Source organism: Juglans regia, chromosome 2 (genome assembly GCF_001411555.2).
Source record: "Juglans regia cultivar Chandler chromosome 2, Walnut 2.0, whole genome shotgun sequence".
Lineage (NCBI taxonomy): Eukaryota > Viridiplantae > Streptophyta > Magnoliopsida > Fagales > Juglandaceae > Juglans > Juglans regia.
The window spans coordinates 7,186,322-7,313,367 of record NC_049902.1 but is presented as its reverse complement, the minus strand read 5'-3'; the positions used below and the strand labels follow the sequence as shown (position 1 = coordinate 7,313,367).

Here is a 127,046-nt window from a genome sequence, read left to right as displayed (position 1 = left end):
AATTATGTATTGAGATGTCATAATCTCATGGTGGTGTTTTACCCTACGGTTCCGTTTTATGGTTCCGTAGAATCTGACGCAGAGCCTGAGTATGAACCCGAGGAATCAGCTCCGCCAGAGGGTTGACTTGCTGAGTTACTATTCAGTGTTATGGGATTTGTTTCCCCTATGTTATTTTCTGTATTTACTTTATCTGTCGGATGACTGTTTAATCCTTGTAAAGTTATGTTATATGTTTTAAAAACAAATTCTGGTACTGAATAAAGAAAGACTTTTTATTTCTCCGCTGCGTATATTATTTTGTACATTTATTGCATGTTGTACACACTCTGAGCACTGGTCGATGGGGTGCGTGATCCGTGTGATCATCATCCCGGTGTCACGAACTCAACTAAAATAACAGGTTGTGGCGCCTTCGACCCCCACGTGTTATTTTAGTGGAGTTCGTGACACCGGGATGATGATCACACGGATCACGCACCCCATCGACCAGTGCTCAGAGTGTGTACAACATGCAATAAATGTACAAAATAATATACGCAGCGGAGAAATAAAAAGTCTTTCTTTATTCAGTACCAGAATTTGTTTTTAAAACATATAACATAACTTTACAAGGATTAAACAGTCATCCGACAGATAAAGTAAATACAGAAAATAACATAGGGGAAACAAATCCCATAACACTGAACAGTAACTCAGCAAGTCAACCCTCTGGCGGAGCTGATTCCTCGGGTTCATACTCAGGCTCTGCGTCAGATTCTACGGAACCATAAAACGGAACCGTAGGGTAAAACACCACCATGAGATTATGACATCTCAGTACATAATTAACGAAAATTACATTTAGGAGATATAAGAAGTAACACGCGTTCCCAAACGCACATAATTCACAATAATACCAAATATATATATTTATTCCCAAAATACACTTTTTAGTCACTTACACCAAAAATCTCATTTTGGTCCAATCAAAATTATTAGTCATTAAGCATGCGCCACGGTCTCCCCTAGGGACCATCCGCACGACCTGGCTCTCTTCGTCACATCACGGGTAACGTCCGTGCATGAGACTTCGTAACGAGTGATGCTCAGTTCCGCGCTTAGCGCGTACGTAGCTGATCATCCTCTAACCTCGCCAGCCAAAGGTCATGGAATCGGTACGGGAGCGTTACCGTCTCGTCCGTTCCCGTTATCGCCCTGCGACAACTCAGGGGACGTCACATCAGTCTGTTACGCTCCCGAGTGACCAGAGAAGCTCCACCGAGATAATGCCCTATCTCGACTTGGGGTCGTGAAACACACGCAGCAGTATCAATATCCAACAGACTTCGTGACATATCACCGCACAATTTAATAAAACGATAAATATGCTTTTCAACAGTTCATTGAAATATGTATTTAATTAATTAAATTACAAATTCTCAATAATTCCAATGGCCCAAGGCCCATTTTTCCATAATATCGTTTAAAGCCCAATATTTCAACAAACACAATATATTTCCAACAAACCAACAAATTTTACAATTAAACAACAATTTATAAAGCCAATAAATACAGTTTATTTATAAACTTGAGAAATTACACATAATATTACTAGAGAAAATTACATACATGACGAAATGGACAATTGTACAAGCGGCAGCGCAACAATGGTACACGGCAACACAGTGCCCGACAGCCCACACACTCACGGATTTGATTCACGGAAACAACCAACAAAATCCCTCAATAGAACAAACACCAAGCACGGCCAAAAGCAGCCTCAAGCTTTCGGATTCCCAACAAAATCACAGATTTAAACCACTAAAATTACCAAGAAATGAAAGCTAAATAGAACTCAAATCGCCCTTTAAAACTTTAAGAAAACCGAGCCTATAAATAGGCCAAAGGGGCGGTTTGCAAGGCACCCGTGTCGCACGGTGGAGGAAGGAAATAACGGCAGCATGCCGTGGAGAAATGGGAGTCTTCTCGCGGACGCGTGGCACGGCAGCACTCACGGAAGCCATGCCCATCGCCACCGAGGAGCTTGCGGATGGAGAAGCAACCGTGTGATGCCACGGGTTGACAGCAAGACTTCGGGGTGCATGCCGATCGACACGAGAGAGGGAGATGAAGGTGGAGGTGGCTCACGGCTGGGTCCCGTTCGGCAGCAGCTGCGTGCTACGCGCAGGAAGAAGAAGAAGAAGAAATGAAGAAGGAGAAGAAGAAATAGAAGGGGGCGGCGCAGAAGAGAAGAGATGAAGCCCTAGCTTCATCTTCACCCAAACGGCGCCGTTTGGTTTAGTGAGGGCTGGGTTCACGCGGGCTGGGCCGGTTTGTTCGGCTGGGCTTCAACTAACAACACACACACACACGGCCCAACGAATTAAAACACAAATAATAAGCCCAAAAATAAACACAAGCCCAAAAATAAAAACAATACAAATAATCTAAATAACATACTCTAAAATAAATTAACAAAACAATAAAATAAAATCCAAAACAAATAACCAACAATATATTTTAATTAACACAATAATTAAATTAACAATATAACACCTCAAAAATAAGGATTAAAAATATAAGTAAAACTAGAGATCTCACAACCTCCCCTCCTTAAAAGAAATTTCGTCCTCGAAATTGCCAAGTTCTTCATTTGATTCAAAAACCAAGATACAAAACAAAGTTTATCAAAAGCTTGAGAAAGAAAGCAACACTCAAACTACCCAAACAAGTAAGGGCAGAACTTTCTCATATCTACCTCTCTTTCCCAAGAGAAATCCTGAGCCAAAGGATCTCCCCATGATACCATAACTAATGGTATTGACTTAGATCTCAACTGTTGTTCCTTTCTATCCAAGATCTGAGTTGGAACAACTTCATACGTGAGATCAGGCCGAAGTTGAATGCTTCCGGGGTCAACGAAACGCGGTTCTTGCTGCCCAAAGCTCTTCTTTAATGACGACACGTGGAAAACATCATGAATCTCTCCAAAATATTCAGGCAAGGCAATACGATAAGCAACGGGTCCAACCTTCTCCAGAATTTGAAAAGGACCAACATATCTCGGGCTAAGTTTCCCTTTTTTACCAAAACGCTTAACACCTTTCATTGGAGAAACCTTGAGATAAACCCAATCACCACCCTCAAATAATAAATCTCTTCTCCTCGTGTCCGAATAACTCTTTTGACGACTCTGAGCAGCTGTCATCTTGTTTTTTATAACTTGAACCTGATTTCTCATCTCCTGAATAATTTCTGGTCCAAGTAGATTACATTCGCCGACTTCATCCCAAAACAAGGGAGACCTACATTTTCTCCCATAAAGAGCTTCATAAAGGGCCATTTGAATAGTTGCTTGAAAACTGTTATTATAAGCAAACTCTATAAGCGATAGATGATTTTCCCAACTTCCTTTAAAATCCAAAACACAGGCTCGCAACATATCCTCAAGGGTCTGAATAGTGCGTTCTGATTGGCCGTCAGTTTGAGGATGATAAGCACTGCTGAATTTTAACTTGGTGCCCAAAGCTGTTTGCAAACTTTTCCAGAAGTGAGATGTGAAACGTGGGTCCCTATCTGACACTATACTCTTGGGAATTCCATGAAGACGTACAATTTCCTTGACATATAACCGAGTCAAACTTCCCAAAGTATCAGTGTTAGATATAGGTAAGAAATGGGCACACTTGGTCAGACGATCAATAATTACCCAAATTGAATTTTTCCCACTAGGCGTTCTTGGTAGTCCTACAACAAAGTCCATTGCGATGTCGTCCCATTTCCACTCGGGAATCGGGAGTGGTTGAAGATAGCCAGCAGGCCTTTGATGCTCAGCTTTAACCTGTCGACAAGTAGTACATTTTTCAATAAATAAAGCAATGTCTCTCTTCATACCTTCCCACCAGAAACTTTTCTTCAAATCTCGATACATCTTCGTACTTCCAGGATGAACAGAATAAGGAGCTGCATGGGCTTCAGTCAAGATTCTTTCTTTAAATTCTGAATCTGTAGGAATCACCCTACGATTTCGAAATAAAAGAATATCTTCTCTACTTAGACTGAAATGCGCGGGTCCTTGCGACTTCTTGACTCTTTCTCTAATGTCACACAACTTAGAGTCATTTTCCTGCAAAGTTTTTAACTCCTTAAAATCAAGAACTCGGATATCATGAATTGAAGTCAACACTTCTTCCTGCTGAGAACTCTTAGCAAGAAGTCTCCTCATACTAAAAAGAAGAGAGTCCAACCCTGGTGACTGAGCCTCATTAATCGAATAAGACTTCCGACTAAGTGCATCTGCAACCAGATTTGCTTTTCCAGGATGATATTTAATCTCACATTGATAATCACTGATTAACTCTAACCATCTCCTCTGTCTCATATTAAGATTTTTCTGCGAGAAGAGATGTTTAAGACTTTTATGATCAGTGAAAATTTCACAGGCCTCACCATATAAATAGTATCGCCAAATCTTGAGAGCGAAAACCACAGCTGCTAGTTCCAAATCATGAGTGGGATAATTCTTTTCATGATCTTTCAATTGACGAGATGCATATGCCACGACTTTTCCTTCCTGCATAAGAACACATCCCAAACCAAATTTGGAAGCATCACTAAAAACTACAAACGGTTTATGAGGTTCTGGAAGTGCCAACACAGGTGTTGTAGTTAACCTCTTCTTCAATTCTTGAAAACTTTTCTCGCACTTGTCAGACCAGACAAACTCCACATTTTTCCTTGTAAGTGAAGTGAGAGGTCGAGACAATCGAGCAAAGCCCTCCACAAACCTTCGATAGTAACCAGCAAGTCCCAAGAAGCTTCGAATTTCGTGTACCGTTGAAGGACACGGCCATGCTAAGACAGCTTCGATCTTACTTGGATCAACTGCTATGCCATCCCGGGACATAACATGACCAAGAAACTTAATCTCCTCCAACCAAAATTCACACTTATTCAGATTTGCATAAAGCTGATGTTCTCTCAACTTACTCAAAACCAAACGAAGATGACCGGCGTGCTGCTCCGGATCTCGAGAATAAACTAATATATCATCAATAAAAACAATCACAAAGGAATCTAGATAAAGTCGAAATACCCTATTCGTCCTACTCCTACTCCTCCTACTCATACTTCTTCTCCTAATCCAACTCCTACTCACATCTAGCACTTCTCCTTTTGAGGTGGGCAGGTGTGGGTGTAGGTGTGGGTGCATGTGTAGGGGTGTGTGTCCTTGTGCGGTAGCTAGGTCGTTGGGTGGGTGAGCTTGCGTGCATGTGTGTGGTATTCGGTGGGTGGGTGAGCTCAGCTTGGACATATACAAGTTCAATTCAACAAGCATGCAAATGCATTGTTTCTTACTTTTAGCAATGATTTCTAACTTTCTTTCTCTATTTGTCTTTATGTGTGTTATTTATTGGGTTGAAGCTTTATCTTGAAGGAACTCTGATTAGCTTTATTGGGGCTCTAGAGATGCTTTTTTCAATACAGGCACGCCATGCTTGGCAAATATTATTTTTGTTAGCTTGTTTGCATATATTTTGGCCTTAGTTCCATCATATAAGAAGGTGCATTAATTTTACTGTAGTTAATTGCTTCTAACATTCTGATGGTTTCAATAAGGTATAATTTTTTTTATCAATGATTATTTTTGTTATAATATTCTACTTTAGTATAACGTATGCTTCAGTAATTATTCATGTTACTAGGAAATATTTATGTTCTTAAAACTAAAAAATCCTAACTTTTTTCTTCATTTTTCTCATCTTCTCTCATTCTCCACAATTGTCGTTGTCTTCATCTTCGTCGTCATCATCATCTTCTACTTCTTCTGCTTCTCCTCGTCCTACTCCTACTCGTACTTCTACTCCTAATCTAACCCCTACTATCTAGCACTTCTCCTTTTATAGTGGGTGGGTGTGTCGGTGTGCGTGTGTGTGGTATTCAATTGAAACTATATGTACAAGTTCAACAATCATGCAAAGGTAATCATTTCTTACTTTTTAGCAACGATTTCTAACTTTCTTTCTCTATTTGTCTTTATTTGGTAGAAGTTGTATCTTGGAGGAACTCTTATTAGATTTATTAGGGCTCTGGAGATGCCTTTTTAATACAGGCACAACTTTGCCTGGCAAATATTATTTTTGTTTGTTTTGTGCATTTCAGACAATATCTATGAGAAGGAACATATTTTTTGGCCATAGTATATATTTTGGCCTTTGTTCCATCATATAAGAAGGTGCATAAATTTTAAAATCCAACATTCCTATGGTTTCAATAAGGTATATTTTTTTTTATCAATGCTTAGTTTTGTGATAATGATCATTTTTACAATAATATACTCTTCGATTAAGTAATTATTCTATTTACTAGGGAATATTTATATTTATGCTCTTAACCTAAAAATTTGAATTTTTTTGCTCATTTTTCTCATCTTCACACATTCTCCGCCATCGTTGTCGTCTTCATCTTCATCTCCTCCTTCCTCTCATTATGCTTCTTCTCGTCCTCTTCCTCTTTTTCCTCTTCCTCGTCCTACTCCGCCTCCTCCTACTCCTAGTCCAACTCCTACTCCCTTCACCCTCTGCTCCTTTTTCGGGGGGTGTGGGTGTGGTGTGTGGTGTGTGGGTGGGCGGGCATTAGTACCTTTGGTTATGGGTGCATGCGGTTGTGGGAGTGTGCGTGCAAGTACAGGGGTGTGTATTCGTGTGTGTTTGGGTGGGTGGATGAGTGTGCAAGCGTGTTTGCATGTGCGTGTGTGGTATTCCATTGAAATCCATGCAGTGGGCGGAACTCTGCTTGGACATTTACAAGTTCAACAAGATACAAAGATATTGTTTCTTACGTTTTAGCAGTGCATTCACATTTTCTCTCTCTATTAGTCTTTATGTGTCTTATTTATTGGGTTAAAGTTGTTTTTTGGAGGAACTCCAATTAGTTGTATTGGGGCTCTAGAGATGTTGTTTTCAATACAAGCACAACTTTGCCTAGCAATTATTATTTTTGTTTGTTTTGTGCATTTCAAACAGTATCTATGAGAAGGAACATAGTTTTTGGCCTTTGTTCCATCACATAAGAAGGTGCGTGAATTTGGAGCGGTCGAGTCCAACATTCCGATGGCTTCAATAAGATATATTGTTTTTATCAATACTTATTTTTCTTATAATGGTCCTTTTCGATATACTGGGGAATGTTTATATTTATACTCTCAACCTAAAACTTCAAGTTTTTTCCTTCATTTTTCACATCTTCACACATTCTCCACCATCGTTGTCGTCTTCATCTTCATCTTCTTCTCCTCTTTCTCCTTCTGCTTCTTCACATCATTGTCCTCCTCGTCCTCTTCCTCATCCTACTCGTACTCCTACTTCTTGTCCTACTCCTACTCCTACCCCAGTTCCTACTACTCCTACTGCCCTTCTTCCATTGCTCCTTCTGCCAGGGGAGGGGGGTGGTGTGTGGACGAGCAGGCGTGTCTACATTTTGTTGTGGTTGCCAGTGTGGGTGTAGGTGTAGGTGTGCATGCATGTGCAAGGGTTTGTGCTCTTGTGCATGTGGGTGAGAGTGTGCGTGTGGTTTTGTGCGTGTGTGTGGTATTCGACTAAGATTGTATGTAAGAGAAACTCAACTTGGACATGTACAAGTTCAACAAGCATGCAAAGGTATTGTTTCTTACTTTTTAGAAGTGTTTTCTTACTTTCTTTCTCTATGTGTCTTTATGTGTTATTTATTGGGTTGAAGTTTATATCTTGGAGGGACTCCGATTACATTTATTGGGGTTCTAGAGATGCTTTTTTCAATACATGCACAACTTTGAATTATTATTTTTGTTTATTTTGTGCATTTAAGAAGTTGCATGAATTTTGCCATTTGTTCCATCATATAAGAAGTTGCATGAATTTTGCAAGAGCAGTCTCATCCAACATTCCGATGGTTTCAATAAGATATATATTTTTTGTCAATGCTTAACCTAAAACTTCAAATTCTTTCCATTATTTTTCTCATCTTCACACATTCTCTACCATCATCATCGTCCTTCTTCTTCTTCTTCTTCTCCTCCTTCCTCTCTTTATGATTCTTCTCGTCCTCGTCCTCCTTTTCCTTTTCTTCTTCCTACTCCTCCTACTACTCCTTCTCCTCATCGTCCTCCTCTTCCTCCTCCTCCTACTACTACTCCACCTCCTACTCCCTTCTCCCTTTGCTCCTTCTGCGGGGGACGAGTGTATACATTTGGTTGTGGGTGCATGCAGTTATGGGTGTGGGTGTGGGTGTGGGTGTGTTCACGTTCGTGTGCATTTGAGTGGGTGAGTGAGTGTGCATGCATGTTTGCTTGTGCACGTGGTTGTTGTGTGTGTATGTTATTTGATTGAAATTGTATGTAGGAGGAAATCAGCTTGGACATGTACAAGTTCAAGAAGCATGCAAAGGTAATTGTTTCTTACTTTTTAGCAGTGCATTCACATTCAGTACATGTACTGCTTTGTCGCAATTGTTTTTTTGTTGTTTTTAAAACAATATCTACGATAGAGAACATATTTTTTTGCCCTAGAAACCTTGTTATTTTGGCATTTGTTCCATTATATAAAAAGGTGTATGAATTTTGCTGGAGCAATCTCATCTAACATTTTGATGGCGTTGATAAGGTATATTTTTTTATTAATGTTTATTTTTGTTATAATGTTCTTTTTTAGTATAACATACTTTATGCTTCATAAATTATTCATGTTACTAGGGAATATTTATATTTATGTTCTTAAAACTAAAACGTTTAATTTTTTTCCATCATTTTTCTCATATTCTCCCATTCTCTACCATTGTCGTCATCACCATCATCATCATCATCTTCTTCTTCTTCTTCTCGTCCTCATCATCATCCTCCTCCTACTCCTCCACCTCGTCCTCCTCTAGTCCTACTCGTACTCGTACTCCTAGTCCAACTCCTACTTCCTTCTACCTCTTCTCCTTTTGTAGCGAAGGTGTGTGCGTGTGCGTGTGTGTGTGTGTGTGTGTGTTTGGTTGTGGGTGCGTGTCGATGTGGGTGTTCATGCATGTATAGGGGTGTGTGTTCTTGTACATGTGGGTGGGTGGGTGAGTGAGCATGTGTGTACACGTGGTTTTGTGCGTGTTTGTGGTATTCGATTGCAACTACATGTAGAAACTTTGCTTGGACATGTACAAGTTCAACAAGCATACAAATGTATTGTTTATTACTTCCTAGCATTGCATTCACATTTCTCTCTATTTGTCTTTGTGTGTTATTTATTTGGTTGAAACTGTATTTAAGAGGAACTCCAATTTATGGTATTCAGGCTCCATAAGTGCTTTTTTCACTACATATATTATTTTAACATCCAACTGTTTTTTTGTTTGTTTTGTACATTACAAACAATATCTATGACAGGGAACATATTTTTTTGGCCCTAGAAACCTTGTTATTTTGGCCTTTGTTTCATTATATAAGAAGTGTATGAATTTTGCTGGAGTAGTCTCATCCAACATTCTAATGTTTCTTTATCAATGTTTATTTTTGTTATAAACTTCTCTTTTTTCATCAATGTTTCTCATTTTGTTTCTCAATTTATTTTTATATGTGTTATTTATTGGGTTGAAATTACGTCTTGGAGAAATTTCGATTAATTGTATTGAGGCTCTAGAGATGCTTTTTTCCAATACATGCACTACTTGCCAGACAATTACTATTTTTTATTTGTTTTGTGTATTTCAGACAATATCTATTACAAGGAACATTATGGCCATGGAAACCTTGTTTGTATATATCTTTTGGCCTTAGTTCCATCATATAAAACGGTGCATTAATTTTACTGGAGTTAATTGCTTATAACATTCTGATGGCTTTAATAAGATATAATTTTTTTTTTATCAATGCTTATTTTTGTTATATAATGTTCTTCTTTAGTGTAACGTACTTTTTACTTCAGTAGTTATTCATATTACTAGGGAATATTTATGTTCTTAAAACTAAAAATTCTAATTTTTCCTTCATTTTTCTCATCTTCTCTCATTCTCCACAATCATCCTTGTCGTCTTCATCATCATCATCATCTTCCACTTCTCTTTCTGCTTCTTCTCATCCTCGTCCTCGTCATCGTCTTACTCCTACTCCCATCTAGAACTTCTCCTTTTGTGATGGGTAGGTGAGTGTGTGTGTGTGTGTGTGTGTGTGTGTGTGTGTTTAGGTCAGTGGGTGTGCATGCAAGTGTAGGGGTGTGTGTTCTTGTGCAGTGGCTCGGTGAGTGCGTGTAACGTGGTTGTGTGCATGTGTAGTTTCAATTGAAACTATATGTAGGAGGAACTCAACTTAGACATGTACAAGTTCAACAAGCATGCAAAGGTATCGTTTCTTATTTTTAGCAGTGATTTCTAACTTTCTTTCTCTATTTGTCTTTATGTATGTTATTTATTGTGTTGAAGTTGTATCTTGGATGAACTCTTATTAGGTTTATTGGGGCTCTAAAGATGCTTTTTCAATACAAGCACAACTTTGCCTCGAAATTATTATTTTTGTTTGTTTTGTGCATTTAAGACAATAGCAGTTACAAAGAATGTTTTGGCTATGGAAACCTTGTTTGTATATATTTTGGCCTTAGTTCTGTCATATAATATAAGGTGCATTAATTTTACTGTAGTCAATCGCTTCTCACATTCTGATGGCTTCGATAAGGTATAATTTTTTTTTATCAATGCTTATTTTTGTTATAATATTTTGTTTTAGTATATCGTATTTCTGCTTCAGTAATTATTCAAGTTATTAGGGAATATTTATGTTCTTAAAACTAAAAAATCCTAACTTTTTCCTTTATTTTTTATTTTCTTCTCTCATTCTCCACAATCGTCATCATCGTCTCTTCTTCTTCATCATCATCATCTTCTACTTCTACTTCTGCTTTTTCTCATCCTCGTCATTGTCCTCGTCCTCGTCCCCCGTCCTACTCCTCCTCCTCCTCCTACTCCTAATCCAACTCCTACTATCTAGCACTTCTCCTTTTGTAGTGAGTATTTGGTTGTGGGTGTGAGTCAGTGTGGATGTGCGTGCATGTGTACGGGTGTGGGTTCTTGTGTGGCTACGTGAGTATGCCAGTGGTTGTGTGCGTGTGTGTGGTATTCGATTGAAACTATATGTGGGAGGAACTTAGCTTGGATATGTACAATTTCAACAAGCATGCAAAGGTATTGTTTCTTACATTTTAGCAATGATTTCTAACTTTCTTTCTTTATTTTGTCTTTATGTGTGTTATTTATTTTGTTGAAGTTGTATCTTGGAGGAACTCTAATTAGGTTTATTGGGGCTCTAGAGATGCCTTTTTAATACATGCACAACTTAGCCTGACAAATATTATTGTTGTTTGTTTTTGCATTTTAGACAATATCTATGAGAATGAACATATTTTTTTGGTCATAGTATGTATTTTGGCCTTTGTTCCATCATATAAGAAGGTGCATAAATTTTAAAATAGCAACAGCGTCCAACATTCTGATGGTTTCAATATGGTATATTTTTTTTTCAATGCTTTGTGATAATGGTCATTTTTACTATAACATACTCTTCGGTTAACTAATTATTCTATTTACTAGGGAATATTTATATTTATACTCTTATCCTAAAAATTTGATTTTTTTTGCTCATTTTTCTCATCTTCACACATTCTTTGCCATTGTTGTCGTCTTCATCTTCATTTTCTTCTCCTCCTTCCTTTCATTCTACTTCTTCTCATCCTAGTCCTCTTTGTCCTCTTCCTCATCCTACTCCTACTCATTCACCTCCTCCTCCTACTCCTAGTCCAACTTTTACTCCCCTCACCCTCTCTGCTCCTTTTGCAAGGGTTGAGTGTGGTGTGTGGGTAGGCACCCATTGGTACATTTGGTTGTGGGTGCATGTGGTTGTAGGCGTGGGTATGCGTGCAAGTGCAGCGATGTGTATTCGTGTGCTTTTGGGTGGGTGGGTGAGTGTGCAAGCGTGTTTGCATATGCGCGTGGTTGTGTGTGTGTGTGTGTGTGTGATATTCGATTGAAATCCATGCAGTAGGCGAAACTCTGCTTGGACATGTACAAGTTCAACAAGATACAAAGATATTGTTTCTTACATTTTAGCAGTGTATTCACATTTTCTCTCTCTATTAGTCTTTGTGTGTCTTATTTATTGGGTTGAAGTTGTTTCTTGGAGGAACTCTAATTAGATTGGGGCTTTGGAGATGTTTTTTTCAATAAAAGCACAACTTTGCCTGGCAATTATAATTTTTGTTTGTTTTGTGCATTTCAGACCGAATCTATGAGAAGCAACATATCATCAAATTAGAACATGCAATTTCAAGTCGGAACGAAGCTTCATCAAGAATTGATCTCTCTTGCTTGTTTCATGCACTGCTTGAACAACAGAGAGAGTAGCACCGGGAACATTAGCATAAATAATGTCTGAATAGTCAGCCCAAAGATTTTGAAAACTAGAAAAAATATTCATCAATGGAGACACTTTCCCTGTGTGAAATTAGCCATCTCATACTCCAATTTAAAGCGCAGAGCCGTGTTGTCTTAATTGTAAACCTTATATTAAAGTAATTCTACATATCAGTGGCAGTTTTATAAGGCCTCAAATTGAGAACAAGGTGAGGCTCAACCGAGCTAAGAGTCCAGGTCATAACACGAGCATCCTTGATTTCCCACTTAGACAAAGCTTCTACATCTCTAGGTGCTGGATCAATCTTGTCAATATTACCCCACTACTCTTTCGCTTTGACAAATAATTGAAACTGAAACTCCCAAGCAAAATAATTTTTGCCAGTAAAATGAATATGGAATGAGTCAAATTTATTTGATGACATGATGAAAGCAAGAATAAAACAGCCCCCCAGAAGATGGTTGGAACAAGCACAAGAGAGAGAAAATTCAGAAGTGTCGAACAAAAAGAACCCAGACCAGAAAAAAAACAGATGTCGAAAAGGGATTACTGAAAGAACCCAGACCAGCAAACGAAGGAAGCTGTACACATAACTGACCAGAGAAGACAAACTGCGCCTAAAGATGAATCCCAACCAAAACAAAGAGTGCCAAAAGAGGAAGTCAAACCAAAAACTAAGAGAAATTGCGCCAAAATCTAGAAGAGACCCAAGGAACTTGCACAGACGGGGCTGAAATCCAGACCAAAGGCAAGAAAATTGCACAAACACGACTAAAATGCAGAACCCAACCAAGAACTGCAACAGAGATCGCCAACAGCTTCTTGGGAGCCAGAAACACATAACATAGAGCACCAAAATCCACAAACTCACCAGAAACCAACAATAGTGTAATGGACCCACGCTTGACTTGTTCGAGAAGTCACTCTCCAGAATGTACGAAGAGAAGAGAAGAAGAATGAAGATGAAGAAGAAGGAAGAAGTCGGCAATTGTATGAAATTGTTCTCCTCTGTTTTCCCCCGTTTCTTCTATTTATAGTATTTGTTTGAACAAAACGACAGTGTTTAGACAACACTTATTACAATTCTTGTAAATGAAACGACTGTGTTTACAACTAATAAGAAGAAAGACATTAAACGACAACGTTCTATTTAAGACTAAAACGAATTATACATCATACGACGCCGTGTGCAATTGTTCAGGATCAACTAACTGCTCTTAACGACCTTCTATTTCAGTTCTTATGCAGCTCAGGTCAGCCTTCCTTCGTCTGCACCTTGCCACAATGCCCATAACCAAACTATCATTCTTCCACTCCAGCACGTCCTCCGTCCATAACACACCCTCCCCCTTTAAAGCACCTTGCCCACAAGGTGGGGAAACTGCTGACGAAGCTGCCAGTAAGGTTCCCATGTATAATCTTCCACTCCAGCACCTTCCCATTGAATTAAGACCTCCACCACTGCTCTATTATCTTTCTTGACACTTCTCCTCTCTAAAATCTTCTCAGGCTGAGGCCGTAACTTTCCTTGTAAGTCCACAGGAGGTAAGGTAGAGATAGGTGTAAAATGGTCCCCAATCTTTTTCTTCAAAACAGAAACATGAAAAACGGGATGTATGAGTGAGTCTGAAGGTAAACATAAACGATATGCCACTTTGCCAATTCGATGAGTGATCTGAAATGGGCCAAAATATCGAGGTGAAAGTTTAAGGTTTCTTCTAAGAGCCACCGATTGCTGTCTATGGGGTTGGAGTTTAAGATAAACCCAATCCCCCACAGAAAATTCCCTGTCAGTTCTGTGTTTGTCATAATAAAACTTCATTCTATCTTGAGCCAAGGACAAATTGGATTTGAGGGTAAAGAGAAGCTGTTCTCGAGTTTGTAAGAGCTGGTCCACTGCCTGATTAGAAGTCAAACCAGGAATATAAGCCTGTAGTTTTGTTGGAGGGACCCCATACACAGCTTCAAATGGAGTCAGCTTTGTGGAAGTATGAAAGCTGGAGTTGTACCACCATTCAGCTAAGGAGAGCCAATCCACCCATAGCTTGGGTTTGTCACCAGAGAAAGACCTCAAAAAATGTTCAAGACACTTGTTGACAGCCTCGGTCTGGCCATCAGTTTGAGGGTGATAAGCTGATGAATAAGACAGATTAACTCCTTGCAACTTGAAAAGTTCACTCCAAAAAGAACTAGTAAATGTTGAGCCACGATCAGAAACAATGGTTTTAGGCAAACCATGTAACTTAAAAACATTATTGAAGAACAGTGAGGCAACTTGAGTAGCTGTAAAGGGATGCTTTAAAGGCATGAAATGAGCATATTTTGATAATCTGTCCACTACCACCATAATGACAGAATAGCCTTTCGAGATGGGCAAACCTTCAACAAAATCCATTGATAGGTCAGTCCATATTTGGTCAGGAATAGGTAAGGGTTGTAAAAACCCTGCTGGAAGAACATTCTGGATCTTGTTCCTTTGACATGTGTCACAGTCCCGAATGAACTGCTTAACATCATGTTTGAGACCAGGCCAATAAAATTCTAATCTTGCTCGATGCAAACATTTGTGGAAGCCAGAATGGCCAGCAGCAGGACTAGAGTGTAAGTAGTTCAAAATCTGTTGTTTCAAAGGAAAGGAATCTGGCACATATATTCTGTCTTTTTTAAACAAAAGACCATGCCTCAGTTTGAATGTAGGATGGGAAGTAGGGTCAAGTTGCAGAGTAGTGACTAACTGCTGTGTGTTCTGATCTGTGGTATAAGCTGCTTTCAACTCTGAGATCCATGTTGGTGTGGGAAATGACAATGCTGCCAATTCTCCAAACTCAGCCACCTGATCCTTTCGAGACAAGGCATCAGCTACCTTGTTCTCCACCCCTTGCTTATACTCAATGGAAAATTCATAACCAAGAAGCTTAGAAAGCCATTTTTGCTGAGCAACAGTGCCAATCTTCTGCTCAAGCAAATATTTAAGGCTATGGTGATCAGTTTTAATCACAAAAGCACTTCCTAAGAGATATGGCCTCCACTTCTTAACAGCTAGCACTAAGGCTAGAAGTTCTTTCTCATAAGTGGAAAGGGTTAAGTTTTTCCCTTTCAAGGCTTGACTGAAAAAAGCTAAGGGCCTTTGGTCTTGCATCAGAACTGCTCCTATGCCAGTTGCACAAGCATCACACTCAATAACAAATGCCTTGGTGAAGTCAGGCAAGGCCAAGAACAGGAGGGCTAGTGACAGCAACCTTCAATGCATTAAAAGAGTTTGTAGCAGAGTCTGTCCACACAAATGCATCTTTCTTCAGCAAAGAAGTCAAAGGGGCAGCAATCTGACCATAACCCTTAATGAATTTTCTGTAGTAGCCTGTCAAGCCTAAGAAACCCCTCAATGCCTTTAGATTTTTTGGTATTGGCCAAGTGACCATAGACTCCAATTTTTTTGGATCTGCCCTCACTCCTTCCTTGGAAATCAGATGGCCCAAATATTCAATCTCCTGACATGCAAACTTACATTTCGACTGCTTAGCATAAAGTTGATGGTGCTGTAAGGTTTGCAAAACAGTAGAGAGATGATCCAGGTGAGAAGACATGTCACTACTGTAAACCAGTATGTCATCAAAGAAAACAATGACAAACTGTCGAAGGAATGGCTTGAAAACTTCATTCATAAGGCCCTGAAATGTTGAGGGGGCATTGGTGAGACCAAAGGGCATGACAAGAAATTCATAATGCCCTTCATGAGTTCTGAAGGCAGTTTTAGAAATATCCTCATCCCTCATACGTATCTGATGATAACCAGCTCTAAGATCTAATTTAGAAAAAATTGTTGAACCAGAAAGTTCATCCAAGAGCTCATCCACAACAGGAATGGGATACTTGTCCTTAATGGTGGCTTCATTTAAGGCCCTATAGTCAATACACATTCTCCATGTGCCATCAGACTTCCTGACTAGCAACACAGGAGATGAGAAGGGTGACTGACTTGGTCTAATAACCCCAGAGTTCAAGAGTTCCTTAACAATTTTTTCAATTTCTGCCTTTTGGTAAAAAGGATATCGATATGGCCTAACACTGATAGCAGAAATGTCTTGTTTCAAATTGATCTTGTGGTCATGAGACCTATTGGGTGGCAATCCAGTAGGTTCATTAAAGACTTCCTTATATTTCTGCAGAAGTTGCTGCAGGTGTAGATTCTGCAATGATGGAAGTTCAATGGAACTGCAAGGCACTATCTGCAGGAAGATGCCTTTCCTTCCACAACCAAAAGTCTCAAAGGATTCCTCATCATCGATAAGATTTGACTGAGGCACTGTCAAACCTTTTAAGGAAATTTCCTGGCCATTAAATTGAAACTGCATGCTCATATTGACAAAGTCCCAGAGAATAGGACTCAAGGTAGATAACCACTGAATTCCAAGAACTGCATCACATCCTCCCAAGGGCAGTGTGAAGAAATCAACTGTGAAAGGTATGCTCTGAACTGTCAAAGGCACAGCCACACATTTACCCGTGCTCTCAATGAGCTGACCATTAGCCACTTTAACACTAATAGCCTGGCCAAGTTGTACATGTAATTTACATCGAGCAGCAGCCACAGTGTCCACAAAATTATGTGTGCTACCAGTGTCAATTAGAACTATCAACTTCTTCTTGCCAATACAAGCCACAAGTCTCATGGTTTTAGGTCCTCCTCCACCTACCATAGACTGTAATGAGATGGAAGCCATCTCAGCCTCCACTTCCACAGGTTCAACAACCAACTCATCATTAGCCTCAACTCTTTCTTCACCACTTGAGTCACCAAATTCCATACCTTCTAGTAGAAATAACTTTGGTCTTGCACATTTATGACCTGGTTGCCACTTATCATCACAGAAATAGCAAAGGCCTTTTTTACGCCTTTCCAACATTTGAGACTCAGATACCTTATGGTAAGGAAGCCTAGGTAAAGGAGAAACTCGTGGAGCTCCTAACAGTGAAGGAGTCTGTCCAGATTTTAACAAATTCGACTCTGGACTAAACTTACTCGAATCAGTAAGTGAATTTCTCCAAGGTTTCCTTATACTCACCACATACTGTTCTTGAATTTTAGCTAAACCAAAGGCATCATTCAAGGATAAAGGATTCAACATCCTAACAGGTAATCTGATCTCATCTCGCAGGCCACTCAAAAAACAGCTCAACTTGTTTTTCTCAGACAAGCCTCTAATACGATTGGAAAGAATCTCAAACTCAGATTTGTAATCATTAACTGTACTAACCTGTTTGAGTCGAGTAAGTGACTCCATAGGATCATCATATGGAGTAGATCCAAAACGGATCTGAACAGCCTTGATGAAGTCCTCCCAAGACAGAAACGTTCCAGCCTCACTAGCATCCTGGAACCAGATCAAGGCTTCATCATCCATGTGGAAAGAAGCAATGAAAATACGTTGACCAGGAGGAACCTGGTGATACAGGAAGTACTGGTTCGCACGATAGATCCATGGTGATGGATTACCACCACGAAATCTAGGAAAATCCAATTTAATACCCCTGGCAAAGCCTCTGTTTACAATCTCTCTTTGGTTCACGTCCCCTGTGTCATTCTCCATATCTTCATGTCTGTGCCTGAATTGTTGATCGTGATTATCTTGACGTATATTACCAGGATCTTCAGAATTGTGACAAGAAATCTTAGAGACCTGTTGTAAAACCTCTTGAATTTTCTTGTCCTGTGTTTCTCTTTCCAATCTTGCCGCTTCTTGCTGCTGCAACAATAAACAAATCGCATCTTCGATCTGCTTTTGCTGACGTTCTTGTTGTTGACGTAAATGATTCATTGAATCTACTATTTGAGCATATGAACGCGTCCCTTCTGCCATGGCTGATACCAACTGTAATGGACCCACGCTTGACTTGTTCGAGAAGTCACTCTCCAGAATGTACGAAGAGAAGAGAAGAAGAATGAAGATGAAGAAGAAGGAAGAAGTCGGCAATTGTATGAAATTGTTCTTCTCTGTTTTCCCCCGTTTCTTCTATTTATAGTATTTGTTTGAACAAAACGACAGTGTTTAGACAATACTTATTACAATTCTTGTAAATGAAACGACTGTGTTTACAACTAATAAGAAGAAAGACATTAAACGACAACGTTCTATTTAAGACTAAAACGAATTATACATCATACGACGCCGTGTGCAATTGTTCAGGATCAACTAACTGCTCTTAACGACCTTCTATTTCAGTTCTTATGCAGCTCAGGTCAGCCTTCCTTCGTCTGCACCTTGCCACAATGCCCATAACCAAACTATCATTCTTCCACTCCAGCACGTCCTCCGTCCATAACAAAGGAACTTGCACAGACGGGGCTGAAATCCAGACCAAAGGCAAGAAAATTGCACAAACACGACTAAAATGCAGAACCCAACCAAGAACTGCAACAGAGATCGCCAACAGCTTCTTGGGAGCCAGAAACACATAACATAGAGCACCGAAATCCACAAACTCACCAGAAACCAACAATAGATGGTGCCAAAATCCCCAAAGGCGCAAGAAAACAAATTTTGAAATAGGCAAGAGTCACAAACCTTGCTCTTGATACCGTGTCAGAACACTAGGGAAACCATAAATACGAAGAGAGCTTTTGGAAAAACTAACCATCATGATTCAGCTACTTCTCATTATCAACGTAATCACCAATCTTTACCAGAAAAGTAGATATTATGCTATACACGGGAAAGTCTAAAGTATTCCTAATATTTAGCATCTATACATAGTAAATATATTTTGTAATGCTAATATTAACAGAGAGATAAATATACATGTAATAGCCAAACATTCCTAAATTGTATGTGTTAACATATATTTTGGCCTCTGTTCCATCATATAAGAATGTGTGAATTTTGTTGAAGCAGTCGCATACAACATTCTGATGGCTTCAATAAGGTATATTATTTTTATCAATATGTATTTTTCTAATAATGGTCCTTTTCAGTATAACAGTATAACGTACTCTTTGGTTCAATAATTATTCCATTTACTAGGGAATGTTTATATTTATGCTCTCAACCTAAAATTTTAAATTTTTTCCTTCATTTTTCTCATCTTCACACATTCTCTACTATCGTCGTCGTCTCCATCATCATCTTGATCTTCATCTCCTCCTTCTCCTTCTGCTTCTTCTCGTCCTCGTCCTCCTCATCCTCTTCCTCATCCTACTCATACTCATACTTCTTGTCCTACTCCTACTCCAACTCCTCATCCGCCTCCTCATACTTTCTTCTCCTTTTGCTCCTTCTGCAGGGCGGTGGGTGTAACACCCAGACCCAACACTAAGCTCAGGCCAAGCCCATGTATTATAAAATTTTATATATTATTTTATTTTATTTTTTTAATTTTGGATTAATATATTAGAAGCCCAAATTAGATTAGTCGGTCGATTTTGGAAATACATCTGGGCCCATAAATTATTGTGGTAGAATATACGAGTATTATTGAGCGTAACTATTATTTTTTATAAATCAAGAATTTGTTTAAAGCCCAAGAGTATTTTATTGGTTTTAGAAATTAAAATCGAACATTAAGATTTGTTGAGTGATTAAGGCTGTAAAACAAGCCCAATAAAAACCCAAGAGAAAACCTCAAGGCCGGTTTGTGTATAAATTCCAAGCCATGGCACATTAATTTCTTCCTCCTCTTCTCTAGGGTATATATATGTATATATACATATATATATATATACATATATATATATTTAACAGTCTCATCAAGATATTGCTTGATGTAATCAAGATTACAATTAGAATGAATATTATTGATTTGAGGCACTTCTTGTTCCAAGGTCCATTCACTGGGAAGAGTTATTATATATTTCCAATAAATTCTCTTTGGAACTTGAATATTCGCATCTGGGGTTGAACTCTGGATCAAGAAAGTGCTTCCCGCAAAAGGTTTTGCAATAGCTTTTGGATCTAAATTCGTTTTTAAAAGATGATAATAGATCCGAAAAATCAAGGCAAGGGGTCTGCTACCCTCAATCATATCATAACCAGAGGTTAAAATATTCAAAGTTAAAACTTTGATAATATGTTTATCATCAAGAGAAAGAGTTAAATCAGGAAAACAATTAAAATGAACTAGTCCTTCTGAAAGTGTGGACTGGATATACCAAGGATACTAGTTTCAAAATGATTGAACCTAGCATCCCTTAAACAAAAAAGCATAGATGCATTGATGCATTTTCTGGTTAAAGGCTTAGCTGCAATCTGAACAGATCCAACATGTAAATATTTATATCCCTTTTTCAAATACTCTTCAATGTTTGCCTTTTGGAAAAGGTAACATTTTTCTTGAGATTTTGAAAGGGCATAAGTTTGTTCGACTGTTCGAACTTTAAGAGTAGTAAGAAAAGTATTATGAACCCAAGAGATTCGATAAATGGGATTGACTGGAAGTTTTGGGATCTTCCAAGATTCCAGCACAGAGGGAATTGGGATTGCTTCTTGAAAAGAGCAGTCTTCTTCATTAACTATGTTTGGAGGCATAATCGACCTGGAACTAATAGTTGAATTAGATCTATACATCCTAATTAATTTGTTGTTAGACAACACTAACCTTTGCACCTTAGGGGTCTGCGAACATCATACCTCATTTGACCCGACAACACAAACTGCCATCAACGCTCTCTGGCAAACGAGACTTACCTAGGGTACTAGACAGATAATAAGAGGATGAACCAACCAAAGTAAGAACTCAGGGTGGGGGTTGTGAACCAACAAAATAATTGAAATGTAAGAAATAATAACAATAATTAGATACCAGATGATTGTCAAAGCTTTAACTTTGAATATTTTAACCTCTGGTTACGACATGATTGAGGGTAGCAGACCCCTTGTCTTGATTTTTCGGATCTATTATCGTTTTTTAAAAACGAATTTAGATCCAAAAGCTATTGCAAAACCTTCTGCGGGAAGCACTCTCTTGATCCAGAGTTCAACCCCAGATGTGAATATTCAAGTTCCAAAAAGAATTTATTGGAAAAATATAACTCTTCCTAGTGAATGGACCTTGTAACAAGAAGTGCCTCCAATCAAGAATATTCCTATTGATTGTAATCTTGATTACATCAAGCAATATCTTGATGGGACTGTTAAAATTAGTTTTGATCAAACTAGCTTAAGAAGAAATTCTTTTGCTGGATCTAGATCTTCCTTTGCTGGCTCTGTTTTTGAAAATCCAGTAAGAAGAGACCAACATCTCAAACAATTTCTGGAAGATTCAGTCCAAACAGCCCAGCCTGTTAATCCTGTTTTAAAACTGAAAGGACTTTCTACATCCATTCAGGTCATTTCAGCTTATTACTCCACCAAAAAGGGAGAATCCTCTAGTGGAAAACCCATACAGGAAGAAGCTAATAAAGAAGAAGACAATTCATCTTTATCCCCTATAGCTTCTGATATGGTTGCTCTAGTTGCTCCTGTGCATCACAGTTTAACTGTTTTAGATAAACCATTTCAATTTAATTTAATTGCTCTTGTCAAAGAGTATGAGTCAAGTGAAAACCATGATAGGAGAAAAACCTATCATGCAAAATTTACAAAAATTGAAAAATTGCTTGTCAAACGCAAATGTAAAGAAGAAATGAATAAACTCCAAAAACATATTATTTTCTCTGACTATGTTGAAAATTATTATGTTCCTAAAAATACTTTAAATGTTGTTAAAACTGATTTTGTCAGGGAAGAAGGCAAAATGGTAGTTCAATCTAGTCATCCGCCTTTAGAGGCACTATTTATCCCTTATAAAGGATCTGAAATAAATGCTTCTCCTTTCAAAATTTTTGAAACTGTTTCTAAAGATCCTGAAAAGCACAAGATTTTAAAAGAAACAAAAAAGATTATTTCTCAAAATAACTTTGTTAATCTTCTCCTTCATACGATCAGACAACAGTTAGATCGGATTGAAGAAAAGGTTGAGAAGCCTGTATTTACTTCAAACCTTGTTTTCAAAATCGAAAATCCTTTGGTTCCTCCTAAAGATCAGCCAAAGAAAAATTTAAAAATCATTGAAAAATCTTTGATTATTTTACCAGACAGTTGGTCAAAAATTGACTTTAAAAACTCACAGGCCAAGACACTGGAAAAAATAGATCAAATGCTTACTGATCTTAAAAAAGAACAACCATCTATCAGTGCTTTAACTAGCAATGAAAATGAGGATGTTCTTGTAGAAACCACAGAAGAATCATCTGACGATAATTCATCTGTTGATAAGGATCTTGATCTTCTTGAAAAATATTTTCCAAACTATTGATTTAAAACCTGAAATTGTCAGATTTTCTTCAAAGGGACCCAAACCAATGAGTCTTACGAAGAATTGGTATTCCAGGCCTACTCCGCCCGATTTACAGTTTGAAGAAAAAGTTTTCCAAAACCAATTTTCTTACTCTGCTGACAAATTTATGAATGGAATATTGATGGATTACCTGAACAAGAAATCCTCAATACCATGAGTAAAATGTCTTTAGTTGCAAATGTTTATATTAACAACAATATTAGGCAACCTGATATTGTTATGATTTTAACTCAAGGTTTTTATGGAGTTTTGCGCCATTAGTGGGATAAACATCTCACAAATGAAGCCAAAGAAGCCATTCAAAATGTTGTAAAGCGTAATGACGAAGGGTTACCGATTTTTTATGAAACTATTGGGATGGTACATCCTGATGGAGTTAACACTTTGATTTATACTATTTTGAAACATTTTATTGGAACACCATCTAATATCACTAATCGCGTTAGCAATCAGTTGAACAATCTTCGATGTCATCAAATGTCAGATTACAGATGGTACCAAGATTTTTTTTATTTCTAGAGTAATGCTTAGGGATGACAGCCAAAAGCCTTACTGGAAAGAAAAATTTATTGATGGATTACCTCGTTTATTTGCTTACAAAGTGAAGGAAGAACTTACAGATATCTCGAGATTTCTTAATTACAAAAATTACACCTATGGTGATATTTTCAGTGTAATAAAGAAACTTGGTATTAGTATGTGCAATGATCAAAGAATGCTTCGTGAACAGATGAGAAATAGCAAGAAAGCCAAATATGAAATGGAAACTTTTTGTGAACAATTTAGCCTTCCTTCTATTGCCACATCCAAAAGAAAGCACAAGTTTTCTAAACCTCACGGTGGTATAAGGAGAAAACCCCGTGATGAATTTTATAAGAAAACTTACAAAAAACATTTTTCTAAACCATTTTCTAAGAAAAGAATTCTAAAGAATCTTCACAAGGAAAATGTTTTAATTGTAGCAAACCTGGGCATTTTGCTGATAAATGGCCCAAAAAAGCCAAAAAGCTAAAAAAGAAGCTTAACCAGCCGAATATTGATAGCAATGATAAAGAAGAACCATTTCAACTCCTAGAAATAGCTTCATCTTCATCATCTGATATCCTCGAGTTTAGTTCTAGTGATTCAGAATATTACTCAGAAATTGAATCTCCTGATTCTATTGGTGTAAAAATCGGTTGCAATTGTAATAGTACTTGTTGTAAGCCTACTAGTAAGACAATCAATGTTTTAACCAAGGCTAAGGAACAAGAAAACCTTTTGCTAACCTTAATTTCTCAAATTACAAATCCTGAGCTCAAAGAAGAATACCTTCTTAAACTCAAGAAGATGATGGTTTGTCAAGAACCAGAAACTTCTAAGCAAAGAATTAATTTTCAAGATACATTGGAAAGATTTCAAAAGAAAAAACCCAAGGATATTTCTAACTCTGATTTACAACATGAAATAAATTCTGTTAAAAAAGAAATCATTGAACTCAGATATGAGATTAACAATCTTAGATCTGAAAATGAGATTTTGAAACAATAATTTTTAATGATTAAAATTGATAAACAACTTGATCAGGATATTCATTTAGATAATGAGCAAACAAATGATTTTGGTTCAAGCTAACATGAACCGGCTACTGAAAACCAGATATATTTGATCCGTCAAACTATTCCTCCTAAATGGTTTTCAAGAGTTACTATTATCGTTTCTCGATATTTTTAATTTTCTGTAGTTGCTATGATTGATTCTGGATCAGACTAGAATTGTATTCAAGAAGGATTAATCCCTAGCAAATATTTTGAAAAATCTACCAAAAGGTTATTTTTGGCAAACGGATCTCAGATGCAGATCAATTATGAGCTCAACAAAGCTCATATTTGCCAAGATAATGTTTGTTTTAAAATCCCTTCTGTTCTTGTCAAAAATATGTCTAACAAAGTCATTTTAGGGATTCCTTTTATTTCATCCTTGTACCCCTTTTTGATTGAAAGAGACGGTATCACTACCGACCCTTTTGGCCAAAAAGTTAAATTTAAATTTGTCTTTCGTTCTTAGATCAATCAGGATAAAGGTTTAAAATTTTGTATTCTTGCAAAAGAAAGACATTTGAATTTCCTCCAACTGGAAATCAAATATAAAAAAATTTCTGACCAATTATCCTCTCCCTTACTACTTTCAAAAATTGATGATTTTACTAAACATCTGATTTTTTATGTCTGTTCTGAACTACCCAATGCTTTTTGGTACAGGAAGAAACACATCGTTTCCCTCTCTTATATCAAAAATTTTGATGAAAAGAATATCACAACTAAAGCCAGTGCTATTCAAATGAATAGCAAGACTCTAGAGTTTTGCCAACTTGAAATTGCTGATCTTCTTCAAAAAGGAATAATTAGACATAGCAAGTCCCCTTGGTCTTATCCTGCTTTTTACGTCCAAAAAAATGATGAGCTAGAAAGAGGGATTCCTCGGCTAGTTGTTAATTACAAACCTTTGAACAAAATCTTAGAGTGGATTAGGTACCATATCCCCAACATAAATGACTTAATTCATAGGTTGAGTGATGTTGTGCTCTTCTCCAAATTCGACTTAAAATCTAGATTTTGCAAATCTAGATAACAGAGTCTGATAGGTATAAGACTGTTTTTGTTGCCCCTTTTGGTCACTATGAGTGAACGTAATGCCCTTCGATCTAAAAAATGTTCCTAGTGAATTTCAAAATATCATGAACGACATTTTCAATTCGTTCACCCAATTCACCATTGTCTACATAGATGATATTCTTGTTTTTTCAAAATCTATTGATGAACACTAGAAACATTTGAATTCATTTCTTGACATCATTAGATTAAATGGTCTTGTTGTTTCAGCGAAAAAGATCAAACTATTCCAAACCAAGATTAGATTCCTTGGTTATGATATTTCCGAAGGCAAAATCAGGCCCATCCAACGAGCCATTGAATTTGCTGGCAAATTCCCTAATGTCATCACTGACAAAAAAAAATTACAGAGGTTCTTAAGATCTCTCAATTATGTTGCTAATTTCTACAAGGACATGACGAAATAATGTCGTCCTCTGTTTAAACGACATCTTTCAAATCCTCCCCCTTGGACATAAACACACTAATCTGGTAAGGAAAATTAAGATGCATGTCAGAACTCTCCCGTGTCTTGGTATCCCTACCTCTGATTCCTTTAAAATCGTTGAAACAGATGCAGCTAACGTTGGTTTTGATGGCATTCTGAAACAATCTGTTTCACCAAGCTCTTCTAAACAAATTGTTTGCTTCCATTCAGGAGTCTGGAACCCAACACAAGAAAAATATAGTACTATTAAAGAGATTTTATCTATAGTACTATGTATCTCTAAATTTCAAAGTGATTTATTAAATAAAAAATTCCTATTAAGGATTGATTGCATGAGTGCTAAATATGTATTAGAAAAGGATGTTGAAAACATTGCATCAAAACATATTTTTGCACGTTGGTAAGCAATTTTAAGTGTTTTTTAATTTGATATTGAGTTCATCAAAGGCACAAACAATTTTATTCCTGATTATCTTACTCGTGAATTTCTGCAGACACCCATCAATGAGCAAGAAAAAAGGCAAAGAAAAACATACCAATATACCTCCAATCCCCAGCCAAAAACTGATAAAAAATGAGCCGGCACAATCCCCTGTGTCGACAGCCTTAGACATTGCTAATAGGTTCACACCTCTTGGAAAAATTGTGCAACCAGCGACGTTTGCATCAATGGTTTCTATGCCCTTTGATCCATATGCAAATGCAATTGCATCAAAGGTTAATACCCCTGCTTCTTCCCAATATTTCCTCTCAAAAGGAAAATCTATTTACTTGAAGAAACCTTTTGTTACCCATCTGTTCTACATAGAACCTAACAGGTCTGTGTACACAAATACTTTCAAAATAGCTTCTTCATATTTTCCACCCAATTTTCACTGGATTCCAGAAGATTCTTCCAAGAATCTACAATTTTATTCCAGTATTTTACTCCTAACCAATTCTATTGTCATAAAACCCATTTACGATAAAAATTATCCAAATAAACTGATTTATCATAGTGCTTATATCCTTCGAGTCATTACCGAGGAAGAATGGGGTACCAACCCCTCTACTCCTAAACGACTCTCTGATACAGACACTTCGTTCAATTACCATGACTACATCACTGCTTGGAACCACTTTATGCTCTTCCAAGTACCTGATTTGAGCCACTCTTGGTTCATTAACTTTGATGCCAAATTCAGAGGAAGCTTTCCTTTTTGGTTTCTCCAATGGTGGAACCAATTTGGATTAATTCCAAAGAATTTCCCTGATATGCTCTTCAGAACTTTTAAACATTATACCCAAATTGTTGGTCCCAGATTAGACCAACATTTAGCAAAATTTCCTCCATCTCTCCATTTTTGCAAATCCTACAAATTGCCCTGGATTTTTAAATGGAGCTATGAAAAAAATGCTGATATCTTGGACTGTTCTTACTATACTAAGTGGTGGGATAAGTTTGCTTATGTACAAAAAACTATTGACCAAATGATCAAGGATTTTCCTCAAGCTGCACCTGACCTACAAGACAAAGAAGAATTTCCACCGATCACTTCCGGATCAACTGCTCCTGGATATCCATTAATTCAGGCCCCTGCTTCACCAACCAATTCTAGACGAGGAAAAACTACCAGCTCGTCCTCAAAGAAATCCTCAAAGTCTAAAAAGAACACTGATATTCTTGATAGAATTAATAAAAATGATTTAATTAAGATATTGGAAAAACAACTGTCAAAGTCTCTAAGTAATGATTCTGAACAAGACAACAATTCAGAAGCATCATCAGAGGCTTCATACAGTAATGTCTTTGGTCACGATTCAGAAGATACCCCAAGATTATCTGATGACTGACTACTACTTGAGTTCAAAGAAGACTGACAAGCTCTCCTTTGATGATTTGTCATTTTGTGCAGATAGCAGATTCCTCAACGGACCCGCCAGAAACACAATAATGACTCCTAATTTGTCACTATATGCCAAAAGCAGCCGCCCTCAAAGACAACTGAAGACCTAAAGTTGACAACCCATCTATGCCCGTGCCTAAACAGTATCCACTTTTCACTCACGGATTTGCTTTTACTGTTTACTTTAATAATTGTAAATAAGAACTCCTTGTGATATAAAAGGAGAACTTTTGTTCGGAATTAGGCAGAGCCCATCAGAGCCATTCTACCTTCTATCTCTCTCACCATATTCTGCTCTCAACCTATTCCTGTATATTTCTGTAAGTGCAAATCTGTACTACCTGCTTTGAAAGCTTTGTAATTTTACTAAGTTTTATGTTTATAATTTCATGTTAATGTTATTGACTTCAATTATCTAATTGTCTATTGCATACATGCATATAGTCGGTTTAACTGCCTGCATATAATTGTGCATCCTATAATTTCCTTCTCTTCTTCTTCAGTCCCTCTTCCATTTCCACTGTCTTTTGTATACATATATATATATATGTATATATTTACATATGGACAGCAGCAGACCTCATACATGGACGGCTGCACCACCCCCAACAGCTTCAGGATCCTCCCAAGTTTCCCAGGCCTGAAACCTCTTAGCCTCCACGTTCCTTCTCCCACATCCCTACATCCAGGAAGTGACACATGCAATCAATAACTAGCACCTCCTCCTGCAGTCACGTTGGAGTAATACCTAACGAGCACTATGAACCAGCTGCATCCCACATTCACATGCAAAGGCCACATCCCACGTCGGCCAACCCCACACCCACCCAACAGTTGCTCCTCCCCGTCACTTTCTCTCACACGTTTTAATTTTTCTTCTCACATAATGCGTACACCTCTCTAAGTTCTGTGAGTTTTGCCACCCAAGACATACCCCAGCCCAACGCCTCTCTTCCACCTTCATCTCCACCTTGGCTTATGCTCCTCTTGCCAACCAAGTCCGCCTTCCAACTTCTCCTTACACAGACATGCAGTGTTGCTTGATGGATACCCCATGAAGGAAATAAACTTGTGACCCTGCAACCAGTAGTCAAGTAAGAAATGACAACCGTAAGCCCCTTCTCATTACCAACCACCATGCCCAGCCACTGCTCCTGCATAACGAAAGCTGCCCTAGCACCGCCCAACACCAAAACTCCAGCCTCCACCCACGGCCAACCAGTCTCCACATTGCCAGCCACCGAATGCATCGAGAAGTCCCATTGTGCGCCACCACCCCCATCTCACGAAAAATCACAGTGGAAGCACTCCATGAGATGTTGGGCACAAAGATCACACGGCAAAAAAGCCAACCAATGAGAGCCACTCCACACACACCCAACAAACAACCACCATGGGACAACCCCTATGCTCAGCCACCATGCAACGCCAAAACTCCTCCACGACGCTATCCCTGCACCACCAACATTGCGACACCATAAGCCAACAAAAGCTATGTTTTTACTCACCAAAATAGAGCAGCAAGCATGCACCACATGAGCCACAAAGCCGAGGCCAACCTCCTTCGTTCGACCACCTCGCATCCACCATGACACTCAACTTGCACCACGTTGTCCAACTATTGCTGCTACTCTATCAAGACCCTAAGGATAGTGGCCCATGGCCAAGCTGCCAACCATGCCATGGGCTAGCCAAGGCCAACCACAGGCCAACTCATGCCACAAGCCCATCATGGGGCCCGCCCAAGACATATTTGAAAGGGAGCCTTTTAGAATTTTCCCTCCTATGTTATTGCTTTAAATAAGTCTTTTTGACATTTCATTTGTATCTTTTGGCTAATTTCCTTTGTGGACCATTTGAGTTGTTCTTAACATTTTTCGATAATTTTGCACTTGGGCTTCTTGGGTGGAATTCATGAATCCCAAGGAGAGGGATATCATCTTACAATTCGTGAATAGGTGGTGATTCCATTATTATCTTATGAGTATTTTTCCATTTTCCATCCAATTATCTATCCTTATTTATATATTTTCTTGCATGTTCATATATTTTCTTGCACTTTCTTGTATATCAAACATATCCTAACCTCACCCTTCATATTCTTGATTCTTCACATTATCACCTTTCCTAAAAATAACCCTTCATCCATCACCAATTGTCATAGCCGAAAACCCTAGCCTCCATACAATTGACATAGCCGAAAATCCTAGCCTCCATAAGCAAGTCCTATAATTTAAGACCCAAACCCTAGCCTCCATAAGCAAGTCCTATAATTTAGGACCCCAAACCCTGTCTTCCATAAGCAACTCCTATAATCTAGGATCCAAATCTTATCTTCCATTTTTTAATCCCTAAATTCAAGGAACCAACCTTAGCCTCATCCAAACCACCAAATCCCTTCCACATTTGACCTAGTCGAAAATCCTACCCAACCTAATCACCTTTTACATTTTAGGATATCATCTTCCATCTTCCAAACCCTAGCCTCACTTCACATCCAAACCCTAATCACCACCCAAGAGGCGCCACCTTCAAGAAACAACATCAAGCCGTGCCACATTACATTATACTCACAAGTTCATCTCTTAGATCACCCTAATACATCAGCATTACAGTCATCTTTTCCACCACTAAACACCAAACCTCCATTAACCTAGGGACGCTTTATGACATAATCATTCCAAGACCAAGCAAGAAGATAAGGTGCAATTGGTAATCACAAGGAGAGGCGAGCTAGAGGACCTTAGTATTTGGGGACTTGACCGAGGTCCCTAACATTAATTGGTGCTTTCATTGAGAGTCTCAATCTTGCTTGGTGATTCTAGGAGAGTTATCACTTCTCCTCGAGGTAAAGGAAACGTTAACTTGAACATTGTGATTGGATTGGGGAACCCCTCTTGGGTTCCATATTGTGCGTTTGTGAAACTTGTAGTTTGGGGGTTGAGGAGGAGGTCGGAGTAGTTGGTTGTAGGGATCGACTACCCAAGAAGGTGGAGGACCCGAGGTTGGACTTTTGCAGTTGTAGGGGTCGGCCACCCAAAAAGGTGGAGGACTCGAGGTTGGACTTTTGAAACTTGTTTCAAGTGTTCAAGAGGTCCAAAGTTGCTGTCCAAGTTTGCAAGTTTCAGTTGGCAAGTATTTTTTAAGTCAAGATTTTGAAGCAACAATGCACAAGGGCACTCATGAAGCCACGAGACAACAAGGTTCCAACCGGGAGCGCATTGAGACACTTCAGGGGCATACCACAAAGCTCACTAATGTCCTTGATGAGGTCACTACCACTATGGCTGAATTGAGAATGGCCTTGAATGACACATGCCGAGATAGTGAAAAGAACCAAAGAGCCATTGAAGCCATGAGAAGAGAGACCAATGCAACTATTGAGAGGCTTGAAAGAAGAGTTGTTGAAAGGAATGGCCATGGGCCACTTCCGAATCCAAATGGGCAAAGTCAAGATATTTTTGTAGATGGTGTTGAGACAAGTGTGACGGGTTCTATGCAAGAGCCACCAAGAACCAAGTTTCGAAGAGGGGGAAGAGTTGAGAATGAGCATGTTGCCATAGAAAGGTGCATCCGAAATGAAGACCGACATACCAAGAGCCCTAGTGTGAGAAGAGAACCTCCAGATGTGAGGTTTGAACATCAACAAGAGGAAGACTATGGGTCCGAGTATGAGCATGAGGTGGGAAGACCTTATGGCCAAGGTGATTACTTTGATAGAAGAAGGCCCCAACAAGAGAGGGGTAGAGTCCACCATGGAAGACGGTATGATGATAGGTACCATAAGGAGAGGAGAGGAAACATGGCTTCTGACCAGGGACCTATGAGACCTAAGGTGGACTTCCCTAAGTATATTGGGGAAGATCCATATGAGTGGTTTGACAAGGTGGACCACTATTTCCGTTCCTATGAGATTCCTAGAGAGGAAAGGGTGTCAACGACATGCTTCTACTTGAAAGGAAAGGCTAGCAAGTGGTGGAGGTGGATCCGTGATCAATATGAAAAGGAAAGAAAAAGGTTGGGATGGACGGCCTTTGAGAGGGAGTTTCTTATGCAATTTGGCCCATCACCGATTGTCAATCACCATGGCCAAATTGCTAAATTGAGGCAAGAGGGGAAAAGTGCACACTTCCATTGAAGGCTTTAGGCAACTTCAAACTATGGTGAGAGGTTGGTCCAAAGAGGCACTTGTGGGCACTTTTGTGGATGGTTTGAAGCCTTGGCTAGCCAAGGAGATTAAGTTGAAGCAACCTAAAAGGCTTTAAAGAGGCACTTGTGGGCACTACTATGAAGAGGCGCCAATCTAAAGACATGGGGTGCAAGTTTTCTAAACCCTTGCAAACCAAAGTTCTTTGGAAAGGCAAGGAGGACATGGGGGTGCTTCTAAGTCCAAACCGTTTGAATTGAAGAAACTTTCAAGGGAAGAGGTCCAAGAGAGAATCAAGAAGGACCTTTGTTTCAAATGTGGTGAGAAGTGAAGTAGAGAGCACAATTGTAAATCGGATCAAGCCTTTGTGTTGATTGATGAGGAAGATAGTGAGGATGGTGGGGTTGTCATGATGAATCATCAAGCCAAGAGATCGATCATGAAGAGGCCGAATCTAATGAGAAACAAGAGAAGGCCGAATTGTCCCTTAATGTCATGTCGGGGGTCCAAAAGCCTACTTGTGATGGTATGGATTGGAAAATTTGAAGTTATTTTGTTGGTGGATAGTGGTTCTACACACAACCTCATCAATTTCCACATTGTCACCAAAGTTAGATTGAAACCGATGTTATTGAGCCATTTGAAGTCAAAGTTGCTGTTGGGAACAAGTTGAAGTGTGAAGGGCTAGTGAGAGAAGTGAAGATGAATGTCCAAGGGGCAAGAATTGTTGCTGATCTACATGTTCTTTCATTGGTGAGGCTTGATGTGGTCTTGGACAATGCATGGCTCAAAGGCTTTAGAAGCGTACTGCGTGATTACCATAATATGACTATGGAGTTCAAAATCGAGTCCAATAAGAGAGTTTGTACAGCTTTGGCGGCCAAGGAAGTAGAGTCTTGTAAGGCCATTATGTTTGAGAAATTATGCAAAGGCGGGGCACATTGCTTTGTCATTATGGTGGCTAATGAAGACGATTTTGATTTCGAGATGGGAAAGAAGGAAGAAGGGGGCAAGCAAGATGAGTTACAATTCCTGTCCAGGGAGGTTAGAGAGGTCTTGGAGGAACATAGAATGGTTCTAGAGGTGCCCACTACCTTCTCACCTTCTAGGCACTTTGACCATCGTATTGTTTTGGCGGATGAGAAGAAACCAGTGAAATTGCCTCCTTACCGGTATGCTCACTTTCAAAAATGAGAGATTGAGAGGCAAGTGGATGAAATCTTGAAGAGTGGGTTGATAAGGCCAAGCACTAGCCCGATTTCTTCTCTGGTTTTGCTAGTGAGGAAGAATGATGGATCTTGGAGGGTTTTGCATGAATTATAAGGTCTTGAATGAAGCAACGGTAAATGATAGATTTCCTATACTAACGGTTGATGAGATGTTGGATGAGTTACATGGGGCTAGGATCTTCTCCAAGCTTGAATTACGGGCCGGTTATCACCAAATCCGTATGAGAGAAGAAGATGTCCACAAGACGGCATTTAGGACTCATTCTGGTTACTTTGACTACATAGTGATGCCATTCGGATTGTGCAATGCTCCCTCCACTTTCCAAGCCGCCAAGAACACAATCTTTAAGCCACTTTTGAGGAAGTTTGTATTAGTCTTCTTTGATGACATCTTGGTTTACTCCAAGTCCATTGAAGAACACCAAGAGCACTTGAAGATTGTGATGATGATTTTGGAAGAACACCACTTTTTCATAAAGGCTTCCAAATGTGCCTTTATGAAAAAGAAATTAGAGTGTCTTGGTCACTTCATCTCAGGAGAGGGGGTGAAGGTTGATCAAATGAAGATTGAGGCCATAATAGATTGGCCATTACCTAAGGATGTTTCAACTTTGAGGGGTTTCTTGGGCTTGACCGAGTATTATAGAAGATTTGTGAAGAGTTATGGTCTCATTGCCAAGCCACCCATTTCTTTGCTCAAGAATGAAAATTTTGAGTGAACATAAGAAACAAGGGAAGCCTTTGAGAACTTGGAAAGGGCTATGATCATGACCCCCGTGCTTGCATTGCCCAACCTTGAAAAGCCATTTGAGGTGTATATGGATACGAGTAGGGAAGGAATAGGTGTTGTTTTGGTGCAAGAGAAGCGATCATTGTCCTTTATTTTCAAGGCACTTGGGCCAATGAAGAAGGCATGGAGCACCTATGCAAGAGAGATATTGGCGGTTGTGCATGCGGTGAAGATGTGGCGGCCTTATCTTTTGGGCTGCAAGTTTACAATTGTGACCGACCAACAAGCTTTGAGGCACCTCCTACAACAAAAGATTGTCACTCTCGAGCAACAAAAGATTGCATCCTTCTCAACATCACTTTTTCATCCTTAATTTGATTACCAATAGGTAAAAATTTCCTCTTCCAAGTGGCAATGCCAGATCCAGAATAAGTCACATCATCAATAGCAACAATATTTCTAACCTTGTTCTTCAATAGATGCAGGGAAGAAGATGGCACATATTTATCATTCTTTCCTAAGGCCACCAGCATCTCAGAACCAACCCCATCATTAGTAATGGGGTGAACAATAGGAGATGATGTATCAACATATGTAGATGGGATTCCATTTTGCAAGATAGGAACATACATGGCAGTTATTTGTAGTTGTAGCAATTACAGTTGAGGAAGTTATATTTTCTGATGAGCAGCCAATCACATTCCCCTTCAGTTCTTTATGTTGTTGCCACATATCAGTCACCTTCTCAACTGCCACATAGTTGTCCCTATAGTTACCAAAAGGACAGGAATGAGGTAACTATTCTGCAGCACAAAGGTTGGATGGCTATCCTAGTAGCCTAGCAATGAATTTCCCCACACCACCACGTGTAGTAGAAGAGGTGGCTCGCAACCATGTTCCATATTGCATGTTAGAATTGGATGAAGAGGTGGTGGAAGCATATTTGTTCGAGCACCCAGGATTTCCATGCATTATAACTCCACAAGAGAAACAAAACCTTGGCAACCTTTCATATTGGAAAGGCACAAAAACATGATGATCTTTTAAGGACAACATAGTTCCTCTTGCAAGTGGTGTTGAAAGATCAACTTCTACTAGAACTTGCATGTACTTTCCCCAACCATTGCCATTTTCATCTACCTGCACATGTATGACTTTCCCAATCATTCTACCAATTCGAGATCCAACTTTGTGATTCATATACCCAAAAGGCAAGTTATGTAATTGAACCCATAGGTAAGAGTGATTGAACACTAACTCACTCGAGGAGTAAGACCATAAAAAAATTCAGACAAATTAAGTTCTGATCAAACAACCATGGTTGGCCCTCCCATACTCTTTGAAGGTCTTGCTCAAAACGGAATTCAAAAATGAATAGATTCACCCCCACTTCTATAATGTGTACTGCATTCACAACTTTCCATACTTTCAGCATAGTTATTCTAAAGGCCTCTCGATTGATCTTCCTTTCAGCCATGATCTTCCCCACAAGATAGAATTGGCCTTTTGACAGAGTGTGTTCAACATCAGTTTCAACCACTACTACACTCTTCTTTTATATGTTGGTAAGACTTAGTCTGTTCCACAACATGATAATATCATCTGCCATTATGACATCCAATACAATCCAGAAAATAGAATTAAAATTTTGTGAAAATTCTTAAAACACTCTTGCCAATTGTCAAGAAACAAACAGTGCCTCCTACTCAAGAGTGAAGGCATAAAACTTCCTCCTCAAGAACCCCATGCAAACCCTGAGAGAAAACATTTACGTTGTAACCGTTTCCTTAATCGCCGGACTAACTATAATATCTAGCTTTTTAAAGGAAGTATATATAAACTTGTGGTTAGAGATATACAAAAAGTTAACAAAAGAAAATATAGAGAAGATAATGGTTATAATGAAGAATATATGGTTTAGAAGAAACAAATACATTTTTGAAAACAAATTTATTTGTCCTGGTAAGGTTGTAAAGATAGCTCTTACAAGGCTAAGCAATAATAGGACAGGGTGGAAGACAGAGCCAAGGGGATGATGTTAGAATAGGTGCGGGGTGGACAAAACCAGCAGATTGCAGATATAAGGCAAACTTTGATATTGCTCTGGATAAAAAAAATAGCAAAAAATAGGGGTGAAAGTTGTCATCAGGGACTGTAATGGTGATGTTGTGGCTTCGATGTGTACTGATAGAAAGTGTGTTGATTCCCCTTTTGTGACAGAATGTAATACTTTATGGGAAGCAATGGAAATGTGTACTGATTTGGTCTTTCTAGATGTTATGTTTGAAGGGGATGCAAAAGAGGTTGTTGCTACAGTTATGAAAGATGAAGGAGATGATTCATAGTATGGGCAGATTGTTGAGGACATTAAACAAATTTTCAGTACCAGAGAATTGTGGACAGTTGGGTTCATTCACAGAAAAGAAAATGAAGTGGCACACCAACTAGCAAAGATTATTGGATGGAAGATGGCCCTGAAACTATATATCATTTGATTGTAAAGGATAAACCATGTAATGTCATGAGGTCTCAATGATGAATACAATTCTGATTTAAAAATAAATAAATAAATAAATAAACAGTTAAGTATAATGTATTCGTGTATGCTATTTAACTTACTTATGAAATTAATTACTAGATGACTACTTTATCCTTGAACGGTTTCTAGAATTACATTCCCAAGATTTTCAATGAAAGAAGGTAACATATTATAAACACTGATGCTCTCAAGTTATATTATTTTAACTGCATTTTTTTTTTTCATGCGTCTTAATTAAGGCTTTTTCATGTGTTTGTCGCTCTCCCAGTCGAAGCCTTCAAGTTCTAAGTTCTTGTGCGCTGTTTTTCCTCTAGTAGTATAATATCCACTGAAGTATAACTGATGACCTTTATTGTTTGCTTTATTGCTTTAACTTATTTTCATGTTGTTCCTTTTGCACCTATTGGCCCTATTTGGTGTACTTCGGGCTTATGCAAGAATGAAAGATTTGAGTTGGCTGGCTAGAGCTATACTGGATTGATTGTTGTACTATCATTTGGAGTTATGAGATGATTGCTACTGGTGTGGTTATGTTGTATTCCTTTCTTGTACGTGAGATAATATCAGTGTGTAAGTTTTGTATAGTTACTTTTGAAAAAAAAAAAAAGTAGAACCCACTATGAAAAAGTGAAATTTTTCTTATGGGTTTTTTTTTTTTTTTTTTCTAAAAGGCATATGCAAGATTTGCACACACTAGACTTATACAAATCATTTTCTATTTTTTAATGTCAGAGTTGGCACGGTTCTGCTCTGTCTATCCATAATATGTTAACTTCTTGTTAAAAATGATAGGTCTGTCTATATATATATTCTGTTTATTATGCTAGAGAGGCTTCTTGGGTACTGAAAATGGTTTTCATAATGCTCCTCCAGGAGTTTTGTGATGCTATTGGATGGCTGGAATGTTTTTCTACCATTAATATGCATATTTGTTGTATTATGAAAGTTGTCTTTTAGAGTTGTGTGATGTTGTGGCAACTAATGAAATGGTGGTGTATGTAACAATCCAAGTGTCTCACATGGCTTAAGTGCAAGCTTAACCATGTATGTAACTAAGTTCTTGGGCACTAGCCGGAATTTTAGGGTGAGTTCTACCAAAAGTTTGTATCATTTGGTATTAGAGGCAACCACCATGTCGAGTATGTAATCGAATAAATTACAACTTCAAGATGTTTTTATTAGGAGATGACCTAGAGACTAGATTAAAATATCTTGTTATCATAGATAATCACAATGCCAAGTCATTGGATACTGATAAGTGAGTAAATCAATCAAAAAAGAAATTCCTAAGTTTGAATTTGTATCGATAGAATGAGTTGCTGACGATATAGATTGTAGAGAATGATGGTATGTTACAATCCCATTGTCCCCCACATGGCTTAAGGGCAAGCACAACCAGGGACACCCTCCTTATACAAGCTAGTTTTCACTTGTACGTTCAAAAGTGATCTAGACAAAGATTTGCATCAAGGTGCCATCAAGCGAGAGGATTATTGGAGAGCTGTTGGATTCATTCATTTAAGGTGTAGCTGCTTTGGTTTATCTCCTCTAGTGTTATATCTAGTGCTTTGGAATTGTTTCATGGAGTCTTTTACAAAACCCGATTGAGAGTATTACATAGTAGACTACAACAAATTTTTGTTTTTGGGACGAAATAAAAATCATCCCAAAATATGCTTTTTAGGGACAAAATTTAAATTTTGTTCCAAAAAATTGATAGATGTCGTTATCCATTTGAACGTAAAATTTTGTATTCAAACGAAATATATTGGGATGAAAAAATGTGTACCTAATAGAAATTTTGTCCGAACATGTACCTAATTGTTCAATCTTAAATTTAATAAATCTTTGAACAGTTATTTGGAACTATTGAACGTTAAATTGGCAGGTTAAGTTATCAAATTTAGCGGGAATTTGAGTATCCATTCGAACAGTGTATTTCGATGTTTGAACAAGAAGGAGTTACCATTCAAACATATAAAAGTAACGTTTGAACGACCATTGAATGGTTCGAACGAAAATTATGGCGGGTTAGATGAATAAATATTTGGCGGGAGTAGAAAATACGTTCGAATGCTTTTACAGTACATTCAAACAATGTTTTTACAAATTTTAATTGCAAAAAAATATTTTATTAATTAGTTATAGGTAAATATTTAGTGTATATAATAAATATAGCATTTAAATAATATAAATACATAAAAGAACTCAATAACTAATTTAGAAAATGAAAAGACGATTTATATTTAAATTAATTATACAAAACACAAATAGCTAGTGTCCATACAGAAAACTAAAAAAATGCAAATTAAATATATACACTACTAGCCCAAATCTTGTAGCACCGTCTCGACTCCACCAAGGCGTGTCTCCATATTTATCAAGTGAGAGATGATCTTCGACTCAGTCTCTGCAAGGCCAATCCGAACTTCCATACACACTACATCAATTAACTCTATTTTTTGTACGCGGATCTCTGCACACACAATATCTACAATCTCCTCACGAATAGTAGTGCATCATGTGCCTTGTGTAGATGCCTCACCCGATATGCCATGATCTATCAGGTGTGCATCTCTCTAAGTATCGACCGCTTCTGTAGTGGGTGTACGAATACGAAATCTCGAGTGTCCCGTGCTGTGTGACAATGTCGAGGAGTTGATCAGTTCAATTAGCTCTCAAAAACACTCATACGCATTTGGCTTGACTCTGTTGCTGAAAGAAATCGTGTGAGTAGGACCCTAAATGGTAATATATATGTCATAATATAGGTGGCCTCTGATCAAATCTTAGCGAATATATATCTTATTAGGTCGATAAGCACCCCACGAGCAACCTGTATCATAAATCGTGCCCGATCCATGCTAACCTCAGTCTTGTGTACCTGCAGATCAATGTTGTTGGCTATTATTATCTTCATGATCTTGAAAAAAACTGGATAAGTCAGCTTGTTTGATGCTCTTGCTCCCATCATAGAAATGAGCATTGGGACCCATAACCAACTCACGAACCTCATGATCAGCGAGACCATTGAACTCATCTACTACATCAGAATCCTCGTCCTTAAAAGTCTCCCCATCACCTGCAAGTGTAGACTTCCTAGGCACAACGCTTGGATATGCAGTAGGCAGTCAAGAGATACGAAGAAAATCGACGACTACATCCACTGAGAATCTAATTGATACGCCTCGAACGGAGAAGGTGTATGCGTCATCATCCTGGCCGGCACCACCAAATTCTCTATAGAACTCAAATATAATGTCGATTTGGGCAATGATCCTATCCCTCCCTTCATCCTTCTGGTCAATGATAGGTGTCCAATCATGATCGAGAAAGACATATGCCAAAGAACGACCCTCCCATAGAAGATCCTTAAAGTTCTCGATCTTCACCTAACGCTCTAATAAAACAGTCTTGTCAAGGCCAAGGCACTACTAGAGGCATAACATTGAAAAAATATCATAAAGTTGATAAGATTAAGATTAACATTCTTGACAATCATACCGAGGTGAAGGAGAACTAGTGGCCTGGCTTGCTTTTCATGTAGGTGCTCTTACATGGACTTACACACTTTTGGCTACGAGTTTATGGCATAAAGTTTCCTGAGATATTAAAGAGCTTATTAAGAAACGTTGTTTGGTAATTATTTAATTCATTTATCAAATTATTTAATGTCTATGAAAAATATAGAATATGCAATTAATTTGTCCGTGAGTCTTTTTTTCAAGAATGACATCGAACTAAATTTTGATTGGAGGGAGGAGCGCAAGACTATTGATGTGCTTATGTGTAATGCCTTCTGAAAATATAAGGTCAGATGTCATGAGCATTACAATAAGTTCGAGAACAATGACAACGCACACCAAACTTTTCAAGATATCCAACCTTTAGATTTAGATAAATTTTATAATATGTTTGAGGATCTTGCGTTAAGGTAAATAAATAACTTGTTTTACATGTCATGGATTATAATTTTTCTTGCTAATATTTATAACTTCTATGTATGCGCAAAGTTCTATAAACAAAATAAATAGATCGAACTTGAAGATTTATCACAATGCAAACTCAAGATCGTTCCATCGCTTCTCTAAGAAGTTGGTAAGTTTATTTTTTACTCAAGTTTATTGTTTGTTGTATTCTAATGACTTTATATCTATAAAATATTAGTCATGTAGCAAGACTCAGATAGTAATTACGATCTGACAAAATTATATGTACATCACATACTAATTGTAATGGAGAGTGGACTCATCTCGATGCCGTGAAAATTATGTAAGTATTATTATATGTTTTAATTAAACCTATTTATATATTTGTGGCAATATTAATTATTTCTCTTATGTGTAGGAAAAAATAGTCACCCTACATGCTGAATCTGCAACTGATCAAAATTTCACAACAAGTGATGTCGAAGTTTTTACGAATGTTCTGGGTCCACGTTCAGTCTACTTGAGGAGTTTGGGTTGTTGCGTCAAGTCTTCTAACTCTTCCTCATCATTCAGTATTGCCAACACTTCTAGAGCATTAGAGGAAGCGATGTCAGAGATCAATGAACTGAGTACAAAGCAGTATGAGTTAGTGGCCCAACGAGTTGACTTGGAAATGCGAATAAAACAACAATAAGAGCAACAATTAGAGAAGTTGCTCTAAATGTTCAAACGTAATGTGTAAATTGAAATAAAGACATTCAAACGTAATGTGTAAACTGCATTCGAACAACCATCGGGCAAATCCAACATTACATAACCGTTCAAATAATACACTAAATGTTCGAATAAATTTAAATAGTAAAATATTCAAACATCAAAATAGAAGTTCCAACTATCAACTACATATATTAATATCTTTACTTCGAACATTCAACTACATACGTTCGAACATTATATAACGTTTGAACTTAAATTGTAACGTTCAAACGTAATGTCATTCGAATTGAAGTTATTCAATCGAACAAATAATCTAACTTGTTCAAACTTCTTCATCGTTGAAACGTTTAAATTTGATCATTCGACTAACTTTCTGGGACGAAATAAAATCATCCTAAAAAAATTATGCTCAAACACTATCGAACTGTTTTCTCTAATTTCGTTCCAAAAATTCTTTCAAGACAGTGATATTGAGACAAATTTACGACCTTTTTTTCGTCCCAAAAACTGCTTTAGGACGAAACAATATCTTTTTGGGACAATAATTTTTGTCCCAAAAGAGACAAACTGTTGTAGTGATAGCACATCAAAAGAACATTTGATTTTCCTTGAGAAAACTGATAGAGTTACAACTTTTAGGCTTTGTTTAGATAGTGAAAGTATTTATCTCATTTCATCTTATTTAATCTCGTCATTACAACTTTTTCAAATTCTCACACAAAATATAATAAACAATTCAATTTTTTCAAATTTCAAAAATAATAATAATATTATTAAAAAATAATATTCTAACAATATTTTATTTAACTTTCAATTTTCATCTAAAATTATCTCATCTCACTATCCAAACCGCACCTTAGATAACACTACCTAATTATGATTAAAAAATTATTTATTCATATATTTTCTTGTTGATTGTGAGATAATGTGATTGAATTAAAGTGAAAAATAGTTTTTAATGATAATTGTGCTAAAGTTGTGTATGAATATACTTTATTATTACTCTCATAATGAAATTTGTTATTATATATCACACTAATTGGCGTGTCACATAGTAAGTGTTGGACTTTAAAATGACATAAAGTGTATCATATTAATCAACATGAACGAAGATGAGCAAATAAAAAAAAAAAAAATTATTATTTGTATTTTATTTATTTATCATGCCCAAAGTGTGAAGAAGACAGTTAATAATACCATAGATAAGGTGCAGGTAGAGAAAGTCAGGTACAGGGGTCCCTGTCTCTCATCTACAAAAGTGAATCCTCTGTCGCATACACCTCATGCATTTACTATCTAATTTAATGCATCATTTTAATTCCAATCAACACCAAAATTCAAACTTCTTGTTAGAGAGTTTATTACAAGAAATTTAAATTTTTGTGGGGGATTCGGTATTTTTTTGGAGAATAGGCAATATGATCCTTGATAATATATATATATATATATTATATTTCATATTTGAACTTATTTATTGTTTTAAAATAAGTTGATTTGACATATTTTAAATGGTTTTATAAATCAACCACTTAAATGAAAGGTCACTTAAAATGTAACAAAATAATTTGTATGACCGATAGTGATAAGAATTCAAGATGAAGAGCATAATTTCTCAAAAAAAAAAATACATGATTGATGGTTGATGAAATTGAATTGAGTTTGTCCGAGTTTGAAGGTAGGATTAAGCTACGTTTGGATAATAAAAATATTTTATCTCATCTCATTCTTATAATTTTTTCAAATTCTCATACAAAATATAATAAATAATTTAATTTTTTCAAATCTTAAAATAATAATAATATTAAAAAATAATAATATTTTTTCATGTCAACTGAACTCACTATCCAAACTATATCTATATTTTGCAGTTTGTTGTGAGACTAATAAAAGCTTGGTAGGGGACCTCATACTTTTGGGTGATTTCTTAATCCAGAAAGAAAAGTATTGCCCTCTAATTTCTTACTCATTTATGACACCGAGCAACCTTTCTTTTCCTTTTTTTTCTTAATACATTTTTTCATTAAAAAAAAAAAAAAAAAACAGATTGGAATGCATTCTGAAAAAACTCATCATGATCAACTCGTGAGTTTTTTTCTTCTTTTTTTTCAATTTCTTTATTAGTTTGGTGTGATTAGGAGTTAGGGTTTTAGATTGTATGATGTTTCAATTTTGCTATTTTCTCACTGTAATTTACTGCTGCCACATGCATATGTATAGTTCTACACATTATACTAAACCTATGAAAAGCCCTCATAATCTTAATTCAAATGACCAATGCTACTGATCTTCATCTTAAACTTATCATGTTCAGTCATATATATATATATATATATATATATATATGTATGTTGATGTTGAACATTTTAAGTGGTTGTCTATTTAATCTGTTGACATATAAAATTACTTAAAATAATATATTATATTTGAAAGCAAAAACACTTTATTTATCCTAGATTTCTTATTATCAGTTACGCTTATTAATATCACTAAAATATTACATCAAAATGATAGAGAATATCAAGATTTACGATGAATAACACAGTCAGTTTTCTTTTTAAATAAGTTATATTACTATTATTATTGTCTCCTTTACATATTTCTTCTCTCTTTCTAGTTTCTAGAACTAATTTGTCTTGGTGCAAAGTTGAATTTGTGAACCCAAATTTAAAATTAGCAATAGGGTTCTAATAATTTCTCTAAAAAACAAGTTGCACCTCCTAATAAATTAGGATCTTGATTGCATGTATAGTTGGCATCTATCATGCAAAACCGACATTGACTTGGACATTACAATGGGAACTACTTGCACATTGCAAAAGTTTGACCAATTGATTGATAATATTTCTTTGGTACCCATCTTAGTTGAAAATCAATGCTTCTTAATTCACACCCACTAGCTATTGTATGCACTATTCTGCCTCTTCTTTGGCCAATTTTTTTCTTTTTTTCAAAAAAGCCTGTATGTGCGCTTGTTGATCAATGGGGTCAGCCGCCCTATGCTCTTAAAAGCCAGCTTTTTAGGCTAGCTAATATAATAAATTAAGAATAAATATAGATAGAAGTCACTATTAGGAATATTCATTTTGTACACATGATGTATCATCATCTAGACCACACATCTCCTCAAATGAGTGTTGAGAACAATCAACTAAAAGCAGCCACGCAGTAAGTACAAAGTATGCATTGCTATAATAACTTCTCTCTAGCATTACTCATAAATTAAACAGTCATTTCTATATAAGTAATGTTATACAATCTCTTTAACTTTCACACATCATATTTTTTAAAATTTTAATTTTTTTATTTTATTTTTCGAGTTTATTCTTTTTAAAATAATTTAATTTTTCTATTCATTATTCATATATTAAATATTTAATAAAAGAAAAAAATAATAAAAATTAAAAAATATATGATATGTAAAGGTTGTGTTAATAATAAGAAGTTGTGTAGATTTTTTCTTTCTACATAAACCCACTCGAAATCTTAATGGTAGTGCACAAGAGTTTGAAAAATAAAACGATAGAATTCCTTCTTGTTGTAATATCTGTGTCAACATCATCCTCGCAAATTGATTGGCAAATTAATAGCAATAGTTTTAAGGTTTTTAAGTTATATGACATACTCATTTAAAAAAAATAGATAAATATAAAATTTATATAAAAAGAATTTATCAATAAGTCTCACTAATTTTTAAAATGATCGAAGAATGAATGGTGCTACTCAGTCGCCTTTGTGTGCCTACTCGATAAGTCGCCTAGTGTAAATTATATATATTTTTTTGTTTTTTATTTCAAATATTTTTAAACATATTTTAACATTTTTAAAAATTAAAAAAATATATTAATACACTTATAATCATTTATTTAACCATTAAAATAAATTTTAAAAAAAATAAATATATGAGGAATCAAAATAAGAAAGCATACTAACATTTCTCGTACAGAATTTACGCACTCTAAAAAAGATAGATTCGTGAAATGAATTATGGGTTGCCATTTATATATTATTTATACATATGAATTTCTTGCCCGGTAAGAAAGATTTCCTACTTGTTAATATACTTATCAAGATCATCATCTAAAGTAAGAAAGAGATTCGTAAAATGAATTATGATCATTAATATATTATTATTATTATTATATATATAGATTTTTTTACAGCATTAAATACTTAATAAATATTATATAATCCATTTCTCGTATACTTCTTGTATTGTTAGTCATATGTTTTACTTGTATAAATATATATAGAAAGGTCTGTAAACAAGTCTTAATTAATAATGCTGCATTTGACTTTACCCTATGGTGATCAGATCAGTTGTGTATTAGTTTCTAAGCAACACACCTTTCAATGTTTTGTTTATTCAGTGATGAAAAGGGATCCATTGACTAAAGGAGGAATAAAATGCATGCCCATTGCCTAATTAAGCTACTGTCAAACATGAACAACAGAGGCAGAAATTCATAACTTCTCACTAAAGGTCTTGAAAATCTTTTTTTTTTTTTTTTTAGTCACGAGTGTATAAGTATCACGTAATTATTTTAAAAAAATAAATAAATACGATATTTATATAAAAATAATAAAATTTATTGTTTTAAATAATTATATTATTTTTACACACTCCACAATTATATAAAACATTGCATTTTTTCGGATTTTCTCTCTTTATCATGGCCTCAATTTATAATTTCCTTTTGAAGATATAAGGAGTAATTATAACCCCAAGCTGGCAAGCATAAATGTCTTTAGAAGTCAGAATGATATTCCATCAATTCCATTGACCAAAGCCACATAGGTATGAGGGGACAAGGATTTGGTTAAAAATCTATCTTTTTTGGGTGGAGAGGGTGGCTAATCATTTTTATAAGCACTATAAGGGTGTTGGGTTTGGAAGAATCTCTATGCATATGTTCACACCAACCAATATTCTAACAATTCAATTTAAAGTTATTTGGATGACCATTAGTTCTTGATCAATTTCTTTGATAGAGATCGTTTCTTTTTTCTTTTCTTTTTTATTAAATTTAATATGAAATTATTCGATCTATTGAGAATTATATTCTAACAATATTATAAGACTCACGTTATGTATATATTTCTCTAGAATTTAGCTGTAATTACAAACTATAAAGATCTGAATTCCAATTTCTTTCACATTCCAATCATGTTTTTGCATCAACCAATTGTCATAAACTTACTTATGGTGTACACATGTTCATTAATGGGGTCTGGTCCATGCATGCAGAGTTTAATCCCAACTAAATATATATGCAAATGAAAGGTTTATAAATGTTTTCTTTCATCCACTAAACATATAGATGAAAAGAAATATTAATTAGTCATTACTCACTAATCTGTGATGATTGTTGCTGGTAAAAAATGATCGGACAGTGACATACCACTATACCTACCTTGGACCTGCCACTCCTCTTTTTCTTTACTCCATTGACAGCTAAATGATCTACATTATTTTGTTCTGTTGGGTTTTGGTAGCTTTTATCTATATATAAATATATATATTATAGTATTATTATTATAAAAAGATTTTAAATTGACATGATTTGATCAGATACGCTAAATCTATTTTATAAAAAAAAATATTTGTATTACATCAAATCATATTAATTTATAAATTTATTTTTGTGTAATCTTTTTACGTGTGGATGTTGAGTTGAGTTGAGTTTAAATAATAAAATATTATTAGAAAATTATTTTTAATATTATTATTATTTTAGAATTTGAAAAAATTGAATTGTTTATTATATTTTATATTGAGATTTAAAAAATTTGTAATGATGAGTTTAGGTTCTAAACAAAGTGCTTCATTTGGTTCTTAAACACATCTCAACTTATTATTACAATTTTTTCAAATTTCAATATAAAATATAATAAACAATTCAAATTTTTAAATCTTAAAATAATAATAATAATAATATTTAAAAATAATATTTTAATAATATATTATCATCTCAATTCAATATCTAAATACTCTAACTTATACACAGCAATTAGCATCCTTGGATTTTGGAAGAAGTTTTGTTGTCAACAAGAGAAAAAACCTCATTTATAGTGACTTTGACCTTCAAGCACCCAACTTCATACTCCACAAAATTCCAAATACAAGCATTATATATCAGTGGTGCTGAGATTTCATGTCCTTGTCCACATTGCAACAAAGCTAAAAGTAATAAATTATTAATGAATATTATAAGTAGTTGTATTTAAATAATAAATTAATTGGCAATTGTGCTTTCCTCCATATATGATTCTAATAATTAACAAGAACATTAATTTAATTTTTTATTTAATTTATTTATAATATATTGATGATGAATATGCTGAAAAGTTACTTTTAATGGTTACTGTTGTGGGGGTTAATGGTATGTGACAGCTTGTTAAAGAGCATTGAGAGCAGTAGTACCACTTGAGTGTTTTTGTACCCTTGTTGTTAGATAAGGGGAGGCAGCTCCAATTATGGCTTACGATTACTGTTGGCACGCTACTACCTTCACATCCAAATTCTTAACGGTGCTGGTGGAATTCTAATCATATTTTAATATATATATATATATATATATATATAATTCTTCTTATTAATTATTATTAATCATTCTAAAATCTATAAAAAAATACGTCGATATTCTATAAAAACACCTTCTTATCTTATAAAAAAAATTATAAATATAAAATATGTAAATAAATAATAATTGATAAATAATATTTATATATATTTATAATATTAAAATGTATAAATTTTGCATAAATTTTTTTTAAAAAATGATTAAGTTTAATAGGGTCCAATTGCCTCCCGCTGCTGCTAGGGTTTCTCCCTACGGGGCGAACGGGGCCAGAGTGGCAGAGGGCGGGACTCTGTTGGCCTCCCCTAAAATCCAAAACTCATATTAACAAATTATTTTTATAATAGTAGACTATATTTGTTTTTTTTTTAAAGTGTTTTAGGGTACGTTTAAATAATTGGGTGATCTTAAATTATCTGTAAATAATAAAAAATAATAATAAAATATTAAATCATAATATAAAATAATATAAAATAAATATTAAATAATAATAATAAAATATTAAATAATAATAATAAGATGATTCTATTATCCAAACATAACCTTAACATTACTCATTTTAACAACTCAAGAATGGTTTATACTTCACCAACCGATCAATATTCATAACTTTTAGGAAATGGTAATTTTTTTTATCCTAACATCTAACAGAATGATGATGAAGATGTGATGTCTGCTTATATATATATATATATATATATATATATATATATATATATATATGTAATGCATATGTACTTTTTACTTCATTTTTTTGCCGGGAGGACCACTGCTAATACTACAGCTTCCTCGATACCCAAAAATCACTTTACGGGAGGAGTAAACCCAAAAGGTAAATATTTTAAACTCATGAAAAATAAAAATGATAATTCATATTATAAAATTATTTTTATTATAAAATAAATCTAATAAATTTTATAAAATTATATCAAAATTTATTTTATGTAATCTTTATATATATATATATATATATATATAAATTCTCAACTCATAAATATGGATCTTTATCTTCTCTTCCACTATTTAATGTTTTTTTGTTTTTCAAGGTTAGAGGCAAGCTTGGAACTAGCTATTTACGTTAAAAATTTTATCCATCATTATCACACTATATATTATATATAATTTTTTATATTTATTTTTATCTCTTATTAAATATGTGATATATAAATAAAAAGTAGAATAAATTAATTAATCTTAAAAAAATAAAAATAAAAAAATAAAATAAGTATGATACGTAGGATATATATATATATATATATATATATATATATATATATATATATATATATCTATGAAAGGATGAATCAAAACTGTGTTTGAGCTTGAACTGGTTCGTGGTGTCAGTGTTTGCCGCATGCATGTCTTCAATATTCTTCCTTCACATGCAGATTACTGCTGCTAGTGCTAGGAGAAGTACTGCTCGGCCTGCATTATTTGATTTGATATTAGCTTACTGTTGTAATAACACGGACTGATGGACAGACATACACGTACGACTCGTATAATATATATGTATGTATATCTATATATATATATATGTATGTATGTATGTATGTTGGCAGGCAGGCAGGCATGCAGGAAATTGAGGATGGTTGTTGAAGGCTTGAAGCCATGGACAGCCTCTTATTAACTTTGGTTTGATGATGATCAACTTTCTGCTATATATCTTAATTAGTGTATTAATTATAGTACCATATAAATTTTTAATTTTCTGAGTATTTTGTCGGCAAGTTATTGAACTTGAATAGACCGAGACAACATCATGTCGTTTGGTTGCAAATGCCCTGCTATTAAAATTCAATTAATGCTTCTTTTTTGGTGTGTCAACAAGAGATAAAAATTAAAAAAAAAAAAAAAGGGGTAAAATGTGGCTTCAAAGTAATATTATTTGTAAAAAACACTCAACCTCAAGAAGATATAATAACTACTTTTAAAAGAGTTTTTCTTGTTAAAAATAAAAAAAAAAATAAACTATTAAGGTCTCATTTAGATACTGAAACGGTTTCATCTCATCAATACAATTTTTTTAAATTTTTATATAAAATATAATAAACAATTCAACATTTTTAAATCTCAAAAAAATAATATTTTATTCAACTTTCATCTAAAACCATCTTATCTCATTTCACTATCCGAACAAGGCCTAATTTTGAACCAGTTCCTCAATTCTAATCGGTAAAAAAATCCTCCCCTAGCTAAGTTTTCAATCAGAGAGAGACGTGTCCAAATTTAAGTATTGCATTAACCATTGAAAAAAAAAATTAAAAGATCAAATACTAACATATTAGAAAAGAATAATATAGCCGGGGCAGGGCGAGGCTCCCCCTCCCCCATTCGAGGTGATTATTTGTCATGGTGCAGTTGTTGTGATCTAACTACTCCTTTGTGAACTGACTTATAACTCATTTTTAAAAGATTCGTCGCGTTCCACCCTATGCGGTGGCTCATAAACAACTCTATGAGGTGGTTTAGGGTTGGGGATCCTCAAAGAGTAGGTGGAGGGGGTTCCTCTACCCCTTGGGAGGGCAACTTTGTAAGAATACAAATTCTACAACAAATTTAAGATTCATTTGAAAGTGTCCATAGCTGATTTCCAATTTTGCATACATATTAATAGATAGATATGTCACAAACTAAGGTGGGTGTAAATACACACATTTCTATCAAGACTCAAGACAACTCGGCCACTGCCTTCCTTTTCTTTCTTTCTTATATTTTATTGCAGTTCACATGGTACTAAGAGTACAGTTGCATTTTTTTAATTGTAATTTCATTTTCAGTGAAAAAATATTGCAAATTAAGCTTTAATTTATATACACTAATCAGTAATGCTCCACACACTCAACAAGCAGTGGTGATCAATTCATTAATTAATTAAGAAGAATGTTATATACATGTATGGATTGTATAAGCAGCGTGCATTTTTTTAAAAAAAGAAAATGATTCACTATTAAAAATTAGTTTTTTAATATAAATTTTATATTTTTATATTTTTTATTTTTTTTAAATATACGATACTTATTCATTCTATAACTATAAATATTATTTTTTATTAATTAATTCCCCAACACCCAAAAGTTGCCCTTTTTAAGATACTGAAAATGTGGCCATTTTCAACACCTCCTTGAGAGATCGGAAAGAAAAAGATTAGACATATTTAGTATTCACAGCATGAGGAGGGTTGAGGAGAAAGTAGAAACCACCCCTCGATGATGAAAGAGCTTAGCATAGAGATGCCTGCCCCCATTATTATTTCAGAGTGGACCCCATCTAACTCAATGTGTGGGCCATAGGAGTAATGAGCAAAGCAAAATGCAGGAGTGGGAACTGGGAAAGTTAACAGAGAATTGAGAAGAAGGTGTTGGGAAAGGAAAGGGACAAGTGAGCATTATGCATTTCCATTCCCTTTTTCTTTTTTTCTTTTTTTTCCTTTACTTCCTTCTTCTCTCTTTAGTTGTTTTTTTTTCTTTTTTCTTTTTGTTTATTTAATCGATTCACCTTTTGAGTAGTGTTATTTAAAAAAATTTCTTCTATTTTTTCTTGTTCTAATCAATCAATTCTCTAAGGTCTCAGATTGGCTGCTTTCCACGGCTCCCTATCCCCACGTAAACTGTAAACAAAAGTCCAAAATTAAATTACAAGGAAAATTAAAAAATAAAATAAAAATATTTAAAAAAAAATAACAAATATCCATTTAGTCAACAACAGCCACCCATACCCAACCAAACACACCAACTTCCAAACACAACAAATATACGAAGAGATAATAATAGTAATTCAAAAACCACCCATTGGCACTCAAAAAAATAAATAATTTAAAAGAAAAAAGGTTCCTACTATTCCCCCTCCTTCCCGTCCCATGCATTCTCGTCTCTCTACAGTCTGACAGACAACGTTGAAAAGAAGCCCTCAATCAATAGTTAAAGGTTTGAACTTTACGTTCGAAAATACCCAAAAACAAAACAAAATACATGGGTACTATAATTTTTCCTATGCTTTCTTCTATCCGTTGATTCCGCAAACTCGGTTTGTTTGTTTTGTTTTGAAAGCCGCATTAACAATACAAAAATCAAACCAAAAAACAAAATCTTCTTTATCCGCCATCTACCGCAATTGTCGCGGAACTGAGCAAAGAGAAGCTAAAGCGAGTGGGAGAGAGAAAGGCAGAGAGGGTGGACTGCGAGAAAGTGAAAAGACGACAATGAAAAGCATTCCCATTTTGGAACTTATAGTTTGTTCTACAGATTTATATATAATTATAACCCATTTTTGCTTCCCATCCTCTGTTCTTTGTCCTTCAGTCCTCGCTTAATTGACTCGGGTCCAGGGATTTCGATTCTTCTGAGTCTCCCCTATGCTTTCTGGTCAGCGGTCGTGGTGGTTTTAGCGGGCTGTTATGGGTTGCGTGAGCTCGAAGCAAGCGGTGTCGGTGACGCCGGCTTTGGACCATTCTGGCGCGTTCCGGGACAGCGGCGTCGGTGCCGGGAATTCGGGTCGTATCCGGGTCGGCTCGGGGGAGAATGAGAAGGGGAAGTCTAGTAACAGGAAGAAGAGTGGCGAGTCAGTGGTGGTGGTGGGTTTGAGCGGGAGCGAGTTGGGTGAGTCCGGGAGAGCGAGTTCCAATGGGAACGACTCGTCATTGAGCTTCAGATTGGGGAATTTGCAAAAGTACGTGGAGGGGGAGCAGGTGGCTGCTGGGTGGCCTGCTTGGCTCAGCGCGGTCGCCGGCGAAGCCATTCAGGGCTGGATTCCTCTACGAGCCGATGCCTTCGAAAAATTAGAAAAGGTTGTTTTTACATTTATTGTTATTGTTATCAAACTGTTAATTTATTCAATTCATTTTCGATACACACTTTGTCTATCAATGGGATTGGCTCTTTGTGGAAACGTTGTAGCATATTTTCTCTTATTTTACATGAAAATTATAATTTTTTTTTTTTTAAAATCCTCTAAAAACATTCAGTTTTTGGAATTATTGGATGGAAAGTTGCTAAAATCTGCTATATCAAAATTTCACAATTTTGATACTTTTAACGGCATAGTGTGGCAAACAAGATTTTACTTAAAATGGTAAAGCCACAACAGAAGTACTTTTATTATTTGATGTGAGGGAGGTTCTTTTTTTTTATTTTTTTATAATGTGGCTTGCTTTTGAGTCTTTGACCCTTGATGTTCCATTTGGATTCTGTTACTGTTTTTTCTATTTTGCTGCTTCTGAGTACTATCTAATGGATGGATTGTTTAATATTGTGTCTACTTATCAAAAACATTATGCTGCTTGCTGTGTTGTGTCTTTCTGGTCATGACTGTATTCAATTTCAACTGCTTGAGTAGATCGGACAGGGTACATATAGCAGCGTGTTCCGAGCACGTGAAACAGAAACTGGCAGGATAGTTGCTCTGAAGAAGGTGCGGTTTGACAATTTTGAGCCTGAGAGTGTTCGGTTTATGGCAAGAGAAATTACAATTCTACGCAGGCTTGACCATCCGAACATCATAAAACTGGAGGGTATAATTACTTCCCGATTGTCATGTAGCATATACCTTGTATTCGAGTACATGGAACATGATATTACTGGACTCTTATCTTGCCCAGACATCAAGTTCAGTGAGTCACAGGTTTGCACGCTTTGCCTTAAAACCAAACGTCATAGAGTTTTATGATGGGGGTGTCTGAATTCCACACTGACGTGAAAAGATTTAATGTATACAGATCTTCTGACATATAACATTGAGTCAAGTAGTCACTAGAATACCATGATAAGTTTGAATGTGTTAGTAAAGCTCATTAGCTAAAATGGCAAGATGAATTGGTCATAAATGCAAACAAAAAAACAAAACCCATTTTGAATCTTTGTGAAATCAGATTATGGAAAAACTAAATGTGATAATTTAATAATTTTTGTGGTTTTGCAAGCAGTGTATCATCTTTATATTCGTATACCAAAAGAAATGGCGTTAATTTTGTTTTTGTAGATCAAATGCTATGTGAAGCAGTTGTTATCTGGAATTGAGCACTGCCACTCAAGGGGAGTAATGCACCGGGATATTAAAGGATCAAATCTGTTGGTTAATAATGATGGAATTTTGAAGGTGGCTGATTTTGGATTGGCAAATTTTTATAGTTCTGGGCATAGGCAACCCCTAACCAGTCGCGTTGTCACCTTATGGTACCGTCCTCCTGAACTTCTTCTCGGATCGACTGATTATGGAGCATCTGTGGATCTTTGGAGTGTTGGCTGTGTATTTGCAGAACTAATACTAGGAAAACCGATCCTTCAAGGGAGAACAGAGGTAATCACCTTACTGAAGTATGTTGCTTCCATTTCTTAAAATCTTGGTCTTTTAACTTCTGACCAATGAAGTAGTTTAATGGAACACAATAAGAATACCATTAAGAGAAGTATGGTTTCATCGAAATGAACTGTATTACTGGTACAAGAAATGGGATAATTGATCTCTACAAGATATGGCAATCACAAAATGGGCAAAACTTAAATAAGAGAGAGGAAAACCAATCCAATGCTGTGAATGGACTGGAGATAACTTCAATACTAAAGTCTTACAATGGTTAGAAATATTGTTTCAACTGATGCATTCAACCATCTATCTTAACTTGAACAAAAAAAAAAATGTCGAAATTAATGAATAGCAACTCAAATCAGGTACTTTGTTCAACCTTCAAAGTCAATCCTTTTCAGACTTATCCCTAGAATTTTGTAAATTTGGGGAAATCATAGTACTAAAATTAGAAGTATTTTTAATGCTTACAAAGACACTCTTTTTATAGCAACATAACTAGTAGATTATAGTTTGAAAATGCTACCAGAAACATCCCTTGGTCAGCTGGCAAGCTTCCTGTCTTTCTATTGGCACTTTAGAATGCAGTTGGTCAACTGGATCTGATCCCCGCAAGGTCATTCTATTCTCATAATTGAGAACCTTGAATGTTTTCTTGTCTATGCTATTTCCACTGCATTCCATCCCACAATGTGATTTCCATGTAGAATAGCCTCTCTTTTTCAATTTTTTGAGGACAGAAATATTTATCTTCCTATTCCCAAATGTGGGAACCCTTTTAACTCCCCACTATCTAGCCAGAATTATCAGAGATATATCCATATTGACAGTTAATCCTTTTTTCCCAGAGTGATGTCCAATAATGTGTATATACATGGGTATATGTGACACATAGGTTTAATTATAAAAAAATATATATGATACATGGGTTAATAGTTGGTAGTTGTTCGATATTTGGAAATGGCATTCTTTCTTGGTGACACTTCTTATCCAATCAACATTACAACTATCAACAATTTGGCAGCTAGCTGTAGTTTTCTAAGTAATAAGAACTTCATTATAAGCATGCTGCTAGCAGTAATTCTTAAAAATTAAACATCATGTCTAGTAAGTAATTGTGAGAAGGTACCTTCCAAAACTTCCCTTCTATGTTTTAATTGTCCACTTTGAATTATGGCAGTTATAAACATGCATATTTGGTGAAATTCAACCATTGCTACACTGGAATACCATTCCACTCCTTTTCTGCTTGAGCCAAAGACTAGGGAAAATCTGGATACATATGTTGATTGATAAAAATAGGTGATATGTATAAATGAAACTGCGCAAACTGGTTGTTCACATATTTGCTTTTGAAAGTTTCCTGTTCAAGTTATAATTGTCATGCTGTACTTCTACAGGTTGAGCAACTACACAAAATTTTCAAGCTTTGTGGATCTCCACCTGATGACTACTGGAAGAGAACCAAACTTCCTCATGCAACATTATTCAAACCACAGCAACCTTATGATAGTTCTCTTCGAGAGACCTTTAAAAATTTACCTAAAACCACCATAAGCCTGCTGGAAACTCTTCTGTCCGTAGAACCATACAAACGAGGGACAGCTTTCTCTGCTCTAGCATCTGAGGTAGTCACACAAAGTACTGTGATTATTTTGCATATTGATGTTATGGTTGGAAAGACTGTCTAGATTTGTTGGTCATGCATGGCAGTGGAGCTAACCAGGTCCATTATTGATACGTATATGGTTTTCAAGCCCATATTTCCTGGAATTTTTTTTTTCTCCGATGAGTTTGAGTATTCCATATTTCCTTTTTCGCTTATCAAGAATTTTGCTGTTCCTGTATTTGTCCCACTTTCATGGTGCAACACCAATGAAAACAGCATGAATCCCAAAATTTCATGACTATCTTCTGCATTGGCTTACAACATTTAGGATTCTCCTAATGAAATCTTCTTTCCATACTATATTCAGTACTTCACATCAAAGCCTTATGCATGTGATCCATCAAGCTTGCCAATATACCCACCCAGCAAGGAGATTGATGCAAAAAGTCGTGAGGAGGCAAAGAGGTGAGGATTCTCATTTTCATCATATCATTGAAAGTAAATGTGTTTATGGTATCGGATTTCTTAAAAAGGAATTACTGATTCCTCTTTAGAAGACAGATTGACTGTGTCCGTTGTTTAGAACAACGCACATTTTGGTAGCATGACGTAATCACCAGGAACTAGAGATGAATTAAACTATTAAAATTCTAAATTGTGTTTTAGGCTGAAAAGGGGAAAAAAAAAACAGAATCATTTAGTTACCTACAAAACCATGTCAAATTTTATGTATAAACACAAGGACCTGTTTTATTTCCTTGGGATATTTAATTGCCCCTTGGATTGGCATGCCTTCTTTGGTTGGATTTTGCAAAATAGATTTTGATGCAGCGAAATTTACATCTTCTCATTAAAATGTTGATTCTCTGCAACCTTCAGCTTCACATGGTGTAACTAGTATTATGTTATGTCATCTTTCCATAACTGCAATACATTCACTGAAATTTTCAGGAAAAAGATTGGTGGGAGAGTTCGTGGACCTGAAATAACAAGAAAGCCTGCAAGAAAACCCTATGGAATCTGTAAATTGGCAGCAGGAGAGGTCTCTCCCTCCCTCTCCCTCTCTCTCTCTCTCTCTCTCTCTCTCTCTCTATATATATATATATATATATATAAATCTAGGTATGCACATGTTTTTTTTTTTTTGATAAGTAGGTATGCACATGTAGAACATAGATATGTCTCTGATGTCTTAGGAGTTACTTCTCACTGATATACATATCCTTATCTTTCAGGAGATGGCAAATCAGACTCAGGATTCTCATAAGATTAAGGTTAGCAATGGAGATATTCTCAAAGATGTAAATTCTACTATAGAAGGCATGGCACGAAAGCCATCAGTTGATAACATTGAAGAGGCTTCCCATGTAAAGAATGCATCTCAAGGTGACGTTCCCTTTTCCATCCCCTTACAAGTTTCTACATCAAGTGGTTTTGCATGGGCAAAAAGGAGAAAGGAGGATGCATCCGTAAGATCACACAGTAGGTCTACTTCAAGAGGACACATTTGCAGTATTGTAGAATCTACTACTGCATTGCATGCCAGGAACAATGTTGACTCTAGAAGGCACGAAAATGGGGATGCATATGGGACCCGCTCATATTGTAGAGGCCATGATTCCTATGAGATTGTCAAGCTTGCAATGCAGAATAATTGGTGCAAGTTTGAGCGTCCAGACTCATTTGATGCTTCTGATGAGTACCACTCTCAGGAACTGTCGTTGGCACAATATGAAAGAGAGATGTCGGCTAAAAGAAGCAATCTGGTAAGTTTGTAACTTTTAGAACCAGATGTGGTATGGATTGTTTCAGTTACAATACATACCCTCCTGTTTCTTCTTTGGTAAGTTTCAAATCTTATTTTCCATTTTAATGCTTGTTAAAACGAAGAAAAAATGAAAAAGAAACTGAAAATGAGTGCATTGTGATGTAAAAGAAGCAATCTGGGAAAAGAAAGGAAATGCAGCTAAAAAATAAGCAGTCTGGTGAGTTTGTAACTTCTATAACCAGATGTGGTTTCAATTGATTTCAGTTTCAAAAGGAAGCAATGCAGTAAGTTGATAACTTGTAGAACCAGGTGCAGGATGAATTGATTTAAGTTTCAATACATATCCTCAATTTTAATTTTTTGGGAAAGTTTCACTACATAATCTCCATTTTAACTCCTGTTGATAAGATAAGGAAAAAACAAAAATAAAAAACACTGTTGTAGTGTATCAAATTCAGCTTTTGCATGTGATAAAGAAAGGCATTGACGGCTATAAGAAGCAATCTGGTAATTGTGACTTTTAGAGCCCAATGTGTATTAATCATTTCAGTTTGATTTTTTAAAAGAAGCTAAAAGAATTGTCAGTTGTAATGTAAAACCATTTGTATTCACAAGCCCAACAATTGTCATTATTTTAGATGTTTTCAAGTTGAAAATAAGTTCAAAAGTGATTTATAAAAACAGTTGAGACCATGTTGAAAGCTCATTCGTATGCTTTTAGTAGAAGCTTGAAATGTATCATGATATCTCAACAAGGATCCCACAAATTAGATTTCTTGGTTTTTCCAGTTTCTTAAGCCCCTTTTCCTGGCAGAGCTGGAGGTCGCTTTCAAGAACATACCTTCAACTTTATAAAGTTTTAATGGATCCATTGATTTTTCAATAAATCCATACATGGCTTTAATAGAGAGAGTATTCATACTTTATATCTTTTGTTGATTAATCCGGGTCCCGTGACAGGGGTACCAGGACCAAGGGGACAAGGTTGAATTTTCTGGACCATTACTGTCTCAATCACACAGAGTTGATGAACTTTTAGAGAAGCATGAGCGTCACATCCGCCGGACAGTGCGAAAATCATGGTTCCAAAGAGGTATATTAATGTTTACTAGAATCCAGCTTCGACAATGTTGTTCCAATCCTGTATTTTTCTTATTTTGGGTTTGTGCCTGTGTTTTCTGGGGGATTTCTAGCTAACAATCTCATTTTTGAAACTGCAGGTAAAAGGCATGGGAAGTAAGTGATATGATATCTTTTGTTTCGATCATCCGAGTAGAGAATTGGCTTCCAAAAACCGAAATCTGATCATTAACAGAATTCCCATCATGGATGAACATCAACAGACCATGCTGCTGAATCCAATGAATATGACATTAAAATTGTTGAGAAAGTAAAATCTGCAGCATGAGCCTTGGCCAATGGGGCTGGGAGCTACAGCCTGATGAAACTACGTTTTTTAGCCATATAAGAGATCGTGAAAGTAAAAACAAGAGAGGTTTGTAGTGTCTGGATTGTTCTCTTCTTTCACTCAATAATAGTTAGCTTTTTTTTTTTTTTATCATTATTTCATTTATAATTCAGCCATCCCTTCTGTTTTCTGATGTGATCATGAAGACCATCCGGCTATGTACATATATAACTGGTGAATAGAATTATGAAGAGTATTGTACATTTTCATGGTTCATAAGATTCAACTTTCAAGTAAGCATGAAAAGGTTGGGAGTGTCAGCAAAGCAAAAGAAAATGCTTTGTGTCAGCAAATAATTGAGTTATGGAATCTGACTTCCATATGAAAGAATACAGTAAAAAGTCAAATCATTAGCCTCTTGCCAAGCCCCTCTTCTTCCTTCCTCCTTCCAATCTTTTTTGCATGAGATCTGGACCTTCATCCTTCAATCAATAATCTTTCTGTTGTTTCCCCCACCACAAATGGTGGAGTTTATACTTAATTTGTCAAACTCGAGAAAGTGAAACAATGAAGTCAAGTTTTCTTTGTTTCTCTCCATATTGAGAAAACCTATCCAAATGTGAGGTGAAATCATATCAACTCATCTCATTTAATTTAAAATAATAATTTTATTACTATTTATAAATCATTTCAATTCATTTTATCTCATCTCACTATTCATACGGACCTAGGAGACTTGCACCTTTAGGAGAACTTCTTGTGATGCTTTGGACATGGGTACGTATCAAAACACATGCCTTGAAGCTACTCCCGTGATTATAATAATCAATCTGGACCTTGGGCCAGTTCAATTCCGAAACATCCAAGTTAGAAGTTGAAAGGATATGTACAAGAAGAATCTCTAGGGAAAATATACCTCTCCCCAACTATCATCTCCATAAAAGATTTAAAATATATTTTCATAAAAAAATAAATAAAATAGAAAAAAATTAAGAACGTGAAAAAGTTCAGAACAAACTACAAAAACATTAAAATTGAAAATTGGCTTTAAGAAAATAAATAAATGAAAAAAAAAGACATGAACAATTAGTTTCAGATAAAAAATGAACAAAACGTTAAAAAAATGTGAAAAGTAAAATGTACTAATTTTTAAAATAATTTTAACTTTAGAAGATGTTTTTATTTTGTTATAAAACCAAATTTTAAAACTAGATTTTTTATTTAATAGGGTATTGTCTTTTTTTTTTTTTTAGAACTTGTAGGGGTGTCTTTGCCTTTTTAAGGAGGGAATAAAAAAGAAGATAGCATAGCAATTTTTATAGAGTTTAGTCCCGTTTGGATAGTGAGATGAAATGAGATGAGATGATTTTAAATAAAAATAAAAATTTGAATTAATAAGGCAACTATGGATTCGGCTACTGATATGCCTCATCCTCCTGCACCAGACCAGCTCCCGTAACTGCTGCCTTCATATCTCTCTGTTAATACTTTCCTTGTTTGCTTGTTAAGCTCCAGCTATATAGTCAACTCTTGTAATTCTATATATACATAAATACAATTACTCCACTCGACAATTGAGGGAGATTACAACATTTGCAATATTGTTATTATTTCTTTATGAATAAAATATTGTTAAAATATTATTTTTTAATATTATTATTATTTTTGAATTTGAAAAAGTTAAATTATTTATTATATTTTGTGTGAAAATTTAAAAAAATTATAATGATGAGATAAATTAAAATGAGATGAAACACTTTTACTATCCAAACAATTGTCAGAATTGGTAGTTTAAAAAGTGAATACAAATTGAGTGGTACTTTGAGGAGACTATTTTCCTCAACACCAATAAATGACTTTGAAGTTGTCAAACTGTTTTAGCAATAATTTTCATTGCAATATGTAGAGTTGGTCCAAGCTCGTCTTTTTACAGTGAACTTGTAAATACTAAAAAGAAACAGTATTTTCCCATTGTGTCTGCTTTCTTGCTCTTGGACCATAATTGGATCTGCATTTTAAGCTTTTTATGGACCATGAATAGTGTGTGTGTGTGTGTGAGAGAGAGAGAGAGAGAGAGAGAGCCTCTGCAAACATCATGCCAAAGAAACACCTGCAAAGCAGAACAAACTTGACATAGCTGACCCTGCAAACTTGCTGAGCTACACAGTTCAGTCCAAAATAACCTAAACCTGACAAAGATAAGGTCCACTAGATCCATGATCTTTCTGCTACAACATGTTAGAGTCTTTATGGTAAACTAGTTGGCATCTTCATATCTCTAGAATTTTCCTCAATACACATTGAATGCTTGGCTAAGCTTTTGATTTTAATTATAAAATGCAGTAACAACCTTCTTTCAATGTATGATATAAAGACCCTGATGGTACCGGTCCTTATCCCTGTGTTCATGTAGATAGATAAACCCATTATGAGATTATAAAAACAATGAAATGGCAACACTTTGCATTTCCTTACATCAAACAATATCCAAAAAACTTAGTTAGGATGTTTCATTCTTCATTCCTCCATATCTCAACAACCCTCAAACCAATCTTTCACTAGAGAATTAACTTGATCAGAGGAGACTCTCTCGGAGTTCCGCCGAGTTAGTTCAGTTCATGTTTTTTTCTTACGAAGTCAGAGGTCGCTGTTTGGGGTCAAATTTGAGCCAAAGATCTAACTATTCTACCAAATCCCAAACCTAAACCTTTCCATTGCTCGCTATACAGATCAACTTTGAAATGTTTCAAGTATCTTCTTGCAGTAATAGCAATCATAACAACCTTGGCTGAATCTGAAAACCATGACAGATTAGAATAATTTGTCGTGGTTTGTTATGGGAGAGTATCATTTCTGATAGATTAAGAGCAAAATACACATAATATACAAAGAGTTAAGTGCCAAAGTACATCACAATCCAAAGAACACATCACATAGATCAATCAGCATCAGAGGTTAGTTAGAAGGCATCATCAATATATAGTTGAGAACAGGCAGATCAAGAGGACTGTCTAGAATGGTGCATTGGATTAATCCAACAAATTAAGCACATTTGTGCAGTGAGATGGTTGGCAATTTATACTTGGGTTGATCTTGTTGCTGAATTGTTGACAGACTGGCTCCACCATTGTTATAATACAGTACTGGAAAACTAAAGAAATGGGCCCTTGTGTCACTGCCACTGAAAATTGACTCCTTATCCTTAAATTCCTTGACAAGAGAGTGCTCTCCCCATGAATGGTCACATATTATTGGCATTTTGGTTTTTTGTTCTATTATTTCTTGGAGTATTTTTATTTGCAAGCTAAAGTAGATGATACACTGTTGAAATGATACAATTTGACTTGTATGAAAATTTAATTTTAAACTTCCCTTACAAATCAAATGCTTTAGGAAATATTTTTAGCCCCTGTTTGTATAGTGAGATAAGATTAGATGGTTTTAGATAAAAGTTAAAAGTTGAATGAAATATTGTTAGAATATTATTTTTTAATATTATTATTATTTTTGAATTTGAAAAAGTTGAATTATTTTTAAGTCCCGTTTGGAATGGAAACTCACTTCAACTCATCTTATTTCATCATTACAACTTTCTCAAATTCTCACATAAAATATAATAAACAATTCAATTTTTTCAAATCTCAAAACAATAATAATATTAAAAAATAATATTTTAACAATATTTTATTCTACTATTCACAAATCATCTCAACTCATCTCTAAATTCAAACGGAATCATTCTATTTTGTGTGAAAAATTTAATAAAATTGTAATGATGATATAAATTGAGATGATTTCTCAACCCAAATGGAGCCGTAAAATATAGTTATTAGCACCAACTTGCAAATATAATATTTTTCCATTTCTCAATTTTCTTTGGTATTATTGGAAAATATTTGATCCTGATAAACATCCTATTTGAAGGAAGATGTATGGTCATATTCACCAAACTTGGTTATAAACTCTTAAAATTTAGTTGGGAGCTGAAATGGAAATTTTTCTACCTTTCTACTCATTTACGTACCCACTGCCAAAGAGTACATCAACCACTTGCCCATTTCTTTTTAGGTTGGACGGAAAGTTGTTGGGGGACATGATTTCAATTTTCACATTTTTCTCAACTATTTTTTAAGAAAAATAATAGGACTACACGGTTGACTCAATACATTATCCTCGAAATCTTTGTCCTTATTTATCATCATGAATCTATAATCCTAGCCTTCTATTTTAATTGAGTAATACTATTTATAAGTCTCACATTCTGTACACCTACTTAAAAATATATTATTTTACTTTTTTATTTTATTTTATTTACAAATATGTCAGGAATCATTTTCATTATGTGAGTAAAAAAAGAAAATGATATATTTTTAAATGAGTGTGCAGGGTGTAAGGTTTATGTCTAGAATTTTTCATTTTAATTTATCTAATGAATCTATTTACAGAGTAATGCCATTATATCCTCTAATTTATATCATTCATTTTGTCCCTTTGATGAGACACTATTAATATAGTGCCATGTGATCTTCATCTTTTTGTATTTTCGAGCATCATTTTGTTTTAAATATATATTTTTTAATTTTTTAGTGTTTTTCAATACCACGTCAAATAAGCAAAATGAGTGATATAAATTAGAAGTATAGAAGCATTACTCATATTTATATTTTACCAAGAATTAAAAAAAAGAAAAAAAAATACTCTCTTAATTTTTTTTTAAGGAAAATTGTCATCATTTATTTATCAGAGAAACTTACATCCATGATCAGATATATTCTTAGATGTCTCCATATCAAATATGACATCATAAATTAAAATAATACATTTAGAGGTCCACCAGTACACTATTTTTTTTATGACTGATTTGATATTCACAATTATTATTACTCTCTACAAATAAATCTCCAAAAAAATAACACTCTGTCTAAACACCACTCTCCTAATTGTTGTGAGATGAAGTTGACATTGGAAATAGTTATAGGCCTTCAAATAATTTGGCAATTAACAAATGTAAAATCTCATGTACACCATAATTGCTTCAACAAACATGATGGTGCTCTTAATTGATGCATTAACACTTTTCCACCAAACTTATCTCCTTCTGCCACCACATTCATCTCTTTCATCATCTTTCCCACATCTTCAAATTAAATATTCAAAATATTATTTCATATTTTTAACATTTAAGTATTATATATTATATGGCTTATTCTAATATGTTGAATAAAATTAACTTTTACACCCTCCAATCACGGACCATCGCGTCTTGATTTTATCAATTCTATAATAAATTAAATTACGTGGATTTTTTTTTTTTAAAGAAAAACTCTCAAGTATGAACGCTAAACTATAAAAATTTTAATTCTAATTATGTTTAAGATAATTTTTAATTATTATTCTAGCCTTGACTCAAGGTGGTGGCTGAGTTGGCCGGAATCTGGTGTCCGGCGGCCATCATTATGTCTTTTAAAACAAAAATTTAAAATTCTGATTGTACGTGAACATATGTAATTTTGTTAGATATGCCTTTTTTTTTTTTTTTTAATGGAAGATATGCTTTTAGTTAGAGGATTTAAAAACCCATTTTAGTAGGGTTGTGCAAAACACCCTGTAAACCGCTGGACTTGTTTAAAGTGATCCGGCCTGAACCGATTTTATCGGATTGTTATCTGATCGGGTCTCCAACCCGACTAGGAATAGATTTTTGTCTTGGGTGTCGACTCGTCCGAAAAACTTATATTCTCAGACTCATATATTTCAACACTAGGGTTATGGGAGTATATAATGTCCCTTATAAGTTGAGGTCAAAATACATGAAAAAGGAAAACTCTTGGGCGGTATAAACTTACCCCCAAAAATAAATAGAGCCACTGCAGAGTGAATGAGCGACAGAAACTGGCGTTAGGCACAGAGCAGAGAGATGTGGTGCGCGGTGGTGCGACGTGACTTCGGTCTGAGAGTGATGAGAGAGAGATAGAGTGAGAGAAAAATGAGAGAGGGAGCTGACCAAGAGATGAGTTGGGTTGAGTGGTTTACAATTGGATTTGTGAGTGGTGGCAGTAGGCAAAAAGTAGATGTTTTTGGATGTGAGTCATTTTTCTTCTACAAGTGGCACTTCCATTCTGCAAGTATATTTTGAATCTTTTCTTGTGATTGAGGAGATGGTAGATTTGAGATTCAGATCATAGAGAGATTTTGTAAATTAATGTGTAGATTTTTTTTTTTTTTGTGGATCGGGTCTATCGGGTTGGCCCGGTTTTATTTTTGGATCGGTTCGGTTTGATGCCTTAAATGCAGGTGTTTGAGTCGGGTCAAACCCAAACCTGACTGTGCCAGGTCGAGTTGCAGGCTTATATTTTAGGCCAATAATAATCTTAGATATTTTTTATTATCTTATCATAAAATAGATAATTATGGGTTAATTTATTGAGATTATTTAGGAGAAATGACTATAAGGCAATAAATGGCCTTAGTCGTTTTATGGATTTAAAAAAAAATATATTTTAATCATAAAAAAATTATATAAAAATAAATTTATAAATTAATATAATTTGATATAATAGGTTAGATTATAAATTATTTTTATTATGAAATAAATATAATAAATTTATAAATTTATTTTTATAAAACTTATATCATATTTTTAATTTTAGTTTACGTGTCGAAAGGAAAGGTTATAGTCTCGCATGGTCCAGCGATACATCTCGCATGTACGCCACGTGTATCGCTGGTCCAGGCTCTAATTTCTTCGACCGTAATTCCTTAATTACTATTAATGGCATATTTCTTCGTACTTTTCTTATTGAGTGAGTAATAAATAACGAGAAATGATAGGTATACTTTAGATTCGTTTGTTTTTATAGATAAAAAGATTTGAGATGAAATAAATTAAGATTAAAATTAAAAAATAAAATAAAATATTATAAAATATATTTTTAATATTACTTTTATTTTAAAATTTAAAAAAATTATATTGTTTATTTTATTTTATATTAAAAGTTAAAAAAATTATAATGATTAAATGAGATGAGATTATATATTTTCTGAAAACAAAAGAGTCCCATGGATAAGTCTTTAGTAGTTTTTTAACAAAAAAAAATATTTTATTATAGAATTTTCTTTTATAGAACTTACATTTTTATAAAAGATTTGTATATTTAAAACTTGTATATAATATTACTCATAAATAATTAGGTTCTGCTACTGAATCATCTGAAACTTATCGTTCAAATGACTCTTTTGACTTGGCAAATACCATGTGATGTCCCGTGATTTATTAGAAAAAATACATTTAAAATAAAAGGTTGCCTGAAAACATAAAGGAGAAAAACTGAAATCTTAAATTCCATCTATCTCTTTTATATTTGTGTATTTTTTTTATTTGTTTAATAAACTATGTGATGCTACGTAGTGATGTCACCTTAAGAAGATCATTTGAATGTAAATTTCACATGATCTGATAGTGTTGTTTTTTAAATAATTAGCTATTTTTATTGTTAAGATAAGCATTCATGAACTTTACTCATCCCTTGGCCCAATGTATATTTTTAGAAAAATTGACAAAAAAAGAGAAAAATAACTTTGCAATGCCTTATTTGTTTTCGAGACTAAAATCTAAAATTTTGAAAATTTTGAAAACCTCTCATCTCATTATTACAATTTTCTCAAATTCTCATACAAAATAAAATAAACAATTCAATATTTTTAAATTCTAAAATAAAAATAATATTAAAAAATATATTCTAATAATATTTTATTCAATTTTTTAACTTTAATCTTAACTCATCTCATTTTATCTTTGAAAACAAAGGCGTGATCTTACAAACTTGTAACATTAATTTTAAAATATAAAAGATAAAATCTCTAAATTTTAAGTGATTAAATTAAGAATGATTAAATTCATAATAAATAATAATATTATTTCTAATTAAATTAGATTTAATTTTTGAAGAAATATGATTAAATTACAAAATAGATGAAATTAAGATAAGAATATAAATTATAAAAAAATATTGACATGAGAAATTGGAAAACAAAGGGGGGAACTACACTAGTGTTCATTCATTCATTCATTCATATGGATGACTTTAATTGTTAGGAATAGTTTGAATGCATAAAAATTAAAACCTGTGAACTTTTATCTAAACGACAGATAACCAATCAGAAGTAGTTCGATAGGTAAACGACAGAGAATAAAAATGTAATAAGATTACTACAAACACAAATAGAAGAAGAAGGGAAAAAGGTGAGGTTGATATGGTGAGATATGATGTGATGGGGAGTGTCTGAATTGGTGGTTGGTCGGTAGCTGCGCACAAAAGCCTACTACTAAAAAAGCCCTATAGACAGAGACGGATACAAATCGCTCTCTCATTTACAACTTAATATTAAAATTATAAATATCATTTTTAATTATAATTATAATTTATAATATTCTATTCCTCATTTTTATACTACACATAATTTTTTTTATATTTTTAATTTTACCGAACGTGTGCTATATAGAGAATGAATAAAAGAATTCAATTAATTTTAAAAAAATAAAAAAAATATGATATATGATATGTGAGAATGATGAATAACAAAACTCAATATTTTATAATTTTAAATTTTTTATCATTTTTTTTAACAATGGATAAATGTTTTATGATTCAGAATCTACATGTAAATTAATTAAAAGAAATTATATGCTACTTCTCTAAACTCATGCCACTCTTTTTTTATTTTATTTTTTTATGTCGAGAAACATTTCCAAGGTATGGTCCTTCAGAACAAGTCTTGCAGAGTAAATCTCGATCATGTGGATCACACCCTTAGAAATCTCCTTACACGAAATTAGTTAAATCGTTAATTTTTCATTAGAAGTGTGACTTCGGATGATTGTTTGCACCCATAAGATATTAAATCTTAAATTTTAAAGAAAGTCATACTCTAAAACTAATATATTCACCACTTAGTCCAACCCCTTGAATTCTCATTCCACTCTTCAAAGCCATCCTCGAAGTACAAGGTGGTTTCCTAAACGACTTGGAAGATGGCGTGGGCGAATACCCCTAACTATGAAGCGACAATATTAAAGTCATTTGGGAAAGAAGTTCTAACAAGTCTTTTAATTTTAAAAGTCATTTTTATGTATTTTGTTTTTTAATGGTGTGGCTGACGTGTAAATATAAATGCCACGTGTTAGTTCTTGATTGATTGATATGACAAAATTTACGTGAGATGTCATGCATGCTCAACAGTTGACTATATAGATATAGATATAGATATGATAGTATGACTTCTCAATTTGGTAGTTTGGCTCTTCACAAACTTGTTCACTTTTTGAAAAGCATTGTAAATTTTTGCAATAAAGGTACCATTTATATCCCAATCAAGCATATGTATAACATCTTATTGGGTGAGTTTTATTTACCATGATCAACTTTGTAATATAATGAGACATGTATATTCTAGATTTTGCAGCGATTTCCAAAGTTCAATAGTCAAACAAACTAGGTCACTTGTCTTAAAAATTTTCTTAAAATATGCATTCTCTCAAGGGGCATACCTGCTAATTATTAATTAATTTGTTTCCAAATACTAAAAAGAATATAATAGGTGAAGGTATAAAGACAAGATTTGAAATGCTCAAATAGGAAATATACTCTAAATTGAAGTTAACACCTAAAAGTTGAGTTTGTTGAAGTGTTCCTGTTTAGATGTTGAGATGAATTGAATTCTTTATAAGTAATAATAAGTTGAGAGATGTTGGAGTGAATTTTATGTGACCCACTTAAGATGAGTTTAGATGTGTTTGAATGTTAAGATGAATTTAGATGTATTTATAAGAAATTAAAAAGGGTTGTAGGTCCCACGTATAAAGATGTGTTGAGTTGTAAATCTCACGTGTAAAGAGGTTTTAAGTTGAGTGATGTTTAATAATTTAGAAGTTGTGTGTTTGGATGTTGGGATAGGTATAAAACAGAACCCAACCGAAATGAATTCAGTTCATTCAAGGGTCCAAACGAAACCTTAACTTATCTTTATATCTCTCTCACCACTTTCCCTCTTGGGTAATCTCTTGAAATCATTGATTTTTTGGGCCATTTTGGGTTCCTCTCCCTCCCTCGACATCCCACTCTAAGTCCCTTTCCCTTTTCAATTGGTGTTTGTTTTGCCTATAAATCTCTTTTTGTTCTTTTTCCTTTACCAACTATTCAATTCGACCCTCTCTTCTCAACGGTTAAAGCTTACGAACACTTTAGAGAAGGAGAATTACACTTCTCTTATACTTCTCGACATCCATCCCTTATTGAGAAACTACAACTTCTCTCAAATTTGTGACATTATGGTCATCATTGGTGTACACATTTTTCTAAGCTAAGTTCATCACCTCCATCACCATTTTTAGGGACAGTCGCAGGTGCGAGCAATGATATGTTGTGGTGGGCTTTTGTCATCCCATGCATCGCACCATGTGGCAAATTACTTCTTCTGATATTTTCTCCATTTTCTAATGTCGACAACCAACAAGCAAAGCACACAGTAGACTTGGATTGTAGTTTTAGCACCACTTTGCAGGGTCTTTACTCTCTGCAGTAACATTGTTCATGCAAAAAGCCCTTTGCCTTAGGCCTTTGGTACACATTTCAAAAGCATATATAATCGGGTAATTTATATAGTAAAATGTATATTATTGATGGTCATGGGGTTTGGGGTCTCATCCCTTTTTTTTTTTTTATTGAATATTTTCTTTTATAACAATAAAATATGAGTCAAAACGGAAAACAGAAGTTAAATAGTTTCATATAAATATCAAATATATGCAATTATGAGTAATGATTTGTATAAGTTTTAAATAGACAAGTCTCACGTAATTTTTTTATAAAAAAAATAAAAAAAATCTATTATTTATTAGTGGAATCCATTTTTAAACAAAATGTCTATGCGTGACTTGTCTATTAAAGATTTGTACCTGACATTACCCGTCATGAAAAAGTTCGTTTTTCTATGTAGGTTTCAGATTTTTCTTATTTTTTTTAAATAAAGTGCGGAGGATTTGAGCAATTTAGGATGGTATAAATAATCACCTTTAACTTATATTTTATGGATCGATTTAATTATCTTCATGGATATATCTAACTGGTCTACTAGTTATTAATATGAACTAGGGTAATTAATCCATTAATTATACCCATCTTAACTTGTGATTAAGATAGTCAACCAAAAATAATATGAATCCATTACTCTATTTTTACTAATGTCTTAACCAATATAAGTATATAACAACAAACACAGACAAAGGTGAAAAAAAGAAGAAAACAACGTTACAGAAAATGATATAATAATGGAGGCAAACGCAACGGGTCCAAATGATGGAAAAATTCAGAGCCGACCCCCTTTTGGCCAAGCTGCCTGCCTAGTGCCTGCGCTTGCCCAAGCTCTTCTCTCGTTTCTTTCTTTCTTTGTCTCTCTGCTAGTGTCTGTTCTGGGTTGTTTCATGTTTGGTTTTTTCTGAAAAGTCGTGAGAAAGCCACGACCCGTGCGATCGATCGGAAGCCTCCTCCACCAAAAAAAAGAAAAAAGAAAAAACCCAAGACAACCCAAGAAATTTGATTTTTGTTGTTTGCAGGAGATAAGGATGTTCTCATACAGTCTTCTCCTTTTCAATCCCACTATACGTCTATTTTATCTCTTTCTCTCCCACGTGACAATGCTGAATTCCTCTGGATTTTAATATCCTCCCGCATTGCCCCACATACTGTCACTTCTTCACTCTCTCTAAATCTGTGGAATTCCATTCCGAATTCTCATCCTTTTTTCTTGGCCGAGCTTGTTATTTTCTCTTAGACTAGTCCTGGTTTTGTTGGATTAGTATCGGAATCTTCTAGCTATGATTTGCTTTCCTATCTGAAATTCTCCTTGTGCGTCTCTCGGAATTGGGGTCGATTGGAGGGGTGAATTTGGATAAAAAAAAAACAGAATTGGGAAAGTCCGAGATCTGGTGGGTTTTCTTTTGGGATCGCAGCATTGATCTGCTAGGTGGATTGTTTTTGATTCCAATTCTCGGTTTGGATCCGATCAGGGGAGAAACAGCGCCATCATATGGCGCTGTTCCGAAGGTTTTTCTACCGGAAGCCGCCGGATCGGCTTCTCGAGATCTCTGAAAGGGTCTACGGTACATTTTTACCCTTTCGCTTCTTCCCCATTTTGCCTTTTCATTTTTTTGTCGTCAGCCTGTGAGTGCCCTTGCAATGGTGACATTCCCGAGCTTTCGGTCATTTCTATTTTCTTCGTGAAGTGGTAGAATTGCCCCATTTTGTGATTCTATTTGCAATTTAGTTTTTCTGGAGTTCCACTTATAAAAAATAAATTCACAAGTTCTTTTGTTGGAGTTCCATTGCATTGCTGCGATAATTTATGGTGCATTGTGAATGTTGTTGCCTTTTTTCTTTCTTGAGGCCTTCTCTTGTGAATTTCGTTTTGGTATTCTGTTCTTACGTAGTTTCTTCTCTAGGTGATTAAGCAAATGTTGGGGAAGTAGTTTCCTGCTTGTTGAGATTTCGTTCTAATGTTGGTTCATGGGGTGCGAATATTAACTGAGGCAGGGCCTAAAAGCACCAGGAACTTGAATTGATTAGATAAAAACCCACCGTAAATCTATTGGAGTTAGAGGTTGGAGGTACCAACAGTAATTCATACTTAGTAGGGATCAAAATTTATATATGGAAGATTTAGACTAGAAAAGAAAAGGCGGAGGAAAACAAAGCAACAATTCAGTAAGGAGGAGCAGAGAAGTATCAATATGGTCAAATTCTTGTGAACATTTTGGACTTTTTTAAGTCTGAGAAATGTGGATGTTTTGTTCTGTGATGATTCTGCCTTTTGGGAAACTTGCAAGCCCTTGCTTTCCTTTTCATTTCTCAATTTGAAGACTTTTTTTAATCTGTAAACCTTTTCTCAACTTGAAGGCTATAGGTCCTGTTTTAGGGCTTGCAAGGGTAGTAATGTGCTGGTTAATTTCGCTGAAGCTTATTTTATGGCATGGGGTGGTTCTTCTTGATAATTGTTTTTGAACTGATTGTTTTTTCTTGGCTATCAGTAGCTACTTCTTCTTCTTAAAAGAAGCTTTTCTGAACACAAATCCTTAACCATTCTTTGTCTCAGTATATTCTATTTTTATTAGAGGATTTTATCCTTTTTATACATTGATTGTTACTACGAGTCTAGTTACTATTCTCAACTTCCTTCTCTGGTCCATATTCTACTTTGAAGATTATATACCAATTACAAGTGCTGATCATCCTACTTATTTTTTCTTCTTTTCTAGTGTTTGATTGTTGCTTCTCCACTGACGTTTTGGAAGAAGATGAGTATAGATTGTACATGGGTGGCATTGTAGCACAGTTACAGGACCACTTTCCTGATGCTTCTTTCATGGTGTTTAACTTTAGAGAAGGGGAGAGGCGAAGCCAAATTTCAGATATATTGTCTCAATATGACATGACGGTTATGGATTACCCTCGTCAATATGAAGGTTGTCCGCTGCTGCCATTAGAGATGATTCATCACTTCCTTCGATCAAGTGAAAGCTGGTTGTCATTGGAAGGGCAACAAAATGTGCTATTGATGCACTGTGAAAGAGGAGGATGGCCTGTGCTTGCATTCATGCTTGCAGGTCTTTTGTTATACCGGAAACAATACAGTGGGGAGCAGAAGACTCTTGACATGGTCTACAAGCAGGCTCCAAAGGAACTTCTTCATCTTTTGTCTCCTTTAAACCCCCAGCCTTCTCAGCTGAGATATCTTCAGTATATTTCTAGAAGAAATTTGGGTTCTGATTGGCCTCCATCAGATACACCTTTACTTTTGGATTGTCTGATACTAAGAGTCCTTCCACTCTTTGATGGGGGAAAAGGCTGCAGGCCTGTTATACGCGTTTATGGTCAGGACCCCTCAACACCAGCTAATAGAAGTTCTAAGCTTCTGTTTTCAACTTCAAAGACAAAAAAGCACATGCGCCACTACCTACAGGTAATTTCTAAGTCACAAATATGAAACTAAAAGTTAGATTTTCCAAATATGGATGTGGTCTCATGAACTATATCAGCAGGCAGAGTGTATGCTGGTGAAAATTGATATTCATTGCCGTGTCCAAGGAGATGTTGTTCTTGAGTGTGTCCATTTGGATGAAGATCTGGTGCGTGAGGAGATGATTTTCAGAGTTGTGTTCCACACAGCATTTGTGCGTTCAAACATTTTGATGCTTAACCGTGACGAAGCTGATATTCTGTGGGATGTGAAGGATCAATTCCCCAAGGACTTTAGAGCTGAGGTAAGTTATTATCATTTACATGTGAAGTGTCTTTTCCTGATGCTGTAGGATTTGAATTGATTCTCATATGTATATCAGGTACTTTTTTCGGATGCTGATGCTGTTGTGCCTACTCTTACTACAGTCGTAGCGAGCGAAGATGGAAACGAGACCGAATTTGCTTCGCCCGAGGAATTTTTTGAGGTGGAAGAGATCTTTAGCAATGTAGTTGATGGGCTGGAAGGGAAGGGAGAATGTGAAAATCATGTGGATCATGAAAATATACAGGATGATATAACTCACAAAGAAGTTTGGAAGGAGGATTTGGATCCTCACACATTTCAAGACTGCGCATCAGATGATGGAACTCACAAACAGGATGGAAAGTTATATTCTAATATTGATGTAGTGAAGGACATCGCTGTTGATGATGTGAAGTATAAGCTGAATGACATGGATTCTGTTCTTCATTTAGTGAAAGACATTACTGTTGATGATGGTGTTATCAACTTAAATTCCATAGTATCTTCTGCTGATATGCAGCTAAATCTGGTAACCAAGGAAGTGGTTGAAGATGTGTGTGGAAAATTGGAAGACAAAGGTGATGGAGAAAACACTATTACACAGAAGAATTTAGATTCCAACGCTCCCCAGAAAAAGTTGATTGCTGATGTCTCCATACAGAATTCTGAGAAATTAGTTACTACTGCCCTCAAGAAACAACCAGCTGCAGATACAGTTGTTTCCGAACAAAAAACTACACAGCAAGAACCCCAAGGAGCTCATGCAAAACTAGCAAAGCCAAATGCAGTATCTAGGTGGATTCCTCCAAACAAAGGCTCTTACGCTAATTCAATGCATGTATCGCATCCACCATCAAGATATAACAGTGCACCGGCTGCTCTTGACTTTAATGTTCCATTCAAGGATTCTAATGAAGGTTCGGAATTAAAGGCTTCTTCTCTTACGGATATTCCTGCCACTGGGGTTTCAACTGATGTGACCAATGATCTGAAAAGTGGTAAGGTGGATTTGGTGAAGCCTTCAGGCTCTGCACATGTGATACTTCCTTCCTGCGCACCGTCATTAGTACAATCAATTGAAGACTCATATTCTTGCTCACCGAATCAAGCACCACGTCAAGTTGTGCCCCCTCCTCCCCCACCACCTCCGCCACTGCCACCGCTTCCCCGTTATAACATCTCTTCACTATCTACTTGTTCGCCCATGCCAGAGGGTGCCACACCTCCTCCACCTACACCTCCACCACAATCGCTTTCACTAAATTATGACGTTGTGTCCAAAATGTCTACACCTCTATTGCCTCCACCCCCTCCTCCTCCTCCTCCCTTACTCAATAGGCAAAATGGTGCTACCATGTTGCCTCAGCCAGCTCCACCCCCACGAAAGTCTGGGTTTTCATCAATTGTCTATAATGCAGTGATACGTTCTCCACCCCCTCCCCCTCCCCCTCCTCCCTTTGCGAGCACATCAATTGCACCAAATCTTGGAGTTGGTATATTCACTCCCCCTCCCCCTCCTCCTCCACCACCAGCACCTCCGTCATTTGGAGCCCCTCCTCCACCACCTCTCCCACAATCTCTAGCACCTGCAGCCCCACCTCCTCCACCTCTACCTCCAATTCATGGAGCTCCACCTCCTCCGCCGCCACCTTTACTTCATGGAGCTCCACCTCCTCCACCGCCACCGCCACCGCCACCGCCACCTCCAGTTCGTGGAGCACCAACTTCGCCCCCTTCAATGGCCAGAGTGCTACCTCCACCACCACCTCCACCTCCACCTCCACCTCCACCTCCACCTCCAATGGGTGGAGCACCACCACCACCACCACCACCTCCAATGAGTGGAGCACCACCACCACCACCACCCCCACCCTCCTCCAATGCATGGAGCACATCGCCACCACCACCTCCTCCAATGCGTGGAGCACCGCCACCACCACCTCCTCCTATAGGTCGAGGCCCACCTCCCCCTCCTCCCCCATCACATGGAGCACCACCTCCTCCACCTCCCCCAGGAGGTCATGTGTCTGGCCCTCCAGCTCCACCTAGACCGCCAGGCGTCGGACCTCCTCCCCCTCCACCATTAGGTACTAGAGGCCCAAATTCTGGGGCTGATGCAAGAGTTCTATCTTCTGGGAGAGGGCGTGGGCTTTCACGTCCTTCAGGGATGGGACCAACTACTACAGCTCCTCGAAGGTCCTCCTTGAAGCCTTTGCACTGGAGCAAGGTAACTAGGGCTTTGCAAGGAAGTTTGTGGGAAGAATTGCAGCGATATGGAGACTCTCAAATGTATTCCAACTTCTCTTTTTGTTCAAATTAATACTTACAATTGCAGAACTTAGAGCACTCTCATTGGATTATGCAAATGCAAATAAAGTGAGAAGTTTGGCTAATAGAGCATAAAAATGTGCTGCATTGGATTATGCAAATGTAAATAAAAATGACTTTTAGCTCTAGTAAAACAATTTGGGTCATATTTGGTATTTACTGTAGCTAGACCAAAAGCATTAAAAAATTATTTCTTCCCTCATAAACACTCTCTCTTTGCATTTTGATTGCCTAGGAAACAAAGTAATTAGTGTAAAAATTATTTTTGAGTTTTCAGAAATTACGTAGTTTTAGGGATACTTTTCTAAACCTATTTTTTAAAATCACTACAATGTTCACCTCTATCTTCTTTTTCTCCAATTTCCTTTCAAAAGGCTACCTTCCTCATGCATCTTTTACTTATTAATTAGGATTTTTACCGTTTGTATCTACCAATTAAATGTTAATTTTTTACAATTTGTCTCTATCTTCTTTTGTTAGGATTTTTACCGTTTGTCTCTACCAATCATATGTTAATTATAATTTGATTATTAATTAACATATAATTGGTAGAATTGTAAAATATTAAAAAAATTAAATTAGGAAAAAATATTATTAAATTATTATTATTTTGACTAATAGATAGATAATCTAATGTGGCAATAGGTTTTGAATGGAATAGTCAAATGCAAAATCATAAGATATTATGCAAATTATGATTTTGCATTTGCATAATCCAATGAGGATGCTCTTATGTGTTCCTTTTCTATAAATATTTCAGCTGCAATTCCCATAATATGTTTTCCTTTTTTAGTTCATGAAGTTTCTTTTTTCATACTTTCATGCTTAGTGATATTTGCACCCTTTTGTTTTAGTGCACTAGGATTTGATGTGTCAGGGTTTGAGAGTCTTTTCCTTTTTTTTTTTAATATATGAAAATTCTGTATTCTTACTTTCACATGATTGGTGATATTTGCACCCTTTTGTTTTAGTGCCCCGGGATTTGACGTGTCAGAGTTAGAGAGCCTTTTCTCTGCTACTGTTTCGAAACCTGCTGATGCAGGTGGTAAATCTGGGGCGCGACGCAAGTCTGTTGGATCCAAAGCTGAAAAAGTTCACCTGGTAATCTGATATAAATGTGATTCTGTCTTATAATTTTTTTTCCTTGGTAGCGTCCCATAATTTCAGTTGTTGAAAAAATTGTTTTTGAGTGCTGATTCTACAGTTTACCTTCATATAATCTCAGATCAACTCAAAAGTTCCAGTCTTTTGTACATATAAAAAACTTAATACTTTTGTGATTTGTGACCGGTTCTTGATCTGAGAAGATTTTCAATTAGCAAATACTTGAATAATGGCATCAATAATAGCCATTTTGAAAGGATGAGAAAGTCATATCAATCCAGCATTTGGCAGAAGAAACTATAGGAGTACGCATTTCTTTTTTAGCATTCAGATTGTAAGCACATGCCTACTCCTATATACGAAAAGAACAGAGCTACACTTCAATAAATTTTGATCCCTTATTGTGGTAGGCTAATACAAATCTCATTCAATAAATTTCCTATTGTTTTATTTTATTTCTTTGGGGGTGGGGGGGTGGGGGGGGCGCAATGGAGGAGGGAGATTCCATTTTTTTCCCAAGACCAGGATTGATCTTTCATCAATTTTGTACTAGATACTAAAAAACATAAATGCTTCTTTCATAAAGTGTGTTTATGTGTATATATCAATATATATGCACATATGAGTCAGAGGAAGATGGTGTTGTAAGTCACAGTCCCTTTATATATGCAAAAAATTAAGGGTATGCTTGGTTAAGGAAATTTTGAGAATTTTTTTTGACAAATTTGAGACGAGTTTTTTATTGGGTTTTGTGAAGGTGGATAGGAAAATTTGAATAATTTTTTTTTTTGAAATTTGTTTTGTATTGGAATTTGTGAAAGTGGATGGGGGTAGAGTTGAAAAGTTATTTGAATATAATTTTTAAGGTATTTTTGTTTGGTTTTTTTAAAAGCAGTTGTGATTTTTTTTTCACTTTTTACTGAAATATAGGCAAACGATTGGATGAAAAGTTGAAATAGAAAATTACTTACAAAAAAGGGGTGGAAATATAATTTTTTTTTGAGATGTGAAAGACGTTTGGTTTGAAGTTGATTTTTTTTTGAAAAGTTTTGAAGAATTGAATAAACCAAACAAGGCTTAATATTCGTGATTTTCTTTTCTACAGAAGAAAAACATATAGTGGTGTATGGAGAGAATTTTTATTTCACTTAGTACATTCAAAAGGGGAAATAAGCAAGGAAGGCATATGCTCGATGATGAAAATAGCTAAATAGAATGGGGTTTATTATATATATATATATGTATATATATATTTTGATGCCCGTGGAAAAGTGTTTGGAGGTCGCAGTTCCTTCCAAAGTAGCGTTCTTTGTGTGGACTGCTGCATTAGGAAAAATTCTAACCACGGATAATTTAAGGAAGAGGGGTCTCATTGTGATGGATTGGTGTTATTTGTGCAAAAACCATGGTGAATCAGTGGACCATCTTTTATTGCATTGTGAGGTGACGAGAGAGTTGTGGAATGGGATATTTAGTAGAGTTGATGTTGCGTGGGTTATGCCGGCAAAGGTGGTTGACCTACTTGCTTGCTGGAAGGGTCTAGAAGGTTGCTCTCAGGTAGCAGCAGCTTGGAAAATGATCCCGTTATGCATAATGTGGTGTATTTGGATGGAAAGGAATGCACGATGTTTTGAAGATATGGAGCGAACAAAGGAGGAGCTACATAATTTTTTTCTGCACACTTTACTTTTATGGTTTTCAGCTATTGTTCTTAATGGAATTAGTGTACAGGAGTTCTTAGCCATAACTTAGTTTATTAAGAATGTATTTAGGTGTTTTCTATTGTATACTTCCTGTGTACATAGGCTATGCCTATCTTCATTCATATTAATGAAAATTACATTTTACTGATAAAAAAAAAAAAATATTTTGATGAGTTAGACTGGGGTTTATATTGGTGATGCGTGTTGACTGTTGATGGTCAAAGCTGAATTTAACCCTTGACACTTTTGCAATATGTTCTGATATTATTTCTCCTGTCTTATAAATTCATGTATCATGCATTGTAGGTTGACCTGAGGAGAGCCAACAATGCTGAAATTATGCTCACAAAAGTTAAGATGCCGCTTCCTGATATGATGGTGAGCCATATAGTCCTCGCTTTTATATAAGTTTGATGTCTTTCATGATCTGTGGACAGAGTCTATTTCTCTCTAAAATGATGGGTTTTAATGCAAAAGATATTAGATTATTAAATACATAGTAAACAAGTTTGTTAGATTAATATGGTTTATTCTCAGTTTTCTGCTGTACATGAATTTTAGATAGTTGGATTTAATGCAAAGTTTTGAATTCCATTTCAGTTACCATTCCAGTTTCGATACTGGAATGAAATATCTTGGTAGCGGTGTACCATTTTGGAAATACTTTAAAAATAAAGGCAGAGATATTTGTGTCTGAAGATGTTATTAATTCACTTTAGTTTACTTATCAAGAAAAAAATATTCGCTTGAGTTTAGATACGCACAAAAAGAAAACTAAAAAAAAAAAGGGCTGAGAAAGTAAACCCAAAAAGAAAGAATGAGGTCTCAAAAAAAAGAAAAAAAGAAAAAAAAAAGGAAATGAGGGAGTAAATATTAAGAAAAACTATAGAAATGCCATCTAGATTAAAAAATTATAGAAATGCCTTCTGAATTAAAAAAAAATTATAGAAATGCCATCTGGAATAAAAAATGATGAAACTGATACTGAAACATTCTGTATTGGAATGGTTGGAACAGTCCGAAAGAAGTTGGAATTTAGAGTAAAAAAGGGAACGAGGGGGTTAAAGTATTTTGGTTACTGCACTGTAACGGCAAACTCCGGCCAGAATGGAACAAAATTTGGAACTTTGATTTAATGTCCTCGTAGAAGAAAGTTTTGTTTTTTCCTAGCATTAAAGCATGATTTTTAACTTGTCACCAGTGATAAAGGCAAGAAAGGCTGTTTTCCAAGCTGATAGGGTTGTGATGCTAAAGATTGATATGGCTGAAACTTTGTGTAATAATTTTAATGCAAGATGTGTAGTTGACCACCAAACAACACAATAAAACTTGATTGGTTGTGGTGCACCAACTTGTGGCCTTTGAGAAATATATATGGTTGCTTTTATACGATCCTTGCAAGTCTGACTATATCAAATTGAACCTGACGATTCCAGCAAAACTCTGCATCGTTTATATTTTTTAGCTCCATAAAAGTGAGTCGGGGAAACTAGACAGGTATTGATGACTTATGTTTTTATAAGAGTCTCCCTGAATATATAAATAATTTTTTTTGATCGATAAAGAAAATTTTATTGAGCATAAAGCAGACAAAGGCCCGAGTATACAAGACATGTACAAGAGCATCGCCTATGCATGCAAATGATTCAAAGAATAATACAGCTTGAATTCTTATTTAAAAGTTGACTTATTTGGGGGACATTTTGAGTATTCAACGGAAATCACACTTAATTACGAGCTTAGAAAACCATGATAACACTTGAAATTCTAAAATCTATCTGCTTTTAGGCAAAAAATTAAGTCCAAACATGGTGAACCGAGTACAGTGAATATGCCAAATTATTTGGCATATTCGCTGTTGGCTTCATATTTGTTTTTGAGATACAAACTCACCATATGCCAAATGGTATCAAGGTGCTGGCTTTAGAAAGATTGAAAGTGTGGTAGGTTTCGTTGAAGAATAGATTGAATACTGCAAGGAGGCAGTATGTGTTCTAGAAAAAGTAAGTATGTTCTTCTGTAGATGTGGAAGGTACCTGGTTGATCTCACTGAAGCTTTGATTTGTGTTTAAAGGTACTGTCTAGTCCTGGTCAACTTCTATTTCAGAGCTATGGTCAGTGAACACATTGATAATAACATTGCTGCCTTTAGTGGTTCATGCTCTTGATCTGAGAACAAAAAACAGAAGCAGAGAAGACCATTTTAACAGTCTCTATAAACATGTTTTTACAAAAGGTCTATGAAGACGCATTTTCAAATGTTTCTACATGTTGCGTGCATGTTCATGCACTTGTGAACGCTTGTTTGCCAATGTCCTTTTTAAATTATTTTTTCCTCTGTAATAGAATAGTGTTAGAGAACAAAAGTAAACTGGTTCTAGATTTCAATCGCCCAAAGCCCTTCTGAAGCACACATGGTGTTTTGACTCAATATAAGTTCTTTTGAGACTTTTGGATGGCTTCTCCCACAAGTTCCCAATTCACTAGCTTTCAAGAATTCAAAGACTTTTGCTCCTTTTTTTTTTTTTTGTACTAGTTGGGTGTATCCTTTTGTATGCGTCCAAGGTACTAGGGTTGCGCCCCTCGATGCTTTTGATAAAATTATATTACTTATCAGAGAAATATTCTTTTGAGACTTTGGGTAATTTCCAATTTCTAGGTGCCAGCTGATAAATAAGTGACAGAAGAGTAGGCCAGTAAAAATTTTCTTACTCTTATATTAGGTTTTAAGACTGAATCAGTTTGGATTGTGGTAATTGTGATGCTGGGATTTGCCCCTTCATGAACATTTAATTTGCAGTCTCTTTGGAATGTGGTGATTGCGAGGATGAATGAAGCCAAAATACTAAGCCAGATTTAGAGGACAGAGAAGAGGCCTACAGAGCAGGAAACAAACAAGGTTTGCTTATTTAAAGCAGGCCGGGCTGTTCACTCTTTCTGGGAAATCCTCGTGTTGCACCCCTTGTTTTACTTTAAAAAAAGCAGGCTGGACTATTTTTTTTTGATAAGTAATAACTTTATTAATAACAATGTAATAGGCAAAGCCCGAGTACACATGTAGTATACACAAGAAACACCTAATACATTCTAGAACTTAGAAAAACGAAGACAAGAACGCGTTTACAGCCCCACCCTTCAGTACAATAGCAGAGAACCAGCTAAGTAGAGTGCTTATAAAAAACTTCCAAAATGCATCTCTATTGCGTTCCCGATCATTAAAGCACCGCTCATTTCTCTCCCACCAAATACACCACATAATACACAAAGGCATCATTTTCCAAGCAGGCTGGACTATTCTTAGGAACAATACTATTTCTAGCTTGTTGATCTATTATCTGTCCACTTTCACTATGCTTATTCTTATGGTCAATGTGAAAGAAAATTTAGGAATGATTTTCTTGAGGGGCGGTGTGGGAGATGGTTCAAGTTTCATAGGGTGGATTGAGAGTTGGTCTTTTCCTTATGGTTTTTGTTTTGGAACTTTGGAAGCTTAGTATTTCTCATTAGTTTCTCTTGGCATTTTTCTGTATAGAGAGACTAGCTTAGGATATGTTCTGAGGTTGAAATGTGGTGAAGGATCAGGACAGTGACTTTTGAGAACTTAAGGGGCTAGATGAAGTTGGCTTGTGGAAATCTATTAGAAGCATTTGGGAGTATCTCTGCAATACATCATGTTTGATATTGGTGATGCCATGTCCAATATTTGCACCATGGTCCCTTGTGCTTGGGCCATGCCTATTGTTTCTTGATTACTTATAAAAAAAAAAACAGTTGGACCATGTTTGTGTAAGTTAAGAACACTACTTTCAGACTTATTGCTGGGGAATATGTTGTGGATGTGTGATTGTATGTGATGCTTGAAATATTGTACAATACTTGCATGTTGGAGTGGATTAGTTTATTATTTTTTGGGGTAGGTTTGGTATGCAGAATGGACATTCCTGTTATTTTCTTTGGTGACAACTCATAAGGGGTTCATTGGAATTGGAGCCAAATTCCAAAAGTACCCAGGTTGTGCAATTTATTTCCAAAAAACCCATTGATTTATTCTTCAACCTCAAATATATAATATATATATATAATTGGTTTAACATTTTGGGGGTGGTCAGACCACCCCCAAGGGCCATTGGGGGTGCCCAGGCCACTTTGATGGGCAAAAACAATATCTGGCGGCCACGAGGGCGATCCCTGACAGCCTGGGGGTGGTTATTTCAGCAGTAGTTGGTCCACTCCCAGCATTAAGGGAGGCCTTCCATCCACATTATTTAAAGATTTTTTTATATTAATTCTGGGTATGAAAATAGCAAACTATGAAATAGTTATTCCATGAGAATATATTCCATTCTAGGGATCTATTCTGCATACCAAACGTGCCCCCAATATTCAGTGTCATAGTGGTAAAAATAATTTGGGATAAGTAATTTTGTTCTCTTGGTTTTTTATTGTTGAGTATGGAGTGGTAATGTGTTTACTGAATATTGTTCCTACTCGGTATTAACTAACAATCTATTGTATGCATATTGTCAGGCTGCGGTTCTAGCAATGGATGAATCTGTATTAGATGCTGACCAGGTGGAGAATCTCATAAAATTTTGTCCTACCAAAGAGGAGATGGAACTTCTGAAGGTGATGCTTTAACCTATTATGATTCCCTCCTATGTTTCGTGGTGATTAGTATGTAGTCCAGTTTAGAGTGCCATGATAACTGGTTTTTGAGTTATTGGGGTGTTTTAAAGATGGTTTATCCTGTAGAGGTGGTGATCGAATCTAAATGTTTTATCTTGTCTAAGACTGGGGGTGGCATGCTGAGGGTCATCGAAAGAAACTGGAAGTCAGAACATGTGGTTCTGTTTGGCCCATCTTCAGTGCAGTGGCTTGGGAAGGTGTTTGAGGAGAGTTTGGAAGGTGGAAGAAAGGAGGTTTATTCAGCAACTAGAGAAGGATACTGTAGTTTAACTGCCCAGTGATGCTCTAATCATCGAGGCAGATATATTGAAGTTGCTGAGTATAACCAGGGGGGGAGAAGAAATGTCTTGTGCATTCCAGAAGGGGAGAATGGTTGGGGGTGGAGGAAGATGCGAGAGATGCTACTTGAGCCGAGAATGGTGCTTCGGGGTGGAGGACAGTGGGATGCTGTCAAGGGGGGGATGAGACACCAAGCTAGGACGTACAAGGAGGTGCTGGCTTCAACGTTGCCGAAAGGGGGGAGGAAGGGAGACGGTGATGGGAGGGGTTCTGTCAGGGTAGGTGGGCGACGTGAAGCTCTGTCGAAGCAGTATGGCGTGATGAGCAACTCACATGGCAGTAGTTGTGCGACATGTCAAGAGGTAAGGGATGTACGTAGGACGTTGCAGGAGGTGCAAGGACAGCTACACATGCTGCAGAAGGACATGTCCGACGTTCTAGAGGCTGTCGTTCTGTTTAAGGAAAGGGATGAAATGGTGAATTTAAAAGGCAAAGGGAAGGTTTCGGGTGATGGTTTTCAAGTGGGTAAGGGCCGGGGCTTGTGGAGGCAGAAGGGTGGGTTTCCTAAGGCAAGTCCTAAGGTTTTGTCGGGCTTCATACCTGATGGGGCTGGGTCATCCAAGGCCAAGGAGAAGGCCTCGTCGTGTTCGCGCCCAAGTGATGGGGTTGGGCCTGGGCCGGTAGGCCCATGTGTTGGATCTGGGTTCGGGGCGAACTCAAAGTCCACGGAAGGTTCACGAGTCTTCGGGAGCCCCAAACCCGTAAGCTCCAAACCCGTCGAGCTCCAGAGTCTTGGTTTCGTGCCGGAAAGTGTGCCGGCGACGGAAGATCAGGTGGAGGTGACACAGACGGCGTCGACAGAGGAGACGGGGGTCGCCGGTGATGGGCCACCGTCGTGTTGTGCGCAAAATGCGCTGGTGAAGTTCGGATCGAGTTTCTCTCCCCTAAAGGAAGCTCAGACGACGCCGATGGTTGGAGGGGATGAAGGCCTTGCTCCGGCGAACGTTTCTGTCAAAGGGTATGATGATTTTGAGGTGGCTGAGGAGGAGGATGACTCGGTTGATCTCATGCACTCGGTGGAGAACGAGCTGTTTCTCCCTGAGTCGTGCGACCAGATTCTGAGTTCGGTGGAGGATGATTTTTTCTTCTCTCAGGCGTGTGATCAGGTGGCGTTGGAAGGGATTCCGGTAGGTGAAGAGTTCCAGAATTTTCAGATTGAAAGGAGGGGCATTCCTACTCCATTAAACTACTGCTATCCAACCCAAGCCTCAGATTGGGTCATTAATAAGGTGAAAGAGATTCAACATTACGTGGGGATTAATTGTGAAGGGTATGAAGAGCAGTTCATAGCATTGTTAGCGGCTTTGGAAGCGGGACATCAACAAAAAAGGAAAGGGGATTCGAAGAAGAATCGGGAACTGAAAAAATTGGCGTGGTCGATGAATTCAGAGGGAAGTTCCAGTAGGAATAGGGTAAAAGGGAAGGGGCTGGCTGTTCCCAAATGAAGCCTAAGATTGTGTCTTGGAATGTGCGTGGGCTTAACGAGGTAGATAAGCGCCACCGGGTTCGACACTTGTTTCGTGAGTGGAAAGCAGACATTGTGTGTTTACAGGAGACGAAGCTAAAAATGATTGATAGAAAGATGGTGCGAAGTTTATGGAGTGGGGCTCATGTGGATTGGGTTTACTTGGCCTCTATAGGGGCATCTGGAGGAATTGTAGTAATGTGGGATAGGAGGGTGGTGGAAAAAGTGGAGGAATATATAGGGATTTATACGGTAGCGTGCTCCTTTAAAAGTGTGTTCGATAATTTCTTATGGGCTTTTGCAGGTGTCTATGGTCCAAATCTAGATGCTGACAGAGGTTTTTTGTGGGATGAACTAGCAGGGGTACATAGTTGGTGGGATCTTCCGTGGTGTATTGGGGGAGATTTCAATGTTGTGAGATTTCCAAGTGAAAGCTTCAGAAGAAGAAGAGTGAGGCCTGCAAGTGTGGAGTTCTTAGAGTGTATTTTTGATTTGAATTTGATAGACCTTCCTCTCGCAGGGGGCCATGCCACATGGTCAAACAACCGGACTTGGTCTCGCTTGGATCGCTTTCTTATTTCTCCTGAGTGGGAAAGTCATTTTCCTGAGGTGTGTCAAAAGCGGTTGGTACGTTTAAATTCTGATCATTGGCCTATTTTGCTAGACTGTGGTGGTATTCATAGTGGGAGACGATACTTCAAGTTCGAGAACATGTGGCTGAAATCAGAGGGTTTTGTGGAGAGGGTTAAACAATGGTGGATTTCTTATCAGTTCAATGGAACGCCTAGTTTCATTTTTGCGAACAAGCTGAAGGCATTAAAGAGAGACCTGAAGGAGTGGAATAAACAGTCGTTTGGAGACATAAGGGAGAACAAGAATATCAAGTGGTTGGAGATTCAGGAGTTAGATAGACTTCAAGAGGTGAGGCCACTTTCTGAGGAGGAACAATTACAAAAAACTGTGTTGGTCGCAGATCTTGAGAGAATTATTTTGCAAGAAGAAATGTCTTGGCGTCAAAATTCAAGAGCATTATGGTTAAGGGAAGGGGATCGGAGTACGAAGTTTTTCCATAGCATTGCAAACTCGCATAGAAGAAACAATAATATAGAGGTTTTGAAAATTGAGGGGATGGAGTGTAGGGATGAGGAAGTTATCAAAGAACATGTTACTGATGTCTTTGAGAAGCTCCTTACCGAGCCAGTGGGATGGAGGCCTACTCTTGATGGGTTGGTTTTTGACACCATTGAGAGGGGGGATGTAGCTAGGATGGAGTGGGTTTTTGAAGAGGTCGAGGTGTTTGAGGTGGTAAGGATGATGGTGAAAGACAAGGCCCCCGGACCAGATGGTTTCTCTATGGGGTTTTTCCAAGATTGTTGGGAGGTGATAAAAGATGATCTTATGAAGGTGTTTCAGGAGTTGTACTCGGTTGGAAAATTTGAGAAAAGCCTTAACATCACTCTCCTTGCTTTAATACCTAAAAAGGTGGGGGCAAGTGAGATTGCAGATTATCGGCCTATTAGTCTAGTGAATGGAGTTTATAAGATTATTTCTAAAGTACTAGCTAATCGGTTGAGTGTGGTGTTGGGGAAGATTGTTACCAAGCCTCAAAATGCTTTTGTAAATGGTAGACAGATTCTGGATGCAGTTCTTATTGCTAATGAATGTTTAGACAGTAAATTGAAGGATAGTATTTCAGGGATTCTGTGTAAGTTAGATATGGAGAAGGCGTATGATCATGTTAATTGGGATTTTCTTCTATATCTACTGGATAGGTGTGGTTTTGGGGAGAGGTGGAGGTCATGGATTAGTTGGTGTATTTCCACAGCAAGATTCTCTGTATTGATCAATGGCAGCCCAGAAGGTTTTTTTGCGAGCTCTCGGGGCTTGAGACAAGGGGATCCACTTTCTCCCCTACTTTTTGTCCTTGTGATGGAGGCACTAAGCAGGATGATCTCGGCTTTGGTAAATAACGGTTTTGTAAGTGGTTTTCAGGTTGGATCCTTGAGTAGGGGTATTACTACTATCTCTCATTTGTTGTTTGCAGACGATACGCTTATTATGTGTGACGCCAATTCTGACCAGTTGAGGGCTGTGAAGGCGTTGCTTCTTTGTTTCGAAGCAGTATCTGGCTTAAAAGTGAACTATGATAAATCCGAGGTGGTGCCGATTGGGGAAGTCCAGAATGTCCAAGAGTTAGCAGGGATATTGGATTGTAAGATAGCGTCTCTTCCTATGATGTACTTGGGACTACCGTTGGGTATAAACTCGAGGTCTTGTTCGATATGGGATACGGTGATTGAAAAAATAGAAAGGAGATTGGCAGGTTGGAAGAGAATGTACTTGTCAAAAGGGGGCCGGATCACGTTGATTAAGAGTACACTTTCTAACCTACCCACATACTTCTTATCCTTATTCCCTATACCGGCTAGTGTGGCTAGTAGAATTGAGAAGCTACAAAGAGATTTTCTGTGGGGTGGTTTAGGAGAGGAATTTAAATTTCATTTAGTCAAGTGGGAAAAAGTCTGCCGTCCTATTTCTAGTGGCGGATTGGGTATTAGAAACTTGAGATTGTTCAATCGGGCGCTGCTTGGGAAATGGTTGTGGCGTTATACTAAAGAACCGGATGCCTTATGGAAAGTAGTGATTGAGATGAAGTATGGTGGATTAGGGGAGGGTTGGTGTACTAGAGAAGTTAGAGGCACCTATGGAGTGGGGCTATGGAAACATATAAGAAGAGGGTGGGAGGCATTTCATCATCACACTCGGCTTCAGCTGGGTACGGGGTCCAGGATCAGATTTTGGAAGGATGTTTGGTGTGGTAACAACGCCCTTCAAGATTTGTTTCCTCTACTTTTCCTAATTGCAAGTGATAAAGATGCTACAGTGGCAGAGCTTATGGGAAGGGTGGATGGGAGTACACACTGGAATATCAACTTCATCCGGGCGGCACAAGACTGGGAGGTGGAGAGTTTTGTAGACTTGTATAGTCTGTTGTATTCTTGTCGTCTGAATATCCAGCAGGAAGATGGATTGTGGTGGACTCCAGTGGGGAGAGGGGTATTCACAGTTAGATCCTTTTATAAAGTTCTCACACAAGAACCTGAGTCACAATTTCCTTGGAGAAGGCTTTGGAAGAACAAGACTCCACCCAAAGCTTCATTTTTTGTATGGACAGCATCCTTAGGTAAGATTCTCACTATAGATAATCTGAGAAAGAGGAGGATAATCATTATAGATTGGTGCTGCATGTGTAAAAGCGAGGGTGAGGCGGTGAATCATTTACTCTTACATTGTGAGGTTGCTAGGTCTCTCTGGTATGAGGTGCTGAATAGAATGGATCTAGCGTGGGTGATGCCAGAATCTGTGGCGGAAATGTTGGCAAGCTGGACCTCTATTAGAGGTGGGCAACAGATCAAAGCGGTTTGGAAAATGATTCCGAATTGTATCATGTGGTGCTTGTGGAAGGAACGCAATGAGCGGACATTTGAAGACAAAGAGAGATCTTTGGCGGAGCTTAAAGTTTTCTTTTTTAGGACTCTTTGTACTTGGGCTATTGCTGTAGACTTCAATGGCATGAACTTTCATGATTTCTTAGTTTCTAACGTGCCTTCGTAGATAAGGCTTATAGGCATTTGTAACTGGCACTTTGTGGCCTTTAATGAAATAATAATTCTTGTTTACTTATCAAAAAAAAATTTGTTGGTTATTGTTCGCATTGAAGTCTTTGTGCTATGTTTATCTGGGTAGAGTATATTATCTAGCATATTCTTTTCTCTATACTTCTATTTTTTTGATATTCAGTTCCATTTTATTTTCTATTTAGGGCTACACTGGTGACAAAGAGAAGTTGGGAAAGTGTGAACAGGTCTGCAAAAGTTTCTTTTTGACCACATGTTATTTTTTATCGGCTACCGAATCTCAATCTTGAACATGTGTATCTTGTTGTTCTCGATAAATGCTATACTTTGTTGATTTATGCATTATTGTGTACCTGAGGCATGTTAGTCATGTAGTTATTCTGAAATCTGATCTGTTTTTATCTTCTTTACTAGATCTTAAAGTCTCTCTCTCTCTCTCTCTCTCTCTCTCTCTCTCTCTCTCTCTCTATGTAAGACTGTTCTAGTAATTAAGAAGAACAACTAAGTTTCTATATCAATTATGCTGTGTGCTGACCTGTTCAAGTGAGAAGTTGTTGCATCTTAATTCTTGTCCATTTTCGCTTGGTATAAAACCTCACTTTTCCTTTTTGGTATCAAGAACAATTCCCTGCCGCCCCCTATATTGTTATTCTTGTCAATAGATGAGATGCTTTCCTTTTTGGTTTGTCCTAAAATACCAAATTGAAAGCATTTATTATTAATATGATCCTTAAATTTATATTCACTTTTTTCTTTCTTTTTAAATTCAAATTTGAATCCAACCAATGGGAGTCTGAAGATTGTTTTGTTTATTTATTTTTATTACAAAAGTGTGCCAGTTGAAATTACCTAATGTTGTTTGTTTTTCTTATATATGGTGTTTATTTAATTCTGGAAGCATCACTTCCTTGTGTTTTATTTTCTTTTCAGTACTTTTTGGAGCTGATGAAAGTGCCTCGGGTTGAGTCAAAATTACGAGTATTCTCTTTCAAGATTCAGTTCAGCTCTCAGGTTTGGTGGTAACTGCAATGTTTGATTTCTTCAAATTCTTGAATGTCACGAATTAGTCTTTTTGGCCGCTGTCATCTTACTGTCAACCATTTTGCAGATTTCAGAATTTAAAAAGAGCTTGAGCACTGTAAACTCTGCATGCGAAGAGGTAGGTCGCTAATGGCTGCAAATCTTCCATGACAGTTTCTATGGTTCTCTTTTTAGCTTAGGTAGTCTTTTGTTGGTTAATTAGGTCCGGAAATCAGGCAAACTGAAGGAAGTTATGAAGATTATTCTTTTTATTGGAAACACGTTAAACCAAGGAACTGCAAGGGGTAAGGATCTTAATTAGTATATGATTCTTGTCCTCATTTGTTAGTTCAGAACATATTGGAAGGTTTCATTCTCTTTTGCTTAACATGGTTTATACATCATTCCCTTACGAATAATTGGCAAATGTGATCACTGCCAACTTCCAAATTTTTATATAGATTTATGAGGAGAAGTTGTTTATAAATGCTTGTAGACTACTATTTATTTAATGCTCTGCGGTGTTGACATGGCTGAATTTAATTTAGACATAGATAATTAACATTAGCTATGGTTGTAATTTGGAGAGCATGAAGAGTTTTGTGTAGGTTTAAAGCACCATTAGATGGTACATTCAGAAATGTTCTGATGATTCTCTAATTATGGTTGCTGGAAATGGCTTATCGAGTGGGCTTTAGCAAAGTTTTGTGTCTGATTTAGGATTTAAGGTACCACTGGCTTTAGAAAGAAGAGTGGGAATTTGTTGAAAATTCCTATGATCAATTTTTTGTTTCTAGTCTATATTTAATACATTACTAGTCAGTTTGAAGTTTGAGAACTTCTTTGGATTTCACTGCTACCTACTTAAGTCTTAAATGGTTGTCTATGTGAAACTTTCATTTTCAAGGCACATGCTTGTATACTGAATGCGTAACGGTTCTGAAATTGAAGTTGAAAAAAAAAAACTAGAACTTGTCTATGTATTTTTAGTTAGGGTTCTTTCCTTTCATTATAATATGATTATTATAGTTTCTGCATCTCTACATAATTTGTACCATAATATTTAGGTTGTCTGCAGACTTCTTTGGATTGATGTCATGTCTTATTAACCCCCAATGCTTAGGGGATCTTTAAGAGCTTATTTCATGTTAATTTTAAATGATCCTAAACCATATAGGATCTGCAATTGGATTTAAGTTGGACAGTCTTCTAAAGCTCACAGATACCCGAGCTTCTAACAGTAAGATGACACTCATGCATTATCTATGCAAGGTATGGTTCCTAAATATTGTTGTTTTTATGCATACTAATATCATTTTTTGTGGCTTAGAGGAGTTCTTATTCTGAAGTTTAGGATTGCAACATGGGTTGGGGTGGGTTGGGGTAGCCAGTGTTCAAGCTTAGTTGACCTTATTTATTTTGTTGAAGATTTTTCAAGAGCTGTAGCAAAAGCTAATGAATTGGACTAAAACGAGTTGAGTTATTTCGAATGAGTTGGGTCAATATTAAATGTTAATTGCATCACGCTTTGAGGCTGATGCTTTTCCTTGTTTGATTGATGCATTGTTTCTGACAGTTGCACTTCTCAAAACACCACGTTCAAGAGAGTTAACCCCAATTAGCCAGTAGAAGGTTGTGTAAAATTGTTTTTCACAAAAATGATAGCAGCTCAACTTTCGGGAAAGATAAATGATGTGGATTGTTGTAGTAATTTGTTAGATAATAATAAGCAATAGAGGAAAATGCTTTAGAAACTTTTAGTTAGTATGTACTAGTGTTGTACTGGTCTGTTTTGCTAGCCAGATATGTTTCGTTCACATCTGGATTTCTTTACTGTCAGATTTCTTTTTCTGTTTTGTATATTAATAGTGATTACACTTTTAAGCTGAATTTGAAATTTTGTTTTCTTCTTACTCAGCTTTTGGCTAATAATTCACCAGAACTTCTTGATTTTCACCTGGACTTTGTTAGCCTGGAAGTTGCTACTAAGGTAACCCATTTGTTTGTTGACGGCGAGTTTGAATATTGCCTTTAGATGATGCTTACACTGTTGTCTTTCTTCATTGCAGATACAATTGAAGTCTTTAGCAGAAGAAATGCAAGCCATAATCAAGGGACTAGAAAAGGTTAAGCAGGAGCTGAGTGCATCTGAAAATGATGGCCCTGTATCTGAAGTCTTCCATAAGGTGTGTTGTTTTTTCTTTAATAGGATTTTTAATTCTTAAATAGTCATAAAAAAGTGCTTCTTGATACATTTATTTCAAATTACAATTTCATTTATCTATTTATGTTTTTTTTTTTTCATTTGTTTGCATTTATTGGCTTGACACGTGTGTCTGTATATTCTTTTTTCTTCAGCTAGCTGCTTGGCCATCATTTTGACTTTTACCTGTGGGAAAATAATCTAGGATTACTTATCAAAAAAATAATCTAGGATTGGTTGGTCATTATTCATTCAATACATAGATGATGAGCGGAAATCCAAATGAAGGGTTTTCCTTCAATTAAAAATGCAAACGAGGAAAAGTATTTCAATGTATAATTTACTGACCTTTTTTTTTTCAATTAAAAATAACTTTTCATTGCAGGGATGGATGAGTTTTTTTTTTTTTGATAAGTAAGAAATTTATTGATTGAATGAAACTAGGCAAAGCCCATGTACATAGGGAGTATACAAAAGAGACTCCTAATCACATTCTAGAAAGCTGAAAATAAAATAAGAACTCGTGAACGTTCCCTCCCTTTAGTACAATAGCAGCCAACCATTGAACTAAAGAAAACACAAAAAAATTCCATAATTCCCCCACATTTCTCTCCTTCTTGTTGAAGCATCTCTCGTTCCGTTCTGTCCAAATACACCACAATAGACACAAAGGAACCATCTTCCATGTCGCTGCGAGTTGAGGGCAATGATGATGCCTATTCCAACATGCTAAAAGTTCCATCACTCTCTTAGGCATGACCCAAGACAGCCCGGCTCGACTGAAAATACCTGCCCATAGCTCCCTCGCCACCTCACAATGCAGGAAAAGGTGCTGAATTGATTCGCTGTTACTTTTACACATGTAACACCATTCCATCACGATCATGCCACGTTTCCTCAAATTGTCAATTGTCAAAATCTTTCCCAAAGCAGCAGTCCAAGTAAAAAAAGAGACTTTTGGGGGTACGGCTGCTCTCCAAATACCTTTCCAAGGGAACCGAATGGGCTGATGAGCTGCCAACTCTTTATAGAAGGACTTAACAGAAATTTTTTTGAGTTACTATGAGATTATACGGTTATTAATTTGGTGAAGTTGTCGTCCTTTGTGGTTTCTTATTGGTTTTGCACTTTCATTAGGATGATTTAATTTCCATGCTAGTTGACAAGTCTATAACAATGTCCCCATTGCATTTTGTGCATCAATAATTTAGGGCGTACCTGTTTGGAGAAATATTGAGGGTGAAGAATACTTGTTTTCGAGCTTGTATGACGCATCGACAGTCAAGTAGCATAGCTAATTTCTTGCCTGCCTCATAAATTCCAAATTATGATGTTTATAAGAGTTTCTCTGTGATATCCTAGATAGTTTAGTCGCATTGGGTGAATGAGTTGTGAAAGGATTGCATGAGTACATGTTCTACATGGAATACTTTTTTTTTTGGATAAGTAATAAGAGAATTTTATTGACAAGTAAATAGGCATAGCCCAAGTACACAAGAAGTATACAAGAGAAAACACCTAAATACAAGCTAGGAACTAGAATAGCCTAAAAGCAAATCATGAAGATTATCTCCATTACTTATCAAAAAAAAAAAAAAAGATTATCTCCATTCAATACAGGAGGCTTTGCCCAAATGCACAAAGTACTAAAGAAAAACTCTCTTAAGTTCTCCCATCAAGGATTCGCTATCTTCAAAGCACCGCCCATTACTTTACAACCATAAGCACCACATCAAACATGGAGGGATCATCTTCCATATGGAAACAATGCGATGACTCCCCTTAAAACCCTTAAAACCTTGCCAACATGCAAAAAGATCCACCAATTGTTTAGGCAAGATCCACCACTTGGTTAGTTGGAACAAGGTTTGCTCACCAATTTCTTGTGGTGGATTGGGGATTCGAAATTTGAGGCTTTTCAACAAAGCTCTTCTTGGGAAATGGCTATGGAGGTATCATCTTGAGAGGGATGTGTTATGGAGAAATATTGTTATGGAGAAATATTGTTGATGTCAAGTATGGGAGGATGTGGGGGAGTTGGTGTTCTAACGAAGTTATAAGAGTGTATGGGGTAGGTTTGTGGAAGTCTATTCGGATGGGTTGCGGGGAATTTTCAACCATTTTAAATACAAGGTGGGTGATGGGACAAGGATTAAGTTTTGGCATGATATTTGGTGTGGGGATTCGGCTCTAAAGAATGTTTATCCCTCCCTCTTTAGGATTGCTAGAGATCAAGACGCTGCAGTGGCTGATTTTTTTATTTTTTTAAGCAACAATCTCCAATGGAATGTCAATTTTATTAGAGATGTGCATGATTGGGAAGTGAATACTAAGACCAGAAACAGCTTAAAAAATTAAAGTGTCGTCTCACTAAAATTAAAGTGTTGTCTCACAAGAGGGCTCTCAAAGAACAAAGATAATCCTAATTTTGTCTCACTAAAAATTAAAGTGTCGTTAGCAAAAAGATGTAAGACTTTTATGCTGCCTTGAGACTCATCTCCCACCAAAAATCCCGACAAGAAACTCCCATCCACCTCCGCTTCAATCATTCTGATCAAAGCATCCATAACAAGAACAAAAAGAAAAGAAGACAAAGGATCCCCTTGTCTCAAGCCACGTGAACTGTTAAATAAACCAACCGGGGAACCATTCACCAAAATAGAGAATCTGACCGTCGAAATACAATGCTTAATCCACAAACACCACTTCTCTCCAAAACCATATCTCCCAAGTAAGTACAAGAGAAACTCCTAGTTAACATGATCATATGCCTTATCCATGTCCAATTTAACTAGAATACTAGAGTTCCCCGTTCTGATTCTACTTTCCAAACATACATTAGCAATTAAAACCGAATCAAGAATTTGTCTTCCCCTCACAAATGCATTTTGAAATTTCAAAATAATATTTTCCATCACCACACTCATGTGGTTAGCTAACACCTTGGAAATGATCTTGTACACCCCATTGACCAAACTAATAGGCCAAAAATCCCTCATTTCCACAGCCCCCACTTTTTTAGGATTAAGTGCAATAAATGTAGCATTAAGACTTTTCTCAGATTTCATAAACAAATGAAATTCAAGCAAAACCTTCATAACATCCTCTCACACAATACTTATAAAAAAAAAAAAAAATCCTCTCACACAATATCCCAACAAGCTTGAAAAAAAGCCATAGAAAAACCATCCGGGCTCTGAGCTTTATCCCTTGCCATTCCTCTAACCACATCAAGAACTTCCTCTTCTTGGAAAGCTCTCTTCAACCACTCCGCACTAGACTGATTAATGGACTAAAAAACTAGCCCATCCAACTTAGGTCTCCAAGAGTATTCCTCCCGAAAAAAGCTTCTGATAAAAATTCACAATATGTTCCTTAATAGCCAAATGATCCAAAGGAATACAATCACCTGCATGAAGAACCTCAATAGCATTATTTCTTTGATGAGAATTCGCCTTTTGGTGGAAAAAAAACTTAAGACACTTGTCGCCTTCCTTCTACCAAAGATCAAAGATCTTGGGATTCCTGCCTCCAAGAAATTTCCTCCATAAGAGTGATCTTCTCTAAATTAGCAACCACCCCCTTTTTATCTCCATATCCTCACCTGAAATTTCCCCAACAACTCCCTATCCTCAAAAAACTTCAGCTGTTCCAAGAGATGCTTCCTTTTGATTTTCCTCATTCCCAAAAAAATAATGAAATATACAAACCCCAAATGTACAACCCTCGTGTAGGCCTTTTATAAAAAAGTGGACCCCATGATGAAAAAGTGTGAAAAACTTACTTTTTCTTGATGGGGTCCACTTTTTTACAAAAGACTTGCTCGAGGCTTGTGCATTTGAGGCTTGTCCCTATACTCTTCCCAAAAGCCTCCACATTCCATTTCTTCAAGTCTTATTTTAAAGCTGAGTTTTCCAGCCAAAACAAAACTAAAATGATCTTGAGACCACCAAAACCTCACCCTATCCACAAAGCCATCATCCTCCAGCCACATATTTTCAAATTTAAAGTTCCTACACCCTCCATTAATGCTCCCACAATCCAACATAATGGGATAATGATCAGAACAAATCTTCGGAAGCCTCTTTTAACATAAACCAAAAATCTGTCCACCCTAGACCATGCTCTCCCATTGGACCACGTAAAATCTCCACCTGCCATGGGTAAATCACTAAGATCTGAGCAATGTTGAAATCCCCACCAAAACACCAATGAAGATTCCACCAACAGCAAAGACCTACCATTTCATCTCACAAGATTCTCCTACTTCTATCCAAATTAGGGCCATAAACACCCGCAAAAGCCCATTCGAAACTGTCATCCACATTCTTAAATTGACAAGCCACCACATTTTCTCCCACATATTGTTCTATCAATTCCACAACCCTCCTATCCCACATAAAAATAATGTCTCCCGACCGTTCGAAACTAATGTTACCCACCCCACATGATGACATCTCCACAAACTATTGACAATAGTTTGATTAATAAACTTCAATTTGGTTTCCTGTAAGCAAATTACATCAGCCCTCCACTTTACGGATTAAGTTCTTCACCTGGAGACGTGAGTATACATGGAGTATTTATTTGGTGGATTAAGTGAGAATACAAGAAGATCCAATTATGATATTGACTAGTCCTTTGTTAATATAGCATAGATGTGGCTAGTGTTTTCTTGCATCCTTACTAACAATAGTAGGGTCCACCTAATAATGCCATAGAACGCTGGGGTACTGTGCAACACATGCCATGATGGGGATTTTAGTGATTTGACCGGAGGGAGCCATAGATACTTAAGTTCCACATTGGGTAGTAGAACTGTGAGAGAGTTCCGTGGATGTAAAGTCCTACATGGAAAATTTATTTGGTGGTTCTTGGGCTTATAAGCGATAACATTGGCTAGTCCTTGGATTGTAGCACAAATGTGGCTAGCAATCCCATGAGTTGTGCATTCTCTCTTTTAGATTTTTTGTATGACGACTCTATGCCTAGCCTTTTTTGTTTGTTCTTTCATGATGCTTGGACTTGACTCATTGACATTGATTTTTGAGGATGTTGTGCCACGATGCTAAGATGCCCTTATGAGTAGAAAAGAAATTTTAAGTATAATTTGCATTTTCTAATCGTAGTACGAACTCATTACCAAGTAAGTTACATCAAATATATATTCGGTTGTTGTTCTTGGATTGTATAAGCACTCTTCAAATATGTTTAACTCAATATACTTAAGATTCATATTTGTAGCCACTATGGACATGTGTAACCTTTAATTTCAGTATTCCTTATCATAGGTCCAAAGGTGTAACACTCCCTTACCATAGGGTTTGGAATGCCACATCATACTGTTATTAGACCATACTACAGAATGTAACAAAATCAAATAAACTGAAGGTATATAATATCTTTAATAACCCCGTGTCATCATAATCCAAAAACTAACTTCTATGTGTAAACTTACTAAAAATTCGACTAGTTCAGAATCTCCACTACTGGTTTTGGCTTGCCAACTCTCCATCACTGATAATTGGACATTTAAACATAAAAACATAATTTTTTTTAATAATTAACATTAAAACATGATTTTTTTTTTGATAAGTAAGAATATATTTTATTGATATAAAGATAGTCATAGCCCAAGTACACAGGAGGTTTACATGTGATTACACCTATTTAGGAACTAGAAATGGTTAAAAGGAAATCATGGAAACTGAGACCATTTAAATCTAAAGCAATGACCCACATAAATAAAGTCTTCTAGAAAAACACTCTTAAACTCTTCAAAGGAGCGCTCAAGATCCTCGAAATTTCTATAATTTCTTTCTCCAGATACACCAAAAAATACAAATGGAAGCCATCTTCCACACAGCTGCAATCTGTGGTGTCCCCATGATCCTTCTCCAGCTAGCTAGTAGTTCAACTACCCTTCTTGGCATAACCCATGCTAATCCCACTTTGCTGAAAAAATAATTCCTTATGGCCCTTACAAACTCACAATGTAGAAGTAGATGATCCACTGTTTCACCACTATTTCTGCACATACAGCACTGGTCGATGATGATAAGCCCACGTTTTCTTAAATTATCAACAGTCAGTCAGTATCTTCCCTAAAGCTGTTGTCCAAGAAAAAAAAAGCAGCCTTTGTAGGTGCTTTTACTCTGCCAAATGTTCTTCCAAGGAAAGTGATTCCTACCTTGGGCAGTAGAGTCTCATAAAAGGAGCGTACAGAAAATTTGCCTTTCTTGGAAGGCCGCCACTCCAATTTATCCTCCGCTGTAACAGCAGGACTGATGTTGTATAGCAAGTTAAGGAACTCTTCCATGACTCCTACTTCCCAATCATGGACCTCCTGAATTAAACTAACATTCCATTGCTGTGCACCATTGTTAATATCCCGCAAGTCAGCCACCACAACATCTTGTTCCCTTGCAATTCTGAAAATAGAGTGGTAGACATCCTTAAGAGCCATATCTCCAACCCAAACGTCATGCCAAAAACTGATTCTATTGCCATCCCCCATACACAGCTTAGTGTTGCTAGAGAAAGACCCCCAACCCCCCCCCCCCCCACACACACACACAAAGATTATCAATCACCATCTTCCATAAGGCTTCCCTCTCATAATTATATCTTTATAGCCACTTCCCGAGAAGAGCCTTGTTGAAGACCCTCACATTACGAACCCCCAATCCACCACCCCTCAAGGGAGAGCAACCTTGTCCCACCCAACTAAATGGAAATTTAAACTCATCTCCAAGTCCACCCCATAGAAAGTCTCGTTGAAGCTTCTCAATCCGTGAGGCAACACTAGCGGGAAGAGGAAATAATGACAAGAAATAAGTGGGAAGGTTTGAAATGGTACTCTTTATTAGTGTAATCTGACCCCCTTTAGACAAATACACTCGTTTCCACCTAGCCAGCCTACGCTCTATTTTCTCTAACACCTCATACCAAATAGTCTTGGCTTTGAATGATGCTCTCAATGGGAGGCCAAGGTACTTCATAGGCAGCGAAGAGACCGCACATCCCAATATCCAGCCCCTTGACATTACACACATTACCCACAACAACCGTCTCTGTTTTAGAGAGATTTATTTTTAACCCGGAGACCGCTTCAAAACACAGAAAAATAGCCTTTAAAGACTGAAGATGACTTGGATTTGCCTCACAAAATAACAGCGTATCATATGCAAACGATTTAATGGTAGCACGATAGTATCCCCCACTGAATAACCTGAGAACAGGCCACCCTCCACTGAAGCCGACTACATTCTGCTTAAATCCTCCATGACAATAACAAATAAGAGGGGTGATGGTGGATCGCCTTGTTGCAACCCCTTCGAGCTGTTAAAGAAACCCATGGGATCACCGTTTACCAAGATCAAGAAGTGAACCGTTGACACACAATGTCTCATCCACCCCCTCCATCGCTCTCCAAAACCACATCGCCTCAACAAATAAAAAAGGAATTCCCAATTAACATGATCATAGGCCTTCTCCATGTCTAGTTTGCATAAAATACCCGGGACTTTTGACTTGATCCTGCTGTCCAAACGTTCATTATAAAAATATAAATTAATCTAATACGTTGTAAATTGTAAATTGTACATTATATAGCTAAATGATTTTGAATTAGGCTTTCCTTTGGAAACATTCTTAAATGCGTTTAAGCATTTATCTTTTGTAGTGGCCAGCACCCTTTAACCCTTGGGTTTAAGGTTTTGCGCCAGTCTCACAACCTGTGGCCACAAAGGCTGCCACATCCTGTTGGATGTAAATATCCCAATGAACCACACTTCTCAACATCCTAGAAAGTGGCTGCACGTCCACCCATAGTATTGGTACCAAGCATCATCACTCATTGCTCATTTCTTGTAAACAGCACAGCATTTCATTAAATCCATTACAAACTTAATTTTCATAAAAAATGGTTTACATGAAAGATCAATATTATAGCATATGAATTTTTTTTAATATGTAATGCAATTTTATTAAAAGTGTAACCCAAGTACGCAGAAAGGAAACACTCAATCTAGTAAGAAGAAGAAAAAAGAGAGAATCTCTTAAGTGTCTAGAAACTAGACAATTGGAAGCCATAGTGAGCAGCCATCATAGCATATAGGGTGCTGAATAGGATAGTGTTTAATTCTGTCATCATCCTCTCTCGGTGCTCAAAAGTTTGAGCTTACATTCTTGCTGAATACACCATATTAAACAAAGTATAATGATCGTCCAAACTTCTAAATTTCTTCCAAAGGGACTGCCAACATGCCAATAGTTCCAAAACTCGGTAGGGCATAGCCCACTCAATCCCAGAAGTGTTGAATAGCCCCGCCCATAAATCTCAATCAAACTTACAAAGTATCAGAAGGTGATCGATAGTTTCCCCATTTTGCTAACACATAGGACACTGGTCAGAGCAACTCACAAGTTAGTTTGCCAACCCCACTCACCACTAGGCTAGTTAGTCCTCTAGCCCTGTTCACACCCATCCTAAGTCTTTTGGAGAGGCCCCACTCGCATTCTGCCAATAATCCATGTTTGGAATTTAGCTAAAAACCTTCTCCACCCCAAATCATCTCACCCCTCAGGTACGATGACAAAACCTCTTCGGCCAGCTTCTCCAAACTCTGTCAACATCAAGAATCTTCCATGTCAATTGAAGCAACACTGAACCATGATATTTGTGTTGCCAGCACTGGAATACTTCACTATTGTACCTCCTGATAGGACTAGAGCTTCCATCACCATACCAGCCAATCCATGCTAATTCGACTCAGTGATTTAGCCCTAGCCCTACCAGGATTTTTTTCAATTAAGTGCATCACCATCACCGCCGTTGGCCACTGAAAGCTCCAATACCATTGCTTCAATGCGTAAACAACTTGTAAAACCCATTACTAACTTCTTAAAGTAGGAAATAAAACCTTGCAAAAAAAGACCTATCTGATTTTTGTTTTTTGGGGAGAGAGAGAGAGAGAGAGAGAGAGAGAGAGAGAGAGAGAGAGAGAGTCGCAGAATATTTTCAGCCAGAATATTATGCTAAACTTCAAGCAAATACTACTTTAAACTTCAAAACCACCCATTAACTGCTCTACTAATACGGTATTAGAGGCTTTTGTTCTATGCCAATTTTTCATAACTTATAACGTGAAGATGTAATGACCAAAGGATAATGACCCAAAGAAGGCCTAAGCCATACATGGGCCTATAAAGGGTAGGAACTTCTCATTCCTAAGTAATGTGAGATTCCATTCACCAACTTCTCATATTCAATCCAGTGTATCACATGGAGATTCGCAAAGTGGTAAGAAGCATGGCCAGTGACAAAGCTCCAGGTTTTGGTGGATTTATTATGGCTTTCTTCCAAACATGTTGGAAAGTGGTTAAAGATGATGTCATGGGGTTCTTTCCAGTGTTTATGAAAATGGAAGGTTTGAAAGATGTTCCCAATGTGGAGAATTTGACTAGCATTATGAGGTGCAAGGTATTCACCTTGCCTATGAAATGTCTCACCTCCTGTTGGGTGTCTCATTCAAGTCAAAGGCTATACAAGATGATGTGATTGAAAAAGTGAAGTGTAGATTGGCTTGGAAGAGGATGTACTTATACTTGGATGGTAGGATAAGTTTGATCAAAAGTACTATTTCCAACTTGTCCGCATGTTTCTAATTTTTATTCCCCCTTCCCGCTAATGGGGCAGATTGCATAGAAAAATTCCAAAGTGATTTCTTTTGACGTGTGATGGATGATAAGCTCTAATTTCGTCTAGGAATTGGACTACAATATGCACTTGAATCTCAGAGGGAGGGTTGAGAGTTCTAAACTTGCCGGTTTTCAATTGAGCCATATAGTTAAGATGGTTGTGGTGATATCAACAAGAAAGGGGGCTTTCTGGAAAGGTGGAATAGACAGGGGTTTGTTTGGAAATAGATCTCATCTCAAAATTCTCATCTCATCCCATCTCCTTCTCAAACATAATTCAAATACAAAATTTTCAAATTAATCATTACAACTTTTTCAAACTAATCATTGCAACTTTTCCAAACTTTCAAACAAAAAATAAAAAACAATTCAACTTTTTCAACTTTCCAAACAAAAATAATATTATAAAACTATATTCTAACAATATTTTAACTTTATGATCATTGTTGTTTGGAGTGGCTCTTTGTGCACCCTGAGCGAGAGAAAACCCAAACACAGTGAGCGAGAGAAAACCCAAACACATCCATCCCACCACCACCCCTCACCCACCATCGACTAGAGAGTGACACCTCACCTCCGTCACAAATGAGGCCGACGGGCCCTGACTTGTTCTATGTTGAGCCTCTTTTAGAAGATGCAAACGTGGTAACAAAAGGTAGTGCTTCCCCTACTTGTTCTATGTCTCTTGAGGGAGCAGTAGGGTTTGACAAAGTGTCATGGCAAGGATCGTCGGGGGGGTGGAGCACATACAAGCAATGCTGATGGAGAGGGGAGGAAATTATTGGTTTGTCGTTGGTGCCTCGTGTGGGGGAAGGTTTAGAATCGAGAGTGCAGTTGGGTACTGTGATTGGAGATAATGCCGTTCCCCTGGTTTCTTTTCCTTCGATAAAGGATATAGCAGGTTCACCATCGGATTGGGTTTTGAATAAAGCTAATGGGTTTCAACAAATCCTGGGGCTTTCACATGGAGAACATGAAGATTAATTTAAAGCACTACTCACTGCGATTGAGGCGAGCCACGCTCTTCAAACCAATCAAATTTAAAGAAAAACAAGGAGTTAAAGCGTCTTTCATGGGCAATCAACTACGATGCTAAGAGAGGTAGCTTAAGTCAAGGGAAGACTAAAGGGAGGGCATTGTGAAGACGTTCTCGTAGTGGGATTTTCGGGTAGAGGATTAGTTTTACGGGAAACTAGGGGCTGGGAAGGTGTTTTACATTCCAATTCGGGCTTGGTGTATTTTGGGTAGGTTTCATGGGCTTTTTGAGTCATTAGGGGCTCTTTAGTATGGGCTAGATGTTTTCTTATATACGTCTAGTGTACTTGGTCATCTATTGATATATATAATATTTGTACTTATAAAAAAAAATATTTTAACTTTATAATATTTTTTATTCAACTTTCTCTCTCTCTCTCCCAAAATCCAAAAAATACTCAACTCAAACTATCTCACTACTATTCACAAATTATCTTACTGCTATTTACAAAATTCTCATCTCATCTCACTCCCCAAATGAGCTCTAAAGTTTGGTGGGGCTTTGGGCAGTTGGTGCTTGAATGAGGTGCATGGAGTACTTGCCTTGAGGTGGGTGATGGTCCTAAATCAAATTCCGGCATGACTTCTGGTGTTGAGATAGGGTCCTAAAGGATTTTCTCACAAAATAGAATCTTAAGGAATTGCACGAGTGTAGAAAGCCTCAATTGCAGATTTTTGGGAATGTTCTTGTGGTTTTCTTCAGTGGAATGCCAGTTTTTCCTAAGCAGCACAAGTTTGGGAAGTTGATGCTTTCATAGAGTTTTATAATTGACTATAATCTACTAGAGTGAGAGTGGGAGATGTAGATAAGGTCTTCTGGTGCCCTTCTAAAAAATGGCAGTTTACTGTCTGTTCATTCTCTTTGGCCCTTGCTATTCAAAATACTAAACCATTTCCCTAGAAGAGTATTTGGAAGACTAGGGTGCCCCTAAGGCTGTGTTTGTTTTAATTGGAAAAGATTTTAGGCTTGGTGTGTTTGGTAGGGGTAGAAAACTTTAGTCAAAGAAAAAGGTTAGATCTGGTGTACGGAAAATTAACCGCTTAGGGCTTAAATTGAATTACACTTCAATAGAGGAGTAAATCAATTTCCAAGCCTCTTTTGCACGTTCTGTGCATATTTTCAATTCGCCTTTTAAAAAACAACTGCTTAATATCTTTTCACACTTGTTCTAATGTGCAACAAATGGGTAACAACCTTGAAATGGATGGGTCAAATCACACAGCATCATTATCATTTCATACCTTATTTTTTTGATCTTTGTCGTCAAGACTTCTTTGTACCTTGGATTATAACAATTTTATTTTAAATTTGATTAATTGCCAGATTCATAAGCCATAAATCAGGCCCAGGTATAATTTTGAAGATTCTTCCTCTGAATGTCTATTATATCATCAAATTATTTATAAAATAACAAATGAAAATATGTTTGATTGAAATATCATCTTGCACTTTTTATTCGGAGAAATTCAAGATTCTGATTGTTCATGTTGGTGGGACTTTTTCATTGTTGATAACGTTACTTCAGTTGCTGCATTGTTGAATAGCATCATTGGTTTAGTTAGAAAATATTTCAGATGCAAATATATTCTTATTTTCCTTATTTTACGTCAAAACAAACACAGCTTAAAGTAGCTTTAGTTGTATGGACGACTTCCTTACAGAAGATTCTTACCATAGATAACTTAAAACACCGGGTCATGATGATGGACTGGTGTTGTATGTGCTAAAAGAACGGGGAGATTGTAGATCATCTACCACTACACTGTGAGGTAGCCATGATCTCAGGGATTTATTTTAAAAGGAATAGCGTGGGATATGATTAGAAAGTTGGTTGACTTTCTAACAAATTGGAGGTGTCTACATGGCAATCAATAAATTGTAGCTATATGGAATATGGCCCCCATATGCCTATGGTGGTGCCTTTGGAGGGAAACGAACAATAGGAACTTTGAAGATCATGAGTGGACGATGGATGAGCTTAGAGTTTTCTTTTGCACTACTTTATTCCATTGGTCAATTGCGATAGATTTTTATGGATTGAATATCCATGATTTTCTTGTATCAGTTGTTAATCATGCTTAGGTGTCTATTATTTATGACCTGTGTACATGGGCTATATCTATTGTTTTCATTGATAAGCTTTTTGATTACTTGTAAAAAAAAATAACTCTTAAGGGCATGAGCATAAGCATACTACTTACCTTGCCTCCTTAGCCTGTAGCTCAACACTACTTTAATAGCTTAAGGAAGATATTAAGTGTCATTGTTCCATCCTTATCTATGCAATTGTCTAACGTTTGAGTCCTTCAATACTTGCTTATTATCAAATGGTAGATCTGATTTCCTTGCTAAAACATTCTTCTTTCTCTAAAAATTGATCTTTTGGCTGACCTCATACACTATGTGCGAAGGTACTTTTTGGTTGTACTAAACTTAATATCAACTAGATTATTCATTATATGTCCCATTGCAATGGAATATGCACATCTTTTATTTTTGGTTGGATTCTCATGTTTCTGTTTCTTCTCTAACTCTCTTTTTCTAGACATTGAAAGAGTTTGTTGGCGTTGCCGAGACAGAGGTGGCATCTGTTACGAATTTATACTCTGTGGTGGTATGTTGATATGATATTAACTACTTTGATACTTTATCTTATGATACATTATCTTATTTAGTGAAGAGTTTATGAGATCGTGCTTTTTTTTTTCCTTTTGATCGGTAAGATTATGTTTTCTATAATCCTTCTTTGGCGTACAGGGTAGAAATGCAGATGCACTTGCGCTATATTTTGGTGAGGATCCTGCCCGTTGCCCATTTGAGCAAGGTAAGTTATAATATCAACTTATATTGTATATAAAATGTATGGATTGTTAGAATATAAAATAAATGAATAAATTCAGGTCTCCCATTTGTTTAAGCTTTCGATTACTATGCTAACAAAGCATAGATCAACCCTGACTCCATACTTGACCCTTAATATGAATTAAATTTTTCACTTGTTGGGCATACTTAATAAGGGAGTTTGGCCCATGTGTGAGTGGAAGTGTTAGAAACATACAATAAAAATTAAAATGATTAAATTCACCTCTTCCCATTAGTTTAAGCATCGGAGAAAAGTGGTGATTTAATATGTTCTATACTCTTCTTATAGAAGTTATAAGCCTTAAATACTTTTTCCATAGGATCAATACACCCTCTATTAAGACTTTTTGGCCTTTTACAGATAGAGAGCGGACTAATCCATACCAATCCTTTATGGACTTATCCAAACCAAAAATATATTTTTGGCTAGATAGAGTTTGGAAGCTACCTTTGGGAATTGAATAATTTGTTGTCTTGAATGTGGCTTGGGAATTTACTTTTATTTCTTGAACTACACGTATCTGTGGTGAGATCTATTAGACAGCATATTAAAGTTGGGGCCACATTCTCTAGAATGTCAATTTTGTGAAGTGAGTTTCTAGGGAGACCAAAACAGTATATAGATTTCTCGACAGAAACTTAAAGAGTAGTAGTCATAATGGAAAAATAAGGAAAGAAAAAATGAAAAAAAAGACCAATGAGAGGGTTTTGGGGGGGGGGATGGAGTGGAGTTTCACCACCCTCCTATTATTCTAGTTTGTTTGGTTTTGTACAAACATATGGGGAACTCAAGAAAATTGGATTTGTATAATATCCACACATGCATGCATTACATATTGTCCAAGTTATAGCTGGTGCAAAATACCAAAGTAATAGAAAGTCAATTGGGTGCTGTAACATTTTGGTGCAAGTTAATCCTGATCCTTCGTTGAGCAGTATTGTAATTAATGTGGTCCCTCGTTATCTGTTATTTCTTTGTGGTAATTAATTAAACTGAATGCTGCATTAAATAAATGCAGTTACTGCAACACTCCTAAACTTTGTAAGGCTGTTTCGGAAAGCACATGAGGAGAATCGCAAGCAGGCTGAGCTGGAGAAGAAGAAAGCTGAAAAGGAGGCCGAAATGGAGAAGGCAAAGGGCATTAACCTTACAAGGAAGACAGCAAGATAGGTGAAAATCGGCTTATCTACCACTGCATAGTAAATTGAGCTCCTGCCTTACGGCCGAGCTCTGCCTCATTGTTGGTGACTAAATGATGGCCAAAGGACACCATCTTGTTTGGATGGTCAGAAGCCTGGCTCTCTTCAGTACTGGTGCAACAGAAAGCCTTCCACTGTGTTTTAAATGAGGCAGAAGTGCTTGTTGAGGTCTGAGAACTTTGATTGTGCAGAAGTCTTAGTTGAACATGCTTTACTTGGATGATTTTCGATCAGAGGATCATGGTCCACTGACCAATACATTAGATATCTCGCAGCAGAGCAAATGCTGACAAAAATTTGGGGGTTGCCATCATTGACTGAGAAGCAGAGGTACTCCATATAGGACTACTGCCATGGAGATGATGAATCTGACCCCTACAGCACCATTTTGAGAGGGAATTCCGTAATCTCGGGTCAGTGTTTCATTATTGCATCGGCTTCCATTTTCACCATTCATTTGGCATATTTTTTTGACGCCAGAGTGGATGCCTTGGGCATTGTAAAGTACACATTCGAACTGTACCATGAAACCCTTGTACAAAGCTCTAACCTTCTTCTGTAGAGTTCATTCTTTCCCATGTAACATAAAAAGTTAGTTACTTTTCTTTTCCTTCCAATTGAGATTTTGATAGGAACCCGTCACGAAGATATTGTATAGGTTTCAGGTTCAGAAATACATGTTAGAAGACGGGCTCTCTCTTAGTGCAATTGTAACATAAACAAAATTCAGGCTGCAGTAGAAATTGCTTGTTTATTTTGTTTGATTCTTTGTCAGCACAATATTTAGTATTTACCATTCATTAAACGTCGAAGGTTCTTGTCTTTCCTCTCTTACTCTTCTGGTTTGTGAGTCCCAAGAACTACTGCCTTCCAAAGAACTATTGCCTTATTTGTTGCCGGATTGAACTCGCAAATCGAGTAACAATTTGTTTGTACTAATATTCTGCTTTCCTTGTTTTACTTATCCAAAAAAAAAAAAAAAAAAAAATCTGCTTTCCTCTGCAAATTGAAACTGGTAAATAGTACTTTGTGGATCTTTTTTTTTTTAAAGAAGACGGAGCTCCAATTTTATTGATAGGTCTTACTTGTGGCAGATGAAAATCATGATTTCAGGAAAACCATTTACAACTTTCTGTACAATAAAATCAAAACCTTAAATAAGGACAAGACAATTTATCAAGTCTCAAAATGCCCCGAAGTCGTCCCTGCACAAACTCCTCACCTATAAAATCTGAAACTTTTCCTTGAGTGCCTTCTTTTGACAAAAAGTCCACTGACATATTAGCCTCTAAAAATGTCTAAATTGAATATTTAGCAAGCTAACAATCTCTTTAATTTCTTCCCAAAAATTTCAAAGAAACCAATATTTGCATATCTCGGAAGCTAACCAACCTATCACAACACTTGAATCCGATTCTACCAATACATCTCTCAAACCAAGCGATTGGCGCAACCGTAACCCATCCAACAAAGCTCGACATTCAGCTATGGTATTCATCGCATGCCCATAGAAATGTGAAAAACCCGCTACCACTTTACCACGATGATCACGAATGATGCCTCAACCACTGGATCTAATTGGGTTACCACAAGATCCTCCATCCACATTCATTTTAAACACACCCACATTAGGCGCCTCCCACGCAATTAGCCCATGTACTCTATTAATGACTGGAATTACTGGACAATTTAACTCCTGCAAAACTTAGCTCCCATTTTTTTAAATTTCTGCAACTCATGTGAGATGTCCCTTAAATTACTTTTCACAACTCTCGAAATGGCCCTCCAATCATAACTAACACCCTCCATCCGAGAGGCACATCTAGCCCTCCAAAGAGCCCAAGAAATAATGATAGGCAATATCCCATGAACCCAACCAACCTGAGACGAAAGAGCCGCACGTCCCCACCAAAAACTCATCATCCCCTCCCATGTCAACAAATCTGGTAATCGGATTCCACAAATAGAAGCAAAATATCTCTATACCATTCTCGGCCCCTCCCCCCACACAAAGAGTATGGTCTAATGTTTCACTATTCGGCACAACACAACAACAACACTTTGAAACCATTGGGATACACAAATTTTGAATACCCTCATCAGTTGGGATTGCTCTTCGTCTAGCCCTCCAGCAGATTGAAGACATTTTTGTTGGCATTGAGTCCTTCCACAACCACTTGTGCCAAGGACAAATCTCACCTTTCTTCCTCACAAACTCCCACGCTGACTTGGTAGAAAAACTCCCATAAATTGAAAGTACCCATATAATTTTATCAGGTCCATCCGTCAATTTAAACCCCAACTTCATTACTTTTTCCACCACCTACTCCAGAACAACAGCCCGCAATTTTACAATATCCCACCCAACCTCAGACCATATATCTCTTACTTTCAACGCAGCATCAATGTCCCCGAGTATAGTTGCTGCCAAAGGGCCATCTCCCAACCAATTATCAAGCCAAAAACAAAACTGGTGTTTCCACTACGAAGTAACCAACGAGAATTCTCCAAAACCATAGGCATTGTCCGCATAATTCATTTCCAAAATCGTGAGCCTCTACTCAAACTCATAATTGAAGAAATGTGAGCATCCCCTACATTATTAGTAGAAAAAAGGTCGACCATAAATAATTTTCATGAAGAATTTTCCATGCAAATTTCATCAGCAAAGAAGTTTGCACCTATAATAAATCCCGTATTCCAAGTCCCCCTTCCTCAACCGGCATACAAATTTTTCTCCACGAGATCCACTTCCTTTTTTTATTTTCCATGGTTGAACCCCATAAAAAATTTGAAAACATTGCTTTGAGTGCCAACAACACTCCCTTAGGCAAATTCAACACTGAAAGCATATAAATAGGCATACTATTCAAAACATGCTTGATCAAAATAATTTTACCACCAAAGGAGAGTAACTTACTTTTCCATCCGGATAATTGTTTTTGAATTTTAACAAGCAATGATCAAACATCCGTAATCTCATTCTTCCCACATGCAATGGGATATCCAAATAAGAACAAGGCCATGCTCCTTCCTCAAATCCAAAAATATTTTTAATTCCAATTTTCTATCAATAGAAAAATTAGAAGAGAAAAAAATTGCAGATTTATAAGGACTAATAAGTTGACCCGACATACCCTCATATAAACGAATTACCTCTATCATCCTTCGAGTCGAAGCTTTACCGCCATTAGAAAAAATTATGAGATCATCCGCATATAATAGATGACTAATCATACTGCCCCCACAAGAATTTAAAGGCTTGATCCTACCCAACTGAAATTCCTTATTGAACATGCGCGATAACACCTCTTTCAAAAGAATAAACAAATAAGAGGATAGAGGGTTACCTTGATGAAGTCCCCGAGAAGACTTGAAAAAACCCCGAGTCCTGCCATTTAGCATTACGGAAAAAAAAATGGGAAAGATATGCAATTAAAAATCAGATTTCTCCATTTATCCAAAAAATCCAATCTTCTTAACACCTCCATTAAGAACCTCCAATTAACTCTATCATATGCCTTGGCTATATCAATTTTTAGCAAAACATTGCCTCCTCTCACTTTCCGATTAATATCCTGAACCAGCTCTTGTGCAATCGACAAATTGTCAAAAATATTTCTCCCCCTCACAAACACTGCTTGTTCAGAGGAAATAAAATGATTTAACAATGGAGCCAATCTAGACACCATCACCTTTGCCATAATTTTGTAAGCCACTGGACAAAGACTAATAGGCCTGAATTGGCCAAAACCCACCGGTTCATCTACCTTAGGAATGAACACAAGATTAGTAGCCCCATAGAATGTCATCAATGGCTTCCCCTAAAAAAATTCAATGGCCATCTCAACAAGATCCTGCTTCACAATCTCCCAAGTCAACATAAAGAAACTGGCTGAAAACCCATCCAGCCCCGGGCTACTATCCATTGGGATCGACCATAACGCATCTTTTACCTCTTTCATGGACGACCGTGCAATTAAGTCTTCATTTTCTTGATCAGAAACTGACGGTAGCAGCAAGGAAAGTGCCCCCTTGTCAAACTTCACATTTTTTGTAGTCAACAAATTTTGAAAAAAATCAATTGCTTCTTTCTGGATATCTTCCACAAATTCTAAAACTTGCCTATTGTCCAATCTCATTTTATCAACCCTCTTATTTCTTTTTTTAACTCTCATCATAGCATGAAAGAAAGCTATGTTTGAGTCCCCCTCCGTTAACCATTTAATCCTTGATTTTTGACAACCAAAATCTCCTCCCTATGCAACCATTGTAAGTGCTGGTTTTTACAATTTAATAGTTCAACTTCCAACTGAGGATAATCATTAGAGGCCACTTCATTTTCCAGCACTACCAAATGCTTTTCAAGCTCCCGTACCTCCACTTCTACCCTTCCAAATACCTCCGTATTCCATGTCCCTAGAGCACTCTTCAAGGCTTTCAACTTCCTGCTAATTCGAACCATAGGACACCCATCTACATGCATACTCCACACCTCTTGAACTAGTGCAATAAACCCATCACGAGTTCCTCACATTTGTTGAAACCTGAAAGGCTTAGGTCCCATACTTTGTTCACGCAATAACGATACCAACATCGGCGAATGATCAGAACATGATATCGGAAGATACTCCATTCGCACATCACCCAATAATTTAAAGAACTCCATGTTTACCAATATTCTATCCATTCTCGCCCAAATGCGTCTCCCCCCACTCCTACCATTACACCAAGACAAGTGATTCCCCATATGAGGCATATAAATCAAACCACAATGTTGAATACAAGAATTAAATTCATCTTTTCCATGGGGAGCTTGCATAATACCCTCTATTTTTTCATCATCAGCCTGGATAATATTGAAATCTCCCCCAATAAACCATGGCCTATCATTAGGACTTTGCGCACACAAAAAAGCCCAAAGCTCTGCCCTCTAAGTTCAGAAACAACTAGAATAGATAAATGTCACCAGAATTTTGCCACCTCCATGAGAAAACCAGTCACTAATAGCTTGATCCGACATTGATATCAAATCAAATTCAAAACCTTCCCCCCAAAAAATCCATATATTTCCCCCAATCTCAGCATTATTGATAAAATTATGCAACTTCATCCACCTTGCCCATCTACTACATTTATTCGCACAAAGATTTGGTTCCAAAAGAGCCACCATGAAAAGATGACTTTTATTTAAAATACGTCGAAGTCTACTTTTCGACGAAAGAATACCCCTAATATTCTACGTCAACACATTCATCATAACTTAAAGAAATGTTTTTGAGCGAGTACGTCACTCTAAAACAACAATAGAATTTTCTTTCCAGACCCCCCTGAATTTCTTCAAAGGTACATGCATATCTGGATCAGAATCAAAGCATTTCACAGCCAGTTCATTCAACTCCTCTTCCTGTTCCCCATCCAATTCCGCTCTACAACTCGTAAACAAACCCTCTTCCTCACTCCCTTCCTTCCCAACAAAATTCATATTTACACATCCTCCCAACTCAAACTCTAACACCTCATCAATTAGCTTCAGAGAACTCCTTGGAGATGGACAAGAAGCCACCCCAGGGACACCCCCCTCATCCGTTTCTTTTTCCGTTAGTTCAAACCAACTATCACGTCTAACATTCAAATTTTTCATTTCAACACCACCCTCCACCACAGTCACTTCATTCGGCGCATTACCACTCAAATGCCGTGACAAATTCACCTCCTATTCAATTTCCTCAACAGAACAATGAAGTTGATTTTTTGAGAAAGCCTGACCATCGACGGAAAGAAAAATTACATCATGCACATTTTTCTCCACCTCTGCCTTGCGCCCCTGCACTCTATCCATGATTTCCTTCCTACACATCCTCTGTACATCCACCGCCTTCTCCTCTGTTTCAAGAACTCTTTCCTCAGCCTCCCGAGGACCCACCACTTTCCAAATCTGCTTTGGTCTCTCTGCATGCCCCACCACTTGACCCTTATGATCCCCTCTCTTCTGAATCTTTTCTTTCCGTTTACATTGCTTTTCATGGTGCCCTTGCCTTTTACATTGTAAACCGAACGTATGATAAGATTCAAACACAACCTCCTGGTAATGACTATTCGCCAATCCCGGAGTTCCCAACCAAAAGGAATGAGGTGCAGACTTTGAAACATCAATCTCCACACAGATTCGGGCTGCTTCCGGACAAGTAACACAAGCCGTCACGTTGTCTTCAGATAATGCCCAAATCCTCCTCCAATGCTTCTTAAAATTGACTCATGGAAAAAATTCAGTGGCAATCCTGGCAACGTCATCCATAATGGGACCCAAGGCGAGTCCTCCTCTTCAACAAACTCTGGTGTCCAGTGAGAGACTTTGTAAGGCACCCCTTCAATATCTGAGTTTCTGTGAGCCATGACTGAGATAAAGTCATCCTCATTCGAAATTCTTACAAGAACATTTCTCGGATTGCTCATTTGACCAACCACAAGAATGGAACGCAACCCCCATCTATTTTTCAGAACCATCTGAATATTATCCAGCGACGGCCTCCTCCTTAGAAATTTTAGGACCACAGAAAACCTGAAAGGATCTGCCGATTGCCTAATCTCATTCTTGGTAAACAAAAAGAACATCTCCCATTCAATGAACTTTGGATCCTGAAAATGGATCTCAACTTCAGGCAACATTTGTGGTCGCGCGACCGCCACATCTACAAAAGAAGACCCTGAAGGATCAAACTTGAGACCCTTAGTCGGCGCAACACTCCACTCAACACCCTCAACACCATCGTGCCCTATCGTCCCCGAGACAAGGGTGGCGGCCAAAGCCATTCGCAAAGAAACCCTCGATGCCTCACAGAATTAGAGAGAAAAAATAATCCCATGCCATGTTAGCATTTTTTCAAAGCTAATGCTTTGTGGATCTGAATGTAAATAGTGGAAGGGCAAGACAATGGCAACTAGTTGTTGAAATCCAGCAATCTGTATTTTGCCATTTGCTGTTGCTTTATTCTTGCCTGGTGGCACTAAGTACAGTCCAATTTATTGGACTCCTTTGCAATCCAAACATAGGAATAGGCAAAAAGACCCTCACTTTATCATTGACTTGACCAAAACACCCATAAATCAAGAAGTAGCCCAAAATCTGAAAGAGCATTTCAGTCTTCCGCTCCCTCTTTGTGTCGTTCATCTGCTCCTCGCTTCCTTCACTATCGACAACTCCTCGAGACCTTGGGCATACAAAGGTACAAAAAAAAATCTATAGAAGCATCATTTTAAGTTTAGGAATAGGGTAATCGACTCCATTGTTGCAGGTCTTGTCATTGTTATCATCTTGCGATTGCCTTTTATCATTCTGTAAGGGTAACAACATGAACAGCTCTCTCTGCCACATATATCATCCCCAACAATTGGGCACCTAAAGCCACTTACACTGCCTCTCGCCTAAAGTTCTTAAGTACCTAAATAAGTTTTTTTTTCTTCCCAAAAGGACTTCTCTGCATGGCCATGGCTCCCTTGCCGGCCCCCAATGCCAAAAACTAGACGTTTCTTTTCTTTTTAACTCTTTTTGATTTGTCACTACTTTTGCTTTGGGTAACCATGAGAATGCAACCCTCTCAAAAGGAAGGAGAACTTGCGGTATTATAAGTTGGGGTTGTAGGTTTACGGGTCCTATAATTTTTAATGAATATGTACTGTTCAATGCATATTTCCTTATGTTAATTTTTAATGTTTCATTATGTTAATTAGCTAAAAAAAATTAAAAAAGCACATGATCAATGGAGCTAATATTAAAAATATTAGCTGATTTGTCCATAAAATTAACAATGTCAAATTAAGGAATAAATGATTTTGCATGTTATAGTGGAGTTAACAATAGATTAATATCGTTGTTCCTATTTAAAAAATAGGACTTTCACATCTAATACGACAAATGAAAATTTTTTACAAAATGTTTTGATATTTTTTGGAGTTCTTGTTTTTGTAAGTCTTGGGAGGTGTTTCTTAACAGTTGCAATTTGCACAAGAATGCATGGCTTCAAAGTCTCTATAGTGAGCGAATGTTTTGGGTTCCTATATCCCTGAAAGATACATTCTGGGCAGAAATGAGCACAACTCAAAGAAGTGAGCATGAATGCCTTTTTTGATAAATTTGTACATTCAAGGATTACATTAAAAGAATTTGTCGATCAATTTGACAATGCACTGAGGAAGAAAGTAGAGAACAAAATGGCAGCGGACTTTCACTCGTTCAATTGCACAATTCCATGAATATCCCATTTACCTGTGGAGAAGAAATTTCAAAAAGTGTACACGAATTCTAAATTTAAGGAAGTACAGGCAGAAGTAATGAGAATTATCTATTCTCATTGTGTTCTCATAAAAACAGAGGGGGTGATTACAATATAGAAAGTAAATGACCAAAGGCAAGTTGAAAACTGCATCAAACGATCAACTGTGCAGGCGTACTTTAATGAAGATGAGTGCGAGGCGAAGTACATGTGTGGACTATTTGAGATGAGAGGAATTATATGTAGGCACATTCTTTCAATTTTTGCTGCAAGGGATGTTCGAGAGTTGCTGGAAAAGTACATTATGGATAGGTGGAGGTAGGACATTAAACGTAGATATGCTCTGATTCGAAGAAGTTACGATGACTTGAGTGGTAAACCAGCAGCTAGTAGGTACTCTAATTTGATAAAACTATGCTACCAAGTAGTTACAAATGTTGCTGAAAGCGAAAATAATTCCATAGACATGATCCAGAAGTTATAGGCAATGAATGAAATTTATATTAAATCAATACCTCATGCCACAGTTGAAAGTACTCATACTTCCATTGATGTTGAAATTGAAAGTTTGAAGAAAGTGCTAAGTCCTCGAGTTGTTAGAGGAAAATGGAGGCCCCCATCGAAGAGAAAATAACTTACAATAGAGAAATTACAAATCAAAACCAAAAAGGCCGGTGGGAAGCGACAGAGGAAAAATGTGGGAAGATATAAATAATGTGAGTTTAATATATGCAAACATTTTTAATGAAGTTATTTAATTTTTTTTATGTCTTCAAATGTAGGCAACTGCAAGTTCAGAAGATGTATTAAACCTAATAGATTCAGTAATACCATCTAGCATATAACAAAGTGTTGTTTCGCAAGTGCCTTATACACAACAAAGTGTTATTTCTCAGGTAAATGTTGTTAATTTTTCCTTTTATTTCTATGTTGAACAATTAATGAGAAGTTTTGCATGAGTTTTACACAATGTTTCATACTACTCGTAGGTGGACTTCCAACATCATGGCCCTCTTGAGGATTGATGAGAAAATATTGTGAACTGTTGCATTTTGATGATGTTAAGAGATGAGAAGATGTTGAAGATTGCATTTTGACTTCTAATATCATTGTATTATTTAACTCAATGTATTGTTGACGACGTTATCATGGAGAACTCACTTTTTTAAAATTTCAAATGCATGGAGAAACAACAAGAGAGGAATTCTTGGAAATAAATTGCTTATTTGAAAATTTTAATTTCCTTCTCAATGAATAGTGGGTACAAATTGGCATGACAACATGGAATTGTTCACATATTTGTAATAACCCAACAAATTGATCGACGAATTGTGGAGATGTAGATTACATTAGCAATATTGTGTAAACTTTATTTTGATTGTGTAAGATTACAAAACAGTTTTGTAATCGCCCATTCAGAATATCAAATTGATCACCCTCAACAAATCTTACATCTGCTCACAATAACAAGGGGCGATTACAATATAAGAGAAGAGAAAATAGAAGCTTACATCTACACCTTACAACCTACAGAGAGAGAGAGGGAGAGAGACATACACACACACATGGGCAGACTGGGTCCTCTCTTGAGGAAGGGGAAGATGACGTCAATGGGCCGAGGGAGCTCTGCAGGCGATGGCGACGGCAATGGGCCGAGGGCAAGGGTGAGGCCGAGGGAGCTGTGCAGGCGATGACGTGAAATGCTCCGTTTCATCAATAAATGAAACGGGAAGGCCTTCAAAGCAGTCCACACCCGTGGACTGCAATAAAAATTGAAAAATGCTGTGGACAACCGGGATGTGTCCTTGCCGCAGCCTCGCATCTGACATGGCAATAAAACAAAACGACGCCGTTTTGTTTTTATCCTTTCTCATTTCCAAGGGGTCATCATTGGTGCCGATTCATTTTCATTTTCCTTTTCAAAATGCGTTTCTCTTCCCTTCTCCCCACACTTTCTCTTCTCTAAAACACGATTACCTTTCATTTCTCGCTTTCGCTCTGTCTTCTTCTTCAAAGATCCCTAGATTTCTTCTTCTCCAAGCCGCACACGAAACCTCTCTTCTTTTCTCCAAAAGAAACTAGGGGTTAGGGTTTATGAGATTTTTTCTCCATCACATTTATCGATCTGTCTCCATCAGGGGTTAGGGTTTTTGTTTCTCTTCGTCTTCTCCATGAAAACATTGGTTAGGGTTTGTGTTTCTCTTCATCTTCTCCATAAAAACACAGAGCCACATCACTGAAGCCACTGGTCTGAAATATACTTCCCATTTCTTCCCGAAACCCTAAGGCCTGGTCTTTCTTGAAGCGTCTTCTCCATGAAGCTGTGTTTACAGAGCCACACCTACGAATCTACGAAACCATTGGTCTAAAATCTCCTTCCCACAAAGCCCCTAACCCTAACCCTAACCCTTTTTACTTTTCCAATTTTAAACACACTCCATAATCTCACTGCCACCAGCGACACAGTCGTGGGAGTGAACAGAGGAGCTAAAACAGAGTTTGGCTCCCAGGTAAGGTTCCATTCTCCAATTTTTGATATCTGCAGTATTATATTATCGTTTGCTGTTTCTTTATTGTTGTAATGGTTTATGAATTTCGTGATATGAATATTCTGGAAGTGGTTGTTGGAGATTGGTGGTGTTGTTTTAAATTTAAATTTATAATAAGAGGTTGTTGGTGTTATTGTTGTGTTGGTTTATAGTTTCATCATCTGTGATATATACTATATTAACTTTCTATATTAGCTCGACTCATTAATTAGGTTGATTGTGTTGGTTTATGAATTTCGTGGGTATGGATAGCTGTTGGAGATTGGTGGTGTTGTTTAAATTTAATTTTATAATTAGAGGTTGATGGTGTTATTGGTGGTGTTGTTTTAAATTTAAATTTATGATTAGAGGTTGTTGTTGTTATTGATGGGGTTATTGTCACTATCATGCGAATCTTCTTCAACATTTCTGCATTTTGTGATACAACCAATCTGTGCTCGTGCACAGCTTGTGAAATTGTCCGTGTTTCTATCATTTTTGTATATGCACCATGATCAAACCATTAATACTGATAAGAGTTAAAAATAGAAATTGTATATTATATTTAGATTTGGGTTTGTGAGTATTTTGCAGATTTAATTCAATGTGATTTATTAAATAGTGTTTAGTTTTATCAATCACCAATAGATAGGTTTAAAGGATGGTCCTCCTCTTTCTTTTTATAAGCAATTACTTGTAAATTATAGACCTCTTGGATGGCATATTCATATTATATCAATTTGATGCAATTCATAAGAATTAGTCATGTAGTTTTTTGGATTTCGCATGTAACAATTTATAAAACATCATATTTGAATGTCGTCATCATCATCATCATCATCAATGTCTTTTTCATCGTTTCCAAAACGTACTTTGGGACAAGCACATTGCTTCTGTAAGGTCGATGCCACATTGAGATATTCAAGTATTAGAAGAAATCCAGGACGACCCTTCTTAGGGTGTCCAAAGTAAAATATAGAGGTAACTATATTATTTGTAGTTCTAACATTTGTAAATTATAGTGATGAATATGTTATACATCTAATATTTTTGTTTTATGTATAAAATGATTAGGGATTACCATACTGTAAATTTTTCAAGTGAGCAGATAGTAATGAAGAAATTGAGTTCCATCTTCAAGAAAGAAACAATGAACTGTTAAGGAAGGAGAAGGAGCTCAAGAAGATGCTGGACGATGTGGAAAAGACGAAGACTGAGCTCCATAAAAGAGTGGATGAAATCGAGGAGAGAGCGAGTGGTATCCAATAGAGAGAAGGTGCTTCTGGAACAACAAAGGGAAATGAGGCGTGGATGCTTACTACTTCAGGTGTATTATGGTTTTTTATTAGTAGTTGCATGTTACTTGGTAGTATTGAAGTAATTGATGCCTACTGTGTTATGCTTATTGGACTGTGTACTTTTGTGTTATTTCTTAGCAAGAAATATGTTAGGAGATGCTTATTGGTTTGATCATGCTTATTGTAAAGATTCTTACTTGTTTTAGACGAGGATAAAATAGTCACAGGCCCATGCAAAAGCAAAGTTTATTAGAATGAATTTAGGACCTAGGCCAAAACGTAGAAGGACTATCACAACTGGACAGCTCTCTGTTACTAATGTTTTCGTTGATGCCTTGTTTGTTGCCAAGGGAAACAGAATTCAGCTCAAATACTTGTGTGATATTTAGTTGAGGCATTTTTCTTCTTTTTATGTTCCTTTTGGAAGCCAAGATATTCAAAACATGAGGTTGTTGATTTCGTTCTTTATGTCTTTGTTATTCATAACAACCAACGAAAACATCTGTGTATGTCATTCACTCTTGAAAATCGGTTGAATTTTGGATCTGGATGAAGAAGAATGCCCAAATTATAGTGAGTTTCAAACTTTTCAAATTTGTATTGATTTCATAGTGGATTTGGTATTGGATTAATTCTGAAAGAAAGATATCTGAAAAAGAATAAGCTGAAGAAGCATCCCCCTATTCAGCTTTTGTACAAAAAATACCAACCTATTGAGAATAACAAGACAGATGAAGAGTTGGCCAGTAAGAATACCAAGACAGCTCTTGTACAAAGAATACCAACCTATTAACAGCTCACCCAGAATCTCAAAAAATTCTTCTAGTTCTGACTGGAAGGGTCATAAACACAAGAAACCAAAAAGCTTAGCAAGATAAAAAATATCTAATAAAATAATAAAATGTTCCTACAAAAAACAAATGATCCAAACAAAATTGGAGCATATATGAAGTGCAACCAACACCTCATCCCAGTTTTTTCAAACAAAATGATCCAAACAAAATGTTCATATCGAGACCCAGTTTTTGCATTACATAAGCTCAATCATGTAACCACCTACTTCATCCCAGCTAAATAATCATATCGATCATGTAAAAATGTAAAATGTCCCAATACCAGTGAATGTCAGAATGTTCTTTAAGACAAAGTCCAATACATTCATTATATAAAAGTGCATTAATATATAATACACAATACTAAAAATTTATATATTTATTCAAATCATTGCAATGGTTGTGATCCATCCAACCCAAAGTCCATCAGCTGTGATCCATCCAATCTAATTTGCATCTGTAAACAATAAAACGTGTATATTAATGTCTTCTTTATAACCACGAACATTAATATATAAAAAAAAGTTGGGATACACTAACACTTTCTTGACTTTGAATCATTGTTTCTCGGATCTGGGTTCCACTAATGTCAAAAGCTGTGTTTTCTGGATTGGCCTAGTCAAAAATACTTGTAAGGACCCAACCAATTTTAACTCATTAGATTTCAAGAATGCTTATGTACTTATAAATATACCTACACGTGTCTAGCATTGGCCAGTTCGATCTCTGAATGACTAAATAAAGATCTTTGTGTGCTCAATATGGGTGTATCTCCTACATCTCCCTAACAATGAAATAAAAAATAAGAACACAAAATTTTCATATTTGTTTTTGTAAAATATAAAAGAAAATGTCATATTAAATAAATGCACATCTTTGCGTTTCCCCTTTCCTTGTGTTTTTTTCATTTTCACTTTAACTTTTTGCATATCTTTCTCCATCCTGGATGCTCTCCTCAGAGATGAGGTTCTGCCTTTCCCACGCACAACAATTGGACTATGTCGTTGCCCAGAACCACCGACAGTAGTTGTGCCCCCTGCCGATATTGGAACATTGGAATCCATTTGGGTCATCGATAGGGGTTCTTGGTTGGCACGATACAACTCAATCATTGCATATAACTTAGATTTTGCATCCTGAGTATGCTCTTTCGAACCTGCTGCAAGAGTAATTATCTAATAACAGATATTCAACATCTCTGAATATCTATTAGAATCTGCCCGTTGTTCCCACACATCATAACTACTGTGGATGATATCCTTCCTCCATCAATCTAAAATGTAACTATCTGGCAAAGATGTAATCTCGTTATATTTGAATACGACCAAAATGTACCTACACAATATCCATCTCATCTTAAATAATCCACAAGAACACTTTGCAGCTGAATCTTCTTAAATAAAGTCCACAAAATATGTAACTTGCTTAGTGAACTCTGCCAAATGAACTTCATCCTTTACCAAATAAGTTTGCATTGCACCAATGCTCTTATGTAACTTTGGATTCATATCGATCATGACAGTAACTTGCTGTTGTACTTCCTTGAATTTAGAATTTGTGTACAACTCTTGAAACCTCTTTTCAATTGGAGATCTAGATATGTAGGGAGTTGTAACACTAAATGAGTGGAAGTTTGCGGCATTTTCATTCTCAATCTTTTTCTCAATGCGTTATCAAACTGGTCAACAAAGTCTTTCAGGTTCGTCTTAGCATTAACATACCTGTAAAAAAATGCATTCATACTCTCGCTCCGCTGTGTTGTACTCAATCCAACCCAAAAATAGCTTTTCAAGAATGCTGGAACCCAATGCTCACGATGAGCGTATAGACTTTGTAACTAGGCATTTTCATGCAAATTGTACATGGTAATTAACTGAACCCAACTTGTCTCAAACTCATCAACACTTTGGCTGTCATATACACATTTCATCAATGCATTTTTCATCTTAATTTTATAGGAACCATAGGAGTCAAGCTTTTCCAGCACCTTCTTCAATATATGGCATAAACAAAATCTATGTCGGGTATTTGGAAAAACAATACCAATTGCATTTTTCATCGCTTTATCTTGGTTAATGATAATAGCTTTACGAGCTATATCATTCATACACTGCAACCAAGTCTGGAATAACCACCAAAGGTTTCTGTATCCTCACTGGAAATCAAGCCTGCTCCCAAGAGGATTGACAGCCCATGGTGGTTTACACCAACAAATGGTGCAAATGGCATCCCATATCTATTGGTCAAGTATGTGGTGTCGAATGTGACCACATCACTGAAATATTGGTAGGTTGCTCTATTACGGCAGTCTACCCAGAAGACATTTTTTAACCTCTCGTCATCATCTAAATCCATCAACGCAAGAACCCAGGATTTTTGTATTGCATCCTACAAAAATATTCTCAAAGTGCACCAACACCACCTGCACCAAGTTGTAGATGTCTTGCCTTGTCGATGTAATTACGACAATCATTTTTCAAAAACGGGAGGTTCTCAAATCCGCCCGTGCCAACAACAAGAGATCCAAAGCTCTTGTTCATTCGAATGCCAGTCATATTATTTGTATCTAGAACTCTTTTTACGGCATCACTCACTTCTCTATTACATCAAAAGAAGCGAGATTTCTTTGGACTAAGCCTGTGGTTATGGATATTATGAACCGTAGTCAACCGAAGTTTTCCATCAGATTTTAAGGCATTAATCTTTACCTTACATTCAGTCTTTCTTCTCGGACGTGGGTTGGAGATATTAAAAGTTCTATTACGGGCCTTCCCACCACGAGCACAAGCAAGGGTGACATACCTAACAATATCATCTTCTTCCCTCTCAGTCCTTTCTGTCATCACTCCAAACCCACACTTCTTACCATACTCCTTATAATAACTCACTAAATCTTGAAGAGAATCAAACTCCATTCCCAACTTTGGCTCCTCAATCATATCATCACAATCAATTTCAACATTCTGAGATGTCCCAGCATTGCAATCCTTGGTTTCCTGTGGATTTGATTTATCCTTATTAATTTCTTCAACTGTAGAGGATGTACATGGCGCTTCAGTTTCCCCACCACCAGGTCTATTAGGGTTTGACCCAACTAGCATACATGTAGTGGAGCTTGTATTGATAAGAGGAGTTGGAGGTTCTATGTTATGTGGAAATGGGTAACCTACATTTGATAGAAATCCCGGTAACCACGCAGGCACTTATCCATTTGAGCTACATGGTGTTAGCGTAGATGGATGTTCTTTTCCGTTTCACATACTGAGAGGCAACCAAAACCAAAACCTAAAAATTAGAAAAGAACAGTACGTAAGTGAATAGAATAAGATTGATGTGCACAAAATTAGTTGTGGTGTCATAAACCTATAAGATTTACCACTATCTATGAAGACAATAGAAGCCATGCCTTCATATTCAACGAAAAATGGACAAAAATTTCTCCAAAATTAAATTTTGTATTTACTTGTTTGGAAGGTATTAAAGACTTTGATGTAAGATTTAAAGCAAAAACCTTTTGTTTTTTTCTTTTTGTTTATATATTTTTTTATTTAGTCTGTCTTTTCCTTTATTATTTCTCTTTTAAGTAATATCAAGATAGATAAGATTCTTCTTGTGCAAAAGTAACCATGTCACCAATTACCAATTAGTGATATCAAGATAGATAAGATTGTTAGAAGTTTTCATACCTCAAAATTTTAGTTTTAAGGATCAAAATATAACTTTAGATGTCGATCATCTTGCATTGTGATTGATTGGATCTAAGGATGTTAAAAGGAAAACAAAAGACTAGAAATATTAATTTTTCCCACACACATATTGGCTTACAATAGGGCTAATTGGGTAGTGCTGTGTGAGCTCTGCATAGAACATTTCTAGTTTTTTATTTTATAAATCAAAGACAGACATAAACAAATAGGAGACATAAATCAAATAGAGAAAAAGTCTTTTCAGATCCAACCACATAGAAGAAAATAAATACAAAAGGCAAAGTTTGTATAGAGCAAATTCATTATATATGCATTTCCTTTCCCAATTCAGGGCACTTGCATTTCATGTTTATACCATACACCTAACTTCTGCTGCTCTAATAATTTTATAAACATAAGAGAAATAATTAAAATTGAAGTAAAGTTGACCAAAACATTAAATGGAGAAAAACATTTGCAACAAATTGTTGGGACAACATCTTTCCTCTCCCCCATGACGGTGACCGCTCGCTCTCTCACCAACGACGACGACCGCAACTCAGAGATGTGGACTGTCCCACGACGGCGACCACAACAACCGACGGAAATGGAAGAGAAGCTAAGCTCTCACACGAACGTCCTAGCCACAGACCACCTGGAAAAGAGAAGCTCGGGTTCAGACAGGCGCAGACGAAAAAAGCTGACATGGCATTCAAGCGGGGACGCAACCTCGGTTGCCCTAGAAGAATTGGTAAGAATTACTCTTGCCTCTAGTGTCAAAACTCAAGGATAATATACTACTTGTAGTTGTAGATGGCTCATCTTCTACTTCTTGCTTTCTTTTTGGTACAACGTTAGAGTTTTGTTTTGTTTTGTTACCTACAAACTGATGTAAATTGATTATTCCAAAGCATTTATATTATTCACTCTGTAAAGGTGGCCAATGTACATGTTAAAAAGGGGTGAAAAAAGAATAAAAAAGAGCATATATGGTGAACTGTATTGAATATAACAAATAGAAATATAATGAAATGGTGTTTAAATTCCTATCTTCCTATTTTACATCTCGTTGGTGGTCACCCTGCAATGCGGGTCTTTAATGTCCATATGTTGTTTTGCCTGGTTTCCCCTCGAGCTACAATAATCGATTCTACATGATGAACATTATTTCCTTGCCATCATGACTTTTGTTCTGTGAAATTCATGAACCGAGGCCATCTATACTGTTTGTTTCCCTCAAGGTGATTTCATGGAATAAGTTCTTCTTTGGTTCTTAAAATGGCGTAACCATGATCACCTTCTACCTCTGCAATCTCAACCGAGCAAGATAGGCTAGCAGAATCTGTCTTGCAGCTTTTGAAGAACATGCAATTCACGATGGTATCTAGAACAACGAAGATGGAATACAAGTAAGCGATGAAAATTCCCTCAAAAACCATGGACAAGCCAAGCTTTTCGGCAAAATGATAAGCTCTCACAATCCGGTATTGGAACAAGGCTTCAACGGCGGCCAGGGCCATATTGATGGGCAATGCCAGGGATAGCGCCGTTGAAGTTCTTCCTCGCATCAAAACGCAAGCCTTGAGTATTGTCATGTAACCCCCACATCGTTCCATGCCGGAGACAACCATTGCCAAGTTGCAAACTATGAGGGCGTTGGCCAGAATTATGGAATAGAGCACAGCCCCTGCAGCTGAGAGCAAGAGGAGTAAGTTGGGAGAAGAGAAGCCGAATCCTTGGAAACAATTAAAGGCAAAGAAAAGAAGAAAGAAGAGGGTTGCATTGGCAGAGAGGATCAAGAGTGAATTGCAAAAGTGGGTGAGAAGGAGTGGATTGTAAAGGGTAAGTACTGAAGAAAAGGTAGGAGGAAATGTCGGTTTGTTTTGTTTGAGAGCTTGAATTATAGATGCTTTCGTGATGAGGAGGAAGGTGAGGGTGAAAGGAAGTGTAAGGATGGAGGAAAATATGGTTTCAGAAAGTTTCTGGTTAAGAACAGTGAAGAATTCTAAAGAGGAAGGGAAACCTGCAGCATCAAAGAGAGTTCTCAGGCGATTGTATATGGTTGGTAGAAGAGTTGAAGAGGAAGGGACATAAGCTTGTGAGAGGAGAACCGAAACGGAGAAGGGGAAGGCAAGGAGCGCGGCAGCGGAGGTGAAGTAGTGGTATCTTTGAAGGAAAGTGTAGACTGATCTTCTGATAATCTTGCAGCTTGTTTCTGCCATTGGAGATTTTGGGGTACCATCTTCCATTGAGAAGGAGAGGGAGATGAAATGGGACGTTTCAGCAAAAGGGCTATATTTTAGAGTAGTGTTGAAGGCATTGGTGTTTCCTCTCCTCTTTTTCAAGTTTTATTTAATGGGTCTCTCTCTCTCTCTCTCTCTCTCAATGGTAGGTTAGAGGTTCTTAGGGGGTTTGGTGCTTGGATGAATGGATTGGCCAACAACTAAAAACTAACAAAAAACTGGAGATGGAAGTTGTTTTGGGCATTGTTTTTTAACAGTTGGTCTCTTTGGACTGTCTTTGTGATATTCAAATCACTAATTATTAGATGGCTGAATGAATATGAGAAAAAAAGCACCTTTTTCTCAACGAAACACCTTTTACTTGTAGCTTGGCTTTTAATTAAGGTCTTCCCTATACTTCCTATCGATTGCTTCAAACAGACATTATATATATATATATATATATATTTACCATTTCGTGAGGTGTCCTCTTCCCAAGTGTCCATAATATATATGCTCATTTATGGAAAATAATAGACCTTTCATGTGGGCTCTCTCTCCCTTAAGATACAAGCATGGGTTTACAAGAATTTCCTGAAGTCTTTAAATAATATAATCTAGAAATTTAGAAGAACTGCTCATGCAGCTGCAAAACTGCCATTTTCTTTAGACTTTGAGCATGTATGGATGGAGGAGGGACCTGTTGAGGTTCTTCCTATCATCTCTATTGACAAATCATATATTGTTTGAGTTCAATGAATTGAAGTTTCCTTTCAAAAAGAAAGAGAGAAAGAAATTTAGAAGTGCTTGCACACCTTTGTTAAGATTATATATTTGAGATTTCGTTGTGTGAACATCATGTTTAATAATTTATGTTTTGTTATGTTTCACGTGGCAAGTGATTGAATCTTTTTTCTTTTTGGGGGTAACTCAAGTGACTGAATCTTAGCTTGCAAGAGAATTTATAAATAATTAACCATCAAATAAAAATGAATGGGGGCCAGAGATTTTATCATGTTCCTATGCTATCATTTTTTAAGAGAACGGTATTCTAAATTTATACATTATTCATCCCATACACGACCCGGGTTTAGACCGAGCCGAATCGATTCGAATTGAGGTAAATAAGAATGGAATTAATTAATTGAATAAGCCGTGAGTTATGGAATGAGGTACAAAGATGGTGAGGCATCATGCAGTTGGTACATAGACTTTTTGGAGATGGGTTGGTTAGTTGGGTGGGGTTTTTGGTTTTGCGTGTAACGACGTGTAATTTCCTCAATTGTTTAGCTCTAAACGTTCCTTCGTTGTTAAAGTGTCACTTTGAATATTTGGTGACCTCCCAACTCAAACTCAAAATAATCTCATGAAGAAAACAAAACAACCCAATCAAAAATTCTAGACTTTGATTAATCCAAAGTAGAAATAAGTTAGGGAATCCAAAAACATCGATCAATCAGGAACTTTTTTTTTTTTTTAAGAAAAAGACGGTATCTCAATTTTATTGATAATCTTCACTTTTGACGGAGGAAAAATAGTATATGCCTAATACTTTATATTTGAAGTGTTTTTCAATTGCCAAAAATGGTCCTCATGACTCCTTATGGTGGTGAGTATGGTGCTCCATCTACTCTACTTTTTTTTCTCGACTCCGAATCGTATGATTTTCACGCCAATCGTGTGATTTTCAGCCATGGTTATGATCATGGTTTGATCATGGTTATAAATATAGGCTTGGAATTATTGAGCTATATATGTTTATGGTCATTAATATTTATTGATGAAAGTTTATTTTACATCAAAGTTTATTCCTTAGTACTCATAGTGGAATTATATAAAATGGGAACAACTTTTAACTATCAAACTCCATTGATTAAATAAATAAATAAAGGTATTTTAATTTAAAATCTTAGAATCCCTCCTACTAAATTATTTAGATTGGCATATATAGGGGTGTCCCATTCTA

The 127,046-nt window shown here is 36.6% G+C and overlaps 3 protein-coding genes across 4 annotated transcripts; 2 read left to right on the top strand and 1 right to left on the bottom strand.

Moving 5' to 3' along the window:
- The first annotated feature begins 51,380 nt into the window (after positions 1-51,380).
- Positions 51,381-58,924, top strand: LOC109013298 (protein IMPAIRED IN BABA-INDUCED STERILITY 1-like). 2 transcript variants are annotated; one of them, XM_018995333.2, is made up of 9 exons: positions 51,381-52,339; positions 52,888-53,172; positions 53,530-53,847; positions 55,254-55,481; positions 55,830-55,927; positions 56,414-56,504; positions 56,698-57,228; positions 58,191-58,323; positions 58,451-58,924. In XM_018995333.2, the coding sequence occupies exons 1-9, from the start codon at positions 51,950-51,952 to the stop codon at positions 58,468-58,470; spliced, it is 2,094 nt and encodes a 697-aa protein (XP_018850878.1). In that variant the 5' UTR covers positions 51,381-51,949; the 3' UTR covers positions 58,471-58,924. The 2 variants fall into 2 exon arrangements, with proteins under 2 accessions (XP_018850878.1, XP_018850879.1); XM_018995334.2 differs by lacking the exon at positions 52,888-53,172 and having other exon boundaries at positions 51,382-52,339.
- Positions 58,925-69,990: 11,066 nt separating this feature from the next.
- Positions 69,991-107,002, top strand: LOC109013299 (formin-like protein 20). The gene is made up of 17 exons (XM_018995335.2): positions 69,991-70,795; positions 71,948-72,651; positions 72,731-72,952; positions 73,031-75,243; positions 76,254-76,383; positions 78,396-78,467; positions 82,617-82,715; positions 88,403-88,444; positions 89,148-89,228; positions 89,326-89,376; positions 89,461-89,542; positions 90,415-90,509; positions 91,156-91,227; positions 91,307-91,423; positions 104,724-104,792; positions 104,936-105,002; positions 106,060-107,002. The coding sequence occupies exons 1-17, from the start codon at positions 70,723-70,725 to the stop codon at positions 106,209-106,211; spliced, it is 4,341 nt and encodes a 1,446-aa protein (XP_018850880.2). The 5' UTR covers positions 69,991-70,722; the 3' UTR covers positions 106,212-107,002.
- A 17,103-nt stretch (positions 107,003-124,105) lies between these two features.
- Positions 124,106-125,107, bottom strand: LOC109013309. The gene has a single exon (XM_018995346.1). It carries the CDS (start codon positions 125,105-125,107, stop codon positions 124,106-124,108), a length of 1,002 nt encoding a protein of 333 aa, XP_018850891.1.
- Between the last annotated feature and the right edge of the window lie 1,939 nt (positions 125,108-127,046).

Bases quoted from the DNA above. Each gene is read 5' to 3' on its own strand.
- LOC109013309 (XM_018995346.1), bottom strand. From the start codon at position 125,107: ATGGAAGATGGTACCCCAAAATCTCCAATGGCAGAAACAAGCTGCAAG.
- LOC109013298 (XM_018995333.2), top strand. From the start codon at position 51,950: ATGGGTTGCGTGAGCTCGAAGCAAGCGGTGTCGGTGACGCCGGCTTTG. The intron at 52,340-52,887 runs GTTGTTTTTACA...CTGCTTGAGTAG, and splicing joins CCTTCGAAAAATTAGAAAAG to ATCGGACAGGGTACATATAG. The intron at 56,505-56,697 runs GTCTCTCCCTCC...CTTATCTTTCAG, and splicing joins GTAAATTGGCAGCAGGAGAG to GAGATGGCAAATCAGACTCA.
- LOC109013299 (XM_018995335.2), top strand. From the start codon at position 70,723: ATGGCGCTGTTCCGAAGGTTTTTCTACCGGAAGCCGCCGGATCGGCTT. The intron at 72,953-73,030 runs GTAAGTTATTAT...TATGTATATCAG, and splicing joins CCAAGGACTTTAGAGCTGAG to GTACTTTTTTCGGATGCTGA. The intron at 89,543-90,414 runs GTAAGGATCTTA...TAAACCATATAG, and splicing joins AAACCAAGGAACTGCAAGGG to GATCTGCAATTGGATTTAAG.